The sequence below is a fragment of the Oryzias latipes genome, chromosome 14, assembly GCF_002234675.1.
Source record: "Oryzias latipes chromosome 14, ASM223467v1".
Classification (NCBI taxonomy): domain Eukaryota; kingdom Metazoa; phylum Chordata; class Actinopteri; order Beloniformes; family Adrianichthyidae; genus Oryzias; species Oryzias latipes.
The window spans coordinates 30,123,793-30,263,423 of record NC_019872.2 but is presented as its reverse complement, the minus strand read 5'-3'; the positions used below and the strand labels follow the sequence as shown (position 1 = coordinate 30,263,423).

The window sequence follows — 139,631 nt, the reverse complement described above, 5'->3', positions numbered from 1 at the left end:
TGTGCCATATGTTTAGTGATGATCCTGCCTCCTTTAGTGAAGATAGCTGTAGGTGTGTTAAGTGTAGTCTTGTGTTAGACTTGGAGGCCAGGCTGGAGCAGTTAGAAGCGCGGCTCCGCACAGTGGAAGCTAAGCCGGCTAGCCAGGTCGTTACTCGTAGCGCGGGCCGCGCTACCAGGGCTTACTTAGCTAGCACCCCAGCGCCCTCCCAACAGCCGGGAGACAGTCAGGGGTTTGTACCGGTTGGGAGGAAACATAGTGCTAAACGCAAAATCTTAGAGCACCCGAGACTCCACGTTAGTAATAGGTTCTCCCCCCTCGGCGACACACCCGCTGAACACTCAACTCTGGTTATAGGCTCTTCTGAAGTTAGAAACGTGGAGCTCCCAGCGGCTACAGTCAGGTGATATCCGGGGGCCAGAGTTGGTGACATCGAGGGGAACCTTAGGATGTTAGCTCAGAATAAGTCCAGGTTCCGTTGAGTCGTGATTCACGCAGGCGGTAATGATGCCCGACGGAGACAGTCAGAGGTGGTTAAGTTAAACGTAGCTTCTGTGTGTAAACTGGCTAAGACGATGTCCGACACTGTAATTTTCTCTGGTCCCCTGCCGAACTTAGTCAGTGATGAAATGTACAGCCGCTTTTCATCATTCAACCGCTGGCTTTCTAGATGGTGCCCAGAAAACGGCGTTGGTTTTGTGGATAACTGGAGCGCGTTTTGGGGGAAGCCCGGTCTCATGCGGAGAGACGGCGTCCATCCCACTCGGGACGGTGCCGCTCTTCTTTCTAGAAACATTTCTGCTAGCCTTAGTCTGTTAACCTGACAATCCAGAGACGAGACCCGGGCGCAGAGCAGCAGTGGAAAACGCTCCTCTGAGCCTCCCTTAGGGTTAGTGCCGGTGCAAAACCCATGCAGGGAAAGTCAAGCAGGTCCTAGCTTTAGCTTATGTGCTGAAAGACAAATGAAAGGAGCGCGTCATAGAAACCTTACAGTGACAGACAGCAGTTCTCACAAGCAGAATTATGATGTAATTAAATGCGGTTTATTAAACATCTGATCCATTTCCTCCAAGTCCCTCTTAGTCAACGAGTTAATTACTGATAAAAACCTTAGTCTTTTAGCCTTAACAGAAACTTGGCTCCATCAGGATGACTATGTTAGATTGAATGAAGCAACCCCCCCCCACTTATGCTAACTATCAGAAATCCAGGATTTCAGGGAAAGGAGGTGGTTTGGCAGTAATATCACAGTCTAGCTTACTTCTCAGCCCTAAAGTTAAAAATGCTTATAATTCATTTGAAAACATCATATTGTCTTTAAGTCACCCAAACAGGAAAAATCCAAAACCTGTTTTACTCATAATTATTTATCGCCCCCCCCGGCCCATATTCAGAATTTTTAACTGAGTTTTCCGACTTCCTATCGACTATTGTCTTAGATTCTGATCAAACTATAATAGGGGATTTTAATATTCATGTTGATGACCCCAGTGACTGCCTAGGAAAGGCTTTTGCAGCTTTATTAGATGATGTTGGTTTCACCCAAAGTGTGAATGAACCCACTCACTGTCATAAGCACACCCTGGACCTTGTTCTAACCCATGGTATAGAGATCAGCCAGCTGAGTGTCCTTCCTCTTAACCCCATCATTTCTGATCACTTTCTGATTACCTTCCAGTTTACACTGGAACATCCTTCTGTCCCAGTGAATAAGAAACAGCTTAGAAGAACCTTAACTGACCGTTCTGTGTCTGAGTTTAAACACACAGTTCAGCCAGTACTTAGTGATATTCTGAGAAAATACTCTGAGACCAGCTCCCATAGTATCAGTCCTAGTATAAATGACCACTTTGTTAATGATGCCTTACAAGCCCTCAGGAGTACACTCCATGTTGTTGCCCCCTTGAAACCTAAGTTTGTCAGAAAAAAACGAGTAGCAACGTGGTTTAACGCTGAAACTCGTTCTCTTAAACGAGAAACCCGTAAGTTGGAAAGAGAATGGCGCCGCTCCGGTTCAGAGCAGTCTCTGGATATCTGGAAACATAGCCTATTAAATTATAAAAAAGCTCTGTGTAGAGCTAGAAGCCAGTACTATTCAACCTTAATATCAGAGAATGGAAATAATCCAAGATTTCTTTTTAGCACTATAGCTAAATTAACTCGCAGTCAGAGTTCAGTAGAACCACATGTTCCTGTTTCTCTCAGCTCTGATGATTTTCTTACATTTTTCGACAGTAAAATCTCAAATATTAGACATAAGTTAAATCAAGTTATTCCTACTATCAGCCCAGAACAGGCTGAAGCGGTAGAAGTGGAGGCATCCATAGAAACCTCTGTAACATTAGACTGCTTCACTGCTGTGGATCAAGTGGAAATAACATCAATTATTACGTCCTCCAAATCCTCAACGTGTCTGTTAGACCCAATTCCCACTAGACTTTTTAAAGAAACTTTTCCCCTAATTAATGATCCCAGCTTTTATTTGGCCGAGTTTTTATGCTGGATGCCCTTCCTGACACACACAGGACACAGGGAGACCCAGATAGGCAGCAGCATGAAGGGTCCAGCCTGAGTACCCACACTGGATAACAGCTCATTGCACCCTGGGAATTGAACCCTGGATGACAGTCCTGCACCCAGCCAACTGAGCCATGTAAGCTACAAAAACAACAGGAAAATAAAACATTTATCAGAGAAGAAATCCACAAAAAATATCCACAAAAGGATGAACACAGTGCAGGATTACTTTGAAAGATCTTGAAGAGATTTATATCCCAAAGAAGAAAAGGAAAAACTAGTGCATCCAGTGACAACACAGAGCCATCTGCAGAATAAAATTAGGAAAGTCTGCAGGTTCTAAAGGTTTTAGCCGTCGTAGAACCAACTAGAGGTTGAGTTATGTCCATCAAGAATCAACACTTTCAGTGGAACGAAGGAATCATCTCAGTCTTCCCAAAAAAAGACGAGGACAAAACACGATATGGACGCCACAGAGCAGAGAGGGCTAGTCAGTTCTAGGAAGCTTCTTCTGATCAATCTGGATTCATGGAGAAGAAACAGACAACAGAAGAACTTTACATGTTACTGACCAAATGGAAATGTGATTGAAATGAGATTATTAGACTGTACAAGTGCCCTGTGGTTAGGGGGTCGAAAGAATACAACCAACGTATTCCCTGCGTGTCGTAAAAGGCGACTAAAAGGGACGGAGCGAGGGGACTGGGAATCCTCTCCCCTGTAACTACATTTCTAACTACGGACAGGGCAGAGTTGGGAAGGGGAGATTACCTTCCCAAACCCTTAAGATTGGGTCGTTGAATGTGCGGGGTGTAGTACGGACGGAAGCAAAAGAGATCTGATTGGAAGGATGTTTGGAAGGAGGGGAATGACTTAGGAATGATTAGCACTGAGTGAGACAAAGATGAAAGGGAAGGGTGAGTGTGTGTTTGGAAGTGTGAGTGGGAGAATGTCTGGTGTAGAGAGCAGGAGAGCAAGAGAAGGTGTGGCTTTGCTGGTGAGCTGTGAGGTGAGACGATGTGTGGTTGAATGGAAGGAGGTTTCACCAAGACTGATGTGGGTGAAAGTGAAGTTTCTGAAGGAGTTGTGGGCGTTCGTGAGTGCATATGGTCCTGGCAGTGAGAGGAATGAAGAGGAGAGAGTGACCTTCTGGAACGACTTGGATGAGTGTTTGCAAGGATTTGGAGCAAATGTGAATGTAGTGCTGATGGGAGATCTGAATGCTAGAGTGGGTGATGAGAAAATTGAGGGTGTTGTTGGCGGGCATGGTGTTCCTGGAAAGAATGATAATGGTGAGAGACTGATAGGAATGTGCACTGAAAGAGAGATGATGATTGGGAATACATGGTTCAGAAAGAAAGAGATCCATAAGTATACGTGGGTGAGGCAGAATGGTGGAAGAGTGATTGACAAAGCACTGATGGATTATGTGGTGGTTTCAAAGGTTGCATGTAGTAGATTGCTGGATGTAAGTGTGAGGAGGGGAGAGAGTGGAGGTATGTCTGATCACTATTTGGTGGAAGGAAGGTTGCGTGTGGTTATGCCATGGGTGAGATCGAGAAAGAGTGGGGAGGCAAGAGAAGTTCTGAGAGTGAGTGTTTTGAAGAACAGAGAGAAAATATGTGAGTATCAGAAGGAATTAGGTGGCAAGTGGAATATGGTGAAGGAGCAAATGGTTGTTGGAGTGGAGGAAGAATGGCAACAGTTCAAGAGTGCAGTGGTTGGAAGTGCAGAGGAAGTGTGTGGTGTGAGACGTGTTGGGGGTGGTCTAAGAAAGGGAAGTGAATGGTGGTGCGAGGATGTAAGGTTGGCTGTAGCTGATAAGAGATGTGCGTACGAAGTATAGCTGCAGAGAAAGGACAGGGAGTCATATGAGTGTTATAAGGAGTAGAAAAGGGATGCTAAGAGAGCTGTGCGTGAGGCAAGAGCGGCTGCAGACGAAAGGTGGGGCAGACAGTTGACTGATAATTTTCGAGAGAACAAGAAAAAGTGTCGGGGAGGGAGGACAAAGTAAAAACAGAGGATGGAAGGATGTTGAATGAGGGGAATGCAGTAAGAAAAAGATGGGCAGAGTATTTCGAGAGGCTGCTGAATGTGGAGGAAGATCGGGATGCTGTGATTGGGATGGATGGAAGGGAAAGTAGACTGAATGTATTGGGAGAGTTGAATGAAGCATTGATTACCGGAGAGGAAGTTGAGCAAGCTGTGGGAAAGTTGAAAGTAGGAAAGGCAGCAGGTGTGGATGGGTGTGCTGTGGAATGCCTGAAGTGTGGTGGAGCGATCGTGATTGAGTGGTTAGTGAGATTGTTGAATGTGTGTTGTGTAAGTGGGCAGGTGCCGCTTGATTGGATGAGTGCGTGTGTGGTTCCCCTGTACAAGGGTAAGGGTGATAAGTATGAATGTGGTAGTTTAAGGGGTATTAGTCTGTTGAGTGTTGTAGGCAAAGTGTATGGGAGAGTGCTGATTAATAGGGTAGTGGAGGGGACTGAGTGTATGATTGGTGAAGAGCAGTGTGGTTTCAGGAGAGGTAGAGGGTGTGTGGATCAGGTGTTTGATGTGAGACAGGTGTGTGAAAAGTTTTTGGCTAAGGGGAGGGAGGTGTTTTGGGCATTCATGGATTTAGAGAAGGCGTATGATAGGATTGATAGCGAGGCGTTGTGTTGAGTATGTATGGTATTGATGGTAGATTGTTGGAAGGTGTGAAGAGTTTTTATAGAAACAGTAGAGCGTGTGTGAGAGTAGGAAATACCATGAGTGAGTGGTTTCCTGTGAGGGTTGGTCTGCGTCAGGTAGGGTTGTGCCGATGGACGATATCATCGTCCATCGTGATGGGTGACTGACATCCCGATGGAGAGACCACCATCGTGATGCCACGCCCCCGCCACGTTGCGCGTCGACACCATAAGCCGCGGTTACATGTACAAAATATCTTGATGGGATCAATGGTCGGATTAGTATCCAACCGTGTACATGGGCCCAGAAAAATGTTTTCAGAATATAAAAACGTTCACTAAGGTCACAATTTCGGTCGGAATAAATCATTCGCACATGCGCAGTATTCGCACATGCGCAGTTTGAAAACCGGAAGAGGATACAACTTCCGCCGAGCGGCTTTTTTTCCAAACTTTATTGAAGGTAACAAATCAATACAAAATGATAACAGCGGCGAGCGGCTATATACATTGACATGTCAGCTCGGTAAAATACGAGACGATCTTCTAAACGTGCTTTTAATAATGTTACGGTTATTATGAAACACCTGTTCGCTCATCATTTGAATTTTAATCCGTGTGGTCAGTGCTTTTTCTGAACGGAGCCAGGATAAGCAGTATGCTAACACGGGCTAACAACATTAGCTTTGGGTGGCGCTGCTTGCTGGCTGCACGTAAACGTGTAAGAATAACATCAGCCTTTATTTAGTCGGGACACGACTGGAAACACAAATCCGCGTGATTGTTTGAATGTTTTCTAAGGACTGAGCGACATTTCTGCTTTGAAGCTCAAACCGCTGTGTGTGCTGACGATCTGAGCTGTGCTCAGACACACGTTTAGACCCGGTTCTGAGTTCGGTAGCTTGTACCCCTAGAGCTGCGGGACGGATCGCAGTCTTAAATCTCCCACACATACCGCTCATGTACCCCCCCCCCTTCCCATCAAACATAAAGCTGTAAATCCGCCCTCCGCCGGTCCACTTCGCTAGTTGAGTGCGGGAGCGGACCACTTCTTTTCTATTTTGCTTGTTACTTTTTCTGTTAAAGTCACTTCCCTCAGTTTATACTGGATCATTGCGGATTAACCATTAGTTGGGAAATAAAATGAAAAAAGCAAAATAACGAATAGCAGTTATATAAGAACGAAAAATGTAAAAATACACCCCCCCCCCCGACGATGTCATCGTCCATCCCGATGGTTGACAGCAAACATCGTCAACGGCCAAATTAGGGGACATCGCCCAACCCTAGCGTCAGGGATGCGTGATGTCTCCGTGGTTGTTTAACGTGTATATGGATGGTGTGGTAAAAGAGGTGAATGAAAGGGTGTTGGGTACGGGTGTGAGCATGATAAATACTGACGGCAGCGAATGGAGTGTGAATCAGTTGCTGTTTGCAGATGATACTGCACTAGTGGCTGACTCAGAAGAGAACTTGGCACGTCTGGTTGAGGAGTTTGGAAGGGTGTGCGACAGAAGGAAGCTGAGAGTGAATGTGGAAAAGAGTAAGGTGATGAGGTGTACGAGGTTAAAGGGTGAACGTAGATTGAATGGGGCATTAAATGGGGAGTTGTTGGAAGAGGTAGAGTGTTTTCAGTATTTGTGGTCGTGTGTCTGTGTGGATGGTGGAATAGGGGGAGAGGTAGAGTTTAGAATGAACGAAGTACGAAAGATATGGGGGGAATGAAGAGAGTGTTTGAATGTAGGTCACTGGGAAAGGATGCGAAAAGGAGATTGTATGAGGGTGTGGTGGTGCCTGCAGCGTTATATGGGGCTGAAACATGGAGTCTGAAAGTGGCGGAAAAGAGGAAGCTGAATGTAGTTGAGATGAGATGTTTGAGGAGTATGTGTGGTGTGACGCGTATGGATCGTGTGAGAAATGAAGTTATCCGAGAGAGAACTGGTGTGATGCCAGAGTTGACTTACAGAGCAGAGCAAAAGGCACTGGGATGGTTTGGACATGTTGAAAGAATGGGAAGGGAGCGATTGGTGAAAAAGGTGTATGAATCTGATGTGAGTGGAGTGAGAATGAGAGGAAGACCGCGAATGGGATGGACAGAGGGTGTAAGGAGAGCGTTGACTGCAAGAGGGATGACTGTGGTGCAGGAGAGAGAGGCTGCTCAGGACAGGGATGGGTGGAGAGAGTTTGTGTATGAATGAATGGATGGGTGTGGTAGAGGTCTGGTCTTGGGATGAAGCGGCAAGGGGAAACCAGCCTTGGCTGAGGCCCTGCTGTGGAGGTGCCCACACTGGACTGTGCAGCTGACCCTGGTGCAGTGTGGTGTGGCTTAGACCAGGCCTTAGACCAGTCACACACACACACACATACACACACACACACACACTCACACACCTTAGGTGGAGGGTTTTGGGAAAGAGAAGGAGGGAGTTAAAATTGTGTGCCCTGTCTAGGCTACCCCACCTTGGTGGGACACAGCCTTGGTAAATAGAATAGACTGTACATTCATGCTGTCAGAGCTGGTAACACCTATCTGTGAAGGGAAGCGGGAGAGAAAGCAGAAATAAAAACATCAGGGGAAACCTGCAGCTGGTCCTCCACCTCATCAAACGCCTGGAGTGAACGCCGCTGGAAACACATCATCAGATACATCAGAACTCTTTGGACCAGTCCAAAACCACGGCCTCAACCTGCTGGAGACAGTGAGCCTCTGAGGAAGCCAGTCTTGTATCTTTGGAGACTATCCTAAGGACCTACTTCTCTGGATCAATGCGTGGAAATCAGTAAGAACGATGTTGGAGTCAGAAACACTTCCTAGTTCGGGAGGTGGTTGTGAAGATTCAGCAGTAGGTTACCGATCATCTACAGCAGTCTTGACTTTTGTTGATGATCCTCAGTTCATATGTATCTGGTTTTCAGTTCTGCCTTGTTGTCAGAAGTCAGAGCTCTGTCTCCCCCTCTGGTCATCGGTGGGAACTGTCCCCAGAGTTCTAGCCACACTTCATCTCCCAGCAGCCCCAGTGCTCACTTCCTGGATGCTGTACACCTGACTCTCATTCATTCATCAACCACAGCATACTTAAGCCCTGCACTGAGTTAAGTTCAGTGCAAAGTATGTTTGTGCTACTCTGCTCGCCTTACAGAGTGGGCTTTTTGGACCTCTGTCTACTGACCTCTGTCTACTGACCTCTGTCTACTGACCTCTGTCTACTGACCTCTGTCTACTGACCTCTGTCTACTGAGTGTTTGCCATCTCCCCTCTGATGAGGAGTTATTTGACTCCTGCCTGCCTGACTCTGATTTAGCTTTGTGGACTTGTAGCTGAGCTAATAAAGCTGCTGCGTTTGGATTCAATTCAATTCAAATTTATTTGTATAGCCCAAATTCACAACAGTCGTCTCGATGGGCTTCGAAGTAAAACATGAACTCAAAAGGATCACGAATACAAAGAGTTCAATAGGAAAATACTAAAATGAACTAACAAACAGACTAAACTAAACTGGACATCCCTGCCCTTAGACCCCCCTTTCTCTGTGAGGAAAAACTCCTACAAAAATGGATTCTGGAAAAAACAAAGAAACCTCAGGGGTGTCCACATGAAGGAGGATCCTCCCCCAGGACGGACAGACGATTTACCAGAACTCATAGAGAAGAATTAACTTATCTAAATCTACAACTACATATATAAAGTCCAGCAGACGAGCTTCATCCAGCCGTGGTGGGGGGGACAGTCAGGGGCGCGAGTCGAGCCGGAGACAGGAACCACAGCCAGGTGTAGGAGCAGGAGCAGAGACGAGGTAAACGGTCAGGAACTGGAGCACGGATGAGCCAACAGGAGTCTGGAAGCACTCCCACTCCCCAGGAGGGAAAAGAGGGACAATACATGAATCACTGCACCAAACAGAGGCATGGAGAACTAAATGATGAATGATGATTAAAAATAGAGAAGAGAGGAAGGGTAGAAGTAGATGAGAAAAGAGGATAGAACCCCAGAGCACCATAGTTACCCCAGCTTCAACTTCTAGCAGCTACTAACAGCTAATTGTTATTGGATCCAGCCGTCTGCCGGTTCTTGTGACAATTATCAGATTATCTTCTTTATCAGCTTCTCCGTGGGCTTCTACATGTTTCAGTTTATTTACTAAGTGGTAAAGTCTCTGCCACCAAACCTGCTCTCCCGCCACTTCCTGACAGACAAATTATGTTTGTAAAGCAAAAGATGGATGTGAAGTCAGTCCAGATATTATTGACGGTAAGTTAATAAATAAATAAATAAAAAGCAGGAAATGGATGAAACCGGAGTCTCCTGCTGTTGAGATTGGGTCAGATGGATTTGACCCCATCTGGACCAGGAGGGTTAAATGGACAGTCTCAGCCCAACCAGACATTTGACTCAACCCACCATGTTGGGGTGGAACTCAGTGAAGTATCTCCCCAGGAAGGATCGTTTCTATGTTCAAAGGCTGAATGTTATAGTTGGGAAGTAGAGAAAAGGCGAAATCATAGGTGGTTTTATTTTAAAGACGCCTTTCAAGGAACCCAAGGACACTGTACAAAACAAAGGTCAAAAAATTCATTAAAAGCACCATAAATAGAAATTTACAGCAAATCAAAAGTGAATCAAAATGAGAAGGCAGAATTAAAAAGATGGGTTTTGATTTGAAAGTCTGTAAAGAGTTTATGTTACGGAGGTCAGGAAGGAGGGAATTTGGTAGCTGTGCAGCTAAAGGCCAAGTAATGATGGGTTTTTTTTTGGGGGGGGGGGGGGGGGGGGGGTTTCGGGTTCCGGGTTGCAGCGTGGACGCGTGTGGCTCGCTGCGGCTATACAACTTCTTCTTCTTCTTCTTCAAATGACTTAAAAAGTTGATTTTCTCCAAAAAAGAGAGCTGACCATGGCCCCCAAGAAAAACACTGACTACGAAGACCTTAAAAAGTCTCTTGATGATCTCCAAGCTCATTATGGATCAAGTGAATGCAAGCTAACTCCGATCTTGGATCTAATGGAAGACTTCCGAAGATTCCGAGCTCAAAACGAGCAACGAGAAAACCGGGTCGACATTCTGGAGAAAAGAGTGGACGATGGCGAACAACAAGTAAGGATGAATAATGTCATTCTCACTGGAGTACCGATCAAACCTCGGGCAAAGCTACATGCAGCTGGAGTTAGCATTGCTAAAGCTAATAGCGCTAGCATAGCTAGCAGTCCCTCTCAAACGGAGAGCGGTGGGGAGACTCTGGAACACCAAGTGGGATCATTTCTCACGTGTAAAGGGATTTCCCTGGATCTCAATACCATCGAGACCTGCCACCTGCTCCCCAGGGGAAAGGAGACGGATAAACCAGCGATCCTCATCAGGTTTGTGAATCAAAAACACAAACTAGCTCTGATGAATCAAAAGAAAAATCTCAAAGGTTCTGCTGTTTATCTGAACGACCATCTGACCAGAAGGAATGCTGAAATCGCTAAACATGCCAGGCTACTCAGGAAGCGTAAGCAGATTGAGAACACTTGGGTTAAAGGCTGCAGGATTTACGTCAAACCACTCGGTCCACCGGGCCGGGCCAAGGTTCTGGTTGTTAACACCATGAAGGACTTTGAGAAGTGTTTGATCACGGTCGTCTGAAACAACATGCAGTAATAAATCAAAGAGCCAAATAATTTCAAGAAATATTACACCTAGATACAACACTTTCTCCATCAGTCTGAAGTGACTTGATCTGACCTGCAGACAAGTTGACCTCAACTCTTAGGCGCCGCTGATATCAGCTGAAGAAGGATATGGACCTGAATCTAATGTCTGCAGACATAACAGCGAAGAGAACTATAAACTGTTAAAAGAAGAACGGCTGTTAATCAGCAGAAGAAGAAATGCCAACCTTGGTCATTCGACAAAATATGGACCCTTCTTATCTTCTTATTTTACTTCACCGCATTACTTTTTCATTAAAAAAAATGAAAAAATTAAATAAACAAATGATTAATCAATGATTGAAAATGGTTGAATTGATTGACTTTTAATGATATTACTTCACTTGCTCCAAAAAAATTAATAAATTGATTCATATTTTTAACTTTTGATACTTGATCAAATTTTGCTATGAAAATTCCTGAAACAGTGTTGTGTCTATTTTACTGATATAGTATTGTTTTGTAATCATATCAATTACTTTGATAAGTAACATAATCTTCATATATTTGGATACTTCATTGCCATGTTGATTTCTAAAAGTTATTTTTTACAAAATAATTTAAGTAATTCATCTTTGTCGTGTGCTTTATTGATATTCCACTCCTTTTCAAGCAATACTTATTAATATGTCTAATTATCCAAAGTTTGATTAGTTATTGTACGAATGTATAACTAATGATTGTATAGTTTTTTTGTATTATTCCTATTTGATTGCTTGAAATAAACCATTTCAATTCAAATCCAATCAAAAAATGATGTAAACCTTTGCACACAGATAAATAAATCATGTCCTATAAAATGTTTTTAACCCACCAATGTGCTGCAGTGAAGCTTCTGGGTTTAGTTCCTCTGTTCTCTGGCTGTCAGTCAGAAACAGAGTCACTAACAACCTCACGGTTCAACCGGACATCTGCAGCAAATGACGTGCAGCTGACACGGCAGATGGCGGCGTACCCGCATCCAAAACCGAACGGCCGCTTTCCGCTTCATCTGCTGTCCAGAAGCCTTTTCTCTGAAGACGCTTCAGTTCAAATGAGGTCAGCTGACACAAAGATGTTTGATGGTCAGTCTTTCTTTACTTCAAACGGTAAAATTCAAGCGTTAGGATTGATCTCATCAGAAGATCCTCTCGCCAAAACGCCTCCAGTCATGCATCAGTGTCACTTAGTTTGAATCAAAAACGATTTCTGCTTCCCTTCCAGACGTCCATCAACCCCTACCAGCGGTTGGAGTCGCCATACATTTACAATAAGTTCTGTTGTGTAAAATAATCAGCCAAATAATCAGGGGGGGGGGGGATTTAACTCACATTTATAAGTGAGGTGACCCAGCAAAGCTTTAAACATAACTGTGTCCTGCCCTGTTGCCATTTTGTGAATGTTTGGGTGGGCAGAAGAGTGGTCAAGGCGCCACATCGTCTCAGCTCGCCATCGTCTCAGCTCGCCATCGTGTCAGCTCGCCATCGTCTCAGCTCGCCATCGTCTAAGCTCGCCATCGTCTCAGCTCGCCATCGTGTCAGCTCGCCATCGTGTCAGCTCGCCATCGTCTAAGCTCGCCATCGTGTCAGCTCGCCATCGTCTAAGCTCGCCATCGTCTCAGCTCGCCATCGTGTCAGCTCGCCATCGTGTCAGCTCGCCATCGTCTAAGCTCGCCATCGTGTCAGCTCGCCATCGTCTAAGCTCGCCATCGTCTCAGCTCGCCATCGTGTCAGCTCGCCATCGTGTCAGCTCGCCATCGTCTAAGCTCGCCATCGTCTCAGCTCGCCATCGTGTCAGCTCGCCATCGTCTAAGCTCGCCATCGTTTCAGCTCGCCATCGTCTAAACTCGCCATCGTTTCAGCTCGCCATCGTGTCAGCTCGCCATCGTCTCAGCTCGCCATCGTCTCAGCTCGCAATCGTCTCAGCTCGCCATCGTATCAGCTCGCCATCGTGTCAGCTCGCCATCGTCTCAGCTCGCCATCGTCTCAGCTCGCAATCGTCTCAGCTCGCCATCGTATCAGCTCGCCATCGTGTCAGCTCGCCATCGTTTCAGCTCGCCATCGTGTCAGCTCGCCATCGTCTCAGCTCGCCATCGTCTCAGCTCGCAATCGTCTCAGCTCGCCATCATATCAGCTCGCCATCGTCTAAGCTCGCCATCGTCTCAGCTCGCAATCGTCTCAGCTCGCCATCGTATCAGCTCGCCATCGTATCAGCTCGCCATCGTATCAGCTCGCCATCGTGTCAGCTCACCATCGTGTCAGCTCGACATCGTGTCAGCTCGCCATCGTCTAAGCTCGCCATCGTCTCAGCTCGCCATCGTCTCAGCTCGCCATCGTCTCAGCTCGCCATTGTCTCCGCTCGCCATCGTCTAAGCTCGCCATCGTCTCAGCTCGCCATTGTCTCAGCTCGCCATCGTGTCAGTTCGCCATCGTCTCAGCTCGCCATCGTCTCAGCTCGCCATCGTCTCAGCTCGCCATCGCCTCAGCTCGCCAACGTCTAAACTCGCCATCGTCTAAGCTCGCCATCGTGTCAGCTCGCCATCGTCTCAGCGCGCCATTGTCTCAGCTCGCCATCGTGTCAGCTCGCCATCGTGTCAGCTCGCCATCGTATCAGCTCGCCATCGTGTCAGTTCGCTATCGTGTCAGCTCGCCATCGTGTCAGCTCGCCATCGCCTCAGCTCGCCATCGCGTCAGCTCGCCATCGTGTCAGCTCGCCATCGTGTCAGCTCGCCATCGTCTAAGCTCGCCATCGCGTCAGCTCGCCATCGCGTCAGCTCGCCATCGTCTAAGCTCGCCATCGTCTAAGCTCGCCATCGTGTCAGCTCGCCATCGTCTCAGCTCGCCATCGTGTCAGCTCGCCATCGCCTCAGCTCGCCATCGTCTCAGCTCGCCATCGTCTAAGCTCGCCATCGTCTCAGCTCGCCATCGTGTCAGCTCGCCATCGTGTCTGCTCGCCATCGTGTCAGCTCGCCATCGTCTAAGCTCGCCATCGTCTCAGCTCGCCATCGTGTCAGCTCGCCATCGTGTCAGCTCGCCATCGTGTCAGCTCCCCATCGTCTCAGCTCGCCATCGTCTCAGCTCGCCATCGTGTCAGCTCGCCATCGTGTCAGCTCGCCATCGTGTCAGCTCCCCATCGTCTCAGCTCGCCATCGTGTCAGCTCGCCATCGTGTCAGCTCGCCATCGCCTCAGCTCGCTATCGTCTCAGCTCGCCATCGTCTCAGCTCGCCATCGTCTAAGCTCGCCATCGTGTCAGCTCGCCATCGTCTCAGCTCGCCATCGTGTCAGCTCGCCATCGTGTCAGCTCCCCATCGTCTCAGCTCGCCATCGTGTCAGCTCGCCATCGTGTCAGCTCGCCATCGTCTCAGCTCGCCATCGTCTCAGCTCGCCATCGCCTCAGCTCGCTATCGTCTAAGCTCGCGATCGTCTCAGCTCGCCATCGTGTCAGCTCGCCATCGTGTCAGCTCGCCATCGTCTCAGCTCGCCATCGTCTCAGCTCGCCATCGTCTCAGCTCGCCATCGTCTCAGCTCGCCATCGTCTCAGCTCGCCATCGTCTAAGCTCGCCATCGTGTCAGCTCGCCATCGTCTCAGCTCGCCATCGTGTCAGCTCGCCATCGTCTCAGCTCGCCATCGTCTCAGCTCGCCATCGCCTCAGCTCGCTATCGTCTCAGCTCGCCCTCGTGTCAGCTCGCCATCGTCTAAGCTCGCCATCGTCTCAGCTCGCCATCGTCTCAGCTCGCCATCGTGTCAGCTCCCCATCGTCTCAGCTCGCAATCGTGTCAGCTCGCCATCGTGTCAGCTCGCCATCGTCTCAGCTCGCCATCGTGTCAGCTCGCCATCGTCTCAGCTCGCCATCGTGTCAGCTCGCCATCGTCTCAGCTCGCCATCGTCTCAGCTCGCCATCGTTTCAGCTCGCCATCGTGTCAGCTCGCCATCGTCTCAGCTCGCCATCGTGTCAGCTCGCCATCACCTCAGCTCGCCATCGTCTCAGCTCGCCATCGTGTCAGCTCGCCATCGTCTCAGCTCGCCATCGTCTCAGCTCGCCATCGCCTCAGCTCGCCATCGTCTCAGCTCGCCATCGTGTCAGCTCGCCATCGTCTCAGCTCGCCATCGTCTAAGCTCGCCATCGTCTCAGCTCGCCATCGTCTCAGCTCGCCATCGTGTCAGCTCGCCATCGCCTCAGCTCGCCATCGTCTCAGCTCGCCATCGTGTCAGCTCGCCATCGTCTCAGCTCGCCATCGTCTCAGCTCGCCATCGCCTCAGCTCGCTATCGTCTCAGCTCGCCATCGTGTCAGCTCGCCATCGTCTCAGCTCGCCATCGTCTAAGCTCGCCATCGTCTCAGCTCGCCATCGTCTCAGCTCTCCATCGTCTCAGCTCGCCATCGTGTCAGCTCGCCATCGCGTCAGCTCGCCATCGTCTCAGCTCGCCATCGCCTCAGCTCGCTATCGTCTCAGCTCGCCATCGTGTCAGCTCGCCATCGTCTCAGCTCGCCATCGTCTAAGCTCGCCATCGTCTCAGCTCGCCATCGTCTCAGCTCGCCATCGTCTCAGCTCGGCATCGTCTCAGCTCGCCATCGTGTCAGCTCTCCATCGTCTCAGCTCGCCATCGTGTCAGCTCGCCATCGTCTCAGCTCGCCATCGTGTCAGCTCGCCATCGTCTCAGCTCGCCATCGTCTCAGCTCGCAATCGTCTCAGCTCGCCATCATATCAGCTCGCCATCGTGTCAGCTCGCCATCGTCTCAGCTCGCAATCGTCTCAGCTCGCCATCGTATCAGCTCGCCATCGTATCAGCTCGCCATCGTATCAGCTCGCCATCGTGTCAGCTCACCATCGTGTCAGCTCGACATCGTGTCAGCTCGCCATCGTCTAAGCTCGCCATCGTCTCAGCTCGCCATCGTCTCAGCTCGCCATCGTCTCAGCTCGCCATTGTCTCCGCTCGCCATCGTCTAAGCTCGCCATCGTCTCAGCTCGCCATTGTCTCAGCTCGCCATCGTGTCAGTTCGCCATCGTCTCAGCTCGCCATCGTCTCAGCTCGCCATCGTCTCAGCTCGCCATCGCCTCAGCTCGCCAACGTCTAAACTCGCCATCGTCTAAGCTCGCCATCGTGTCAGCTCGCCATCGTCTCAGCGCGCCATTGTCTCAGCTCGCCATCGTGTCAGCTCGCCATCGTGTCAGCTCGCCATCGTATCAGCTCGCCATCGTGTCAGTTCGCTATCGTGTCAGCTCGCCATCGTGTCAGCTCGCCATCGCCTCAGCTCGCCATCGCGTCAGCTCGCCATCGTGTCAGCTCGCCATCGTGTCAGCTCGCCATCGTCTAAGCTCGCCATCGCGTCAGCTCGCCATCGCGTCAGCTCGCCATCGTCTAAGCTCGCCATCGTCTAAGCTCGCCATCGTGTCAGCTCGCCATCGCCTCAGCTCGCCATCGTCTCAGCTCGCCATCGCCTCAGCTCGCCATCGTCTCAGCTCGCCATCGTCTAAGCTCGCCATCGTCTCAGCTCGCCATCGTGTCAGCTCGCCATCGTGTCTGCTCGCCATCGTGTCAGCTCGCCATCGCCTCAGCTCGCCATCGCCTCAGCTCGCCATCGTCTCAGCTCGCCATCGTCTCAGCTCGCCATCGTCTCAGCTCGCCATCGTGTCAGCTCGCCATCGTGTAATTTCGCCATCGTCTCAGCTCGCCATCGTGTCAGCTCGCCATCGCCTCAGCTCGCCATCGTCTCAGCTCGCCATCGTCTCAGATCGCCATCGTGTCAGCTCGCCATCACCTCAGCTCGCCATCGTCTCAGCTCTCCATCGTGTCAGCTCGCCATCGTCTCAGCTCGCCATCGTCTCAGCTCGCCATCGTGTCAGCTCGCCATCGTCTCAGCTCGCCATCGTGTCAGCTCGCCATCGCCTCAGCTCGCCATCGTGTCAGCTCGCCATCGTCTCAGCTCGCCATCGTCTCAGCTCGCCATCGTGTCAGCTCGCCATCGCGTCAGCTCGCCATCGTCTCAGCTCGCCATCGCCTCAGCTCGCTATCGTCTCAGCTCGCCATCGTGTCAGCTCGCCATCGTCTCAGCTCGCCATCGTCTAAGCTCGCCATCGTCTCAGCTCGCCATCGTCTCAGCTCGCCATCGTCTCAGCTCGGCATCGTCTCAGCTCGCCATCGTGTCAGCTCTCCATCGTCTCAGCTCGCCATCGTGTCAGCTCGCCATCGTCTCAGCTCGCCATCGTGTCAGCTCGCCATCGTCTCAGCTCGCCATCGTCTCAGCTCGCAATCGTCTCAGCTCGCCATCATATCAGCTCGCCATCGTCTAAGCTCGCCATCGTCTCAGCTCGCAATCGTCTCAGCTCGCCATCGTATCAGCTCGCCATCGTATCAGCTCGCCATCGTATCAGCTCGCCATCGTGTCAGCTCACCATCGTGTCAGCTCGACATCGTGTCAGCTCGCCATCGTCTAAGCTCGCCATCGTCTCAGCTCGCCATCGTCTCAGCTCGCCATCGTCTCAGCTCGCCATTGTCTCCGCTCGCCATCGTCTAAGCTCGCCATCGTCTCAGCTCGCCATTGTCTCAGCTCGCCATCGTGTCAGTTCGCCATCGTCTCAGCTCGCCATCGTCTCAGCTCGCCATCGTCTCAGCTCGCCATCGCCTCAGCTCGCCAACGTCTAAACTCGCCATCGTCTAAGCTCGCCATCGTGTCAGCTCGCCATCGTCTCAGCGCGCCATTGTCTCAGCTCGCCATCGTGTCAGCTCGCCATCGTGTCAGCTCGCCATCGTATCAGCTCGCCATCGTGTCAGTTCGCTATCGTGTCAGCTCGCCATCGTGTCAGCTCGCCATCGCCTCAGCTCGCCATCGCGTCAGCTCGCCATCGTGTCAGCTCGCCATCGTGTCAGCTCGCCATCGTCTAAGCTCGCCATCGCGTCAGCTCGCCATCGCGTCAGCTCGCCATCGTCTAAGCTCGCCATCGTCTAAGCTCGCCATCGTGTCAGCTCGCCATCGCCTCAGCTCGCCATCGTCTCAGCTCGCCATCGCCTCAGCTCGCCATCGTCTCAGCTCGCCATCGTCTAAGCTCGCCATCGTCTCAGCTCGCCATCGTGTCAGCTCGCCATCGTGTCTGCTCGCCATCGTGTCAGCTCGCCATCGCCTCAGCTCGCCATCGCCTCAGCTCGCCATCGTCTCAGCTCGCCATCGTCTCAGCTCGCCATCGTCTCAGCTCGCCATCGTGTCAGCTCGCCATCGTGTAATTTCGCCATCGTCTCAGCTCGCCATCGTGTCAGCTCGCCATCGCCTCAGCTCGCCATCGTCTCAGCTCGCCATCGTCTCAGATCGCCATCGTGTCAGCTCGCCATCACCTCAGCTCGCCATCGTCTCAGCTCTCCATCGTGTCAGCTCGCCATCGTCTCAGCTCGCCATCGTCTCAGCTCGCCATCGTGTCAGCTCGCCATCGTCTCAGCTCGCCATCGTGTCAGCTCGCCATCGCCTCAGCTCGCCATCGTGTCAGCTCGCCATCGTCTCAGCTCGCCATCGTCTCAGCTCGCCATCGTGTCAGCTCGCCATCGTGTCAGCTCGCCATCGTCTCAGCTCGCCATCGTCTCAGCTCGCCATCGTCTCAGCTCGCCATCGTGTCAGCTCGCCATCGTGTCAGCTCGCCATCGTCTCAGCTCGCCATCGTGTCAGCTCGCCATCGTGTCAGCTCGCCATCGTCTCAGCTCGCCATCGTCTCAGCTCGCCATCGTGTCAGCTCGCCATCGTGTCAGCTCGCCATCGTCTCAGCTCGCCATCGTCTCAGCTCGCCATCGTCTCAGCTCGCCATTGTCTCAGCTCGCCATCGTGTCAGCTCGCCATCGTCTCAGCTCGCCATCGTCTCAGCTCGCCATCGTCTCAGCTCGCCATCGTCTCAGCTCGCCATCGTCTCAGCTCGCCATCGTCTCAGCTCGCCATCGTCTCAGCTCGCCATTGTCTCAGCTCGCCATCGTGTCAGCTCGCCATCGTGTCAGCTCGCCATCGTCTCAGCTCGCCATCGTCTCAGCTCGCCATCGTCTCAGCTAGATGTAAAGTTCACACACAGCCATTCATCTGCAATTGCTCTGAAAACCATTCATATTCAAACGAGCAGAAATCCAAACTGGATTTTTGTCAATAACTGGGGGGGGGCAGCTTTACAGGGAAAAGCTCGTATCAGAATTTAGAAAGTTTTAATCAGCCAGGAGTCTGAAAAAAACAGGTCAGCGTGTATAAGAAAACGGTGATCAGGAGGCGGGGACTGGATTTATGTCAATACAGATTTGAGACATTTACTTTAATACTGTTTCAGAAATGGATTAACTGACTTCTCAGGTTGACTGTGGAGCCAAGATTTATAAACTCATGACAACGTGTGACACAAGTTGCTTCTTCATGTTTCCTTACAGATGTTTAGCATAGAATGAACTGCAAAACGATGTGTATAGATCGTTCCAGGTTCCAGTCCGTGGTCCTGCACTTGGCTGTGGACCCCCCCTCTGGCTCGTCTGGCGCCCCCCGCCGTCCCCCCAACTCCATTTGGATGAAGCTCGTCTGCTGGACTTTATATATGTAGTTGTAGAGTTAGAAAAGTTAATTCTTCTCTAAGAGTTCTGGTAAATCGCCTGTCCGTCCTGGGGGAGGATCCCTCCTTCATGTGGGCACCCCTGAGGTTTCTTCGTTTTTTCCCCTGGAAATTGTTTTTTTCTTACCGTGAAGGACGGTCTAAGTGCAGGGATGACCAGTTTAGTTGAGTCTGTTTGGTTTAGTTGAACTCTACGTCGTCATGTTCTACAGTTACATGTATGAAACATGGAGACGACCGTGTTGAAACATTGTCATTAAGAGAAGTTGAGTTTCGGAGCCTAATTTATGGAGGAGGGCCCGACTACATCTGTACATGATTTTGCATAAAACTATAAAAGCCCAACTTGAAATTGTTAAAAACAGGGGGAATTGTGGGAAGTCGGACTTCAACTGCTTCCTGTCAAAATGTATTGCCTCACATCAGGATGTGAGCAGCAAACGAGCTGTGAGAGCAGATTTCCTTCTGAGGAGCTCTGGCTCAGCTCCTTCCTCCTGTCAGCCTGTTCAACACTTCCATCTGTTCGTCCTCCTGCCTTCGTCCTCCTCTTCCTCAACTATTACACTGTGCAGACTGAGTGTGCTCCACAGTCATGACATCACCACATTCATCTCTGAGAGAACTAATGAGGGTTAATGAGGCCCCAGCAGGTCGCTATGCTAGCTTGTTCAGGAAGAAAACGATCAGCAGAACAAGATACACACAAACACAAAGACACACAGACACACCTACATCCACACTAACACACAGACACACACAAAGACACACATACACAAAACCAAACGGCGTTCTGAGGCGCCGTGAAGCAGAACTTCTCCAAGAAAATGAGCAAATGTTCTTTTACAGGTGAACAGATCTGAGAGGCTGAATCCACAGCTGGCTCCTCATCATGAACCCCCCCTGCAGACAAGGGTTTCTCCTCTTGGGGGGCTTCTCGGGGGGGGCAACCAGGGACATCTCTGAAACAAACAGAAATTTCAAGATTCTGCTACAATTTTTTTCAAAGTTATTTTGGTTTCCGTCTCCCAGATGTCCCCCTCCTTTCTGCCTTTGGTTTCATTAGGGGAAGGGGGCAGAAAATTCCAGCCACTTCTGTCCACTTACCTTCCTCCTTATGCCCCCCCCCTCCTCCCTCATAGATCGCAGAGCTTGTTTCCCCTGCAGCAGACTTTAATAAGTGGTGATGATACAGACATTTTTGGCGAGCTCTCCGGCTTGACCTCATTATTGCAGTGCCCCCCCCGCCCCCCTCCCACAGTCTGCGGTTCCGGCTCTAATGAAGCAGCTGAAGTCGTGGAGCAGCTTTGAGCTGAACTTGGACACTTCATTACAGTCAGACTCCGACGTTTGGGGTTTGAGGAAGTTCAGAGTTTCTGCAGAGCGGGAAAAAAACAAACTGATGAAACGACGACACCCCCCCACCACCACCACCACCACCAAAACGTGGTCGTTCTTCATAGAATGTTGCTGATTTTATGATCCATGACTTTTTGGATTTTAATAAAAATCTAATATTTTACTCAGTTGTAAAGATCATTATGCAAATTAGGCTGCTGTCAGAATCTGATCTCTAAGAACCCCCCCACATTCTTCTGGTTGTACTTGTGTGTCTGGAGTTGCAGACCGCTGCCCCTGCGCCCCGCCCCCCCTCTCCAACTCCATCAGAGTGAGGAACCCTAACTGGAGGGGGGATTCACCTGGACGGTCGCCTTCAGGTGGGAGAGTGTTGGAACAGAAACCATCATAACTGGAACTTCCTGGGTCCAGTTACCAAACACTTTGGCGGCGAGCCGGGACTCTGGTGTGACGGCGACCCAATGGTTCTTGGTTCATGGTTACCAAGCCAACAGCAACCAACAACCTTGGAAAAAGGTCCTCATCTGGATCAGGCTTCAGCAGAACCAGTTCATGGGTCACATTATTGGGGAGTGGGAGTGCTTCCAGACTCCAGTTGGCTCATCCGTGCTCCTGTTCCTGACCGTTTACCTCGCCTTTGCTCCTGCTCCTACACCTGGCTGTGGATCCTGCCTCTGGCTCATCTCTGGCTCGTCTCTGCTCTGTGCCTGACCGTTTACCTCGTCTCTGCTCCTGCTCCTACACCTGGCTTTGGTTCCTGTCTCCGGCTCGACTCGCGCCTTTGACTGTCCCCACAACCACGGCTGGATGAAGCTCGTCTGCTGGACTTTTATATATGTAGTTGTAGATTTAGATAAGTTAATTCTTCTCTAAGAGTTCTGGTAAATCGCCTGTCCGTACTGGGGGAGGATCCCTCCTTCATGTGGGCACCCCTGAGGTTTCTTCGTTTTTTCCGGAATCTGGTTTTTTTGGGAGTTTTTCCTTACCGTGAAGGGGGGTCTAAGGGCAGGGATGCCAGTATAGCTTAGTCAGTTTGTTAGTTCATTTTAGTATTTTCCTATTGAACTCTTTGTATTCGTGATCCTTTTGATTTCATGTTTTACTTCGAAGCCCATCGAGACGACTGTTGTTGTGATTTTGGGCTATACAAATAAAATTGAATTGAATTGAATTAGGAAGTCCATCCATCATGTCTGCGCTGTGCTGGACGGTCAAACCCGCCCTCAGAACCAGTACCACCACAAATCCAGCTCCCTTCTGTCTCCAGTCAAACCTGTGCTCCCGCCGCTGAGGACTGTGGTTTATAAAGAACCTCCTTCCTGCTGAACTCAGATCGCCACCATACACCGACCAACCTCTCCTGATCTCCTGAGGGTCTGACATTATCCAAATTTTAGTCCTGGAACCTAAACCCGCCTGAAATGTTTCAGTGAGGCAGCATATGTGACACAGTGCTCTGTCTGCTCAGATAGTCTCCCTGGATGGCATAAGTATAGCCCCCAATTCCACAGTTAGAAACCTTGGGGTTTTATTTGACCAGGACTTATCATTTAAGGCTCACATATCTCAGGCGTGTAGAACTGCCTTTTTTCACCTGATCGGAAATCGACTTTCTAAGAGTGATGCTGAAAAACCATGGTCTTCCTCATTTACTTTCCCCTTGGGATTCCACGTCAGGGCCTGTTGAGCAGTGTTGGTTTTTTGGTGCTCTGGGGTTCTGTCCTCTTTCCTCATGTACTTCTATTCTCCTTCTCTTCTCCATTCTTGATCATTCTTCATCATTTAGTTCTCCATGCCTCTGTTTGGTGCAGTGATTCATGTACTCTCCCTCTCTCCCACTCCCCTCGGGGGGGGGGGGGGGGGGGGGGTCCCACATTCCAGTTGGCTCATCCGTGCTCCTGTTCCTGGCTCGTCTGGCGCCCCCAGCCGTCCCCCCAACTCCATCTGGATGAAGCTCATCTGTTGGACTATTCAAACATGTAGTTGTAGAGTTAGAGAAGCTCATTCTTCAAGTCCCACCTTTTCTTTTCTGAGCTCTGCGACGACAACATCAGCGGATTCATCACTGCCTTACACTCTAGTACACAAATGTCTGTGACCTGGAAGGGAGTTTGTTTGTCCATGTTTCCGTGTGTGTGTGCACACATGCATGGACATATGTATCTGTGTTGTGTGTGTAGTTGTACAAGTGTGTCCTGGTCCTCGTTTGTGTGCATGTGTGTGTGTTTTTTGGTGTGTTTGTGTGCACGTATGTGTCTGTGTGCCTTTGCTTTTACCATCTTTGTGCGCCAAACATAAATGATTCATAAATGAACACACAGTTGTGTAATTGTGTCTGTGGGCCTGTCAGATGTGGCCGGCTGATCTATTGGAAACAGTTCTGGTTGATAGATCACGTCATGAATCGTGTTGAAAAATTTACGGCGCTGCTGGAACGCCGCCTGATGATAAAATATTTAGCTGTTACACAGAAACAGGAGCGCTGACTCGGAGTCATGGTGGCGGTTTTTAATGCAGCTTCATGAATTAATGAACGTCGACTGTAAAGTTCATTGCTGAGTCCGGCTGCTTCTATTGTTCAAAGGCCATGTGGGACCGTCCATGGGAGCCAATCAGACGTTACGATTCGTTTTAAAACCTTGGCAGCACAGAGCTACGTTTCTGACATCACAGCTTCAGAAAACTGAAACATTGCTGCAGATCCAGATTCTGCCAGTCCTCTGAACCTTGATCTGCTGGCCCTGGCGTGGATCGCCGAACCGCTTTGGCGCGGTGGACAAACCACCAGACTCTAGGACCGGAGATCAGCTGGGTTTTCTCCTGCACAGCAGATTGTAGAGACAATCACATTCTTTAACAGCGTTCAGACTCTGAGGCTGTCCTGGATTGGTCCAGTCTTTCACTCTGGACTCTGGTTCCTCAGAAAGTTCCTCAGACTGCTGTGCTTTGGGCTGAAAACCCAAAGACCTAAGCAGACGTTCTAGTCTGCAGAGCAGACTGTGGTCTAGGTCTGGGTTAACAAACTCCTCTCCATCTGTGAAGGCTGTGAGGTCACCCTCTCTAAAACTTTACAGACCTTAAACACTCCTGGAAAGAGGCTCCAACTTTTAAAAGACGCCTCAAACTGCTCATCAACCTTCATTTAGTGCAGGGGTCGGGAACCTTTTTGGCCAAGAGAGCCATAAACGCCACATATTTTTAAATGTAATTTCGAAAGAGCCATACAATAATGTAGTGTCTCTTTCCCACACTGAGGCATGGAGACTTAACCTCATTTAAGGTTCTTTATTCTGGTTACTGCAGACCGCAACAAACGCCGTAAAATTAATTCAGCAACTCCTGAATCTCTCCTGTCGACACGAGACGAGAGAGAGCGCTTCTCCCAACTTTATATTCACCTGCTCCCGCTCCAGCCCTCCCATTTCCCTTATTCGGCCCATAGCTGAACCCCATTGGTCCAAACTACCTAACAACAGGCTCAGCGACAGAACTGAGAGCCAATCAGATCTCTGCTTGATGCCTTCAATGAACCCCAGAACTTTTAACGCGGCCCGACAGCCAAGTTAAACTCAGTCCGCGACAATATGTTTAAAACTAAATATACAAATGAATGTGTGCATTTGATGTAATTTCAACATTTTTAAAGTACAATAAGTCTGTGGATTATTTTTAATAACATTGTTATGCTATTGCTAATAAATGATGAGTATTTCTCGTGGTAGTTTTGCTGATTGTCTAGTCTGGTTGATACGTGGTGAGTTTCTGCTTCATGCAGGCGTTGAGACTTTAAACGTGATCTTAGGTTGGTCTGAATGCTCTGTAGATGTGACAAAGACTGCTCACATGCAGACGCGGAGCCAAACACACACTCACACGCTGCAGTGAGTGACAGGCAGCGGGTTTTACGTTTTTACAATCCCTGCGCGGTTCATCTGCTGCCTGTCCCCACAACCCCTCACCCCCCTCCCTCTGCTTTCTCCCTCACACATCCCGTCCCCGCATCTGCGCGCTCTTTCTCAGAGACGGGAGCGCGAACTTTTAGGCACGGCAATTCACAGGTTTCCAGTTGGTACGAACTCTGTGAAATTATAGATAATTGTAAACTTATAGCGCTGGCGCAGATTTCTCTCTCTAAGCACCGCTACTACTGCGCGCCTCTGGCATCGCATCGCGCCCGAGAAGGACTGGTCTAATGATAAAAAAAAAGTATAATTAAAGATTTGTCTGCGAGCCACATGTGACCATCAAAAGAGCCATATATGGCTCGCGAGCCATAGGTTCCCGACCCCTGATTTAGTGAGTGATCCTGGTCACAGAAGTGTTAGCCCATCGGTTCCCTGGAAGTCCAGCAGGTCCAAACGCTCATATTCAAGCTGAAGTAATCCCTAAAAGCCTCCATCACTGCAGCTCCTGTGAGCCTAATATTAAAGTCTAATAAAGGTCCATCCACAGGGGCTGGGTGGGTGGGTGGGGCCTCCTTTTAATGAGGACGGGGTGTTAAACTGCTTATCCAAATGCTTCCTCAGTTGATTTACGGGTTTCATTATGAGCTCGTTAGAGCAGACAGTCACAGTCATCAGAGACTAAAACTGGAAAACTGCTGAAAAGTCTTCAAATATCATCGACGTTTCAGGTTTCTGAGGAGAATGGACACAAAGCACCAGAACATCAAGCATGGAGACCCGCCTGGGTCTAACAAACCTGGCGAGGGGACGTGAGCTGGTTCTGAAGGTTCTGGAGGTCCTGATGGACTCAGAGAACTCTCTGTAGCACCTCTGCTCAGACTGCTAGAAGGTTTAAGGATCGGTTCTGAATCATCCGAGGCTCAGAGGGACAAACCTTCTGCTGCCGAAGACTCTGCAGTGGTTTTCCTTTTCCTGTCCAGCAGACGACGTTCTTTCTCATTGAGAAACGGCCTCATTGGTTCTCCTGTGGTTCCACACTGGTTCTCCTGTGGTTCCACACTGGTTCTCCTCTGGTTGTCCTCTGGTTCCACACTGGTTCTCCTGTGGTCCTCCACTGGTTCTCCTGCGGTTCCACACTGGTTCTCCTGTGGTTCCACACTGGTTCTCCTCTGGTCCTCCACTGGTCCTCCACTGGTTCTCCTGTGGTTCCACACTGGTTCTCCTCTGGTTCCACACTGGTTCTCCTGTGGTCCTCCACTGGTTCTCCTCTGGTTCCACACTGGTTCTCCTGTGGTTCCACACTGGTTCTCCTCTGGTCCTCCACTGGTTCTCCTGTGGTTCCACACTGGTTCTCCTGTGGTCCTCCACTGGTTCTCCTGTGGTTCCACACTGGTTCTCCTGTGGTCCTCCACTGGTTCTCCTGTGGTTCCACACTGGTTCTCCTGTGGTTCCACACTGGTTCTCCTCTGGTCCTCCACTGGTTCTCTTGTGGTTCCACACTGGTTCTCCTGTGGTCCTCCACTGGTTCTTCTGTGGTTCCACACTGGTTCTCCTCTGGTTCCACACTGGTTCTCCTGTGGTCCTCCACTGGTTCTCCTGTGGTTCCACACTGGTTCTCCTGTGGTTCCACACTGGTTCTCCTCTGGTCCTCCACTGGTCCTCCACTGGTTCTCCTGTGGTTCCACACTGGTTCTCCTCTGGTTCCACACTGGTTCTCCTGTGGTCCTCCACTGGTTCTCTTCTGGTTCCACACTGGTTCTCCTGTGGTTCCACAATGGTTCTCCTCTGGTCCTCCACTGGTTCTCCTGTGGTTCCACACTGGTTCTCCTCTGGTCCTCCACTGGTTCTCCTGTGGTTCCACACTGGTTCTCCTCTGGTCCTCCACTGGTTCTCCTGTGGTTCCACACTGGTTTTCCTGTGGTTCCACACTGGTTCTCCTCTGGTCCTCCTCTTGTCCTCCACTGGTTCTCCTATGGTTCCACACTGGTTCTCCTGTGGTTCCACACTGGTTCTCCTCTGGTTCCACACTGGTTCTCCTGTGGTCCTCCACTGGTTCTCCTCTGGTCCTCCACTGGTTCTCCTGTGGTTCCACACTGGTTCTCCTGTGGTTCCACACTGGTTCTCCTGTGGTCCTCCACTGGTTCTCCTGTGGTCCTCCACTGGTTCTCCTCTGGTCCTCCACTGGTTCTCCTGTGGTTCCACACTGGTTCTCCTGTGGTTCCACACTGGTTCTCCTCTGGTCCTCCACTGGTCCTCCACTTGTTCTCCTCTGGTCCTCCACTGGTTCTCCTCTGGTTCCACACTGGTTCTCCTGTGGTTCCACACTGGTTCTCCTCTGGTTCCACACTGGTTCTCCTGTGGTTCCACACTGGTTCTTCTGTGGTTCCACACTGGTTCTCCTCTGGTCCTCCACTGGTTCTCCTGTGGTTCCACACTGGTTCTCCTCTGGTCCTCCACTGGTTCTCCTGTGGTTCCACACTGGTTTTCCTGTGGTTCCACACTGGTTCTCCTCTGGTCCTCCACTGGTTCTCCTCTGGTTCCACACTGGTTCTCCTGTGGTTCCACAATGGTTCTCCTCTGGTCCTCCACTGGTTCTCCTGTGGTTCCACACTGGTTCTCCTCTGGTCCTCCACTGGTTCTCCTGTGGTTCCACACTGGTTCTCCTCTGGTCCTCCACTGGTCCTCCACTTGTTCTCCTCTGGTCCTCCACTGGTTCTCCTCTGGTTCCACACTGGTTCTCCTGTGGTTCCACACTGGTTCTCCTCTGGTTCCACACTGGTTCTCCTGTGGTTCCACACTGGTTCTTCTGTGGTTCCACACTGGTTCTCCTCTGGTCCTCCACTGGTTCTCCTGTGGTTCCACACTGGTTCTCCTCTGGTCCTCCACTGGTTCTCCTGTGGTCCTCCACTGGTTCTCCTCTTGTCCTCCACTGGTTCTCCTGTGGTTCCACACTGGTTCTCCTGTGGTTCCACACTGGTTCTCCTCTGGTCCTCCTCTGGTCCTCCACTGGTTCTCCTCTTCTTTTGGTTGAGAATGTTCCCATCCGTGCAGACGTGCAGAGTTACTCCATCTTCCTCCTGTTTGGACTCTTTGTGGTTCCCTGAATACCCCCAGCGCCCCCCAGGGGCAGCCAGCGTCACTGCAGTTCAGCTGTGCTCCATTGTAGTTTTTTTTGTTTGTTTCCTTTAACTTGTCCTGTCCATCAGCTGGGCAGACAGATGAGAGCTGAGGGCCTCTTGTGTTGAACATATTTTACTTTAACAAGAGGGGTTATTAATCTACAGATAAACCAGAGGTATGTCTGAATAAACCCCTTTTGGAATTGAGGCCAAACTTTATTAATTTTAGTAATATTTGAAAATATTTTGTGTTGGACCGGACGGAAAAGGAAAGAAGGGAAGAAGAGAGAGGGACGTTAGAGAGAGGGATGGTTTCTGGATGTTTATCATTACAGTGAGGTTCAGATGTAATACAAATCTAGAAGGGGCAGGGCCTGTCCACACACACACTCAAATGTTATCAACACACCTGCTAGCTGCAAAAATGTCAACATGTTCACAAAACAGATAGTGTTCACACACGCATACTTATGCCTTTAAACCAACTAGTGTGAGATATTTCATTCATTCTATCACGCAAACTATTGGTGCAAAGGTGAGCTAACACCTGTGCTCAGGTGAGTGTTTATGTTCTTCTAAAATGGATGATGGAATGTGAAAAGAAGGAGGAGGAGCGCCCAGCCATCCCCACACCAAGACCCCCACCGCAGCAGCAGCGGCAGCTGAACCCCCCAACGCCACACGGCAGCAGGCAGGGCACAACCGCCCCCCGGGCGACCAAGACCGCCACCCAGGCCAGGACCAGCAGGACTGTCGCGAGGCCCCCAGAGCCAGAGAGCAGGGAGGCACGGGGGGAAAACCCAACCAGGAGAGCAGCCCCCCCCCCGCTGCGCCTGGAGGGCCCAACGCAGGGCCCCACCGGAGAAGGGCGCCCACAGCCCCACACGGGCACCCCATCACCAACCAGGAGTTGGTGGTTTTGTGTGACACAGTTAGAGGTTAACGCACGATCTTAAATGTCGCTTTAACTGCGTTTAAAACGACCGTGTAAAGACTTTCATCGGCGTTCTTGACTAAACGTGTCCTTAATTATCTTGTGGAAGCGGCTGCATGACTGGAGGCAGGAGCATTAATCAGCCACAGCGTGATGTTTTCCCGCATGAACCTCCATTCATCACTTTTAATGAAGCTAGAAAAGCAGCAGCTGAGCTCCTGAAGGAGGAAAGAAGGATCTGATCTTCAGAGCTGTCAGCTTCATCCCTCCTCCTCTGACAGCTGTGCTCCTCTGGAAACCTGCAGCCAGAAGGAGGTTTCATCCGTTTCCACGCTTCCTGCCATCTTCAAACGTCACCTGTCACAGGTGTAAGTGAGGTTCTCGGCAGGTGAAGCAGAACAATCAGGCTGGTTCTGTTGGACCGCCCATAGTACTGCGGGGGCCGTACAGGCGCCAAAGCTCTCCTGAAGCAAACGTTTGTGCTGATGTCAGCATCTCTGCTGTGAACCACCGCGGTTCCCCTCCGGCCGTTCCGCTGACACACGCCTTCTGCGGTTTCTGGAGTAGACGTCACAGACGGGATCATTTCTGAGGAGTGAACTCCGTAATGAAGCCAGCATCTGACAAATAAAAGGAGGATAAAACATGAGGAAAATGTGCGGCTTTTTCCTGTTTCCCGCAGGAAAACATTTAGCAATGGTGCTGTTCTCCTCACAAAAGGACAAGGAACAAACAGACCAGGACAGCTAACAGACATTTTTAAAGCAGAACTCGTCTAAAGAAATATTTCTATGTTTTGTTTCTTGGTTTTGGTTCCTGATTTTCTGAAATAAGTTCATGTTCTGACAAATGTATTTCCAAAGTATTCCAGGCTCATTTGTAAGGATGGTGGCCTCTGGTTTGTCAGTTAGATTTAGATTTAGATTTAGATTTATTAATCCCACGAATTGGAAATGTCCTTGTCACAGTAGCATGGAGTTTCGCACAAGCATGTACAGACAGTAATGACGAGTTATCAAATATACATTTTGAAAGAATATATACAAAAATAAGAGTGTTCAGATAAATAAACAGGGAAAGAGATGTGCAGGAATATAGAGTCATCTGTATATAAAGTTTTGGTACAGTGGAAAATAAAAAAGGAAAACTATAAAACTATTTACTTAGGCTGGTGTTGAACAGCCTGATAGAGCTGGGATGAAGGACCTACGATAGCGTTCCTTCTTGCATGGTGGGTGCAGCAGTCTGCCACTGAAGGAGCTGCTGAGGTCTGAAACAGTCTGGTACAGTGGGTGAGAGGGGTTGTCCATGATCGATGTCAGCTTGGCTAACATCCTCTTCTCACCCACCTCCTCGATGGAGTTCAGGGAGCAGTCCAGGACAGAGCCGGCCCGTCTGACCAGCTTGTTCAGTCTCTTCCTGTCTCTCTCTGAGCTTCCGCTGCTCCAGCAGACCACTGCATAAAGGATGGCTGAAGCCACCACAGAGTCATAAAAAGTTCTTAGCAGTGTCCTGCACACCCCAAAGGACCTCAGTCATCTGAGCAGGTGGAGACGACTTTGGCCCTTCTTGTACAGGGCGTTCGTGTTGTGTGTCCAGTTCCAGTTCTGGGTTCTTGTGATTTTCTTGTGGTTCCTCCTGTCTCAGTTCCCCACAGCTGTCCTCAGTGCAGTAATTACCCACCGTGGGGGTAAACGTTCTCAGTTCCTCCTCATCATCTGTCTCCTCCTGTTGTTTGTAACGTTCTTCCTGGTTTTATCAGGTCTTTACAACTAAACACTGATGTCTTTGAACGTAGATGGCACACTGTTAAACTTTATTTGGGGTCGTATACTTATCTAGCGCTTTCTATCTACTTTCAGAGGCCCAAAGCGCTTTACAGTCACAATCCATAATATGTACCTTTATTCATGGTTGTATAAGTATCTGTTTAACTGAACTACTTGTCTCATATTGCCTCAATGCAATTTTTGTTTTAACTTGAATAAAATGACTGTACACCTTATTGGATGTGGACTTATGGTCAAATGTATCTCAGGGAATTGTTGTTTTTTTGTTGTGATGAGAAAGCAAAAAGAAAAAGACCGACGTGAAAGTAGTGATGGAGACACTGCAGCTTTCTGAACCACTGAATCAAAATGAATCAGTTGTGTTGAAACGGTTCAGGGTTGTGAAGCCTTTGACACGTTAAAGTTAGTGACCCCTTTTGGTCGGACAGTCTGTTCCCAACATGCCAGTTTGTCCTGTTTGATGATTCCTAAAATCAGTTTGTGACATGCCGCCTCTGTCAATTGCCTACCTCATCACTCACCTCATCTTCATCCCCGCCTCCTTAAGGAGATCGACGCCAGTCCGTTGTTCCTTCCACGGTGCTTATGTCTGGCCAGCTCATGTTTTGTGCCTTGTCTAAGTTCCAGCCTCGCTAACTGTTCCTCTCTGCTCCGCTCTCAGGAATCATCCTCACCACGAGTGAACCTCGGGTCGCAATCCTCCGCTCTCGCTCCCCTCCTTGGATTCAGCCGAAGCCACGCATTCAGGGCCGTCCTGCCACAAACCTCCAGTCAGCCGCCACGCCACATCAAGAATCCTGCACTATACTCACCCTCTGTGAATTAAACTCTCTTAACTCTCCTCACGTCTCCAAGTGTCCTTCTGGGTTCCAGCGTTTGGGTCTGTCAGAAATCCCGCCAGATCCTGACAGTTTGTCTCATAAATATTTGTAATGTACTGTATTTTAGAAAAACTTCTCATCCATTAAATAATGTAAAGTAAATGTTTTCTTCTGCAAACTTGGTTTTTGAACCAAAATGGGACAAAAAGAAACATTTGAATAAATCCATGGAGCAGTGAAAGCCTGACTGGGAAACGATGAAACAGACGGTCCGCTGATCCACAGCAAATGTACATTCTGTAGTTGGTTTGAAGCAGATGCTGCACAGAATTCTGCTTTCAGCGAGTCTCTATACAAAGTGAGTTAGCCCCCCCAGGACTATGAAATGCAGCGCCTCCTTCTCCTCCTGACAGTCACTTCGGATTTACTGATTGGCCGTCAGCTAACCTGTGGACGGGCGGACGCTCCGGCTCCCGTCTGCACAGATTATGACTGCCTGTTACTTCAGACGGTTGCTTCTGGCAAAAACCAACAGAGGAGAGCGGACAGGCGAAAGGAGGGAGGCGGGAACGGGTCCAGACGCAGCAGAACTTCCAGGATCTCTCACATCCATAGGAGGAGGAAACTTTTTGTGTTGTTTGTGTTTTTGTCTGTTCCTGTGTGTCTTCAGCAGCGGTGAAGCTGCTGCACGCCTGTCTTCCCTTAGAAATGGATGCAGATCTTTAGGTTATGTTAACGTCATACCAAGGCCTTCTGGGTCAGAGGTCACAGGGGAACCTCATTCCTCAACTTTCACGGCGTTCACTGCTAGTGGTGAAGGTCTGAAGACCTGAACCTCTGGCAGAAACTTCAGGATTCATCTTAGTTCCAATACTCACCAAAGGTCCATAAGTCTGAGCAGTCTGAACACAGGCAGCTGAGATGAGCTCTAACCACGGGGTGGCGAGGGGGGAGGAGCTTGGTCACCCACAAAGAGCTGGGAGTAGAGCCGCCGCTCCTCCACATCCAGTCAGGCGTCTGGACAGGATGCTGGACGCCTCCCTGGGGAGGTGTTCTGGGCGTGTCCCGGTGGGCAGAGGCCCCAGGGTAGACCCAGGACGCGCTGGAGAGACTACGTCTCTCGGTTGGCCTGGGAACGCCTCGGGGTCCCCCAGAGGAGCTGGAGGGGGAGACAAACAAAGGCATGATGGGAAATCAGCTCAGGCTTACTCCACATCTCTCCCGCCCACAACTCAGAGGTGAATTTCTGATGAAGTCTTGATGCTCTGCAGAAACGATGTCCTTGAAAACGACCAGTTTTCCAGATTTTGTGTAAAAACTGCAGTGAGAAGGCTCTGAAACCAGATCAGAAGAGGATGCCAGTGGAGAAGAGGCTGAACTGCAGCTCCATAAAAGCCCTCTAGTGTCTAGATTGTGAGAAATTCTGCTGCACGGCGAAGGAAGCAGCATGGAAAACAGAAAAGCAGTTCAATTCCCACATAGATTCAAGAAGAAAAGAGCCCAGACGAGGATCAGCTCATGGAAAAGGAAAGTCTGCAGGAAAACTGGTGTGATTAAAAAACCCTAAGAGTCATTTCCGTTTAGGTGATTAACGTGTTCATGAAATGATGGAGGTTTCTGTCTCTGCTCTGCTGAATGTGAGCTTCACAGTGGATTTGGCTCCATCCTGTGTTCGATCATGGACCAAGAAACAAGGAAAATAAAGAGGAAGCTCTCAGGGGTTGACGGGTAGGAGAAACAAAATACATTACTGATTTTTAACAGTTTCATTGGAAGACTAAATGTTTCTAAAATGTTCCTTTAATTTTCTAAAGTATTAAATATGTTTACCAGTAAAACCAAAACAGTGTAAAATGTTATTCTGACAGAGGCGTTTTTACCAATAGCCCTTGTTCTATCCTATGACCCCCCCCCCCCTTCCATTGAGGTGTTCCCCCTACCATGACAAAGGTGGATAAAGGTGGAAAGATTTCATGTAATCCATGGACACCAGTGAAGATCACAAATCATTGAAGAAAAAAGGTTCAGCGCACTGTCTAGTGGGTCTAGATGACCCAACTCCCAATGGGAAAGTGTCTAGGATAGAATAAGGGTTAGACTGATTTCTTAGTTGAATTTTGTCTCCAGGAAAAGGTCGGACAGCGCCACCCTGTGGCTGAGGCGAGAGGGGTTTAACACTAAAACCAAAGAAGTATATTGTAACTTCATGCAAAGTCTGAGCCGTTTCCTAATGAGAAGCCTTTAATGTCGCTTCAAAATGTGTTTCCGCCCGATTTCGAACCGGAGACCTTTCACGCCAAAGCTTAACTCTGTTAACTTTGCCGTTCATTCTCTATGGCAGTACGGGTGTAATACACTTTTTCACCACTAGCAAGATTTGGGGGCGCTGTTTCCACGTTGTGTTTGTTGTCAGGATGTTGTGACCAATGAGTTCTATCGCTAGAGGAGACATCACGTGGTTCCTCATGGGAGGGGAGCACCGCCATCTTGGTGAGGTCAAGTTGTTGCTGCAGTGCATGAATGTGAACACATTTTTTGTATAATGCTAGTTCATTGTGCGGGTTTCAACTGCCAAAATCAGAGAAATGAGTCCAGGAATCAGAATCAGAAATGCTTTATTGATCCCACACTTGGGAAATTTGTTCGTTACCATAACAACTGACAGGGGGAAAAAAGACTAAGAATAATATAAAATAAAAATAAAAAACAAGAACAAGGAAAATTTGGTATAATTTAAAAAGCTATATACAAAACAGTGCAGGTAAAGAGATGTGCAAAATAGAGAAGAAGAGAAAAAAAATGTGCAAAGGTTATCTTTTGCATTGTGAGTTGTTGTACAAGGTTATAGTGTTGGGTATGAAGGATTTCTGGTACCGGTCAGTTGGATGGATCGCGATACTTTTAAAAAGCTGTCAAGACGATATTTGTTTAATTAAATATGAGCGTCCTTTAGAATCAGAAATACTTTATTGATCCCACATGTGGGAAATTTGTCCGTTACCATAGCAATAAAAAAAATAGTAGAGAAAATATAATAAACAAAAATGTAACATGAATGTGAACAAATAAGGCGGTATAATTGATAGACTATTTACAAACAGGTAACAATTTGCAAAAGTCATCTGCTACACTGTGAGTTATTTTGCAGTGTTGTTGTGTTGGGTATGAAGGATTTCCGGTTCCGGTCAGTTCTGGAGCGTCAGTTCTCACTCACGTAGAGAGCAATCCCGCCTCCCCTCTTCTTCCCGCAGCCGGCTGCATCTCTGTCCGCTCTCACAGTCGTGGGATGTGGGAGGGCAGCCACGTCTCAGTGAAGCTCAGTAGGCTGCATTCCCGATACTCCGTCCTGGTGTTCATTAGCGTCGTTAGCTCCTCGGTCTTGTTGGCCAGTGAGCGCACATTCCCCTTAATGACTGCAGGCACAACAGGCTTAAATCTCCTTCTGTTCATCTTAACGTGAGTCCCGGCTCTGCGACCCCGAAGTCTCCTCCGTATGTATCTCCTTCGGAATTTCATGCCGAGCTCCATGAAGCAGGCTAGTCTCCCTCAGAGCCAGCAGCTGGTCATGCGTGTAAACAATGGCCATGCTTTCCAGTGTTATTCCCTCAGATGTGAGAAAATCAAAGCGAGAGAAAAAAAAGCACAAAAGGGAAAAAAATGACAGGAAACAGAAATAATGGACAAACAAAAAAAGTGCAAAAAGGAAAGAAAACGATGATTATAGACTAGATTACGATTACAGGAGCTATGGCAACAGGCGTCCGTTCACGGCGCCATCTTGGATCGATGGGAAGGAAGGAGGAAGGCATAACATTGGACAGGTAAGGACTATAATTTATTTCTTTTAACGCTGCAAGGGTTTCATTAATAGTACACATGTTGACATGCATGATGCTGCAGGGCTATTATCAACATGTAGGCATGATGTACGCATAATTTGCTGTTGACATAAATGTAAACTTTATTGTGTTAAACCTATATACAGTATACTAGGCCTAGGCTATTATAGTAAAATAGATTGATACATTTCTGACTCAGTGACTGAACTTTTCTTGCAGGTTTCCAATGGATTCAGACGTAACCCTTGTTCCATCCTAGGCACTTTACCATTGGGAGTTGGGTCATCTAGACCCACTAGACAGTGCTCTGAACCTTTTTTCTTCAATGATTTGTGATCTTCACTGGTGTCCATGGATGACATGAAATCTTTCCACCTTTATCCACCTTTGTCATGGTAGGGAGAACACCTCAATGGAAGGGGGGGGGGGGTCATCTAAGATAGCACAAGGGTTAAGGAAACAGTGGGCCTTACCAATAAAAGAGCTAACCCAGATGGGTCACTGTGGTACCAGCTAGCAATACTGTCTGGCTATGTTCAAAACATTTTGTGGAAACACATTTTGAAAAGAGGGCAGACTGTTCGCTTGAAACCCGACACCAAACCATCTGTGTTACACAAATTGATCACTCCCATTCATTCATCGTGGTTTTTTAGGGTAAATCTATTGTTGACTTTTGGACTTTTTGTTGACCTATTATTTATTATTATTTATTTGTTATTATTATTATTAATTATTATTATTCATTAACTTACTATTGATTTATTATTATTAATAATAAAATAGTAATTATTAACGTATTATTTATTATTTATTGTTATTTATTATATTGACTTATTGTTGGGCTTTTCTAAATAATTGAATACATGTGTCAAATACGTCTAAAACTTCTAAATGTTTAGTAACTATTTTTTTTAATACTTTGTAATAATACATTACTCCTTATTAGTCCTGCAGCTATACATTTTTTATTAAAATTTCAGCTTTTAAGGCTGACTGTCTCTCTTATGTAAAAACCCAAAAAAAGTGTGTACATATATATATATATATATATATATATATATATATATATATATATATATATATATATATATATATATATTTTTTTTTTTTATATATATATATATATATATATATATATATATATATACTGCAGCGACCTGGGGGTTAGCCCCGCCTTCAGCCCCCATGACTCATGGGAAGTGGGGAATCATGGGGGAAAACCATGAGTGAGTTTTATTAAACGTGCTTTGATGTTCAAAAGGAGACTTTGCTTCTCTGCTTATATCTCCCTCTCTGAGACTGTCCAGGGTGTGGTGTATGGGGCACAGACAGATATCCAATGAGGCAACATAAAAGCTCATGCCAGGCATCATCATCATGTTATATTAACAACATACTTACCAGTTTCCATCCAAAATATATTTGTATGTCTGCACCCCACAAACAGATGAGAAACTGTTTCCTCTGGAGTCCCACAGGATGTACTGACCCCCATGTCAACAGCAAATCAAAGGCTTTCGGCAGCACATATTCAATGGATTACTTTAAAGGACATATCTTTTATTTTGTTATTCAATCAGTATTTATTACCAATAGTCCAAGCAGGAGTCCAATTCATGTCCACAAATGTGAGTGTCAGAGGTCAAAGCTCTGTCCCCCTGGCTGAAGCAGTCTCCAGAGTTCTAGCCACACTTCATCTCCCAGCAACCCCAGCAAACATTTCCTGGATGCTGCACACCTGACTCTCATTCATTCATCAACCACAGCATACTTACCCCTTGTGCTATCTTAGATGACACCCCCCCCCCCTTCCATTGAGGTGTTCCCCCTACCATGACAAAGGTGGATAAAGGTGGAAAGATTTCATGTAATCCATGGACACCAGTGAAGATCACAAATCATTGAAGAAACACTGTCTAGTGGGTCTAGATGACCCAACTCCCAACGTTAAAGTGCCTAGGATAGAACAAGGGTTAATCTCTGTATTAAGTCAAGCTCACTGGCAAGTATTGTTTGTGCAACTTTGTTGGCCTTACATACCAAGTGTTGTATGCGGCCCCCGGCGGGCCCCGTTTTCGTCTCCTGCCTGCCTGACCCTGATTCAGCTTTGTGGACTTTTAGCCAATAAATCTGCTGCTTTTGGATCCAGCCGTCTTCCTGTTTGTGACACCCAGCAGGTAAGGTTGGGGTATGTAAAAGATTTCTTATTTGCTTGAATCAACACAAATGTCCACATCAGCCAAAAGAGGGTCTGGGTTCTTAACTGATTGATGTTTAAACAGTTCTTGTAGACTGGCTGGAATGAAATCACTGCTGCACATTCTGGTTGGAACAGGAATACCGAATTTTGAAAGAAAGTTTTCATACGACAGATGTCCATGAGAGTTGAAAAGTTGCCTTATCAGACACATGTCATTTTCATTCCATCTGGGGGAAAAGGTGACTTATTCTTGTATTGCACATTACTGTCATTCCAAAAAAAAAGATGTTGGAGAAAAATTGGTTTCCTGGCCAGCTTATAAAAGTTTTGTGGGTGACTTTTTGACTTTATAATAACGTTATAAGAACTTAATTCCTCCCATTGTGACAAATATGTGTTCCAGATATTGCCTTCCCTCTCAGTAAATTACTTAAGTTAGTACATCCATGCCCCCAATACCTAGATGTTCCCAAGTCAACCGAGAGACGTAGCCTCTCCCAAATGTCTGTGTGCATCGTCGACCGCGGAGACCACCACTGCAGAATATCTGGTTGGGAACATCTCTAACAATTTCTTGGACCCTTGAATCGACATCCTCTGGATTTTTTTTCAGGGACACCAGACGGACGTAGATTCACTCAGTCTGCATCATTCATTTGGGTTTCCATCAGTCCAACCTTCTTCACCAGCTCTTTCTGTTGCTTTTCAGGGTCTCATTTATTTATTTTTTAAGTCCATTACTTCCTGATGGCAAAAATCAAGTGCCTTCTTCAAATTCTTAATTTGGACAATATTATAATCCGGCTTTATCGTTAATTTTTCCAGGAACTGCTGTGATAATGGTGGACTGCAGCTCAAAGTCGGCTCAGCAGCAGCGGTTTTATCAGGATTATTTTGCTTTTCTCCTCCTCTCACCTTCTTGGGGGATTTTCAGGGCGTACTGTATTCCAGAAAGCAGGTTCTGCTAGCTCCCACGGTAAGTTTGAGGCTAAGGAAGTTGATAACCTCAGCTTTCTGTTCCAAAGATGGAGGTATGTTTCAGGGTAGGTCAAGTTGCCAAAGCAACTCATGCTCTGAACATAACCTGGTCTGGAGCAGGTTTAGTTGAAGCTTAGTTTGTTTACAGAGAGGTGAAGCAGCATGGCGTGTCCATTTGAAGATGATTTAGTGGATGAAGAAGCTCAGATAATACTTTTTCCACCATGAGAGGGTGATAAGACCACATATGGATGTTGGAAAGAGAAACTTTTTTACTTTGATCTAACTTAATTATTTGCTTCAGTTAAGATAAATCATTTTTTTGTTAAGTCCGTTTAAAAATACATTTATTTTCCTTTCATTCAAATTAATTAAATTAAGTAGGTGTGACTTTGGTGCTGCTGTTAGATCGGCACCGCAAGGAATTGTGGGATATCATTTCCTTTGCCTGTCTGGACGGATTTGGGTTTAAGTGTGGGTTTTTGACCAAATGTGTTTAGTTGTTTAGCTGTTTTACTGTGTTTTGTCTAGTTATTTGTCCAGTTATGTTTAATTCTTTCTCCACCATGAGTGAGAGGGAGGAAGAGGAAGATGAGGATATTTAGCACCACTAGTGTTAGTCTGTGTGATGTCAAAGTCAGAGTTATGGTAGATTATTTCATGTTGTGAATCTATATTGTTTTTTTTTTTTCATTTTATTACCATAAAAATGTGAATATCTAATACATTAAACTTAGACACATGAGAGTTCAAGAAGTACAATAAATTAAGATAGAAAACTTTAATTGAATTGGAGTAATATTACATTTAGTTAGATAAATATGTAAATTTGAGTTGTAAAGAAAATATTGGCTTTGACAAGCAAAGGCCATGCAGACAGCAGGGGCAGGCTGAAGAACAGATTCCCACTCAGGAATGCAGCCGCCGCAGGGGGCTACTTGGCAGTGGTCCCCCCTCCCATGGTTGCTGTATGGAGTGGAACCCCCTCTTTCGGTTTTATTTGCACCTTAGACATGTAGGGCCCTTGGTATGGGGGGTGCTTGGACATCACTGCCAGCAAGCAGCAGATGTCCTCCTGGCACCCTACCCGCCAATTTTAACCGCACCTTAGACATTTAGGGCCCCTTGGTGGGGAGGGTGAGGGGACATCTCCCGATTACTCACAGTGATGTCCCCTCAGTGATCTACCCGCCAATTTTAACTGCACCCCCCTTAGTACACACACCCCTCCCCCCTCAAAATATACATTCCAACACAAACACACACACATGCACACACACACCCTCACAAACATACAGACATCCACACACATTTTGCAAGGAAGGCGGTGCTCTCTCCGCCCCAGGGGGGGGCCGGTTTACATTACACCTGAGCCGGGGGTGTCCGTGTCCCTGGGGGGTGGGCATCCACTTCTATATTTTCCGATGAACCGCCGCAGTTTTCTTGAGTTCTTCATCCTTGTTAGTTTAGGATTAACCTTCTAGGCCGGTTGGATCCGACTGCTGGTAAAACACACACTCTTCTGGTTCTACTCCCCGACGCGTCCTCGCGTCTCTCCCCTCAAGCTCCGCTATCCTCAGTGGCCCACGCAGAACTCATCACCTTCAACCTCCAAGACGATAGTTACATACTACGAAAGATTTTCTTCCAAGCTCTTTGTATTACTCTGTACCCCCCCGCCCCCCGGGTAAAAATAAATCTTTTCAAAGAACTATGGGCTCTGAGTACTTCCGGGTTTCAGCATCTGGGTCTGCCACGTCTTTGACGTCATGACAGAACGAACTGGCCAACACCCAGACCCAGCTGACCCGGAAGGACTCTGTTTCGCCGTCACGCAGCAAGGATTAGCGCTCGGTCATCAAGCCGAAACCCTCAGCCAGATGGCGTCAGCCCAGCAGGATTTGTTCCGCCGTTTGGACGGCATTTCTCAAGTCTTAGTTGAGCTAACAGGTCAGCAATCGGCCACGACTACATTTAGCTCATCATCTCCCCCTGCTGGGGGTTCTAATCAATCCACCGCCAACTGGACTCAAGAAAACTTCCGCCTACAACCCGAACCATTTCAAGGTGACGTTGAATAGTGCGGATGTTTTCTTTTAGAATGCCAATTAATCTTTCAGCAGGCCCTGTGGTATTACCACGCTGACCACAGCAAGATTACTCTTGTCGTTAACTCCCTCCGAGGTAAAGCTCTCCAATGGGCCCAAGCTTACTTATCTGCTAACCCTATTTTCTAAGTGCCTTTTGAACGTTTCATCGGGGAGTTTCGTCTGGTCTTCGACCTACCCCGCAAAGCTGAGGAGGCTACCTGTCGCCTTTGGGACTAAGACAACGCAGCTGTGCTGTAAGTGAACATTTAATTGATTTCCGCATCCTAGCGGTGGAGGCTGGCTGGCCAGACGTCGCCCTCAAAGGCGTGTTCTATCAGTCTTTAAATGAAAATATCAAAGAACACTTATGTTCACAGCCCGAAGCTAAGACATTCGAAGAGCTCGTCACCGCCGCCTTTTGGTCTGACATACGGCTCCGGGAACGACAGATGGAGCGCTCACGTCCTCAAATCACCAGGTCAGGACCATCTCCTCCTGGCTTCCGTTAAAACATCAATCGAACCTCTGAGGAACCGATGCAGATCGGCCACTCCAAGCTCACCCCGGAGGAATGTCGTCGACGTAAGGAGGAAGGTACCTGCTTTTATTGTGGTCAATCTGGCCATCACGTTCATCAGTGTTCTTTGCGTTTAAACTCAAGAGCCCCCCGCTAGAAGACAGGCCGCGGGAGGGTCCTCCATCTGTTACTCAGGAAAATAATTTCCTCTACGTTCCTGTCAAGCTATGCCACCAGTCCCAGACTCATGAATGTCAGGCTCTCATTGATTCTGGAGCAGAACAAAGTTTTATTGACTCTCATTTGGTTTCCAAGCTCAGCCTCCCCGTCGAACCTCTGGACCATCCGGTCAAAGCGGCTGGGTTAGGCAGACAACTGCTCACTCGCATCACTCATTGCACCAAGCCGGTCCAACTCATCACCTCTGGTAACCATCATGAATACTTGCAATTTTACATCACCCAAACTCTCCAGTCTCCTGTTATCTTAGGGTTCCCCTGGTTACGTAATCACAATCCACAATTCGACTGGGCTAACTATCAGATCACCAATTGGAGCACCCACTGTATGGTTAACTGTCTCCGCTCCGCCATTCCCTCCGTGCCCCCCAGCCCTGATCCGGTTTCGGAAGAGATCGACCTCACCAAGGTACCCTCCTATCATCATGACCTCAAGTCGGTGTTCAGTAAAATAAAGGCGGGTGCTTTACCCCCTCACAGGCCCTATGACTGCTCCATCGAGCTATTAAGCGGAGCCACGCTCCCTAAGGGCCGTCTTTTCAATCTGTCCGGCCCTGAAAAACTCGCGATGGAGAAATATATTCACGAATCCCTTTCTTCAGGTCACATCCGCCCATCCTCATCTCCTGTCAGTGCTGGTTTTTTCTTCGTCCAGAAGAAAGATAAAACCTTATGACCCTGTATTGACTACCGGGATCTCAACCAGATCACTGTTAAAAATAAATGTTCTCTGCCCCTTATCAGTTCCGCCTTAGATTCTGTTCAGGTAGCGCGTGTATTTTCCAAGTTAGATCTCCGGATCGCGTACCATCTTGTTCGCATGCACGAGGGAGATGAATGAAAAACTGCCTTCAACACCCCTCTAGGGCACTCCGAATACCCAGTGATGCCTTTTGGGCTCACTAACGCCCCAGCAGTGTTTCAGCACCTCGTTAATGATGTTCTCCGGGATTTTCTTAATAGATTCGTATTTGTGACGACATACTCGTCTATTCTCCTAACTTAGAACAACACACCAACCATGTACGCCGGTTTGCATTCACCATCACCTATAGTCCTGGTAGTTGGAACGTTAAACCTGATGCCCTTTCACGTGTCTTCCCCCAAGAGGCCGTCCATCTACGTCATAGGAAACATTACTTGGGATATAGAGACGCGCGTCCTACAGGCCCAGCACGAAGAACCTGATCATCCTCTTCCCCCAGCTAATCTATTATATGTTCCTACTTCACTTCGTTCGGACGTTCTCACTTGGGGTCACTCCTCCCGTATTGCCTGCCACGGAGGGACCCAAAGAACGCTCAATCTAATGGGTAATAGCATAGGTTTTTCTGGCCGACCATGGAGCGGGATGTTAGGGAGTTTGTTGCTGCATGTACCATCTGCGCCAGATCTAAATCTTCCAATGCGCCCCCGGCCCTCTACCTATCGCCAAACGCCCTTGGTCCCACCTGGCCATAGACTTCTTTACTGGATTACCCCCGTCTTTAGGTAATACGGTTATTCTTACCATTATCGATCGCTTTTCAAGGACATTGTATCCGACCGGGGACCACAATTCGTGTCCCAGGTCTGGAGGGCCTTCTGCTCTGCCCTGGGCACCACAGTCATTCTTACCTCAGGTTATCACCCACAATCTAATAGACAAGCAGAGCGCGCTAATCAAGAGCTAGAAGCCGCTCACCGCTGTCTTGCCGCTCAAAATCCGGCCAATTGGTCTAAGTTTCTTGTATAGACAGAGTACGCGCACAATAATCATCCCTCCTCCGCCACAGGTATGTCCCCATTCGAAGCTTCACTCGGCTACTCACCTCCTCTGTTCCCCTCTCACGAGCTTGATCTAGCGGTTCCCTCTGTCCAACACCATCTGCAGTGCAACCAACGCTTCCGGCACCAAGCCAAGGCTGCTCTCTTACGCACCCGGGAGAAAAACTGCCGCTTGGCCAACTGTCGCAGAAGGGCTGGTCCTGATAACCAATCGGGTCAAAAAGTCTGGCTGTCGTCACGGAACATTCCCCTTCAAGCTACCTCCCGCAAACTGGCTCCCAGTTATATTGGCCCTTACGTCATCGAGAGGATTATCAACCCCTCCTGCGTCAGACTGCGGCACTCAAGGTACACCCCTCTTTCCATATTTCACAAATTAAACCCTTCCAGGAGAGTCCCCTTTGCCCACCGTCCACTTCCCCACCACCCACCCGGCGCCCCTGCCTTCACAGTCAGTCGGACTTTGGACATTCGCCGCCGGGGCCGCGGTTTTCAGTATTTGGTGGACTGGGAGGGTTACGGTCCGGAGGAGCGCTCGTGGATCTCCCGCTCTATGATTCTGGACCGTTCCCTCCTGGATGACTTCTTCCGGGCCCACCCGGATTGCCGTCCCGGACCGCCTGGAGGCGGTCGTTGAGGGGGGGTACAGTCACGGTGCCTCTGTCAGATCACATCCCCCCTCACAGCTCCTGCTCTGCTGATTGGAACCAGCTGACCATCATCACCTCATCATCTGCCAGACCTTCATAAGGGAGCGGCTCACCAGAATCCAACGCCAGTTCGTTAAACTCACTCCGGTGCCTAAGTCTGGCCTTTCAGTCAAGTTTATGATTCCTGTTTGCATCCTTCCCATCTCGCCTTGTACTTACCTTCAGGTTCATTTCCACGGGTCAAGCTGGTTCCCCCTCATCCAGAGCTCCACTTCTCATTCCAAGCTGGTTCCGCCGTCCTCGGCGTCCACACCTCGCCTCAAGTTGGTTACCCTTTCCTCAGCCCCACGCCTTGTCTCTTCTGGTTCTACGCCCCGACGTGTCCTCGCGTCTCTCCCCTCAAGCTCCGCTGTCCTCAGTGAGACGATCGCTACACACTACTACACTACTACACACTACGCAGGATCTTCTTCCAAGCTCTTCGTATTACTCTGTACCCCCCCCCCAGGTAAAAATCCAAGAACTAGGGGCTCTGAATACTTCTGGGTTTCAGCATCTGGGTCTGCCACGTCTTTGACTACATGACACTCTCAGCTAAACCTGAGCAAAGGTTTGCCTGCAGACTTTTTCATGATCAGACTGATTATGATCCTGCTGTTCACCTTCAATGAGAAAATATTTCATTTAGTTTGAAATCTATTTTGTGAAAATGGTTTTCTTACACATTTAATAGTTAAGTTTTGATAAAATTTCCCAAAATTTTTAATAGTTTCTCAATTTATTTGACACTTTTAAAGAACTTCTATACCTGTTTCAATCCTTCTGCCTTTTAATAAAGTAAATACCTAAGTATGGTTGAACATTTGGATCCATTTTGTGTTCAATATTTTATTTAATTTAAATATGACTTTTGATAAACATGGTTGAAACTGAAATGAGCAACACATCATGACTGTTATTTGGCTTAAGCGAAGACAGCATAGAAGTAAAACTATTATTATATCACCGTGGTTCGAACTCAACCAAGCGACTGTCACCTTGGACAGCGCTACACAAGCTGCAATTTGGTTGTCTCCGTGTTACAACTACATACGACTGGCCTGTGATGAAAATGATCATAAATTAACCCCCAAAGATCTAAAACGAAAACCCTGGCATGAAGAATCCAACATGCAGTCGTCCATCTACTGCTGTGCAGAAACTCCTGCACAACACAACTCATCCGGGCAGCCGTGGTGCAGCGGTAGGGCGGTCGACCCATGATCGTAAGACTGCAGGTTCAATTCCTGCCTTGCACGCCCATGAGTCGAAGTGTCCTTGGGCAAGACACTGAACCCCACCTTGCCTCTGGGGGTAGGCGGGCGCCTGTGTTTGGCAGCGGCGCGGCCACCAGTGTGTGAATGTGTGTGTGACTGTAAAAGCACTTTGTAGGTAGAAAGGCGCTATATAAGTATACGCCATTTACCATCCACACATGAAGACTGAAACCTGTCAGTTGTTTCCGGTAGAACATATTCACTCTGATCAACACAAACATGCAAATGTACAGCACACATGGGAGGAAGTTTCATCATGTGGGTCTTCGCTGGTTCCTGTTTTGGAATAAACGATTGCAGCTGCAGGAGTGAAAGAAGCAGCCCTTCTCCTTTTTCTGCTCAGATGAGGACTTGAGGGGAAACTCCCAGATGTGCTTCATGTTTTACTGCTTTGGAGGTCAAACTGTTGATCATCTCCTTTACAAAAGTTTCAGTCTTAGTAGAAGGAACTGCTGTTCAGTCGCTGCCACACATTAGTCAGTGAGGTGTGAACATATTTAGAAAATCTGGTTTACATTTGACAAATTTCCTCTCTGTTTTGGTGCAGTTACGTTTACTGATTTAGAAGTTTTTGGTCAAACACTTCAACATTTCAGGCCAAATGCTTCACAATAACTCTGAGGTCTGTTGGTCCTGATCGAGTCCTGAAGCATCCGTCTGGTCTGTTTTGTAAAAAGATCAAGAAGCGTGTTTTACCCGGATAAATGCACGACCATTACACGTATAAAGATTTTACAGTTTTTAAAAAGAACAATTTCCCTTTAATGTCAAGACAGCTATGCCTCTGAGCAATGTGGGCGTGGCTTATGAGCATATCTGAAAATGATCCTTTGGTGAACAGATATAAAAACCAAGAACATTAATCCAACTGAGGCTGGAAAACTGTGATGGTTGTCATGGAAACCTCAGCTGCATAAACACAATTGAAATCCAGCCTTTCGGATTCTGTAACTCTCAAAGTTTTCAGTTTTCACACATTTGGGGCCTTTTCCATTTCCACTGTTTTATTCTCTCTTTTGGCCTCTGAGGAGGAAAGGGACGAGTCTGAAGGGGCTTGGACAGATCCAAATGTGTCCTTTCATAAACATAGAATGTCTAACCGTCAGTGAAAGCATCACGCTTCCTTCCTGTTTTCTCTTCCTCTGACAGCCTGCCGGCCTCACAGCTCACAAGCCTCCATCCTCCTGCATCCACCTGCTGCTCGCCATGGAGGACGTCTACGTCCGGCACGTTGAGCTGCTGGGCATCGAGAAACGCTTCTTCCCGACTCAGCACTTTGTAAGTCTGCGGGTTGTGCTCAGCAGGACTGGGATCCTCTGGCGCTGACGGTGCTTGTCATGTTGGCTTCAGGTGTACATGCTGATGGTGAAGTGGAGCGACCAGTCGGAGAAGCTCATCTACAGGAGCTATCCTGAAATCCACACTTTCCATGTGAGCTCCTGCACTCGTCTTCACAGACCATGACATCATAAGTGCCTGATCTTCACGGTCTGTCGCGGTTTGGTCCCAGAAATCCCTGAAGGACATGTTTCCCATCGAGGCTGGTCAGATCGAGGCGAAGGACAGAATCATCCCTAAACTCCCAGGTAAAACCACATTCTTTTCCTCAATGTTCAGCTGTGCTGTGTAGTTAAAGGGGGGGGGGGGGGGGTCGTGCACGAGGACGCCTCCTTTCTTGTGTCACTCACAAACTAAAGCTTTAGCTTTTGAAGCGGGGCTTCAGCCAGAACAGATGAAGCGTGTGGAGACGGTTTATGGGTTTAGCACAAGGACAGAGTCCGGTTCTGAGGGACACAATGGTCCACATGTGACATTCTGAAGAAGGTGTGGTCACACAGACTCACTCCTTCCATCCCTTTAACCGGATCAGTGGCAGTGTGGGAAATGTGGATTTTTTCAGACAATAACACGCCGGTTATTTTCAGAAAGATGAAGGGGGTTTTAGGAACAGATGCCTCATCGTCACACTGAGGACATCAGGAGTTTCAACAGTTTAACTGGAACTTCCACATCTGCTGTCCTTTGATCAGAAAGCACTACAAACTCGTGGTTCTTTAGGTGAAACAAGGATCCGTAGAGGAGCCGCACAGTTGATGAACAGGATGGAGTATCTAAACGTGATTAGGGGCTTTCAGAAAGTCGATTTATCGAGCGTTTCCAGGTGTGACGGCCAACAGCCAGGTATGAGGAAAGAAGCAGATCGCTCATTGGTCTCTCTCCTGATGAAAACAGAACTGTTTTTTGAGAAATGTTCGTTACAAAACCTGTGGTGCTGTCGGGAAAAGGAGAAGCAAAGACCTCAGGTTTGCTGCAACAGCAGCCCTGACTGAAGGTTTCCTCACAGTTTCTCTCATCATCTGGAAACGGCACTTCTAACGCTTTCCCGCCTTCATGAAGACCCAAAGAGCTTTGCAGCCACATTCACTCACTGCTGTCCTGCACTGGCATCTGCCTGTAACCACCACGAGTTATGTGGGGTTCAGTGAATTGCCAAAGGAAGGGCAAGGTGGGAATCAAGCCTGCAACCTTTCAGTTACAGGTTGACCGCTCTACCTCTGGACCACAGCTGTCCTCAATGTAACATGGAATTGAGTTTGAGAGCTGTTTCAGATTTGTGCAGCCCTTTAGAGCCTCTGTGTCCGAACTAATGCAGGCAGCTGAAGGCGTGGTCGGCGTTTGCCCCTTCATGGCTGAACCAAAGTCTTCAGAGCACACAAGACTTGGTCAAATGTACATATTTAGAGGGACTTGGCCGAATGAAGCCCTTTTCCCAGGAAAGGAGATGCTCTTGTCTTTGTGTCCTCAGCTCCACGATGGCTGGAGAGCCAGAAATCCAGAGAAAACAGAAAGACGACCTTGGTGGATTACTGCCACCTGCTGGTCAGCCTGCCGCCCCACATCTCCCGCTGCAAAGAACTCTCCAACTTTTTCAAGGTTCGCCCTGAGGATGAAAACCCACCGGCGCCAAACATGTGCGTTTCACAAGCACACAAAAATATCCTTATTTTTGTAAGTCCAGAATTTCTGTTGGACCTGACCCTTCTCTCTGCAGAACCAAGAGAAACCAGACCTTTGTGGTGTCTAAAGAACCGGCCCAGGGCACTGCTGCTGGTGGGAACTCCTCCATGCACCAAGTCAGTTCCCGCTCATTGTCCCCTGCACTCTGACCAATGAGTTGTTTCTTACAGAGATCTCTGGGCCCATCATCCTGGACACCTACAGAGTGATTGCAGACTTTGAAAAAACATCTAAACACGAGCTCAACCTGCACGACGGCGACCTCGTGGAGATCTTGGAGAAAAATTCGAATGGTGAGTCCTCTACCATCCAACCAAGACCACCAACAACGGAAACAGGCTGCAGAGATCAAGGAAGGAGTTGTTTTTCCAATCGTCCCTTCATCATAGTCAGAACCTCCACCCAGAACTGATCCATCACAACCAGGATCTTCATTCCAGGAGACGTGTCTCCTTAAGAAATGACCCTGAGAATCAGAAATGTTCTAACCTTCAGCCTCCTCTGGTCTGTTTGGAGTTGATCACACTTGAAACAACAAGCAATGAGGTTCTGTCTGATGGCTTTTAAATGAGTCAAGATGCATGTTCAGGTATATCCAGGTGTCACCAGTCCTTCCTGTCTGTGCTGTTGTTGCATTGAGGTTGGTGGTTCTGTCAGTGCGAGGCCAAACGGGGATGGGTGCCTGCATCTTACTTGGAGCCGCTGGATGGACCGGAGGAGGCAGAGGAGGCAGAACCTGACTATGAAGGCAAGAACAAACCTCAAAAGGCCGCTTTCACACTGAGCTGTTAGGTCTGCACCAGTCTCTTCCCATAGTGCGCTTTGGCACAGCCCACCTGAACTGTGGTGCTGACAAAGGGGCAATACTTTCATCCATGTGTGTGTGCTGGGGGGGGGGGGGGGGGGGGGTTGTCATCATAGTGAACAGCCTTGTTGAGATTGAAGCTAACAGGGTTTTGTACCTTAGGCCAGCTGAAACACTGAGCTGAGCTCTCATCATTGTGTCACTAAAGGAGAGCTTCACGTCACCACCAACGCCTACAAGGCGGAACAGGACGACGAGATCTCTCTGGACCTGGGGGAGACCGTGGAGGTTATTCACAAGCTGCTGGATGGATGGTGGGTGGTCAGGTAAGACATTTGTCTGGACCACATGTCAGCCTTGGTCCGCCGGCCCTCACTGACACTAAACCAGTTCTGCCTTAGTCTGCCTGGGCTGGCGCTCTGTAGAACTACTCCAGTTCTGCCTTGGTCTGCCTGAGCCAGCCCTCTCTAGAACTGGTCCAGTTCTGCCTTAGTCCGCCTGAGCTGGCCTTCTAGAACTGGCCCAGTTCTGCCTTGGTCCGCCTGAGCCGGCCTTCTCTAGAACTAGCCCAGTTCTACATTGGTCCGCCTGAGCTGGCCCTCTCTAGAACTGGTCCAGTTCTGCCTTAGTCCGCCTGAGCCGGCCCTCTATAACTGTTTCAGTTCTGCATTGGTCCGCCTGAGCTGGCCCTCTCTAGAACTGGTCCAGTTCTGCCTTGGTCCGCCTGAGCTGGCCCTCTCTGACACTGATCCAGTTCTGCCTTAGTCCGCCTGAGCTGGCGCTCTGTAGAACTAGTCCAGTTCTGCCTTGGTCTGCCTGAGCCAGCCCTCTCTAGAACTGGTCCAGTTCTGCCTTAGTCCGCCTGAGCTGGCGCTCCTTAGAACTAGTCCAGTTCTGCCTTGGTCTGCCTGAGCCGGCCCTCTCTGACACTGATCCAGTTCTGCCTTAGTCTGCCTGGGCTGGCGCTCTGTAGAACTACTCCAGTTCTGCCTTGGTCTGCCTGAGCCAGCCCTCTCTAGAACTGGTCCAGTCCTGCCTTGGTCCGCCTGAGCCGGCCCTCTCTGACACTGATCCAGTTCTGCCTTAGTCCGCCTGAGCTGGCGCTCTCTAGAACTAGTCCAGTTCTGCCATAGTCTGCCTTAGCCGGCCCTCTCTAGAACTGGTCCAGTTCTGCCTTAGTCCGCCTGAGCCGGCCCTCTATAACTGTTTCAGTTCTGCATTGGTCCGCCTGAGCTGGCCCTCTCTAGAACTGGTCCAGTTCTGCCTTGGTCCACCTGAGCTGGCCCTCTCTGACACTGATCCAGTTCTGCCTTAGTCTGCCTGAGCCGGCCCTCTATAACTGGTCCAGGTCTGCCTTGGTCCGCCTGAGCCGGCCCTCTAGAACTGGTCCAGTTCTACCTTGGTCTGCCTGAGCCGGCCTTCTCTGACACTGATCCAGTTCTGCCTTGGTCCGCCTGAACCGACCCTCTCTAGAACTGGTCCAGTTCTGCCTTAGTCCGCCTGAGCTGGCCTTCTAGAACTGGCCCAGTTCTGCCTTGGTCCGCCTGAGCTGGCCTTCTCTAGAACTAGCCCAGTTCTACATTGGTCCACCTGAGCTGGCCCTCTCTAGAACTGGTCCAGTTCTGCCTTGGTCCGCCTGAGCTGGCCCTCTCTGACACTGATCCAGTTCTGCCTTGGTCCGCCTGAGCCGGCCTTCTCTAGAACTAGCCCAGTTCTACATTGGTCCGCCTGAGCTGGCCCTCTCTAGAACTGGTCCAGTTCTGCCTTGGTCCGCCTGAGCTGGCCCTCTCTGACACTGATCCAGTTCTGCCTTAGTCCGCCTGAGCTGGCGCTCTGTAGAACTAGTCCAGTTCTGCCTTGGTCTGCCTGAGCCAGCCCTCTCTAGAACTGGTCCAGTTCTGCCTTAGTCCGCCTGAGCTGGCGCTCCTTAGAACTAGTCCAGTTCTGCCTTGGTCTGCCTGAGCCGGCCCTCTCTGACACTGATCCAGTTCTGCCTTAGTCTGCCTGGGCTGGCGCTCTGTAGAACTACTCCAGTTCTGCCTTGGTCTGCCTGAGCCAGCCCTCTCTAGAACTGGTCCAGTCCTGCCTTGGTCCGCCTGAGCCGGCCCTCTCTGACACTGATCCAGTTCTGCCTTAGTCCGCCTGAGCCGGCCCTCTCTAGAACTGGTCCAGTTCTGCCTTAGTCCGCCTGAGCCGGCCCTCTATAACTGTTTCAGTTCTGCATTGGTCCGCCTGAGCTGGCCCTCTCTAGAACTGGTCCAGTTCTGCCTTGGTCCACCTGAGCTGGCCCTCTCTGACACTGATCCAGTTCTGCCTTAGTCTGCCTGAGCCGGCCCTCTATAACTGGTCCAGGTCTGCCTTGGTCCGCCTGAGCCGGCCCTCTCTAGAACTGGTCCAGTTCTACCTTGGTCTGCCTGAGCCGGCCTTCTCTGACACTGATCCAGTTCTGCCTTGGTCCGCCTGAACCGACCCTCTCTAGAACTGGTCCAGTTCTGCCTTAGTCCGCCTGAGCTGGCCTTCTAGAACTGGCCCAGTTCTGCCTTGGTCCGCCTGAGCCAGCCTTCTCTAGAACTAGCCCAGTTCTGCCTTGGTCCGCCTGAGCTGGCCTTCTCTAGAACTAGCCCAGTTCTACATTGGTCCACCTGAGCTGGCCCTCTCTAGAACTGGTCCAGTTCTACCTTGGTCCGCCTGAGCCGGCCTTCTCTGACACTGATCCAGTTCTGCCTTGGTCCGCCTGAACCGACCCTCTCTAGAACTGGTCCAGTTCTGCCTTAGTCCGCCTGAGCTGGCCTTCTAGAACTGGCCCAGTTCTGCCTTGGTCCGCCTGAGCTGGCCTTCTCTAGAACTAGCCCAGTTCTACATTGGTCCACCTGAACTGGCCCTCTCTAGAACTAGCCCAGTTCTACATTGGTCCACCTGAGCCGGCCCTCTCTGACACTGATCCAGTTCTGCCTTAGTCTGCCTGAGCCGGCCCTCTATAACTGGTCCAGGTCTGCCTTAGTCCTTCTGAGCCGGCCCTCTCTGACACTGGTCCAGTTCTTTTTGAACAGGAAAGGGGATGAGACTGGTCATTTTCCATCAATGTTCCTGACCAAAGCCAGCAAGAGAATTCAGACGCTGAGGACCAACCTGCATGGACAGAGGCCTCCTCCACGCAGGTCTGAACCAACAACGCCCCACATACATGTGACACGCTTCAACATGACACACATTCCTTTCTTGTTTCTGAAACCAATCAAGACCAGTTTTTTTTTACTTTCTATTCGAAGTTTTCTACCAAACACCTGAAACATAAATAAACAGGGGAAATGGATTCCTTTAAAGTGGTAGCGCCAAAGTGGGCGGGGCACAATTGTTTGGGAGCTGCTAACCTTAGCGTAGGACCAAAGGAAATGTTGGAATGGTGAAAGACGCAACAGCAGGTGAACTCATGACACCAGAGTTTCCTGACTTTGATCAAAGACAAGGAAGAGGCTTCAGCAATCATAAAGCATGTCCAAAGTCCGGCCCACAGGCTCCTTTTATAAAATCAGTCATGTGCAGGTCCCAGTTTTTTAAAAACTGAGTATGGTTTCTTGATTGTGCCCGGCTAAACTGGGTTTGAAACCACTGTAAACCTGTGGCAGAACTGTCTTACGACTTTTCTGAGACACTCTGAGCTCATTTTCAGAGATTAGCTGTAAAGAAAAAGGGACAGTTGACCGTGAGTCCACCGCTTCCAGGACACGAGGAAACTGGCAGTTTTCCAGTGAAACACCAAACGACTGTGTGTCTAACATGCAGAGAGGCTGTTTTCAAGGTGGTAATAGGCAAAATGCAAGCTTGAGGCAAACGAACAGTCCAAAAAAGGGAGAAATTCACAATGGTTTTGGTAAAAAACACATTCAGATGTTTTTCATTCTAATGAAATGTTCATGTATGTAAAGTTTTTCCTGTTGTTCAAAGAATGTTGGCCTTCACACATTTTCACCAAATCTGGCCATCTTTGGTAAAGGTTTGGACTGGTTTAGAGCCAAACTGTGCCAGAGCAGGTTCCGAGGAAGGATGGGAACCTTCTGAGGAAAACAGGGTGTGAGGTGCGGTGCACCACGATGGTCTCAGACTGAAGGAAGCCTGGAGGAACCAGGCTAGCCAGGAGCTAGAAGGAAGCAGGATTAAGAGGACAAAGCAGGAAAATTTCAGGGTTCCTGATGAGGATGATGTCCTTCAGGATGACCACAGGAAACTAAACGGGTCCATTCTCCATGAACCACATTATTGACCGCGTTCTCCTTGAAGCGATTTCAGACTCTTGACTCTTTGAATTTAGAAAACTGGGTTTACGAAACAAACTCTTCCTGTTCTGGTTTCAGGTCCACCATCAAAAATGCCAAAAGCATCCATAACAGGTCTCGCCAGCGGCTCTCTCAGGAAGCCTACCGCAGGAACAGTCGCAGATACCTGCAGCAGAAAGGCGGCCGCCTGGCCTCGCCTCACAGGAGCTCCAGAGGCTCGGGGAAGTCTCCTCTGACGGAGAGGAAGAACCACGGTAACCCTGTGCTCCTGTGTGACGACGGATTCCGGTGGACGCCACCGTTTTTAATGTTTGGTTCTGGCTGACAGATAACATTCCTGAGCTGCATGGATCGGAGACCGAGACGAAGAGGGAAACCCCGGTCATCCCCCCCCGGCCCAGTCCTGAGCTCATCCTGGAGCGCTGCACTGCAAACACCTGCAAGAAAGTCAGCATACACAGGTCCCAGTCCGGTTCTTCCAGCCAGAACCAGGACCAAAAAAAGTAAAGCGAGCTGTTCCTCTCAGATCGATCACTGCTGCAGTTTCTGCAGCTTTCAGCGCCAAACATGAATGTTTTTGGTCATACTGTCAGATGACAGTACAGAAACCACCAGCAAACCAGAACCTGCATAGCTTTGCTGTGGGAGGAGCTTCTGCTTGCGTTCCTTTCTAAATAAAGTCATTTAGCTGAAGATAAAGTGGGACTCCTGTGTTTCAGTCATTTATGGGCGAATGATCCAGAGACTTTGGAGCTTCTGTCACTCTTCCAGAATCAAAACACTGGTGTCACGTGACTGATGAGGTTGGAAGCTTTGAGCGGCGCTGTTTCACTTCCTGCTTCCTTGTCATTGGCTCACGGAGTTTCAATGCATTTCCAGATGACAGGCTGAGTGGTTTGGAGCCATAACAGCAAGAAAAGGAGCATCTGAATGCACTGGGTCTGAGAGGAGATGGAGATCTGGATTCTGAGAGTATTTTCAAAATAAAATACATATACATGACAGGAAAGAGTGTGAGAAACATTTATTTCGCTTATGTTAAACAAACAAACTTAAAAACATCAACATAAACATTGACACTGATCAGAGACTGAAAAACTTGTCAGCTTTCGTGAATATTCATTCCAAAGCAACCATAGAATTCCTCAAACCCAAACTGTTGTCTTTGGAGGTTTTCCTTCAAACACAAAGAGAACACAACACAAAACCACTTGAATCGCACACGGACTGAAACCGCGTTTGATCCTGCTCTTTAGAGGCTGCCATGGCTTCAGATATCCACCAGGTGTCACCGTCACTAAAGTTGATACCAAACCTTAGTGCTTCATGACTCTTCACGAGGCTTCACTCTGCCTCTAGTTTTAAGGCTAACTTCATTGGAGTGTTTTGGTCAGGACGCGATGGTGAAGAATCCAACCTGAAAGGGGTGGGGCTTGTGTGGAACTGTAAGGAGAAAAAACATGAAAAAGGGGAGGCAACAGTAGACGACCTGCAAACCAGACACCCAAATGCAACGGGGATAATTCACTTGAAATAAAAGTTTTGATAATCAACAGCTTAAACACTATCAAACAAAGACCAAGAGTTTATTTGTGTTGATTGCTCTACCATTTTCCCCCAAAAGGCTTGATGCAAAATGTGCTCATTATGCAATAGAGCCAGTTAGCAGGAACTGTCAACCTCCTCTTTGGTCCTCCTCTTTCCTGTAGCTCCCCCCTCAGCATCCTTTCACCATCACTGTTCCTCCTCTCAAACGTCTCCTTCTGCTTCCCTGCATGGATCTCCAGATCTGATCTGATCCTCTGATGGACTCATTCCTGATCCATCCTGGTTTTAGAGACAACCTCAGCATCTCCATCTCTGCCTCCTGTCCGTCTCTGGCTGCTCTCTCCACAGTCTGCTACACCTTTCCTTTGCCATGATATTTTGTATTTTTAGCCTTATTCGGCACAAACAAACAAAAATGTAAAAAAGAGGAAGTACAAAAATGATTACACTTCTGACCCCGACGTGATTTGAACACGCAACCTTCTGATCTGGAGTCAGACGCGCTACCGTTGCGCCACGAGGTCCCGCCGTAAATCGTCGGGGATGTCAGATTTAACCTATTCCTCCTGGAAAAGGGGAAGCTGGGCTGACTGCTTTGGTAATGGCGAGATTTCACTTTCAGCTTTCGCTCCAAGCGGACAGATGACCACTGATACCTGTGTACGCACACTGACCCCCATGATGACGTCATCGAGTTAACCGTGGGCTTCCGTCTCACCGGTTCCAGCCGAGGACCAGTTTTGCTTCAAATCTGCTCTTTGGGTCAGATCTTCCTTGATGTTTTGGTCTAATATCAAGGTTAAAGGTCATGAAGGTCTGAAAGGTTAAACACGAGTGTCTGACACCAAAAGCAGACGACATTATCCACGGGAAACCTGTCATGTGTCTTTGTCTCGAATGGGCCAGAAGGTTTGAGGGCTTTTTCAATCTTCTTTGATTTCTTTTTATATGTTGGTTCAGGAAAATCATAAACAAATATGGGCTTTTTGTATATATTTCTCTTTGATTATATAACTTTCTGGGTTGCAACATACGTGCAATGTTGTTGAAAAACTCCTGAAATGCTACATGTGGGAAATCCTCTTCCTGCTGAGGTTCAGGTCAGATCATGTCTGCAAAATGCTGCGAGCGCCAAACCATCGGCCCCATTTTGTGCAGGAAAGTTCTTGGCTTCTGCGTTTAGTGAAGCTGGAAAGATTCAGGCCGCAGATGTGGAGAGACGCCACGGTTCCTGCTCTTCACAGTAAAGCTTCATCCGGGAACAGGGTCGATCCCTGAGGACACTGACCACTGCACCACAGCAGCCTGTGCGCAGATTTCACACTCATGAGGTGATAAAAGGTCAGAATTTCATTCCTGCACTGCATCTCCACCCGAACCCGCAGAGCTTTGGGTTCAGCGGGGCTGAACCATCTATTGAAGTTAATGCTTTTTGCTTCACTCTGCTGTTCTTCAGTAGCGTGTCAGATGGTGCGCGTGCGTGTTTTCAGGTGTTAAAAGCATGTTGGTTAGAAATAAATTCATAAAAACCCTGATGACTGAACGTCCTGACGGTCACGTGTCTGCATCAGGGCACAAGCACAAAGCTGCAGAGCTCTTATTGTGAAAATCTCGCCGGAAACGCAGCACGAGCTTGACGCTTGCAGCAATCTACATCGTGTGATGTAGATCGTTGCGGGGGGGTAGAGAACCTGCAGCCCCCATCCAGACTCGGCCTGCGCGGGATTAGCGGGGACCGAGACACCGCTGGGCGCGCGCGTCGACGGAGAAAACCTCCGGGAGGGGGGGGCAGAATCTGGCGCAACACCAAACCGCAAATCCACCGCGCGCGCGCACTGAAGCTGCTCATGCACGGGTCATCAGCGAGGATGTTCTCCGAGTCCGTCCCGGTTCCGTGGAACAAGCGAGTCCTGTGGATCTGCACAGGGCCAGGTGAGTCCCGCACAGGTGACCGGAGGGGAGGGGGGAGTGTCTTCCGTTTCTGTACATCAGAGCTTCAGGTGATTCTAAACATCCAAACCAAAGAGTCCTGGATCAGAAGGTTCAGAGCTCTGGTTCTGCTGGTTCTGTTTACATCAAACAAAAATGCTCAGACGTGTTTTCTGGAACCTTTTCCTCTGAGCAAAGATTCAGGTGAAGACTGACCTTGTGGAGAATTGGGATGTGTTAATCTGCTGCTGCCCCCCCCCCCCCATGAGCAGGTGTAACGTGATGACATCATCAGTGGTTAAGCTAACGTCTGTTTCCTCCACAGAATCTAGGAAGAAGCTTCTCTGAGCTGCTGCTCCCCCCACCACCATGGCCTACAAGGTAATGCCCCCCCACACACACCCCGTCACCCATTCGTCACTATGTTGCCATGGTGACGCTATAAGTCCCACTCCGATCATCTTCTGATGTATTTTCAAAGTGTTCCAAGTCGTCTTTTTGTTTCGATGATGTTGTTTTTAAAGCGAAATCCAAAAACCCGTGTCGTTTTTTAGGACGTAGTTTCTGCAGAGCGGCAGGAGTTCATTAGAGATTCACCTCAAGAGTTGTGGGTGGAACTGTTGGTGCAGAGCAACCCCACCCTAACTGAGAGCTCTTTGTTTACACTCTGTCCTGCTAGCTTACAGCCCTCACACCCTCAACCTAACATTAGCAGTTATTATTGGAAGTGAACCGAATCCTTGTTCAAATGAATCGTTACACAGCTACTTGTAAGTAGTTGTGTAGATGGTGTGTGACTGTGTGTGTAGTATCACCTGCGCCCCCCCCACATTCATGGGGTTAACAATATGGGGGTGTCCAGCACCTCACCTTCAGCTGCAGGGAGTTTCTGTGGTCCCCCCCATTCTGCTGCTTTTGCTCGCATGAGAACCAGATGACCCCCCCCCCCCCCCCCCCATCGTCTCTTTAAACTGCTGTGAAAGAAGTTGCCGTGGCAACGCCTTCCTTTGCTCTCAAAATAGCTTCTCTTTTCTGAAGAACAATGTTCTAAACTAAACAAGGACTCCATCAACCCCCCCCCCCCTCACTGTGGGGAGGGGGGGCAGCTATTTCAAACGGAATAACCCGGAAGAAACACATTAGTGTGGGAATGTTTTCCGACATTCCTGAATCCATCCAGCAGGAAGTTCCCGTCTTGCTGATTCCGTTCACGGCTGAAACCCAACAAAACTATATTGACTTTGATGTCATGATCCGGATCGGTCCAGATCAGTCCACCTACGGCCTGTAAGTGACCATCGGATCCCATGGGAGGAGTTTGGCTGTAATCCGGTGAAACGCCGCTGTGGCGAGGACAGAGGAACGTTGAACCCTTGCATCCATGGATGAGAAAAGATGGAGTCGGGGGGGTGGAAAAATGCCCACTGGATCCTAGAAGACCAGGTTCTCCTGTTCCTCGGTTTCTCTCCAACATGGAGGACTTTGCAAAGTCGATTCTGTTTGTTTAAAGAAGTTCAGATGGTTTCAACCTGCAGATGGATGCAGTTCTCGGAGCTCTGATGCTGCAGAACTGCGGTTTTCTAATGGAGACGACCGCATTGTTCAGACGTAGACAACTGCGATCTAAATCTTCTGACAAAAGTGAGAACAAAAGAATAAATCAAATGACCGTTTAATTCAATTCAATTCAATTTTATTTGTATAGCCCAAAATCACAACAACAGTCGTCTCGATGGGCTTCGAAGTAAAACATGAAATCAAAAGGATCACGAATACAAAGAGTTCAATAGAAAAATACTAAAATGAACTAACAAACTGACTAAGCTATACTGGCATCCCTGCCCTTAGACCCCCCTTCACGGTAAGGAAAAACTCCCAAAAAAACCGGATTCCGGAAAAAACGAAGAAACCTCAGGGGTGCCCACATGAAGGAGGGATCCTCCCCCAGGACGGACAGGCGATTTACCAGAACTCTTAGAGAAGAATTAACTTATCTAAATCTACAACTACATATATAAAAGTCCAGCAGACGAGCTTCATCCAGCCGTGCTTGGGGGGACAGTCAAAGGCGCGAGTCGAGCCGGAGACAGGAACCACAGCCAGGTGTAGGAGCAGGAGCAGAGACGAGGTAAACGGTCAGGAACTGGAGCACGGATGAGCCAACTGGAGTCTGGAAGCACTCCCACTCCCCAGGAGGGGAAAGGGAAAGAGGGACAATACATGAATCACTGCACCAAACAGAGACATGGAGAACTAAATGATGAATTATGATCAAGAATAGAGGAGAGGAAGGGTAGAAGTAGGTGAGAAAAGAGGACAGAACCCCAGTGCACCATAGTTACCCCAGATTCAACTTCTAGCAGCCTTTTAAAACAAATAGTTATTATTAAGTTTAATTTAAACAAATTAACATTAAGTTAAATAATCTCTGAATACTAACTAGTCTGACAATAATCCTGTCCAAAGAGGAATGTTTTCAGTCTAGCTTTGAATGTAGAAACTGAGTCGGCCTCTCTTACATGAGCTGGGAGTTTATTCCATAAGACAGGGGCTTGGTGGCTAAACGCTCTACCTCCAACCGTACTTTTACTAATTCTAGGAACCACAAGCAGTCCTGCATTTAGTGAGTGAAGTGTTCTCATTGGATGGTAAGGGACTATGAGGTCCTTAATATAGGACGGGGCCATTCCATGTAAGGCCTTATAGGTTAACAGGAGGATCTTGAACTTGATTCTAGAATCAACTGGGATCCAGTGAAGTGAAACTAACACAGGAGTGATGTGATCTCTTCTGCTAGTTCCTGCTAACAATCTAGCTGCTGCGTTCTGAACAAGCTGGAGACTTCTTAAGGAACTCTTAGGACACGCTGCTAACAAGGAGTTACAGTAATCCAGCCTCGACGTAACAAATGCATGGATGCAGAGCTTTTTTCCAGAACATTTTTGCTTCCTCTCCAGATTCCGGGAGCGGCCGTGGACAGAGTCAGCCTGCTGTGGCGTCTGAGGCGCAGAGCTCGCCGTGGAGCCATGTGCATGGCCTTCTTCTGCCTCTGCATGGCTCTCCTCTATGCCATCTGTGCTGAAAACAGCGTGCCCGTCACCGACGCCATCTTTGGCGTGCGAGCTCGAACCCGCGCTCAGCCTCGTGCACACTCGGTCACTAAGGTCAGAGAAGGATCTATCCTACTGTCAGATGACATGCTGGGGAGAATTCACTTGGACTTTTTTCTTTTCAGGTGTTAAGGGGCGGAGCCAAACACATGCCCATCGACCCTCAGAAGCTCCCAGGTGTCGTACCTGGGGATCCTCGCCGTCCGATCCCCGTCCTATCCTCGTTGAACCGCTCCCATGAAGGCAGAACGTCTGCTCCAAAACAAACGTCCAGAACATCAGGGTCTTCTGGATTTCTGGCCAGTTTTCTGCCCCGCCCCCTCTCCCGAGCAATACAAACCCTGTTCACAGGTCGGCGGAGGGGGGAGTTGAGTGGAAAAGCGAGGGAGGCGGAGTTCTTTGGACCCCACGGGCTTTTGGGTGAAGTCTGGGACGATGAGATGTCGAGCAGCAGACTCAGCAGCAGAATGAAGAAGGTGGTGCAGAACTACCAGGTGAGAACGTCCTGGAGGGGCACAACGTTAGCAGACACTGAACCCTGTGACTCACCTGTTTGACTCACCTGTTCTAGGAAAAGCAGCTCTGTTTTTTATAATGGAGGGTCCATTAGAACTCACGATGTCCGAGCAGAATCATCTATAACAGGCAGCGCCGGTGCTGTTATCCTACAGAAAACTGGACTGCCTCCTCTCCTTCTTCCACTATTGGTGGAAGGAGGAGAGGAGGACCATGTGATCAGGAGTGAAGGACTTGGAGCAGAACCTCAGTGGAGTCAGTGGAGACGAGGGACAGAAGGACAGTGGATCTCCTGTAGGTTCAGGAGACCAGATGGAAAGAGAGCAAAGCTGATCGAAGCAACTTCAAGATGTGTGATCGTGGTAAGGATGGAAGGAGGAACGGAGGAGGAGATCCTGAAGAAGGAGTTTGATAAGAATGTTCTGGAGGTGAAGAGAGTGTCAGAGAGGTGGAGGAGTCTGACAATGGAAGATAGAGATCTGATGGTGAAGGTCGTCAGTGGTTATGACCCCCAAGGTAGGATGAGAGGTGGAGGAGGAGGAGAAGTTCTGGATGGAGATCCAGATGAAACGCAGAAGCAAAGGCTCATATTTACTGATGTTCTGAGCTGCGTCCTGTGTCGGTCAGAACATACTGGGACGTACCATCTTTTCTCGCAAAGAATGCGCTTTTCATTTTCTTTTTATCGTTCTTCTTCCAGGCCATGAATAAATATGGAGTGAAGCTTTCAGGTCCTGCCGGCGGCACCAGGCGACTCAAGCTGAGCGGTCCGGAGCTCCTCTGTCAGCTCAAGCGTAAAGTGGAGGTGTTGTCCTTGACCTCAGACCTGCACCCGTTCTCCATGCTGCCCTGGGCCCCCCAGCTTCCAGCACAGCAGCTGACCTCCGAGCTCGGACCGCTGAAGAGCTGCGCCGTCGTGTCATCGGCCGGCTCGCTGCGCCACTCGGGACTGGGCAAAGAGATAGGTGACGAGTCCCACACATCCACCTCAGTTCTGCGGTTCTGGAACCAGCTTCCACCCTTATGGAAGGGGTTCACGTCTTCCTGCAGCGCATCATGTTTTTGGTGGGGGGGGTCATGATTTGGTCTAGACTCTCTGACAGGATTGGTCCCACCATCCTTAGGTTCTGAGCAGAACCAGCTTGACCGTCTTTTCTTTTTGGCCGCAGACTCTCACGACGCCGTCATGCGCTTCAACGCCGCCCCCACCAGCGGCTTTGAGAAGGACGTTGGCTCCAAAACCACCATGCGCCTCATCAACTCGCAGGTAAGCAGGAAAGCGGCTCGTGGATTCAGGCCAAAACGTCAGAACCAACCTTCTCGGTTCTGTTTGATCAGAACCCTAAATAAATCAAACTTTAGAGCAGGGGTGTCAAACATATGGCCCGCGGTGTCCGGCCCGCCAGGTGGTTTAGTCCGGCCCACACATGAAAAATAAAAATCACAAGAATGGTTAAAAAAGAAAGCAAGTTTCTAGTCCATTCCTGTGGCGAGTTAAGATTTTTTAAAGAAATAACCGAAATGCACAATTCCACCACTAGGGGGAGCAAAGGAAAAGCTTAACAGGTGAAACAACATTACTCTGCATGTGCCAAAAGCGAAACCTAACAGCTCTGTGTCTGGGTAGGCAGTAGTTTGGTTCCCTGTGAGCCTCACCACTGAAGGATGATCAGTAGTGACACCCTAATGACCAAAATGTTGTCAAAAAGGAAAAAAAGGTTGAAGTGAAGTCCTGAGCTTTCCAGGAAAATGGAAAACGTTTTATTTGTTCACGGAGCTGAATGCAAACCTGCATGCTTGGTATGTCATCAACAGGTTGCAGTGCTGAAAGAATATAACATTCAGCTCCACTATGAGACTCTCCACAAAGAAAAGTTTCACCATTTGCAGTTAAAAAAAAAAAAGATTTATCAACTATTAGCTGGACCGATAAATAACCATCTGGATTTACTGCAGCCGTGACGTCAGTGATGGAGCAGTGAAAGCTAGCTACCTTATTGCAGACAAGTTGGAGCAAACATCCAAACCATTTTCTGATGGTGAACTTATTGAAAAATGCTGAAGGCTGCAGAAGTCTTGTTCCCAAAAAGCAGTCGACCTTAAACACGAGTCTGTCAAGAATTACGATCAGATCCAACATCTCTGAGGAAACATGGGCAGCCATATGAAGGAATCCAGTCATTTATTGTATTTTCAGTCACTATTGATGAAAGCACCAACATGACAGATGTGTACAGCTGTGCATATTTATTAGAGGTGATGAAGTGACGTCACAGCGGAGTTTCTGGAGTTGATGGACACAACAACAGCTGATGACATAGTCAGCTCTGTAGTTACTGTGCTGGACAATGTTGAAGTGAACTGGTCACATGAAGTAATTTTGGTCACTGATGGCGCCCCATTAAAGGTCAGAAAGAAGGCAGGTGTTGCCACAAAACTCAGGCAGAAACCAGGAAAAGATTCTTATAATAATGAATGATAATAATAATGGACATATCATTGTGTATTGCACACTTGAATGACAGTAAATGTGTTTCTGCACAGGATCTGAATCCTGATATTGACGGTCTGGTGAAGTTTCAGGAGAGAAAGGAGGTTAACTCCAAACTCTGATTCTCACAAATGTTTGCAAGTTTAATTTAGTGTCATTTTGTCATCGTTTGGACGTTTACATTTTAGGAAGATGTTTCATTTTTGTCTGTAGCCCCTCTTGAATTTATTGTCAGGATTGCTTCAGTGTCAGATTTAATATATTCAGGCTGTATAAAATTGAATGAACCAATATTTGGTTCATCTAGTTGGTTTATGTTCATATAAGTGAAATTAATTTGATTTAAGATCCATTGGCCTCTGTGAATGAATGTGTAATGAGAAATGATTAGGCTACCATTTTGGTTGAGGCATGTTTTCCAATTGAGTAAAAAAACAAGAATAAAGCTTTGTTTTGCCTTTACGCTACTGATCCGGCCCACTTGAGATCATACGGGTTGAATGTGGCCCCTGAACCAAAATGAGTTTGACACCCCTGCTTTAGAGACTTGAGTTCTAACGTTTTGCTTCGTGATTTGACGGGTTTTCTGGTCCTGGGGGAGTTTTTATGTTCGACACGTTAACCGGAGTCTAATCTAGACTCACGCAAGTCTTTTGGTTTCACTTTCACGGTTTCTGCTGCCATTTTCATCAAACTCGTTTTTCTCACGAATAATCGACGTTTCTGAAGCTGCGTTCACACAGATGTGATTGGCGCCGCAGAGCCGTCCAGCAGAACTTGCGTCGGGTGCGGCACGTCCAGAGTTTATAAATCTGAACTTTGGCAGGGACGCCAGCCAATCAGGGACTCAGCTTTTGGGTGACCTGTGATCAGCAGGTTGAGTCCAACATGGGGAGAATCTGATGGTTCTTCTGCTGGACTTCAGGATTTTTTTTAATTTTTAATTTTTTTAATTAAAAGATCCTCTAATTGTATTTTTATTTTTAAATAAACCAGAACCTTTTTCTAAACTAAATGCATCCCTGCATTTATTTTGAGTGACGTCACTTTGCATGAAACCGTGTGTTTTGGGTCAGTAGAACATTTCCCACTGGGTCAACAATGGTCCTCTGCTCTGAAGCCGGTTCTGTGGCTCCCCCTGGAGGAAGAGACATGGTAGTGCAGGGAGCTGCTTCAAAACATCCCATAAAGCTGAACTGTTTTCCAGGTGATGGCGTCTGAAGAATACCGCTTCCTGTCCAGTTCCTTGTACAGCTCAGGTGTTCTGGTGGCCTGGGACCCCGCCCCCTTCTCTTCGGACCTCACACAGGTAGCGTATAGACTCCTCTTTACTGATCACCTGCATGAGGGCGTCGTCTTCCAGCAGAATGCCACAAAGGCGTGGAGAAGGTTCTGGACAGCAGCGTCCTGTATTGAAGACTTCAGTCTTTACTAAGGGTTTCGGATGTGGATGATCGCAGAGAGCACACTGGTCAAGTGTGTGTATTCTCCCAAGCAATGACAGACCAGAGGATGACTTTCTTTCTGTTCCTTCTTTAATCTGGGTTTGGCTTTACAGTCCAGCACATGTATATTTCTGGTTTGGGTTTAGGTGTGTGTGTGTGGTTCTAAACACAGAATGAAGAAAACAAATAATACAATTATAATAAACCAAATTCAATAATAATAAGTCTTAATAACATTCCACAAACCTCGATAGCATCAATACTGAAAATATTATACCAAGAAAACTTATAATTGTAGGAGCTGAATACATCCAATAAACTTCTAACCAAAACTAGCTTAACTTGTTAAGTTAGCAGAAAATGTCCACACCAATGTTGTTGTTTCTCTTTCGGCTTTTCCCATCAGGGGTCGCCACAGCGAACGTGTCGCATGGTAAACTTGGCAATGTTTTACGCCGGATGCCCTTCCTGACGCAACCCTCTCAAAGCAACCGGGCTTGGGACCGGCACAGAGGTAGAGAGGGGAACAGGGAGCAGCCCGGAATTGAACCCTGGTTTCACGGACGGAAGGTGCCGCAAACCAGCACGAGCTAAACCGGCTCCCAAAATGTCCACACCAATAAACAACATATTTTGTCCTAATATAAACATGAAAAATGGGCTCACCGCTCTCATGGACGCACACACGAGCCAATTAAACTGAACTGCTCTGGAAACTTCGCCATTTGCTCCTCTGTTCACCTCTGCTTTCAAATTATGATTTTATTAACTCAAAAAACTGCCGCGCCCTCTTGTGGCGAACTTCAGAACAACGCCTTTAAGCCACTCTTCATAACAGTCCAGACTTTGGACGTCCTGACTGAAGGTTTTGTCAAAAACCCCAAAAGTGGTTTCCTTTAGAGGTGAAGCCGGCCGAGGTTCACCTGATCATAAAGTGCTGCCTGAGAGGAATCAAAGCAGCCAAGGCAGACCCCGGGACGCGCATGGGGGGCCACATATCCAGCAACAATCCACCAGAAGTATGGCGGGGCATCCAGGACATCACCAACTTCAGAGGCTGTGATGTGTCCAGATGCTACACGGGCAGAGGAGTTACACTGCTTCTTTGCTCGCTATGAATCCACCCCAACCCCCACCGACCCCAGCACACCTCCACTCACTGTACAGGAGCACGACGTCAGACGGGGGCTCCTGGCAGTGAACCCCAAGAAGGCTGCTGGCCCCCATGGAGTACCTGGCAAAGTGCTCAGGGCGTGCGCCCACCAGCTGGCCCCCACCTTCACAAAGATCTTTAAGCTCTCCCTGGCCCAGGCAGCAATCCCATCCAGCCTGAAATCAGCAACCATGACCCCTGTGCCAAAAGCCTCTCCTACCACCAGCCTCAGTGACTGTGGCCCAGTGGCCCTGGAAGGAAAATCGTTTCCTTTGGATGACATCACAACCGCTCAGTCCAGTTCTATTATGCAGTCTATGAAATGAACCCATCAAAGGGGCGGGGCCTCTGGGACATGCTAAATGTGTTTGCTTTGAATTTTTGTTTGTATTTGTTTGAGGAACTTTACTGTGGTGTAGTGGTCAGCAATCTTGCATCACAGGGAGAGGTCCTGGTTCAAACCCGGCTCTTTTTTTCCGTGTGGAGTTTGCATGGTTTCCTTGCACAGCCCTGAACTCTCAGCCTCAGGGCCGGTTAAAGCTCCACCTCCGTCTTTCCAGACTTTCTGTCTGTTTCTGTTATCAATGAAAACTTTGAAAGACTGAAACTGTTTTGCTTCTTGACATAAAAGGTTTGTTTTCTTCCCACCGACCTTTCCTACATTTTCCTCAAACTATTTTCCTTCTTTCTCATTTTCTCATCTTTAAAGCTCTTCAGTAGATTAGAGGTTCTGCTTTATTCAGCCATTTGATTATTTCCAGCTTCCAGCTTTTGGTTGAGTTTTGGCATTTTTAGCTTCTTTTCTGATGGATAATAATTTCTTTAGCGGATCATTTCCATTTCTATCAGCACTTTTGCCACAGACTAGACTTTCTAAATGCTTCTATGTAGCATAGTTCTACGTTGTTCATCAAAGCTCATGTTTAGCATTTGTAATTCTATTTTTTATTGAGTTCATTTGTTTTTTGGAACTTTCAGGATTCTACTCAGCAGCTTTTTGGTTCTTCAGATCTTCTTGTTTTCTGGTAGAAATATCAATTATTTGCAGCCGTTTGACTTTCTTTCCCGGTTCTGTCGTTCCTGCTCGGCTCCTGCAGTGGCTCAACCGGACCGATTACCCCATCTTCGCCCAGTACCAGCGGTACCGAAGACTCCACCCTCAGCAGCCGTTCTTCATCCTTCATCCTCGCTTTGAGTGGCAGGTCTGGCAGCAGGTTCAGGAGAACATGGCCGAGTCCATCCAGAAGAACCCGCCCTCATCTGGGTTCCTCGGTACGGTCACTTCGGGTTCTCCTGTTCCGTACTAAAGTCAGTCTGAGTCAGGGTGTTAGAAACCGAAACACTGAGTGGACACCAGGGGCCGGCAGCCTGGGGCACGGGGGGGTGGCTCTTGCCTTAAGAAGGCCCCTGGTCCAGGTAAGTACCGTAAATTCCGGACTACAAAGCGCACCCAATTACAAGCCGCACCCACCCATTTTCACGTATTTAACTACTTTTAAATATATACAAGCCGCGTCGGAGTACAAGCTGCATGTAGTAGGCAACATGGTGAACCTGAGAAGTGACATCCTGACTCCCAGAGTAAGTGTGATACATTAGCACACAGTGGGAGGAGTCAGCTTTGCCTCAGGTTCATGCATGTGATTATACCCACATCTGCCAAACAGCATGGACCTCTATTCTGTTCACAAGTTCCTCAGTTATGGTTTTTTTATTAATTCATTTTTTTAAGTTTTTTTTACTTATTGACAATCTAGGTATCATACATAAAATTACAAACACTAACCATATAATCAACATTACATCCCTCAGTTATGATGAGGAAATTTACATCTGCGGTTCCCCTTTTCCCATGAGTCTTCGGGGCTAAAGGCGGGGCCAACGCCCGGCTCGCCATTCTGTTGTACGTGTTTAAGAATAAGGAAGTATCAGCAGTGCATAGAGGGGTGAACGGGAAAAGCTCTCCTTCCGCTTGTGTCACGGCAGCGTTATGGGAGTAACAGCGCTGGTTAAAAAAACACACCAGTAAAATAAAGCAGCGGCGACTGAAAAGCGTGCGCCTCAGCGCGATACCAGCGCCTCAGCGCGGCGCGTGCGTCAGAAGTTTCCCTTTACAACCAACACTGTTGCTCCGCGGATGCCTCTGCGCTCCGCGCTCGCCCCGCGCGCTCCCCTTCCTATCTTCTCACCTCTGGCCAGGGCGGCTCCAGGGAGGAGCAAATCGTGTCTGTGCAAAGCAATCGGGCTTAATACTGAACGTTTTGTGGATGAGGGGCGGATGCGTTGTTACGTGTGGGAGCCTTCAGACTGCCATCGGCCCCACAGCTCTATGTGATGAGCAGCAGCAGAACATGTCTCCAGCTCACACGGACGCTGTGAGCTTTTCAATGCAAAATTCCGCTCAGTCCTTAGAAACCGTTAAAACGATCACGTCAATTTGTGTTTCCAGTCGTGTCCCGACAAAATAAAGGCTGATGTTATTCCCACATATTTACGTGCAGCCAGCCGAGTCACTATGACTCAGAGGTAAATTCACTCCATGCGCTGTTCTCTCCGTCACGCAGCTGACCGGCTTTTCCAAACCCGTTGGTGATGGTGGATTTTTTTACGCTGCTTTTAACGATTGCTTTTAACTTGAAAGCTTCATCATATTGTAGCGGCGATCACGTGCACGTTGGGTCTAATGGCACCAAAGGATTCTGGGATGCGGCCGGGCATGCGTGTTTCGTTTTGTTGAACCATGACTGAAGTGTCTAAGACCTGAACTAAGGTCCATGCTGTGTTGAAAAACAAATGACTTGTGCGTAGTGTTAAATAAGGAATTCAAACCATTCACTGAGTCTGAAAGTACGTACATGGCGGCCGCCAATTAAAACCATAAATTAGCCGCGTCACTGAATAAGCCGCAGGGCTGTAAGCGCAGGAAAAAAGTAGCAGCTTATAGTCCGGAAATTACGGCAAGTAAATCTTTATTTCTAAAGCACTTTTCTCAGAGAGCAACTCACAAAGTTAAAACTATTTCAAATCAGTAGCGATACCCAAATAAACACACAGGCATAGAAACAAACAAACAGGCAGAAGTGAACACAAGTAAAAGTCAGCTACAAGCTCTCCTAAATAAAAATGTCTTAAGTTAAAGCTTTAAAACACTCGACTGAGTCAATCTGGTGCAGAGACGGGGGGGGGGGGTCGTTTCAAAGTCGGAGAGCGACTGCCTGAAAGGCGACGTCTCCCCCAGTTTTAAAACGAGTCTTTGGAACATAAAAGATTTTTATCAGTGGACCTCAAGGAACGTGCAGGAGTGTAGGGAGTTCAAAGGTCAGAAATATAGTTGGGGTTTGTCCGTGCAAGGCTCTAAAAACCAAGTCCTGGCTGGGGGACCTGAACCAGAACACCAATGGGGGCCCTTTCTGCGTGGAGTTAGCGTGTTCTCCAGTGCATGTGTGGCTTTTCTTCCTCCCACCGTCCAATAACATGCTTCATGGGTTCATTGGTGTCTCTAAATTGTCCAGAGGTGTGATTGTGAGTGTGCATGGGTGTGTGGTTGTGGCCCTGCAACAGACTGGAGACCTGTCCAGGACGTCCCCCGCCTTCACCCAGGAGTGGCTGGGAGAGGCTCCAGGAGGGAACAAACACGGTTCAGAAGATGGAGGAGTTTTGACTAAACTTTTAAGACATTCCTGTGTGGAGCAGAAGCTTCCTCCACCCCATGTCTTCTTCTGGTTCAGAGACTAGGAAGCTCCACTTCTTATGGCGCTCTAACCGCTCGCCGTCCTGCAGACTGGCTTCATTTGGACGTTTAAAAACAGCTGTTGTTGTGTTTCCTCACAGGCACAGTCCTGATGATGTCACTGTGCGAGGTGGTGCACGTGTACGAGTTCCTGCCCTCCAAGAGAAAGACGGAGCTCTGCCATTACTACCAGCACTTCTACGACGCCGCCTGCACGTTGGGAGCCTACCACCCGCTGCTGTACGAGAAGAACCTGGTCAAACGGATGAACCAGGGCGCCGACCGCGACATCTACACCCACGGCCGGGTCACGCTGCCCGGGTTCAACGCCATCAACTGCACCCGGGCTGCCCAGGAGCCCGAGGGCATGTGACCCATTCCTGAGACATGCATGAAGACCTTCCATCACTGCCAAAGCGGTCTGTCAGCACAGCGGGACCGTCCCAGCAGAGACGGGCAATACAGAAACATTTAAGCTCCTCCCCTTTTCTTCAGAAGACCCCTGACATGATCCAGAGGAGCTGGAGGTCCACGTAGCTCCGACACTTCTGCACAAACCTGAAGCACTGCATCTGGCAGGAAACGGGCCGAAGGGTTTCCATAGAGACGGGAACAATCATGAGGAATGTCCGGATCAGGAGGTTCAGCTGCTTCAGGTTAGTGCAGCTGAACCTCCTCTGGTCCGCGACTTCCTGTACCTCTGAGGAGCTCAGAAGACACGTCACACGCTTTAGAGAACGCAGGAACGTCTAGAATTAGTCACGCTGTGGTTCTTTGGACTGTTCAGAGGTTTCAGGTCAGACCTTTGTAAAACTGCAGGAAGAATGACCATCCGTGTACGTTATTTCCCCTTAAAGACATCTGCTTCCTGTTTGACTCGATCGTGTCTGGGCCCGGACGCAATGTTTGGATGGCGTTTTGACAAAACCTACTGATCAAATCGGATCAAACATCTAATCTGACTTCAATGATTCATCCACGGCCCACAGTGACGGGGAACGTGGAACCGTAGACTTCCAGTTAGAACAGACAAAACCCTGATCCTGACTTGACCTCTGACCCTTGTGGAAGACGCCATAAGCAGCGTCTTTACTGCCTGAAACCAGACATCGATGTGAAGAAACATTTGAAAGTGTTCCAGTTAATTCGGTTTCAAACTGGATTAAGTGAAACAGCTTGGCGCTCCTGCGGAGGCGGGGCCTGGCGGTGGAAAATGAGCAGGTTGTAAATAAAAACCTTTACCTTTGCTTTGAACACATTCTAATCTGCCACACCCCCCTGTATACCTGCCTTCCACCTGCCCTCTGGGGGGTATTTTAGGCTGTGTAAACGGCATTGCAGCTTCTCTGCACATCAAGAGCTTAGAAACCCATCTCCAAATTAAGCTCCGCCTTCTTTAGTCCCTCTGCTGTTGTCTCAAACCGATTCCTGCTGAGTTCACAGAGGTTCTGGCGGCCTTGACCTCGTGATCATCGCTGTTTCACAGACTTTGGTCTCTGTGCTGATTGGTAGGACAACCCTAAGCTGCATTTCGCTAACGTTTGCATGGAAGCGTCTTCCTCTCTCCTTATGCATGTATGAAAGCATTCAGCATTTTCAGCCCTGAAGACGGTCATGGCGGCGGTCACGGCGGCGGTCATGGCGGCGGTCCGGCATTCCTGCAGCTGATCCTAGTACTTTGTCTCCTCGTGGTTCTAAGCATGCAAACATAAAGTACAAATGAATTAGCTAGTTAGGTGGGGCAGTAAATCCTTATTTGCACTAACCAGCCTGTCACTTCACAAACTGACGTCTCTTTTAGCCACATTTAGCCCAAACGTCTGCATGAACAAGCGTTAGCGAGGCCGGTTCACTGCCAAGCCGAACTAACCAAATACTGGAGACGTGACGGCCAGGAACTGTAGAACTGGCTCCTTTTTTGGTTTTGCTGCTCCTGCTGCTCCCACTCCCTGATTAGATTGATTGTAACGTTTCTGTGCATTGAATCCACATAAACAAATGTTTTCCACAGAATGTGCCACTTCTGTGTATGATTTGAAAAACGTGTTTTGAATGCAGCTGCTGCAACTAAAGCGGTGAAAAACTTTGTGTCCTGTTTGCACATCAAACTATTGGATTTGATGGAAATGTCCTGCAAATGCAACAGATGCTGGAGCCAAAGCCCAAAGCTGGATGTAGTCGTGTCACCTTGTTTTATTTTTCCAAGGTGACGTTTTTGGTTTGACAAAACTTTACTCTCACCATCAAGTTGAATGATGTCAATGATTGTTGCCCCTAAGCTGAACTTTCTGTTTCACATCTAACCGGCACAGTTTCATTAGAAACTATGACTGCAGATCTGACCTGGTCTCTGGTCTCTGGTCTCTGGCCTCAGCTCTGACTGGGTCTCTGACCTGGTCCCTGACCTGTTTCCTGACCTGGTTCCTTGCCTGGTCACTGGCCCCTGGCCTGGTCTCTGACCTGGTCTCTGGTCTCTGGCCTCAGCTCTGACCGGGTCTCTGACCTGGTCCCTGACCTGTTTCCTGACCTGGTTCCTTGCCTGGTCACTGGCCCCTGGCCTGGTCCTCAGATCTTGTAGGAGAGCGTTGATGGCGGTGGCAGACTGGCAGTTGCACAGGGGAGGACAAGACTGCACTTTGCTGTTTTATTGTGGATGCCTCAGTTTTTGAAAATATGATTTGTCAGTGCTGAAATGATGTGAGTTGCTTTTTAACCAAAACACGGTTATCACATAAAACTTGGATCAGTGGCTCCTGTTTGCAAAGTAACAATGGGACGTGAGAGGAAGATTTCTGACTATATAAATAACTTTCCGGCATTAATTGTCTTATCTGGTTTGGCTTCATTCACTTCATGTGAAAAATGTTTTTTTTTTGGTTGCAGACAGTGAAGAGTGATTGTGCGGCTGAAATTAAAGCAGGTCATTCTCAAAGACTAAACATTCATCTGAGAGGAAAGTTAACTGTTAACCAAGCTGCTTTGATCTGGACACCTGCTTTAACTTGAAGTGAGTCATTAGTTGCAGATTAAGTTACAAATATTGTAAAAGCATCAATATTTAATGCATTTTTTTTAATAAAAAAGATTTTATTTTGTTAAATCGCGTTTTGACTCAGGCCACAGAAATCTGAATCCGATCAAATGGAAATAGCTTACTTTATTGAAATAAAAGCCCTTCAGCGTTATCATAAATAAATGAAAGTGTCTGTTTGCAGAAAATGAAGCAATACACATAAAAAGCTTCATAATGTAAAGCTTGGGTTTCCAGACGGGCGGGAATCAAGACCTGCTCCCTTCTGACACCAAGCGGTCTCCACCGGAACTGCAACGTCCAAGACTTCCGGTGGGGAGGGAAAGCAGGAGCTTTGTTTCAACAGAGCGGCACGCGGGACCCGTCATACGTCATGAGCACGTGACCGCACACATAGATATAAACATGGCGGCCCGACGGTGAGGAGAAGTACCGCGATTCTTTAAAACTTCTCTAAATTTTGTGCAAAGTTCTTGGCAGCAGCGCAGACCGCGAGGCGAACACTTCCGGGTCGCTTTGGTTGGATGTTGTATCGTCAGAATTCGGATACTTCCGACTATGTTCGCAGCTTTTCGCTTTAGTTAGTTTCCATGCCAGCCCGTGCTCATGCGCGGTGCGGACTAGCATTATCCTAACGACCCGTTTTTCATTTTTTAATTCTGAATTCGCCACTTTTCTGCTCTTCTGCCGCCAGTTGTCACGGCAGCCGGAGCACAGGTGAGCATCAGGTAAGCTGTGATCTTCACGGAAAGCTGAGAATTCCTGATCATTACGTTTGATTGTCAGACAGCTGACGGTCCTTTAACGCAACACGAGTGTCATTACATCATGTGTTTAAAAACTGTGGGACCCAGAGTTTGCGGTTGTGGCTCAGCAGGATCCAGATATTCCGACAGTTAGTTAGTGAGGAACATGTGGTTTTAGAACAGGCCAGAGTGTCGGGACCACTGGTCCAAGTTCTGCAGACAGCAGTTCTCCTTCAGGTCTGGATGTTTGGGATGAAGCTGCAGAAAGCCTCCATAGGAGGACTGGAGAACCTGATGTGAACCTCTTCCTCCTGCAGCGAGGAGAACAGCTGCATGTCTGTGAGGAGGAAGCTCATCAGAGGAACCTCTGTGCAGATGGATGAAGAAGAGGAGGATGACCTCCAGGACGGCCAGGTAGGAACATCTGCACAGGAAAAACTTCAGAAAGCAGCTCAGAAGCTACATTCACCTGCACCAACAATTAAGACAAGAACCTGCAGAAACAGAACGACATCCCTTCCCTTAGACCAGTGCAAAGCCCCCCCAGGAAAAAGAAAATGCCCCCCACACAGTGACTATAAATAAGATCAGATTATTTAAACTAGAAACTAGAAACATTTTGACCAACGGTACCATTTGATCCTGAGAAAAATAATTCAATCAATAAATAACATTAAATGAACACAGTGGCACAGATATATTTAAATATTGTTCTGATTTTTTTCTGAACCGCATCAATGAAGTAATGATTGACGGCTACAACGAGCACACAGCCATGTTTGAAGCACGACAGCTCCACTGTCAGCTCAATGTCCAGCTGGGAAAGCAGGATGATTGTCGGCGTGTTGAGGATGTCATGTCTGTAGGTGACGTCTTCATTTATTTGGCTTCTGTCTGCTGTCAACATTTACACACACACACACACACACACACACACACACACACACACACACACACACACACACACACACACACACACACACACACACACACACACACACACACACACACACACACACACACACACACACACACACACACACACTGGTCTTTCCTCGTCTCCCACCGGCGTCACAGAGAATCCAAGCTCTAGATGAGCTTCGTCATATTTCCTCGTCTTAGCTTTTGGGAGACTTTCGTTTGTCTCTTCACTTCTGTCTGTCACTGCTTCTCTGTTCATCACTGTCACTTAGTCCAGAATGTCTCCCCAGGAGTTTGACTCCTGCACAGACTTTGGCAATGAACGCGCCACAGCACCACCTGCTGCCGTGGATGTACAATGACACTTTACGCGGCAAAACGTAAAGCCTGTTCCCCAGGGTCAAACCCCCCCCCCATGGCATTGCATCACTATTTGAGAAGGACTGCCTTAGACCCCCCCGCCCCTTCTCCGTAAAGAAAAACTCCTACAAAAAGGGATTCCGGAAAAAAAGAAGAAACCTCAGGGGTGTCCAAATGAAGGAGGGATCCTCCCCCAGGACGGACAGGCGATGTACCCGAACTCTTAGAGAAATTTAACTTATCTAAATCTACAACTACATATTAAAAGTCCAGCAGACGAGCTTCATCCAGATGGAGTTGGGGGAAGGGCTGGGGGCGCGAGATGAGCCAGAAGGGGGGGGGGGGTCCACAGTCAGTTACAGGATCATGGACAAGCCCACTGGAATCTGGAAGCACTCGCACTCCCACTCCCCAGGAGAGAACAGGCCAGAGTCTGCCTTTGAGTCTTCCTGTTTAGGTGATTTATAGACAATCTGATGCTTTCAAAGGACTTATAAACATGTTTAACTGTAGGGCTGAGAAGCTAGACTGTGACATTACTGCCAAACCACCTCCTTTCCCTGGATTTCTGATAGTTAGCAGTTAGTGTGTGTGTGTATGGGGGGGTGCTTCATTCAGTCTAACACAGTCATCGTGTTGGAGCCGAGTTCCCCTCACAGGGCTGTCTCCCCCCCAACAGGCAGGCCACCCCCCCCCCCCCCCAACAGACTGGTCCCCCTGCCATGTTTCCCTCAGGAATCTATATATTTTTTGAAGTTTTTTCAGAGCAGAGAACTTGTTAAGCTGGTTTTTCAGATTGAGTGTTTCGTGTTCCTTCAGGCCGAGTCTGCAGCTCTGCCAAAGATGAGAGCGAAGAGGCGCAGAGAGACCAAGTCCAAAGGTGAACAGAATCAGCAGCAGCTGCAACCTGTGAAGATTGCCCAGTTGCTTCTGTCAAGTGTTAAAGGCAACATTTAACTAAATTCAGAAAGAACGGTTGGGTCTTGATCCTGGCCGGTTCCCGTCTGAAGCCGGCTTTCATCTCTTCTGCTCTCAGAGATGTCAGAGGAGGAGATGATGGACCTGGCCCTCCGTCTGAGTGAACAGGAGGCCAGCGCCACAGAGCTGCGGCAGCAGGAGGAGGAGGAGGCAATGATGAAGGCCATCCAGCAGAGCGTGAGTGCAGAACCAGCTCCAGAGGTCCAGAAACCGAGTCCTGTCAGGGATGAACCAGTGAATCTTTATTGGAACTGTGGTACATAACATGAGGTTTCACATGAAATAACATCCACAGAAATGGATCAGAACTCCGTGGTACCGGTTCTCCGGTGAAATGCTTGTGGAGTTCTGGTTGTTAGTGCAGGTATGGATCTAAGAGTTTTTCCTGCAGCTTTACAGCAGCCAAAGGGTCAAAGTTCAAAGTGTCATTGTCAGGATGAGCCGGGTTCTTATGGAAGTCCTGGGGCCTCATTTATAAAACTTTGCGTAGGATTTGCGTCAGAAGTGGCGTACGGATGAAACATAGGACGTGCGTACGCACAGAAATATTCGGATTTATAAAACCGTGCGCACGCACATCCTACGCATCTTTCCCTTAATAAATCACAACCAATTCTAAATGCAGCGCAGCTTTTGCGGCTTCGTGACACGCCCATAGTTGCCCATAAATAGTCCGTGAAACGCCCACAAATTAATATTCATTGATTGGGAAATCATGGCAAACACAGAGGAAATCAAAAAAAGTAACTTCACTCAATGTGAAGTAGAAATTATCGTTGGCGAGGTGGAAAAGAGGAGAAAAGGGTTGTTTGGGGCACAGTGTGGGCATTACTAATGCCAAAAAGGCACGTGATGGCAAACGGTGGCAGACGCCGTAAATGCTGCAGCCTCACAACCTCGGACCGTGGTTAAACAAAAAAGAAATGAAAGAAATGATCGGACATCAAAGTCGAGGCAAAAAAACGTCTAGCGCTGCATCGGCAGAGTGTGTCCGCCACGTGGGGGGGTGGGGGGGGGGGGCCGGAGCTGACCCCTCTTGATGAGAAACTGGCCGCTATTATTGGGGAATCCCTATTAAGTCCCCCTTATCAGCGTCCTCCTCCGCCTCAGTCACCTGACTGAGACGGAGGGGACGCCTACGCGCCAGGGTCAGGGTGACACAGGTAAGAGAAATAATTCAAATGAATGCAGTCAAGTCACATGTATGCAGGCTACACAATTACAGATTATTAATATAGAACAATTTTATTTTAGTTGCTGGGTGTTCCAGCGGGGCCAGTGGTTACGATGCTGCAGCTGAGTAGCCGTCTGGCCCCAGCGTCTCCACGGCACGCGGCTCTCAACCCTCCAGCAGTGGGCGCGTCCTCACCGATGCAGTCCTTGAAATGCAGAGGGAAGTCAGTAGTTCAATCAGAGAGGTGGCCAAGGAGTTGGGCGAAATCAAGATCGCCCTGACTGAAATAAACTGCACGATGAGGGAATTCTTAAATAAATAATATTTTCCACACCTCTTTTTCTTTACAAGCGACGCATCACTTCCAAACGCTGGCGCACAGCAGCAGCAAATGGCTCAAATGCGTGGGGATGGGGTTCAGGGTCGGGGCCAACACAGCAATCAGCGCCAGGGGGTAGAGGCACGTTTTTAAGCTGTGCCACATTGTGTAGCACAGCACATGCCGGCACGATTTGGCACACACTGTCACTTTCACGTGTTTCTTCCATCTGCCGACGGTGTCGCCGTTTCTCATTTCACCCGTTTTTGTGCGTACGCCTGGGTCAGAGCGTGAAGGACCGCACATTTTCCCGTCAAGTTTGCTTTTTATAAATCTCAACTATTGCGTAGAGAGTGGCGTACGCCTTCTTTTGTGCGTACGCAACGTTTATAAATGAGGCCCCTGTTCTCTTCCGAGAAGGGAGGCGGCTGCTGATGGTCTTTTGGGTCACAGACAGTGTGGAGGACAGATGGGATTTGAACAGTTTTTGGTCTGGAGGCCGTCCTGCTGGATGGAGGTCCTACCTCCGATGTGGACCATGTTCTTTGATCTTCATTGGCGTGTTTGACAGACACAAAGAGGTTTAGGATGATGCGGACTCTTTTCCTGCAGATGTTTGACCAAACCCAGCCGTTCCAAACCGCCTTCTCCAGCGGGTCACCACACCTTCTGTCTCGACGGAAGCTCTCGTTTCCAAACGGGGAGAAGCTGTTTCGAGGCAGTCCGGCAGGTCTGGACAGCGGGTGCTCACCTGAACCCTTCTCAGGTGGGTTCTCAGCTGCCCTACATACAGAAACTGTCCGGATCAAGCCACTGAGTTTGTGTTTCACCTCAAAGAAAAGACAGAGGAGATCCGGAAAAAAAGGTTGAAGAAATCAGGAAGTCATCTGCCGGAGATGCTGGATCTGTCCCAAGCGGAGAGAACAGACTCTGAAGCTTCAGCTGACTCCTGCAACCCTCCCCCTGCTCCTCTAGACTCCCCACAGGTCAGTCTGAGACGCCAGCGGCTCACCTTCAGGTTTTCTTGAAGCTCTTGTCTTTAACTGTTTTCTTGGGATCCAGAGCTCTGACTCCACCCGGATCGACGAGTCTGAGCCTCAGGAGTCGCCGGTGTTCCCGCTGACCGGCTGCAGGGCTGTAGTCCACGTGGACCGACTGAGCGAGGAAGTGGTGGATAGCTGCAGACACTCTGGGTTTGTGTCTTCTTCTCAGGACACTTGGAGCTGGACGCAGAAGTCCACCTGGACCAGAAGCCCCACCTTTCCCCAGAGTAACCCTAAAACCCCCGGTAGCCCAACCGCAGGCCCAGAGCTTGTCTCCTCCTCTCAGGAAAGTCCCACGCCCCCTTTAAGTTGCAGAAGCCCAGTGTTCCTCCGAAGCCCCTCGGAGATCCTCAGCACTGCTGCCTCACAACAGAGGAGCCCCCCACACATGCAGACCCCAGGGCGGGACGACCAGAACTGCAGACAGGTGAGTCCAGTGGTGGGAAGAGCTGCCTGTGGGGTTCTGCTTCATCCTGTTTCCTCCTCCAGCTTCCTGCAGTCGCAGAGGAGCAGAGGAATGCATCGTGCAGCTACACGCCGCCTGGCAGCAACATGATGCTGGTCTGGTCAGACGAGGACGACGTCACGGTAACAAAACAATCCTGCTCCTCTGGCGTTTCTGTGAAACTTCTCGACTGAGCGTCTTCTGCTTGTTACAACTTCTCCTTTCCGTCTCGCCGCCGCAGCTGCTCAGGTCTCCAAGTCCGGTTTTCCCCAAAGAAAGACGCCTTTACGGGACTGAAGCTCCAGCAGCTTCAATGGACAACGCTGCACCCAACCACAGGTACATCACAGTGAAGGCAGAGTCTGTGTTTAACCAGGGGAGATGGGCAGTGGAACCAAGATCCAGCAGGGGGCAGCACAGGCTGTGGGGCAGTGTGACGAAAATGTGTTGAAAAAACAAACTGTTCAAACAGGAAATGAAGTCTGTGGCCATTTCTTGTTCATCTCACAGCAATGTATGCAACTGTGATGATCTGCAGAAAATCTCTGGCTTCTCTGAGCTTCAGGAAACTTTTAAATGTGCTGTTAAACCGCAGCACTTCCTGTAACTCAGACCCACAGAGCGTCAGACTTCCTGTAACTCAGACCCACAGAGAGTCAGATTTCCTGTAACTCAGTCAGACTTCCTGTAACTCAGACCCACAGAGCGTCAGACTTCCTGTAACTCAGACCCACAGAGAGTCAGATTTCCTGTAACTCAGACAGCCAGAGCGTCAGACTTCCTGTAACCCAGACAGCCAGAGCGTCAGACTTGCTGTAACTGTGACACCCACAGAGCGTCAGGCTTCCCGTAACTGTGACGCCCACAGAGCATCAGGCTTCCTGTAACTGTGACACCCACGGAGCGTGAGGCTTCCTGTAACTGTGACACCCACAGAGCGTGAGGCTTCCCGTAACTGTGATGCCCACAGAGCATCAGGCTTCCTGTAACTGTGACACCCACGGAGCGTGAGGCTTCCTGTAACTGTGACACCCACAGAGCGTGAGGCTTCCCGTAACTGTGACGCCCACAGAGCGTGAGGCTTCCTGTAACTGTGACGCCCGGAGCGTCAGGCTTCCCGTAACTGTGACACCCACAGAGCATCAGGCTTCCCGTAACTGTGACGCCCACAGAGCATCAGGCTTCCCGTAACTGTGACGCCCACAGAGCGTCAGGCTTCCCGTAACTGTGACGCCCACAGAGCATCAGGCTTCCTGTAACTGTGACACCCACGGAGCGTGAGGCTTCCTGTAACTGTGACACCCACAGAGCGTCAGGCTTCCCGTAACTGTGACGCCCACAGAGCATCAGGCTTCCCGTAACTGTGACGCCCACAGAGCGTCAGGCTTCCCGTAACTGTGACGCCCACAGAGCATCAGGCTTCCTGTAACTGTGACGCCCGGAGCGTGAGGCTTCCCGTAACTGTGACGCCCACAGAGCGTCAGGCTTCCCGTAACTGTGACGCCCACAGAGCATCAGGCTTCCCGTAACTGTGACGCCCACAGAGCGTCAGGCTTCCCGTAACTGTGACGCCCACAGAGCGTCAGGCTTCCCGTAACTGTGACGCCCACAGAGCGTCAGGCTTCCTGTAACTGTGACGCCCGCAGGGCTCCAGACTAACTTTTTTCACTAGGAGCACAGTGGCCCCTAACTGAAAATTTTAGGGGCACAACTAGAAAATTTAGGGGCGCATACCGTAAATCAAAATTCTAACCAAATCTACTAATTTCCACTGTATTACTAATAAATACTTTAATAATAGATGCAGAAATTACAATGTGCTGTTTCAAATTCAGTGTCACATTTTAATCTGCACTCTTGAAGATGCAACAAGAAGGTAAACTGACAAAAGCATCGCTGTCATGACAGTACAAATGGTTAAGAAAACTGATGGAAATTTATCTTGGTGACACCAAATAGGTGCAGCCAAGATGCACAATAACCGTGTTTGAGATCACCCAGGTGAACACAACGCTGCGCAGATCACATGGTGTGTGACATATATTTTTGTTTTTGCTCCAACATTAACTGTCAATCATCACAAAAATTTCAGGAGAAAGGGGTGAGAGCAAGGGGCAAACCTACCCGGACACAGCTGGAAACTGAACTGACTGAAAGCTGCCCTACAGGCTACAAAACAATGCATTATGGGACATGTGTCCTGATGGTTTTTGTAGTGGAGGGATTAATTAAAATAATTTAAAATACCAATTCATTAAAAAAGGCTACATACATTACAAAACCTTAAATAATCATAAAATATATAAGAAGAATATTAAAACTAAACTGAATGTTAAGGACAACTCCATTTCCTGTTCTCCTTCAGTCTTGCTGCAGATTCGCTTTCATCTCACAGCCCCCCCCCCCAAACGATCCAGGCGAGGTGCTGGTTCATCTCAAACACGTCTATCGTTGCATTTTCCACACGTATTTTCAGTGAGTCTAAAACTAATGTTGTTTTTGCTCGAGCGTGTTTAAAGTTCAAGCCCCGTTAGCTGTCACGCATGTAGGTGTGGGACATTTATTCTCCTCAGCTGACCCGACTCCCGCGGGAGCGGTGAGCTGCCGTAACCCGTTTGATGCGCCGCCGTAACCGTAACCAAAACCTAAACCTTCCTCCGGGTCTGTGCGGCCCAGAGAAAAGTTCAGCACGGACTGCATGTATTTAGAAAATTACGAGCGAAAAGATACGTTCTAAAGGAAAGTAAGGAACTCCTTCATGTGGTCCGGGGAGGGCGCTGTCAGGTGTCCTGCTTTCAAACCCTGTCATTGTCACGCCCCCAAGAGTCATATACCCCACTGTGATTGGTTGGTCAGCTCTAGGCCCCTCCCCCTACACGCATTTTAGCCACTCACAGTGGCTTTCCCTATTCTTCTCACACGCAGTGGCCGCCTCAAACACAGGCATCACGCGAGTGTGTGCTCGCGTTTCATGAGTATGTGCGCGAGTGTGTGTGTCTGCCTGCGTGCGTGTGCGCTCGCGTCTCATTGATTATTTCATTGATCATTGACGTGCCCCTTCCACGTTTAATGTATAAAAAAATACGAAGGGTGGGGGAGGCAAATTTACTGGTCGCACATGTGCGACTGGATGTAAAATTCAGTCGCACACTCTCAAATTTTGGTTGCAAAATGCGACCAATTGCTCGCAGTCTGGAGCCCTGGCCCGGAGCGTCAGGCTTCCTGTAACTGTGACACCCACAGAGCGTGAGGCTTCCCGTAACTGTGACGCCCACAGAGCGTCAGGCTTCCTGTAACTGTGACGCCCAGAGCGTCAGGCTTCCTGTAACTGTGACGCCCGGAGCGTCAGGCTTCCTGTAACTGTGACACCCACAGAGCGTGAGGCTTCCCGTAACTGTGACGCCCACAGAGCGTCAGGCTTCCTGTAACTGTGACACCCACAGAGCGTGAGGCTTCCCGTAACTGTGACGCCCACAGAGCGTCAGGCTTCCTGTAACTGTGACGCCCACAGAGCGTCAGGCTTCCTGTAACTGTGACGCCCGGAGCGTCAGGCTTCCTGTAACTGTGACACCCACAGAGCGTGAGGCTTCCCGTAACTGTGACGCCCAGAGCGTCAGGCTTCCTGTAACTGTGACGCCCGGAGCGTCAGGCTTCCTGTAACTGTGACACCCACGGAGCGTGAGGCTTCCCGTAACTGTGACGCCCACAGAGCGTCAGGCTTCCTGTAACTGTGACGCCCGGAGCGTGAGGCTTCCTGTAACTGTGACACCCACAGAGCGTGAGGCTTCCCGTAACTGTGACGCCCACAGAGCATCAGGCTTCCTGTAACTGTGACGCCAGGAGCGTCAGGCTTCCTGTAACTGACACCCACAGAGCGTGAGGCTTCCCGTAACTGTGACGCCCACAGAGCGTCAGGCTTCCTGTAACTGTGACACCCACAGAGCGTCAGGCTTCCTGTAACTGTGACGCCCGGAGCGTCAGGCTTCCTGTAACTGTGACACCCACAGAGCGTGAGGCTTCCCGTAACTGTGACGCCCACAGAGCGTCAGGCTTCCTGTAACTGTGACGCCCGGAGCGTCAGGCTTCCTGTAACTGTGACACCCACGGAGAGTGAGGCTTCCCGTAACTGTGACGCCCACAGAGCGTCAGGCTTCCTGTGACACCCACAGAGCGTCAGGCTTCCTGTGACACCCACAGAGCGTGAGGCTTCCTGTGACACCCACAGAGCGTCAGGCTTCCTGTGACACCCACAGAGCGTCAGGCTTCCTGTGACACCCACAGAGCGTCAGGCTTCCTGTGACACCCACAGAGCGTCAGGCTTCCTGTGACACCCACAGAGCGTCAGGCTTCCTGTGACACCCACAGAGCGTCAGGCTTCCTGTAACTGTGACGCCCACAGAGCGTCAGGCTTCCTGTAACTGTGACGCCCACGGAGCGTCAGGCTTCCCGTAACTGTGACGCCCACGGAGCGTCAGGCTTCCCGTAACTGTGACGCCCACGGAGCGTCAGGCTTCCCGTAACTGTGACGCCCACGGAGCGTCAGGTTTCCCGTAACAGTGACGCCCACGGAGCGTCAGGCTTCCCGTAACTGTGACGCCCACGGAGCGTCAGGTTTCCCGTAACTGTGACGCCCACGGAGCGTCAGGTTTCCCGTAACTGTGACGCCCACAGAGCCTCAGGCTTCCCGTAACTGTGACGCCCACAGAGCGTCAGGCTTCCCGTAACTGTGACGCCCACAGAGCGTCAGGCTTCCCGTAACTGTGACGCCCACAGAGCGTCAGGCTTCCCGTAACTGTGACGCCCACAGAGCGTCAGGCTTCCTGTAACTGTGACGCCCACAGAGCGTCAGGCTTCCCGTAACTGTGACGCCCACAGAGCGTCAGGCTTCCCGTAACTGTGACGCCCACAGAGCGTCAGGCTTCCTGTAACTGTGACACCCACAGAGCGTGAGGCTTCCCGTAACTGTGACGCCCACAGAGCGTGAGGCTTCCCGTAACTGTGACGCCCGGAGCGTCAGGCTTCCTGTAACTGTGACACCCACAGAGCGTGAGGCTTCCCGTAACTGTGACGCCCACAGAGCGTCAGGCTTCCTGTAACTGTGACACCCACAGAGCGTCAGGCTTCCTGTAACTGTGACGCCCGGAGCGTCAGGCTTCCTGTAACTGTGACACCCACAGAGCGTGAGGCTTCCCGTAACTGTGACGCCCACAGAGCGTCAGGCTTCCTGTAACTGTGACGCCCGGAGCGTCAGGCTTCCTGTAACTGTGACACCCACGGAGAGTGAGGCTTCCCGTAACTGTGACGCCCACAGAGCGTCAGGCTTCCTGTGACACCCACAGAGCATCAGGCTTCCTGTGACACCCACAGAGCGTGAGGCTTCCTGTGACACCCACAGAGCGTCAGGCTTCCTGTGACACCCACAGAGCGTCAGGCTTCCTGTGACACCCACAGAGCGTCAGGCTTCCTGTGACACCCACAGAGCGTCAGGCTTCCTGTGACACCCACAGAGCGTCAGGCTTCCTGTGACACCCACAGAGCGTCAGGCTTCCTGTGACACCCACAGAGCGTCAGGCTTCCTGTGACACCCACAGAGCGTCAGGCTTCCTGTGACACTCACAGAGCGTCAGGCTTCCTGTGACACCCACAGAGCGTCAGGCTTCCTGTAACTGTGACGCCCACGGAGCGTCAGGCTTCCTGTAACTGTGACGCCCACGGAGCGTCAGGCTTCCCGTAACAGTGACGCCCACGGAGCGTCAGGCTTCCCGTAACTGTGACGCCCACGGAGCGTCAGGTTTCCCGTAACTGTGACGCCCACGGAGCGTCAGGTTTCCCGTAACTGTGACGCCCACAGAGCGTCAGGCTTCCCGTAACTGTGACGCCCACAGAGCGTCAGGCTTCCCGTAACTGTGACGCCCACAGAGCGTCAGGCTTCCCGTAACTGTGACGCCCACAGAGCGTCAGGCTTCCCGTAACTGTGACGCCCACAGAGCGTCAGGCTTCCCGTAACTGTGACGCCCACAGAGCGTCAGGCTTCCCGTAACTGTGACGCCCACAGAGCGTCAGGCTTCCCGTAACTGTGACGCCCACAGAGCGTCAGGCTTCCCGTAACTGTGACGCCCACAGAGCGTCAGGCTTCCTGTCACTGTGACACCCACAGAGCGTCAGGCTTCCTGTAACTGTGACACCCACAGAGCGTCAGGCTTCCCCAAACTGCTTTTCCTGATGTGCAGACCTCGAGGATTTATCCGTTTCTCTTCTTCTTCTGTAACTCTTGCAGCAGCTCAGACCAACACTCCTCTTCTACATCTGCTCCCGCCTGCAGAAAAGAACCAGCCACCTCCACAGAGGAAGTTCTCAGGCCTGCGTGCAGAGAGACCCCTGGTGGACAGACGGTGCACTACTTTTGGGGTATCCCCTTTTGCCCCCTTGGTCTGGACCCTGACGCATACACCCAGGTGACCGGGGGGGGGGGTCTGCTTCTAGAGTTCCTTCTTCTTCTGTCTGGTAAACGTTTAGAGAACAAACGCTTTGATTGAGAAAACACGACCATCGTGAAGCAGCTTTTCTTCATCTCTTGATCTGAACTGATGGACATGACATCAGACCTGTGGAGATGTGACCTTGACTGTGACCTCTAAAAACCCAAAGACACCAGAACATTGGGTTGGAACAATGTGAGGTTTTAGAAGAAAGGCTGAGGTCACAGCTGAGAGAAAGATGAAGGGAGAGGTGTGAGAACATGAAGCTACGATGACTGAATTCCATCATGACCTCAGATGTTCTAAAATAACTGAGAAGGTCCAACGTTTGCCGAATGATGGAGGTTTGTGCTTCAGGAACGCTGTCAGAAAGAGGTTTGTCTTCAGGTGAGGCTCAAAGTTTCAGTAGACTTTTCCTCAAGACTCTACAGATGCTTAGAAATCGATGTCGTCTGCATAAGTGGAAACATTTAGTCTAAGACGAACAGAGCAAGCCTGCAGCAGAACCCTGTGTAACACCACAGGAGAGGAGACAATGCCAAGGTCATAGGAAGGAGATTCAGTTCTGAAGTAACGTGAACAAACAAAGTGAAAGTTATGACCTTTGACCTTTGTTTGCAGGTAATCGAGGCGCAGATGGAGGTTTACGAGAAGAGCCTGAAGCAGGCGCAGAGGCGTTTGCCCAGGAAGGCCGAGTGGGCGGAGCCAATCCTGCCGGAGCCAGAGGTGTGATTTCCCCCCACACACACACACACACACACACACACACACACACACACACACACACACACACACACACACACACACACTTATACACACACTCCTCCAGCTGTCCTGTGACTGAGGAGCAGCCGATGTTCAGACATCATCCCCCTTCTGTCCTCCACAGAAAGCTTCATCACCTGAAACAGCGGCGGGATCTCCTCGTCTTCGTGCTTCTCAGAGGTATGCTCCTCCCCTTTCAGCGTGGGAGGTTCCAACGGGGAGTCTTCACCCAGGATGACGGGGAAGATGCTATTCTCCACCAGTCCTGCTTCCTGTTTTCAGACCAGGCCTCATGCTGAGAAGAGGAAGGACCACCGAGGAGCATCCAGACCAGGAGGAAGAGGAGCAGCACCAGGAGGAAGAGCAGAAGGATGCTGATATTTGTCCAGGTCCATCTCTGTTTCTTTGTCCTGATGTTTTTTAAAGCCTGAGAAGCCTCCAACCGGTGATCCTCTGCTCCTTCGTTTCACCTCCTCCTGTTTTCTGCTGCAGAAACGCAGCTGAGCGGAGAAGACGGCGCGGGGGGGCGGAGCCTGCCGACAGAACCGGTGAGCCCAAAATGTCAGACGTCGATGCTTGTTTCAGTTGCTGTCCAAACATCAAAAACCTCCAAGCAGACCTGAGAAAGCAGTACCTAAATTTCTCTGGTTCCTCTGATCATCTGCAGCAGAACTTAAAATTCTCTGGTTCCTCTGGTAATCTGCAGCAGAACCTAAATAACCGGTTCCTCTGATCATCTGCAGCAGAACCTGCAAAACCTAAATTTCTCTGGTTCCTCTGGTCATCAGCGGCAGAACCTGTTGAACCTAACGTTCCCTGGTTCCTCTGATCATCTGCAGCAGAACCTAAAATTCTCTGGTTCCTCTGGTAATCTGCAGCAGAACTTGCAGAACCTAAAGTTCTCTGGTCATCGGCAGCAGAACCTGCAGAACCTAAAGTTCTCTGGTTCCTCTGGTAATCTGCAGCAGAACCTAAAATTCTCTGGTTCCTCTGGTAATCTGCAGCAGAACCTGCAGAACCTAAAGTTCTGTGGTTCCTCTGATCATCTGCAGCAGAACTTGCAGAACCTAAAGTTCTCTGGTCATCGGCAGCAGAACCTGCAGAACCTAAAGTTCTCTGGTTCCTCTGGTAATCTGCAGCAGAACTTGCATAACCTAAATATCCGGTTCCTCTGGTCATCAGTGGCAGAACGTAAATTTCTCGGGTTCCTCTGATCATCTGCAGCAGAACTTAAAATTCTCTGGTTCCTCTGGTAATCTGCAGCAGAACCTGCAGAACATAAAGTTCTGTGGTTCCTCTGGTAATCTGCAGCAGAACCTAAATAACCGGTTCCTCTGATCATCTGCAGCAGAACCTGCAAAACCTAAATTTCTCTGGTTCCTCTGGTCATCAGCGGCAGAACCTGTTGAACCTAACGTTCCCTGGTTCCTCTGATCATCTGCAGCAGAACCTAAAATTCTCTGGTTCCTCTGGTAATCTGCAGCAGAACCTGCAGAACCTAAAGTTCTGTGGTTCCTCTGATCATCTGCAGCAGAACTTGCAGAACCTAAAGTTCTCTGGTTCCTCTGGTAATCTGCAGCAGAACTTGCATAACCTAAATATCCGGTTCCTCTGGTCATCAGTGGCAGAACGTAAATTTCTCGGGTTCCTCTGATCATCTGCAGCAGAACCTGCAGAACCTAAAGTTCTCTGGTTCTTCTGGTCATCTGCAGCAGAACCTGCAGAACCTAAAGTTCTCTGGTTCCTCTGGTCATCTGCAGCAGAACCTAAATTTCTCTGGTTCCTCTGATCATCTGCAGCAGAACCTGCAGAACCTAAATTTCTCTGGTTCCTCTGGTCATCAGCGGCAGAACCTGCAGAACCTAAAGTTCTCTGGTTCCTCTGATCATCTGCAGCAGAACCTAAAATTCTCTGGTTCCTCTGGTCATCAGCGGCAGAACCTGCAGAACCTAAAGTTCTCTGGTTCCTCTGATCATCTGCAGCAGAACTTAAAATTCTCTGGTTCCTCTGGTCTTCAGCGGCAGAACCTGCAGAACCTAAAGTTCTGTGGTTCCTCTGGTAATCTGCAGCAGAACTTGCAGAACCTAAAGTTCTCTGGTCATCGGCAGCAGAACCTGCAGAACCAAAAGTTCTCTGGTTCCTCTGGTAATCTGCAGCAGAACTTGCATAACCTAAATATCCGGTTCCTCTGCTCATCAGTGGCAGAACGTAAATTTCTCGGGTTCCTCTGATCATCTGCAGCAGAACTTAAAATTCTCTGGTTCCTCTGGTAATCTGCAGCAGAACCTGCAGAACATAAAGTTCTGTGGTTCCTCTGGTAATCTGCAGCAGAACCTAAATAACCGGTTCCTCTGATCATCTGCAGCAGAACCTGCAAAACCTAAATTTCTCTGGTTCCTCTGGTCATCAGCGGCAGAACCTGTTGAACCTAACGTTCCCTGGTTCCTCTGATCATCTGCAGCAGAACCTAAAATTCTCTGGTTCCTCTGGTAATCTGCAGCAGAACTTGCAGAACCTAAAGTTCTCTGGTCATCGGCAGCAGAACCTGCAGAACCTAAAGTTCTCTGGTTCCTCTGGTAATCTGCAGCAGAACCTAAAATTCTCTGGTTCCTCTGGTAATCTGCAGCAGAACCTGCAGAACCTAAAGTTCTGTGGTTCCTCTGATCATCTGCAGCAGAACTTGCAGAACCTAAAGTTCTCTGGTCATCTGCAGCAGAACCTGCAGAACCTAAAGTTCTCTGGTTCTTCTGGTCATCTGCAGCAGAACCTGCAGAACCTAAAGTTCTCTGGTTCCTCTGGTCATCTGCAGCAGAACCTAAATTTCTCTGGTTCCTCTGATCATCTGCAGCAGAACCTGCAGAACCTAAATTTCTCTGGTTCCTCTGGTCATCAGCGGCAGAACCTGCAGAACCTAAAGTTCTCTGGTTCCTCTGATCATCTGCAGCAGAACCTAAAATTCTCTGGTTCCTCTGGTCATCAGCGGCAGAACCTGCAGAACCTAAAGTTCTCTGGTTCCTCTGATCATCTGCAGCAGAACTTAAAATTCTCTGGTTCCTCTGGTCTTCAGCGGCAGAACCTGCAGAACCTAAAGTTCTGTGGTTCCTCTGGTAATCTGCAGCAGAACTTGCAGAACCTAAAGTTCTCTGGTCATCGGCAGCAGAACCTGCAGAACCAAAAGTTCTCTGGTTCCTCTGGTAATCTGCAGCAGAACTTGCATAACCTAAATATCCGGTTCCTCTGCTCATCAGTGGCAGAACGTAAATTTCTCGGGTTCCTCTGATCATCTGCAGCAGAACTTAAAATTCTCTGGTTCCTCTGGTAATCTGCAGCAGAACCTGCAGAACATAAAGTTCTGTGGTTCCTCTGGTAATCTGCAGCAGAACCTAAATAACCGGTTCCTCTGATCATCTGCAGCAGAACCTGCAAAACCTAAATTTCTCTGGTTCCTCTGGTCATCAGCGGCAGAACCTGTTGAACCTAACGTTCCCTGGTTCCTCTGATCATCTGCAGCAGAACCTAAAATTCTCTGGTTCCTCTGGTAATCTGCAGCAGAACTTGCAGAACCTAAAGTTCTCTGGTCATCGGCAGCAGAACCTGCAGAACCTAAAGTTCTCTGGTTCCTCTGGTAATCTGCAGCAGAACCTAAAATTCTCTGGTTCCTCTGGTAATCTGCAGCAGAACCTGCAGAACCTAAAGTTCTGTGGTTCCTCTGATCATCTGCAGCAGAACTTGCAGAACCTAAAGTTCTCTGGTCATCGGCAGCAGAACCTGCAGAACCTAAAGTTCTCTGGTTCCTCTGGTAATCTGCAGCAGAACTTGCATAACCTAAATATCCGGTTCCTCTGGTCATCAGTGGCAGAACGTAAATTTCTCGGGTTCCTCTGATCATCTGCAGCAGAACTTAAAATTCTCTGGTTCCTCTGGTAATCTGCAGCAGAACCTGCAGAACATAAAGTTCTGTGGTTCCTCTGGTAATCTGCAGCAGAACCTAAATAACCGGTTCCTCTGATCATCTGCAGCAGAACCTGCAAAACCTAAATTTCTCTGGTTCCTCTGGTCATCAGCGGCAGAACCTGTTGAACCTAACGTTCCCTGGTTCCTCTGATCATCTGCAGCAGAACCTAAAATTCTCTGGTTCCTCTGGTAATCTGCAGCAGAACTTGCAGAACCTAAAGTTCTCTGGTCATCGGCAGCAGAACCTGCAGAACCTAAAGTTCTCTGGTTCCTCTGGTAATCTGCAGCAGAACCTAAAATTCTCTGGTTCCTCTGGTAATCTGCAGCAGAACCTGCAGAACCTAAAGTTCTCTGGTCATCGGCAGCAGAACCTGCAGAACCTAAAGTTCTCTGGTTCCTCTGGTAATCTGCAGCAGAACCTAAAATTCTCTGGTTCCTCTGGTAATCTGCAGCAGAACTTGCAGAACCTAAAGTTCTCTGGTCATCAGCGGCAGAACCTGTTGAACCTAACGTTCCCTGGTTCCTCTGATCATCTGCAGCAGAACCTAAAATTCTCTGGTTCCTCTGGTAATCTGCAGCAGAACCTGCAGAACCTAAAGTTCTGTGGTTCCTCTGATCATCTGCAGCAGAACTTGCAGAACCTAAAGTTCTCTGGTTCCTCTGGTAATCTGCAGCAGAACTTGCATAACCTAAATATCCGGTTCCTCTGGTCATCAGTGGCAGAACGTAAATTTCTCGGGTTCCTCTGATCATCTGCAGCAGAACCTGCAGAACCTAAAGTTCTCTGGTTCTTCTGGTCATCTGCAGCAGAACCTGCAGAACCTAAAGTTCTCTGGTTCCTCTGGTCATCTGCAGCAGAACCTAAATTTCTCTGGTTCCTCTGATCATCTGCAGCAGAACCTGCAGAACCTAAATTTCTCTGGTTCCTCTGGTCATCAGCGGCAGAACCTGCAGAACCTAAAGGTCTCTGGTTCCTCTGATCATCTGCAGCAGAACCTAAAATTCTCTGGTTCCTCTGGTCATCAGCGGCAGAACCTGCAGAACCTAAAGTTCTCTGGTCATCGGCAGCAGAACCTGCAGAACCTAAAGTTCTCTGGTTCCTCTGGTAATCTGCAGCAGAACCTAAAATTCTCTGGTTCCTCTGGTAATCTGCAGCAGAACTTGCAGAACCTAAAGTTCTCTGGTCATCGGCAGCAGAACCTGCAGAACCTAAAGTTCTCTGGTTCCTCTGGTAATCTGCAGCAGAACCTAAAATTCTCTGGTTCCTCTGGTAATCTGCAGCAGAACTTGCAGAACCTAAAGTTCTCTGGTCATCAGCGGCAGAACCTGTTGAACCTAACGTTCCCTGGTTCCTCTGATCATCTGCAGCAGAACCTAAAATTCTCTGGTTCCTCTGGTAATCTGCAGCAGAACCTGCAGAACCTAAAGTTCTGTGGTTCCTCTGATCATCTGCAGCAGAACTTGCAGAACCTAAAGTTCTCTGGTTCCTCTGGTAATCTGCAGCAGAACTTGCATAACCAAAATATCCGGTTCCTCTGGTCATCAGTGGCAGAACGTAAATTTCTCGGGTTCCTCTGATCATCTGCAGCAGAACCTGCAGAACCTAAAGTTCTCTGGTTCTTCTGGTCATCTGCAGCAGAACCTGCAGAACCTAAAGTTCTCTGGTTCCTCTGGTCATCTGCAGCAGAACCTAAATTTCTCTGGTTCCTCTGATCATCTGCAGCAGAACCTGCAGAACCTAAATTTCTCTGGTTCCTCTGGTCATCAGCGGCAGAACCTGCAGAACCTAAAGGTCTCTGGTTCCTCTGATCATCTGCAGCAGAACCTAAAATTCTCTGGTTCCTCTGGTCATCAGCGGCAGAACCTGCAGAACCTAAAGTTCTCTGGTTCCTCTGATCATCTGCAGCAGAACTTAAAATTCTCTGGTTCCTCTGGTCTTCAGCGGCAGAACCTGCAGAACCTAAAGTTCTGTGGTTCCTCTGGTAATCTGCAGCAGAACTTGCAGAACCTAAAGTTCTCTGGTCATCGGCAGCAGAACCTGCAGAACCAAAAGTTCTCTGGTTCCTCTGGTAATCTGCAGCAGAACTTGCATAACCTAAATATCCGGTTCCTCTGCTCATCAGTGGCAGAACGTAAATTTCTCGGGTTCCTCTGATCATCTGCAGCAGAACCTGCAGAACCTAAAGTTCTCTGGTTCTTCTGGTCATCTGCAGCAGAACCTGCAGAACCTAAAGTTCTCTGGTTCCTCTGATCATCAGCGGCAGAACCTGCAGAATCTAAAGTTATCTGGTTCTTCTGATCAGCAGAACTTGCAGAACCTAAAATTCTCTGGTCATCGGCAGCAGACCCTGCAGAACCTAAAGTTCTCTGGTTCCTCTGATCTGCAGCAGAACCTGCAGAACCTAAAGTTCTCTGGTTCCTCTGGTCATCAGCGACAGAACCTGCAGAACCTAAAGTTATCTGGTTCTTCTGATCAGCAGAACTTGCAGAACCTAAAATTCTCTGGTCATCGGCAGCAGAACCTGCAGAACCTAAAATTCTCTGGTTCCTCTAATCATCTGCAGCAGAACCTGCAGAACCTAAAGTTCTTTGGTTCCTCTGGTCATCAGCGGCAGAACCTGCAGAACCTAAAGTTCTCTGGTTCCTCTGATCATCAGCGGCAGAAACCTACAGAACCTAAAGTTCTCTGGTTCCTCTGATCATCAGCGGCAGAACCTACAGAACCTAAAGTTATCTGGTTCCTCTGATCATCAGCGGCAGAACCTACAGAACCTAAAGTTCTCTGGTTCCTCTGATCATCAGCGGCAGAACTTGCATAACCTAAATATCCGGTTCCTCTGGTCATCAGTGGCAGAACGTAAATTTCTCGGGTTCCTCTGATCATCTGCAGCAGAACCTGCAGAACCTAAAGTTCTCTGGTTCCTCTGGTCATCGGCAGCAGAACTTGCAGAACCTTAAGTTCTCGGGTTCCTCTGATCATCAGCGGCAGAACCTGAGAACCTAAAGCTCTCTGGTTCTTCTGATCATCAGCAGCAGAACCTGTAGAACCTAAAGTTCTCTGGTTCTTCTGATCATCAGCAGCAGAACCTGTAGAACCTAAAGTTCTCTGGTTCTTCTGATCATCAGCAGCAGAACCTGTAGAACCTAAAGTTCTCTGGTTCTTCTGGTCATCTGCAGCAGAATCTGCAGAACCTAAATTTCTCTGGTTCCTCTGGTCATCTGCACCAGAACCTGCAGAACCTAAAGTTCTCTGGTTCCTCTGATCATCTGCAGCAGAACCTAAAGTTATCTGGTTCCTCTGATCATCAGTGGTAGAACCTGCAAAACCTAAAGTTCTCTGGTTCCTCTGATCATCAGCGGCAGAACCTGCAGAACCTAAAGTTCTCTGGTTCCTCTGATCATCTGCAGCAGAACTTGCAGAACCTAAAGTTCTCTGGTCATCTGCAGCAGAACCTGCAGAACCTAAAGTTCTCTGGTTCCTCTGGTCATCTGCAGCAGAACTTAAAGTTCTCTGGTTCCTCTGATCATCTGCAGCAGAACTTGCAGAACCTAAAGTTCTCTGGTCATCTGCAGCAGAACCTGCAGAACCTAAAGTTCTCTGGTTCCTCTGGTCATCTGCAGCAGAACCTAAAGTTATCTGGTTCCTCTGATCATCTGCAGGAGAACCTGCAGAACCTAAAGTTCTCTGGTTCCTCTGATCATCAGCGGCAGAACCTGCAGAATCTAAAGTTATCTGGTTCTTCTGATCAGCAGAACTTGCAGAACCTAAAATTCTCTGGTCATCGGCAGCAGAACCTGCAGAACCTAAGGTTATCTGGTTCCTCTGATCAGCAGAACTTTCAGAACCTAAAGGTCTCTGGTTCCTCTGGTAATCTGCAGCAGAACTTAAAGTTATCTGGTTCCTCTGGTCATCTGCAGCAGAACCTAAAGTTATCTGGTTCCTCTGATCATCTGCAGCTGAACCTAAAGTTCTCTGGTTCCTCTGGTCATCAGCGGCAGAACCTGCAGAACCTAAAGTTCTCTGGTTCCTCTGGTCATCTGCAGCAGAACCTGCAGAACGTAAATTTCTCGGGTTCCTCTGATCATCTGCAGCAGAACCTAAAGTTCTCTGGTTCCTCTGGTCATCTGCAGCAGAACCTGCAGAACCTAAAGTTCTCTGGTTCCTCTGGTCATCAGCAGCAGAACCTGCAGTACGTAAATTTCTCGGGTTCCACTGATCATCTGCAGCAGAACCTAAAGTCCTCTGGTTCCTCTGGTCATCTGCAGCAGAACTTAAAGTTCTCTGGTTCCTCTGGTCATCTGCAGCAGAACCTGCAGAACCTAAAGTTCTCTCGTTCCTCTGGTCATCAGCAGCAGAACCTGCAGAACGTATATTTCTCGGGTTCCACTGATCATCTGCAGCAGAACATGCAGAACCTAAAGTTCTCTGGTTCTTCTGATCATCTGCAGCAGAACCTAAAGTTCTCTGGTCATCGGCAGCAGAACCTAAAGTTGTCTGGTTCCTCTGGTTATCAGCGGCAGAACCTGCAGAACGTAAAGTTCTCTGGTTCCTCTGATCATCTGCAGCAGAACTTAAAGTTATCTGGTTCCTCTGATCATCAGCGGCAGAACCTAAAGTTCTCTGGTTCCTCTGATCATCAGCGGCAGAACCTAAAGTTATCTTGTTCCTCTGGTCATCTGCAGCAGAACTTAAAGTTCTCTGGTTCCTCTGATCATCAGCGGCAGAACCTGCTGAACCTAAAGTTCTCTGGTTCCTCTGATCATCTGCAGCAGAACTTAAAGTTCTCTGGTTCCTCTGATCATCTGCAGCAGAATCTAAAGTTCTCTGGTTCCTCTGGTCATCTGCAGCAAAACCTGCTGAACCTAAAGTTCTCTGGTTCCTCTGGTCATCTGCACCAGAACCTGCAGAACTTAAAGTTCTCTGGTTCCTCTGGTCATCTGCAGCAGAATCAAAAGTTCTCTGGTTCCTCTGGTCATCTGCAGCAGAACCTGCTGAACCTAAAGTTCTCCGGTTCCTCTGGTCATCTGCAGCAGAACCTAAAGTTCTGTTTCCTCTGGTCATCAGCGGCAGAACCTGCAGAACCTAAAGTTCTCTGGTTCCTCTGATCATCAGCGGCAGAACCTGCAGAACCTAAAGTTATCTGGTTCCTCTGGTCATCTGCAGCAGAACCTGCTGAACCTAAAGTTATCTGGTTCCTCTGATCATCTGCAGCAGAACCTAAAGTTATCTGGTTCCTCTGATCATCTGCAGCAGAACCTGCAGAACCTAAAGTTCTCTGGTTCCTCTGGTCATCAGCGGCAGAACCTGCAGAACCAAAAGTTCTCTGGTTCCTCTGGTTATCAGCAGCAGAACCTGCAGAACCTAAATTTCTCTGGTTCCTCTGGTCATTTGCAGCATAACCTAAAGTTCTCTGGTTCCTCTTGTCATCTGCACCAGAACCTGCAGGACCTAAAGTTCTCTGGTTCCTCTGATCATCTGCAGCAGAACCTAAAGTTATCTGGTTCCTCTGATCATCTGCAGCAGAACCTGCAGAACTTAAAGTTCTCTCGTTCTTCTGGTCATCAGCGGCAGACCTTAAGTTCTCTGGTTCCTCTGGTCATCTGCAGCAGAACCTAAAGTTATCTGGTTCCTCTGATTAGCAGAACTTGCAGAGCCTAAAGATCTCTGGTTCTTCTGGTCATTTGCAGCAGAACCTGCATAACCTAAATATCCGGTACCTCTGATCATCTGCTCAGAACCTAAAGTTGTCTGGTTCCTCTGGTCATCTGCAGCAGAACCTAAAGTTATCTGGTTCCTCTGATCATCTGCAGCAGAACCTAAAGTTCTCTGGTTCCTCTGATCATCTGCAGCAGAACCTAAAGTTCTCTGGTTCCTCTAGTCATCAACGGCAGAACCTGCAGAACCAAAAGTTCTCTGGTTCCTCTGGTTATCAGCAGCAGAACCTGCATAACCTAAATATCCGGTTCCTCTGATCATCTGCAGCAGAACCTAAAATTCTCTGGTCATCTGCAGCAGAACCTGCAGAACCTAATGTTCTCTGGTTCTTCTGGTCATCTGCAGCAGAATCTAAAGTTCTCTGGTTCCTCTGGTCATCTGCAGCAGAACCAAAAGTTCTCTGGTTCCTCTGGTCATCAGCAGCAGAACCTGCAGAACGTAAATTTTTCGGGTTCATCAGAGCATCTGCAGCAGAACCTAAAGGTCTCTGGTTCTTCTGGTCATCTGCAGCAGAACCTGCATAACCTAAATATCCGGTTCCTCTGATCATCTGCTCAGAACCTAAAGTTCTCTGGTTCCTCTGGTCATCTGCAGCAGAACCTGCAGAACCTAAAGTTCTCTGGTTCCTCTGGTCATCTGCAGCAGAACCTAAAGTTCTCTGGTTCCTCTGGTCATCAGCAGCAGAACCTGCAGAACGTAAATTTTTCGGGTTCATCAGAGCATCTGCAGCAGAACCTAAAGGTCTCTGGTTCTTCTGGTCATCTGTAGCAGAACCTAAAGTTCTCTGGTTCTTCTGGTCATCTGCAGCGGAACCTAAAGTTCTCTGGTTCTTCTGGTCATCTGCAGTAGTACCTGCAGAACCTAAAGTTGTCTGGTTCTTCTGATCATCTGCAGCAGAACCTGCAGAACCTAAATTTCTCTGGTTCCTCTGGTCATCTGCAGCAGAACCTGCAGAACCTAAAGTTCTCTGGTTCCTCTGATCATCTGCAGCAGAATCTGCAGAACCTAAAGTTCTCTGGTTCCTCTGGTCATCTGCAGCAGAAACTAAAGTTCTCTGGTTCCTCTGATCATCTGCAGCAGAACTTAAAGTTTTCTGTTTCCTCTGATCATCTGCAGCAGAACCTGCATAACCTAAAGGGCTCTGGTTCTTCTGGTCATCTGCAGCAGAACCTACAGAACCTAAAGTTATCTGGTTCCTCTGATCATCTGCAGCAGAACCTAAAGTTATCTGGTTCCTCTGATCATCTGCAGCAGAACCTAAAGTTCTCTGGTTCCTCTGGTCATCAGCGGCAGACCTAAAGTTCTCTGGTTCCTCTGGTCATCTGCAGCAGAACTTAAAGTTCTCTGGTTCCTCTGATCATCAGCGGCAGAACCTAAAGTTATCTGGTTCCTCTGATCATCTGCAGCTGAACCTAAAGTTCTCTGGTTCCTCTGGTCATCAGCGGCAGAACCTGCAGAACCTAAAGTTCTCTGGTTCCTCTGGTCATCTGCAGCAGAACCTGCAGAACGTAAATTTCTCGGGTTCCTCTGATCATCTGCAGCAGAACCTAAAGTTCTCTGGTTCCTCTGGTCATCTGCAGCAGAACCTGCAGAACCTAAAGTTCTCTGGTTCCTCTGGTCATCAGCAGCAGAACCTGCAGTACGTAAATTTCTCGGGTTCCACTGATCATCTGCAGCAGAACCTAAAGTCCTCTGGTTCCTCTGGTCATCTGCAGCAGAACTTAAAGTTCTCTGGTTCCTCTGGTCATCTGCAGCAGAACCTGCAGAACCTAAAGTTCTCTCGTTCCTCTGGTCATCAGCAGCAGAACCTGCAGAACGTATATTTCTCGGGTTCCACTGATCATCTGCAGCAGAACATGCAGAACCTAAAGTTCTCTGGTTCTTCTGATCATCTGCAGCAGAACATAAAGTTCTCTGGTCATCGGCAGCAGAACCTAAAGTTGTCTGGTTCCTCTGGTTATCAGCGGCAGAACCTGCAGAACGTAAAGTTCTCTGGTTCCTCTGATCATCTGCAGCAGAACTTAAAGTTATCTGGTTCCTCTGATCATCAGCGGCAGAACCTAAAGTTCTCTGGTTCCTCTGGTTATCAGCGGCAGAACCTGCAGAACGTAAAGTTCTCTGGTTCCTCTGATCATCAGCGGCAGAACTTAAAGTTATCTGGTTCCTCTGATCATCAGCGGCAGAACCTAAAGTTCTCTGGTTCCTCTGATCATCAGCGGCAGAACCTAAAGTTATCTTGTTCCTCTGGTCATCTGCAGCAGAACTTAAAGTTCTCTGGTTCCTCTGATCATCTGCAGCAGAATCTAAAGTTCTCTGGTTCCTCTGGTCATCTGCAGCAAAACCTGCTGAACCTAAAGTTCTCTGGTTCCTCTGGTCATCTGCACCAGAACCTGCAGAACTTAAAGTTCTCTGGTTCCTCTGGTCATCTGCAGCAGAATCAAAAGTTCTCTGGTTCCTCTGGTCATCTGCAGCAGAACCTGCTGAACCTAAAGTTCTCCGGTTCCTCTGGTCATCTGCAGCAGAACCTAAAGTTCTGTTTCCTCTGGTCATCAGCGGCAGAACCTGCAGAACCTAAAGTTCTCTGGTTCCTCTGATCATCAGCGGCAGAACCTGCAGAACCTAAAGTTATCTGGTTCCTCTGGTCATCTGCAGCAGAACCTGCTGAACCTAAAGTTATCTGGTTCCTCTGATCATCTGCAGCAGAACATAAAGTTATCTGGTTCCTCTGATCATCTGCAGCAGAACCTGCAGAACCTAAAGTTCTCTGGTTCCTCTGGTCATCAGCGGCAGATCCTGCAGAACCAAAAGTTCTCTGGTTCCTCTGGTTATCAGCAGCAGAACCTGCAGAACCTAAATTTCTCTGGTTCCTCTGGTCATTTGCAGCATAACCTAAAGTTCTCTGGTTCCTCTTGTCATCTGCACCAGAACCTGCAGGACCTAAAGTTCTCTGGTTCCTCTGATCATCTGCAGCAGAACCTAAAGTTATCTGGTTCCTCTGATCATCTGCAGCAGAACCTGCAGAACTTAAAGTTCTCTGGTTCTTCTGGTCATCAGCGGCAGACCTTAAGTTCTCTGGTTCCTCTGGTCATCTGCAGCAGAACCTAAAGTTATCTGGTTCCTCTGATTAGCAGAACTTGCAGAGCCTCAAGATCTCTGGTTCTTCTGGTCATTTGCAGCAGAACCTGCATAACCTAAATATCCGGTACCTCTGATCATCTGCTCAGAACCTAAAGTTGTCTGGTTCCTCTGGTCATCTGCAGCAGAACCTAAAGTTATCTGGTTCCTCTGATCATCTGCAGCAGAACCTAAAGTTCTCTGGTTCCTCTGATCATCTGCAGCAGAACCTAAAGTTCTCTGGTTCCTCTAGTCATCAGCGGCAGAACCTGCAGAACCAAAAGTTCTCTGGTTCCTCTGGTTATCAGCAGCAGAACCTGCATAACCTAAATATCCGGTTCCTCTGATCATCTGCAGCAGAACCTAAAATTCTCTGGTCATCTGCAGCAGAACCTGCAGAACCTAATGTTCTCTGGTTCTTCTGGTCATCTGCAGCAGAATCTAAAGTTCTCTGGTTCCTCTGGTCATCTGCAGCAGAACCAAAAGTTCTCTGGTTCCTCTGGTTATCAGCAGCAGAACCTGCATAACCTAAATATCCGGTTCCTCTGATCATCTGCTCAGAACCTAAAGTTCTCTGGTTCCTCTGGTCATCTGCAGCAGAACCTGCAGAACCTAAAGTTCTCTGGTTCCTCTGGTCATCTGCAGCAGAACCTAAAGTTCTCTGGTTCCTCTGGTCATCAGCAGCAGAACCTGCATAACCTAAATATCCGGTTCCTCTGATCATCTGCAGCAGAACCTAAAATTCTCTGGTCATCTGCAGCAGAACCTGCAGAACCTAATGTTCTCTGGTTCTTCTGGTCATCTGCAGCAGAATCTAAAGTTCTCTGGTTCCTCTGGTCATCTGCAGCAGAACCTAAAGTTCTCTGGTTCCTCTGATCATCTGCAGCAGAACCTGCAGAACCTAAAGTTATCTGGTTCCTCTGATCATCAGCGGCAGAACCTGCAGAACCTAAAGTTATCTGTTTCCTCTGATCATCTGCAGCAGAACCTAAAGTTCTCTGGTTCCTCTGGTCATCAGCGGCAGAACCTGCAGAACCAAAAGTTCTCTGGTTTCTCTGGTTATCAGCAGCAGAACCTGCATAACCTAAATATCCGGTTCCTCTGATCATCTGCTCAGAACCTAAAGTTCTCTGGTTCCTCTGGTCATCTGCAGCAGAACCTGCAGAACCTAAAGTTCTCTGGTTCCTCTGGTCATCTGCAGCAGAACCTAAAGTTCTCTGGTTCCTCTGGTCATCAGCAGCAGAACCTGCAGAACGTAAATTTTTCGGGTTCATCAGAGCATCTGCAGCAGAACCTAAAGGTCTCTGGTTCTTCTGGTCATCTGTAGCAGAACCTAAAGTTCTCTGGTTCTTCTGGTCATCTGCAGCGGAACCTAAAGTTCTCTGGTTCTTCTGGTCATCTGCAGTAGTACCTGCAGAACCTAAAGTTGTCTGGTTCTTCTGATCATCTGCAGCAGAACCTGCAGAACCTAAATTTCTCTGGTTCCTCTGGTCATCTGCAGCAGAACCTGCAGAACCTAAAGTTCTCTGGTTCCTCTGGTCATCAGCGGCAGACCTAAAGTTCTCTGGTTCCTCTGATCATCTGCAGCAGAACCTAAAGTTCTCTGGTTCCTCTGGTCATCTGCAGCAGAAACTAAAGTTCTCTGGTTCCTCTGGTCATCTGCAGCAGAACCTAAAGTTCTCTGTTTCATCTGGTCAACTGCAGCAGAATCTGCAGAACCTAAAGTTCTCTGGTTCCTCTGGTCATCTGCAGCAGAACCTAAATTTCTCTGGTTCCTCTGGTCATCTGCAGCAGAACCTGCAGAACCTAAAGTTTTCTGGTTCCTCTGGTCATCAGCGGCAGACCTAAAGTTCTCTGGTTCCTCTGATCATCTGCAGCAGAATCTGCAGAACCTAAAGTTCTCTGGTTCCTCTGGTCATCTGCAGCAGAAACTAAAGTTCTCTGGTTCCTCTGATCATCTGCAGCAGAACCTGTGGAACCTAAAGTTCTCTGGTTCTACTGGTCATCGGCAGCAGAAACTAAAGTTCTCTGGTTCCTCTGGTCATCTGCAGCAGAACCTAAAGTTCTCTGTTTCATCTGGTCATCGGCAGCAGAACCTGCATAACCTAAATATCCGGTTCCTCTGATCATCTGCTCAGAACCTAAAGTTCTCTGGTTCCTCTGGTCATCTGCAGCATAACCTGCTGAACCTAAAGTTCTCTGGTTCCTCTGATCATGTGCAGCAGAACCTAAAGTTCTCTGGTTCCTCTGGTCATCTGCAGCAGAAACTAAAGTTCTCTGGTTCCTCTGGTCATCTGCAGCAGAACCTGCATAACCTAAATATCCGGTTCCTCTGATCATCTCCTCAGAACCTAAAGTTATCTGGTTCCTCTGGTCATCTGCAGCATAACCTGCAGAACCTAAAGTTCTCTGGTTCCTCTGATCATCTGCAGCAGAACCTGCAGAACCTAAAGTTCTCTGGTTCCTCTGGTCATCTGCAGCAGAAACTAAAGTTCTCTGGTTCCTCTGGTCATCAGCGGCAGAACCTACAGAACTTAAATTTCTCGGGTTCCACTGATCATCTGCAGCAGAACCTGCAGAACCTAAAGGTCTCTGGTTCCTCTGGTCATCTGCAGCAGAACCTAAAGTTCTCTGGTTCCTCTGGTCATCTGCAGCAGAACCTAAAGTTCTCTGTTTCATCTGGTCATCAGCAGCAGAACCTGCAGAACCTAAAGTTCTCTGGTTCTTCTGGTCATCTGCAGCAGAACCTGCAGAACGTAAATTCTCGGGTTCCTCAGATCATCTGCAGCAGAACCTAAAGGTCTCTGGTTCTTCTGGTGATCTGCAGCAGAACCTAAAGTTCTCTGGTTCCTCTGGTCATCAGCAGCAGAACCTGCAGAACGTAAATTTCTCGTGTTCCACTGATCATCTGCAGCAGAACATGCAGAACCTAAAGGTCTCTGGTTCTTCTGGTGATCTGCAGCAGAACCTAAAGGTCTCTGGTTCTTCTGGTCATCTGCAGCGGAACCTAAAGTTCTCTGGTTCCTCTGGTCATCTTCAGCAGTACCTGCAGAACCTAAAGTTCTCTGGTTCCTCTGGTCATCAGCAGAGGAACCTGCAGAACCTAAAGGTCTCTGGTTCTTCTGGTCATCTGCAGCGGAACCTAAAGTTCTCTGGTTCTTCTGGTCATCTGCAGCGGAACCTAAAGTTCTCTGGTTCCTCTGGTCATCTTCAGCAGTACCTGCAGAACCTAAAGTTCTCTGGTTCTTCTGATCATCTGCAGCAGAACCTAAAGTTTTCTGGTTCCTCTGGTCATCAGCAGCAGAACCTGCAGAACCTAAATTTCTCTGGTTCCTTTGGTCATCTGCAGCAGAACCTGCAGAACCTAAAGTTCTCTGGTTCCTCTGGTTATCAGCGGCAGAACCTAAAGTTCTCTGGTTCCTCTGGTCATCTGTAGCAGAACCTTAAGTTTTCTGGTTCCTCTGGTCATCAGCAGAGGAACCTGCAGAACCTAAAGGTCTCTGGTTCTTCTGGTCATCTGCAGCGGAACCTAAAGTTCTCTGGTTCTTCTGGTCATCTGCAGCGGAACCTAAAGTTCTCTGGTTCCTCTGGTCATCTTCAGCAGTACCTGCAGAACCTAAAGTTCTCTGGTTCTTCTGATCATCTGCAGCAGAACCTAAAGTTTTCTGGTTCCTCTGGTCATCAGCAGCAGAACCTGCAGAACCTAAATTTCTCTGGTTCCTTCAGTCATCTGCAGCAGAACCTGCAGAACCTAAAGTTCTCTGGTTCCTCTGGTTATCAGCGGCAGAACCTGCAGAACCTAAAGTTCTCTGGTTCCTCTGGTCATCTGCAGCAGAACTTGCAGAAACTAAAGTTCTCTGGTTCCTCTGATCATATGCAGCAGAACCTGCAGAACCTAAAGTTATCTGGTTCTTCTGATCATCTGCAGCAGAACCTAAAGTTTTCTGGTTCCTCTGGTCATCAGCAGCAGAACCTGCAGAACCTAAAGTTCCCTGGTTCTTCTGGTCATCTGCAGCAGAACCTGCAGAACCTAAATTTCTCTGGTTCCTCTGGTCATCTGCAGCAGAACCTGCAGAACCTAAAGTTCTCTGGTTCCTCTGTTTATCAGCGGCAGAACCTGCAGAACCTAAAGTTCTTTGGTTCCTCTGATCATCTGCAGCAGAACCTGCAGAAACTAAAGTTCTCTGGTTCCTCTGGTCATCTGCAGCAGAACCTAAAGTTCTTTTGTTCCTCTGATCATCAGCGGCAGAACCTGCAGAACCTAAAGTTATCTGGTTCCTCTGGTCATCTGCAGCAGAACCTGCAGAACCTAAAGTTCTCTGGTTCCTCTGATCATCTGCAGCAGAACCTGCAGAACGTAAATTTCTCTGGTTCTTCTGGTCATCTGCAGCAGAACCTAAAGTTCTCTGGTTCCTCTGGTCATCTGCAGCAGAACCTACAGAACCTAAAGTGTTCTGGTTCCTCTGGTCATCTGCAGCAGAACCTGCAGAACCTAAAGTTCTCTGGTTCCTCTGATCATCTGCAGCAGAACCTGCAGAACGTAAATTTCTCTGGTTCTTCTGGTCATCTGCAGCAGAACCTAAAGTTTTCTGGTTCCTCTGGTCATCAGCAGCAGAACCTGCAGAACCTAAAGTTCCCTGGTTCTTCTGGTCATCTGCAGCAGAACCTGCAGAACCTAAATTTCTCTGGTTCCTCTGGTCATCTGCAGCAGAACCTACAGAACCTAAAGTTCTCTGGTTCCTCTGGTTATCAGCGGCAGAACCTGCAGAACCTAAAGTTCTCTGGTTCCTCTGGTCATCTGCAGCAGAACCTAAAGTTCTTTTGTTCCTCTGATCATCAGCGGCAGAACCTGCAGAACCTAAAGTTATCTGGTTCCTCTGGTCATCTGCAGCAGAACCTGCAGAACCTAAAGTTCTCTGGTTCCTCTGATCATCTGCAGCAGAACCTGCAGAACGTAAATTTCTCTGGTTCTTCTGGTCATCTGCAGCAGAACCTAAAGTTCTCTGGTTCCTCTGGTCATCTGCAGCAGAACCTACAGAACCTAAAGTGTTCTGGTTCCTCTGGTCATCTGCAGCAGAACCTGCAGAACCTAAAGTTCTCTGGTTCTTCTGGTCATCTGCAGCAGAACCTAAAGTTCTCTGGTTCCTCTGGTCATCTGCACCAGAACCTACAGAACCTAAAGTGTTCTGGTTCCTCTGGTCATCTGCAGCAAAACCTGCAGAACCAAAAGTTCTCTGGTTTCTCTGGTTATCAGCAGCAGAACCTGCATAACCTAAATATCCGGTTCCTCTGATCATCTGCTCAGAACCTAAAGTTCTCTGGTTCCTCTGGTCATCTGCAGCAGAACCTGCAGAACCTAAAGTTCTCTGGTTCCTCTGGTCATCTGCAGCAGAACCTAAAGTTCTCTGGTTCCTCTGGTCATCAGCAGCAGAACCTGCAGAACGTAAATTTTTCGGGTTCATCAGAGCATCTGCAGCAGAACCTAAAGGTCTCTGGTTCTTCTGGTCATCTGTAGCAGAACCTAAAGTTCTCTGGTTCTTCTGGTCATCTGCAGTAGTACCTGCAGAACCTAAAGTTGTCTGGTTCTTCTGATCATCTGCAGCAGAACCTGCAGAACCTAAATTTCTCTGGTTCCTCTGGTCATCTGCAGCAGAACCTGCAGAACCTAAAGTTCTCTGGTTCCTCTGGTCATCAGCGGCAGACCTAAAGTTCTCTGGTTCCTCTGATCATCTGCAGCAGAATCTGCAGAACCTAAAGTTCTCTGGTTCCTCTGGTCATCTGCAGCAGAAACTAAAGTTCTCTGGTTCCTCTGGTCATCTGCAGCAGAACCTAAAGTTCTCTGTTTCATCTGGTCAACTGCAGCAGAACCTAAATTTCTCTGGTTCCTCTGGTCATCTGCAGCAGAACCTGCAGAACCTAAAGTTTTCTGGTTCCTCTGGTCATCAGCGGCAGACCTAAAGTTCTCTGGTTCCTCTGATCATCTGCAGCAGAATCTGCAGAACCTAAAGTTCTCTGGTTCCTCTGGTCATCTGCAGCAGAAACTAAAGTTCTCTGGTTCCTCTGATCATCTGCAGCAGAACCTGTGGAACCTAAAGTTCTCTGGTTCTTCTGGTCATCTGCAGCAGAACCTGCAGAACGTAAATTCTCGGGTTCCTCAGATCATCTGCAGCAGAACCTAAAGGTCTCTGGTTCTTCTGGTGATCTGCAGCAGAACCTAAAGTTCTCTGGTTCCTCTGGTCATCAGCAGCAGAACCTGCAGAACGTAAATTTCTCGTGTTCCACTGATCATCTGCAGCAGAACATGCAGAACCTAAAGGTCTCTGGTTCTTCTGGTGATCTGCAGCAGAACCTAAAGGTCTCTGGTTCTTCTGGTCATCTGCAGCGGAACCTAAAGTTCTCTGGTTCCTCTGGTCATCTTCAGCAGTACCTGCAGAACCTAAAGTTCTCTGGTTCCTCTGGTCATCAGCAGAGGAACCTGCAGAACCTAAAGGTCTCTGGTTCTTCTGGTCATCTGCAGCGGAACCTAAAGTTCTCTGGTTCTTCTGGTCATCTGCAGCGGAACCTAAAGTTCTCTGGTTCCTCTGGTCATCTTCAGCAGTACCTGCAGAACCTAAAGTTCTCTGGTTCTTCTGATCATCTGCAGCAGAACCTAAAGTTTTCTGGTTCCTCTGGTCATCAGCAGCAGAACCTGCAGAACCTAAATTTCTCTGGTTCCTTTGGTCATCTGCAGCAGAACCTGCAGAACCTAAAGTTCTCTGGTTCCTCTGGTTATCAGCGGCAGAACCTAAAGTTCTCTGGTTCCTCTGGTCATCTGTAGCAGAACCTTAAGTTTTCTGGTTCCTCTGGTCATCAGCAGAGGAACCTGCAGAACCTAAAGGTCTCTGGTTCTTCTGGTCATCTGCAGCGGAACCTAAAGTTCTCTGGTTCTTCTGGTCATCTGCAGCGGAACCTAAAGTTCTCTGGTTCCTCTGGTCATCTTCAGCAGTACCTGCAGAACCTAAAGTTCTCTGGTTCTTCTGATCATCTGCAGCAGAACCTAAAGTTTTCTGGTTCCTCTGGTCATCAGCAGCAGAACCTGCAGAACCTAAATTTCTCTGGTTCCTTCAGTCATCTGCAGCAGAACCTGCAGAACCTAAAGTTCTCTGGTTCCTCTGGTTATCAGCGGCAGAACCTGCAGAACCTAAAGTTCTCTGGTTCCTCTGGTCATCTGCAGCAGAACTTGCAGAAACTAAAGTTCTCTGGTTCCTCTGATCATATGCAGCAGAACCTGCAGAACCTAAAGTTATCTGGTTTTTCTGATCATCTGCAGCAGAACCTAAAGTTTTCTGGTTCCTCTGGTCATCAGCAGCAGAACCTGCAGAACCTAAAGTTCCCTGGTTCTTCTGGTCATCTGCAGCAGAACCTGCAGAACCTAAATTTCTCTGGTTCCTCTGGTCATCTGCAGCAGAACCTGCAGAACCTAAAGTTCTCTGGTTCCTCTGTTTATCAGCGGCAGAACCTGCAGAACCTAAAGTTCTTTGGTTCCTCTGATCATCTGCAGCAGAACCTGCAGAAACTAAAGTTCTCTGGTTCCTCTGGTCATCTGCAGCAGAACCTAAAGTTCTTTTGTTCCTCTGATCATCAGCGGCAGAACCTGCAGAACCTAAAGTTATCTGGTTCCTCTGGTCATCTGCAGCAGAACCTGCAGAACCTAAAGTTCTCTGGTTCCTCTGATCATCTGCAGCAGAACCTGCAGAACGTAAATTTCTCTGGTTCTTCTGGTCATCTGCAGCAGAACCTAAAGTTCTCTGGTTCCTCTGGTCATCTGCAGCAGAACCTACAGAACCTAAAGTGTTCTGGTTCCTCTGGTCATCTGCAGCAGAACCTGCAGAACCTAAAGTTCTCTGGTTCCTCTGATCATCTGCAGCAGAACCTGCAGAACGTAAATTTCTCTGGTTCTTCTGGTCATCTGCAGCAGAACCTAAAGTTTTCTGGTTCCTCTGGTCATCAGCAGCAGAACCTGCAGAACCTAAAGTTCCCTGGTTCTTCTGGTCATCTGCAGCAGAACCTGCAGAACCTAAATTTCTCTGGTTCCTCTGGTCATCTGCAGCAGAACCTACAGAACCTAAAGTTCTCTGGTTCCTCTGGTTATCAGCGGCAGAACCTGCAGAACCTAAAGTTCTCTGGTTCCTCTGGTCATCTGCAGCAGAACCTAAAGTTCTTTTGTTCCTCTGATCATCAGCGGCAGAACCTGCAGAACCTAAAGTTATCTGGTTCCTCTGGTCATCTGCAGCAGAACCTGCAGAACCTAAAGTTCTCTGGTTCCTCTGATCATCTGCAGCAGAACCTGCAGAACGTAAATTTCTCTGGTTCTTCTGGTCATCTGCAGCAGAACCTAAAGTTCTCTGGTTCCTCTGGTCATCTGCAGCAGAACCTACAGAACCTAAAGTGTTCTGGTTCCTCTGGTCATCTGCAGCAGAACCTGCAGAACCTAAAGTTCTCTGGTTCTTCTGGTCATCTGCAGCAGAACCTAAAGTTCTCTGGTTCCTCTGGTCATCTGCACCAGAACCTACAGAACCTAAAGTGTTCTGGTTCCTCTGGTCATCTGCAGCAAAACCTGCAGAACCAAAAGTTCTCTGGTTTCTCTGGTTATCAGCAGCAGAACCTGCATAACCTAAATATCCGGTTCCTCTGATCATCTGCTCAGAACCTAAAGTTCTCTGGTTCCTCTGGTCATCTGCAGCAGAACCTGCAGAACCTAAAGTTCTCTGGTTCCTCTGGTCATCTGCAGCAGAACCTAAAGTTCTCTGGTTCCTCTGGTCATCAGCAGCAGAACCTGCAGAACGTAAATTTTTCGGGTTCATCAGAGCATCTGCAGCAGAACCTAAAGGTCTCTGGTTCTTCTGGTCATCTGTAGCAGAACCTAAAGTTCTCTGGTTCTTCTGGTCATCTGCAGTAGTACCTGCAGAACCTAAAGTTGTCTGGTTCTTCTGATCATCTGCAGCAGAACCTGCAGAACCTAAATTTCTCTGGTTCCTCTGGTCATCTGCAGCAGAACCTGCAGAACCTAAAGTTCTCTGGTTCCTCTGGTCATCAGCGGCAGACCTAAAGTTCTCTGGTTCCTCTGATCATCTGCAGCAGAATCTGCAGAACCTAAAGTTCTCTGGTTCCTCTGGTCATCTGCAGCAGAAACTAAAGTTCTCTGGTTCCTCTGGTCATCTGCAGCAGAACCTAAAGTTCTCTGTTTCATCTGGTCAACTGCAGCAGAACCTAAATTTCTCTGGTTCCTCTGGTCATCTGCAGCAGAACCTGCAGAACCTAAAGTTTTCTGGTTCCTCTGGTCATCAGCGGCAGACCTAAAGTTCTCTGGTTCCTCTGATCATCTGCAGCAGAATCTGCAGAACCTAAAGTTCTCTGGTTCCTCTGGTCATCTGCAGCAGAAACTAAAGTTCTCTGGTTCCTCTGATCATCTGCAGCAGAACCTGTGGAACCTAAAGTTCTCTGGTTCTACTGGTCATCGGCAGCAGAAACTAAAGTTCTCTGGTTCCTCTGGTCATCTGCAGCAGAACCTAAAGTTCTCTGTTTCATCTGGTCATCGGCAGCAGAACCTGCATAACCTAAATATCCGGTTCCTCTGATCATCTGCTCAGAACCTAAAGTTCTCTGGTTCCTCTGGTCATCTGCAGCATAACCTGCTGAACCTAAAGTTCTCTGGTTCCTCTGATCATGTGCAGCAGAACCTAAAGTTCTCTGGTTCCTCTGGTCATCTGCAGCAGAAACTAAAGTTCTCTGGTTCCTCTGGTCATCTGCAGCAGAACCTGCATAACCTAAATATCCGGTTCCTCTGATCATCTCCTCAGAACCTAAAGTTATCTGGTTCCTCTGGTCATCTGCAGCATAACCTGCAGAACCTAAAGTTCTCTGGTTCCTCTGATCATCTGCAGCAGAACCTGCAGAACCTAAAGTTCTCTGGTTCCTCTGGTCATCTGCAGCAGAAACTAAAGTTCTCTGGTTCCTCTGGTCATCAGCGGCAGAACCTACAGAACTTAAATTTCTCGGGTTCCACTGATCATCTGCAGCAGAACCTGCAGAACCTAAAGGTCTCTGGTTCCTCTGGTCATCTGCAGCAGAACCTAAAGTTCTCTGGTTCCTCTGGTCATCTGCAGCAGAACCTAAAGTTCTCTGTTTCATCTGGTCATCAGCAGCAGAACCTGCAGAACCTAAAGTTCTCTGGTTCTTCTGGTCATCTGCAGCAGAACCTGCAGAACGTAAATTCTCGGGTTCCTCAGATCATCTGCAGCAGAACCTAAAGGTCTCTGGTTCTTCTGGTGATCTGCAGCAGAACCTAAAGTTCTCTGGTTCCTCTGGTCATCTGCAGCAGAACCTAAAGTTCTCTGGTTCCTCTGGTCATCAGCAGCAGAACCTGCAGAACGTAAATTTCTCGTGTTCCACTGATCATCTGCAGCAGAACATGCAGAACCTAAAGGTCTCTGGTTCTTCTGGTGATCTGCAGCAGAACCTAAAGGTCTCTGGTTCTTCTGGTCATCTGCAGCGGAACCTAAAGTTCTCTGGTTCCTCTGGTCATCTTCAGCAGTACCTGCAGAACCTAAAGTTCTCTGGTTCCTCTGGTCATCAGCAGAGGAACCTGCAGAACCTAAAGGTCTCTGGTTCTTCTGGTCATCTGCAGCGGAACCTAAAGTTCTCTGGTTCTTCTGGTCATCTGCAGCGGAACCTAAAGTTCTCTGGTTCCTCTGGTCATCTTCAGCAGTACCTGCAGAACCTAAAGTTCTCTGGTTCTTCTGATCATCTGCAGCAGAACCTAAAGTTTTCTGGTTCCTCTGGTCATCAGCAGCAGAACCTGCAGAACCTAAATTTCTCTGGTTCCTTTGGTCATCTGCAGCAGAACCTGCAGAACCTAAAGTTCTCTGGTTCCTCTGGTTATCAGCGGCAGAACCTAAAGTTCTCTGGTTCCTCTGGTCATCTGTAGCAGAACCTTAAGTTTTCTGGTTCCTCTGGTCATCAGCAGAGGAACCTGCAGAACCTAAAGGTCTCTGGTTCTTCTGGTCATCTGCAGCGGAACCTAAAGTTCTCTGGTTCTTCTGGTCATCTGCAGCGGAACCTAAAGTTCTCTGGTTCCTCTGGTCATCTTCAGCAGTACCTGCAGAACCTAAAGTTCTCTGGTTCTTCTGATCATCTGCAGCAGAACCTAAAGTTTTCTGGTTCCTCTGGTCATCAGCAGCAGAACCTGCAGAACCTAAATTTCTCTGGTTCCTTCAGTCATCTGCAGCAGAACCTGCAGAACCTAAAGTTCTCTGGTTCCTCTGGTTATCAGCGGCAGAACCTGCAGAACCTAAAGTTCTCTGGTTCCTCTGGTCATCTGCAGCAGATCTTAAAGTTATTTGGTTCCTCTGATCATCTGCAGCAGAACCTGCAGAACCTAAAGTTCTCTGGTTCCTCTGATCATCTGCAGCAGAACTTGCAGAAACTAAAGTTCTCTGGTTCCTCTGATCATCTGCAGCAGAACCTGCAGAACCTAAAGTTCTCTGGTTCTTCTGATCATCTGCAGCAGAACCTGCAGAACCTAAAGTTCCCTGGTTCTTCTGGTCATCTGCAGCAGAACCTGCAGAACCTAAATTTCTCTGGTTCCTCTGGTCATCTGCAGCAGAACCTGCAGAACCTAAAGTTCTCTGGTTCCTCTGTTTATCAGCGGCAGAACCTGCAGAACCTAAAGTTCTTTGGTTCCTCTGATCATCTGCAGCAGAACCTGCAGAAACTAAAGTTCTCTGGTTCCTCTGGTCATCTGCAGCAGAACCTAAAGTTCTTTTGTTCCTCTGATCATCAGCGGCAGAACCTGCAGAACCTAAAGTTATCTGGTTCCTCTGGTCATCTGCAGCAGAACCTGCAGAACCTAAAGTTCTCTGGTTCCTCTGATCATCTGCAGCAGAACCTGCATAACGTAAATTTCTCTGGTTCTTCTGGTCATCTGCAGCAGAACCTAAAGTTTTCTGGTTCCTCTGGTCATCTGCAGCAGAACCTACAGAACCTAAAGTGTTCTGGTTCCTCTGGTCATCTGCAGCAGAACCTGCAGAACCTAAAGTTCTCTGGTTCCTCTGATCATCTGCAGCAGAACCTGCAGAACGTAAATTTCTCTGGTTCTTCTGGTCATCTGCAGCAGAACCTAAAGTTTTCTGGTTCCTCTGGTCATCAGCAGCAGAACCTGCAGAACCTAAAGTTCCCTGGTTCTTCTGGTCATCTGCAGCAGAACCTGCAGAACCTAAATTTCTCTGGTTCCTCTGGTCATCTGCAGCAGAACCTACAGAACCTAAAGTTCTCTGGTTCCTCTGGTTATCAGCGGCAGAACCTGCAGAACCTAAAGTTCTCTGGTTCCTCTGGTCATCTGCAGCAGAACCTAAAGTTCTTTTGTTCCTCTGATCATCAGCGGCAGAACCTGCAGAACCTAAAGTTATCTGGTTCCTCTGGTCATCTGCAGCAGAACCTGCAGAACCTAAAGTTCTCTGGTTCCTCTGATCATCTGCAGCAGAACCTGCAGAACGTAAATTTCTCTGGTTCTTCTGGTCATCTGCAGCAGAACCTAAAGTTCTCTGGTTCCTCTGGTCATCTGCAGCAGAACCTACAGAACCTAAAGTGTTCTGGTTCCTCTGGTCATCTGCAGCAGAACCTACAGAACCTAAAGTGTTCTGGTTCCTCTGGTCATCTGCAGCAGAACCTAAAGTTCTCTGGTTCCTCTGGTCATCTGCACCAGAACCTACAGAACCTAAAGTGTTCTGGTTCCTCTGGTCATCTGCAGCAAAACCTGCAGAACCTAAAGTTCTCTGGTTCCTCTGGTCATCTGCAGCAGAACCTAAAGTTCTCTGGTTCCTCAGGTCATCTGCAGCAGAACCTAAAGTTCTCTGGTTCCTCTGGTCATCTGCAGCAGAACCTAAAGTTATCTGGTTCCTCAGGTCATCTGCAGCAGAACCTAAAGTTATCTGGTTCCTCTGATCATCTGCAGCAGAACCTGCAGAACCTAAAGTTCTCTGGTTCCTCTGGTCATCAGCAGCAGAACCTAAAGTTCTCTGGTTCCTCTGGTCATCTGCAGCAGAACCTAAAGTTCTCTGGTTCCTCAGGTCATCTGCAGCAGAACCTAAAGTTCTCTGGTTCCTCTGGTCATTTACAGTAGAACCACAGAACTGTTGAAGCTTTTCAAACAAAAACCTTTGTCCTGCAGCCTTTTCCTGGATGCCCTGAGCCGCCGGAGGTCCAGGTGATCCTGCAGGATGATCATAGTGACGGTAACCAGACACAACCCCCCCATGTTGACTGCAGATGAGACCCCCACCCTGGAAGGAGATGTTTGTCGTTTTCAGGCTCAGCACAAACTGTGGACCGAGGTCCTGCATCTCCTGGGGGGGTGGAGGTGACAGAAGCAGGAGATCCCACTTCAGAGGCAGCTGTGGTCCCCGGCAGCCCCCCCACCTCGGTGGACTGCCCCATCTGTCAGCTGTCCTTCCCTGCCGGCGACATTGAGATGCACGCTGCATTCTGCAACGGGGGGGTGGCGGATGATGGGACGAGCCTCTCAGGTTTCCAAGGTAACGGCGGAGGATGGCTGGGACAGAAGTCCCCCCAGGACTAACCGGGACAGATTAGTGCATGATGAGGGTTTGGAGGTCCAGGACGCCGACAGAGCCTCAGGATCCTTGGGTGGAGGTGGGATGCTGGTCTCTCGGTGGGTGGGGTCTGGACCCTGGGCATGGTGGAGGTGGGTAGGGGGCTGTTTTCTGGCTGGGGGATGAAGTTCTCCTTCATCACCTTCGCCTTGGGGTGTTTGACAGAGTCCAGAGTCTGTCAGGCGGTCTGGACTCCAGATTCTGAGGTTCTGGATGGACTCAGACCGCTGCTGGTCCGTGTGATGAAGGTCAAACGCAGGAGATGAGGATTCCTCAGGGTTCTGAGTCTCTGCTCCTTGCTGGGTTTTTGGGCCAGCGCTGCAGCTCCTCCTCCTGAGCAGAACCCCTGAAGAACCCGGATGCTGCTGTTTTCTCCAGCTGTGATTCTCCTCCACAGAGTCCCCGAAGCCTCGACGGCAAAGAGCGAGGAGAGCAGAGGCAGCAGAGAGCAGCCAGCCGTCAGACGCCTGCAGGTCAGCAGAAGTCATGTGAGCTTTACCAAGGTTTTGACCTTTGGAGGGGTCAGAGGTGTTCCAGAGGAGGACCTCAGAGTCAGCTGCTCTGACTCTGAAAAACCTCCAGCAGCTCCCCAGCCCTGCTTTACAGGACCTCCCTGTAGAACTGTAAAGTCAGGAGAACCAGTAAGTTCTAGAGAAGAACACCTCTGACCCACTTTGATCCTCAGGATTTTAGAGAAGTGCTTCATCTGCCAGAGCGCCATTCCTCTCAGAGAGTACAGCCACCACACGGAGCTCTGCATCCGGCGCCGGAGGTCCAAGCTTGCAGCTGTGAGCCGCCTCGCCCCGTCTTCTGCTCTTTTCTGCTCCTGCGGTTGCAGCTTCCATCTTTAACTCTTCCTCTCCAAACCCTCAGAAGGGGAACCTGCTGTCGGCGCTGCAGGACACCGAGAGCAGGAGCGCAGGTGAGGCTTTTATTTTGAAGGTTCCTTCGTCCTCACTGTGCCAGCAGGGATGTGACAGAGAGTCTGTGAAGCTCATGAAGCTGTGATGCTTCCATGTGGTCAGAGGAGCAAACTTTGAGCTGGAGGAAGTCCAGCCTCAAACTTTTACTGACGACATCCGGAAAATAAAGCGAGTTCTAACAGTTCTGTCAAATGACCCACGGGGTGGAGGTTTAACTGCTGCCTCTGTAGTGACCTCTTGTGGTCGCTCTCAGTCAGTACAGCGTGGTGGAGTGGTCTGCCGTCCAGCATAGAACCTGTTCCTGCACGTTAGCTGCAGGTCGTTTTATTCATAGACAAACAAAAAATTTTTTGTCAGAAGAACAGAAAATGAAAAAGATGAAAAACTGATTTTACACCAATTAGAGGAAAGAGAGCTCTGGCTGCTGATCCGGTTCAGCAAACACATGGAGAACGTCAGAACCTGGTTCCCCAAAGTCCAATGGTGAATTTCCCACGGCTCATCTACAGAACCTCCAAAGGTTTTCAGAAGAAGTCTCTGTATGACGGGGAGCGGCTGAACGTCAGCTCTCTAACTGGTAGATGGTCCAAAGGTTCTGGGTTCTGCCCTTTGTTTGCATTTGATCTTGAATCCAGAGACGCTCGTCTGATCTGACAGACGTGTCATGATGACATACATGAAGTGGCGCTGCGGGGGCCAAAGCGCCGCCGCCCTCCTGATGGGAGTCTGTTTTGATGAGGAGGTCATTATGCCGTGTCTGACGTTCTTATCGTTGTCCCGACAACAGAGCCTCTCTGACCTTGTTCTCCTTCGTCTGGAGTCAGAGGAAGGGGGGCTCCTCGCCGTTTGTTTCCTCGCCACGCCTCTGCCGCGGAAATGAGGATCCGTGTAGCTGGACCTCATGTTCTCAGCCGGTCTCTTTGTGTTTCCACAGATCTCCAAGCATCCGGGTCCAAAGTCCAGCCCGAGTAAGAGCTTTTTCTGTTTGGAAGGAAGCGGTTTCCTGTAGCTCTGTGCAGAACTTTCAGGTTCAAAGTTTGATCTTCACCGAGTCCAAAGGTTCCAGTCCAGTAGAACTTCTTCAGAACCGTCTGCATCTGGAGATGGGGACACTGTCAGAAAGACCCGGAGCTCTTTGATCCTGCTTTGAAGCTTCATGTCTTTGCTTTCATCTTTCAGTGATGTCATCGACCTGCGCAACGACGACCCCGACGCCTCCCGGGTCACTGACTCCCCCATCAGAACCTTGACTCCCATCTCTGAGGTCACGGACTGCCTAGTCGACTTCAAGAAGCAGAATCGGGCCAAGAAGCCCAGCCAGAGGAGGAGATGACAGTTGTAGCTTTCCCTCTGGATCCTCAGGTCTGAATGGAGAACAGGTTCAAACCCCGCTGTCATCGTCAAACAGAAACTGAATGTTCTGCCTCGTCTTCTTCAGATCCCTCCCCTCAGCTCCAGTTGCTTAGAGGTCTTTATCTCCAGCTGGACCTGGTCTTCAGTTTCTGATCCTGGAGGAAACTTTTCGCACAAAACTGATTAAAACACAAACTTAAGCAAATTTAATTTGAAGGTTTCTTTATTTTCTTATAAAATAAAAGACTTTGATCTTCACAGACTGAATGCATTTGATTCGGTATCTGAAGATGGTTTTACCACAGGACCTTAGAAGTTTAAAAATACCCATCAGCCCCTCTGTCCATCCCTTCAGCGGGTTCTCCTCATATGGAGGTCTCTCAGGGAGGTTCTGCAACCCTTGGGGAGGTCCGTGTCCTGCACTGCAGCTGATTGGTCCAAAGGATCCAGAACACAGACCCGAGGTCCGACGCAGCAGAACAAACGAATGAGCGCCCCCTGCTGGTCGAGGCTGACGTTCAGGCTGAGAGCTTGGAATCCGGGTTCTGACTGAACCTGAAGCTCCATTATCCCACTGCAAGTGAACGCAGCACAGATTTGTGGATTGGGAGCTTCTGTGACGTTTTTCCCGGTGCGGAACCGTCCGTCTTTGGCGAAGCTGGCCCCGCCCCCTGTTTCCAGAGACGTCCGTCACCCTGGATCCTCCTGTTGTCTTAGCAACAGAATCACTGAATAAACTCAGAGGAGCGGCTTCAGTAAAAGCACAATAAACCCACAGCAATAGAAAAAGTAGAACCAGATCAGCTTTCTATTTTATCCATTTACTGGACGGTTCTTTGCCATCCAGCTAAACTGTCACTTCAGTCGCTAGTTTTTCATGCAACAGACGCCGCCATGTTGGAGCCGGACGTCGTTACTAAGCAGTGATTGGTGCTACCTTTCTATAGCAACCACTCTCCAATCAGGAGTGAGGTTGTTGGAAGGCCACGCCCCCACCACTTTAAAGTGGGCTACATGAAAGCTGTCAAACGTTGAACGTGGTGGGCCAGCAGGCTCCACCTACTTTTACTGAGGCGTCTGATTGGTCCGTTTAGAACTTGAACTACAGAAAAAGAGGATCACCAAGCACAGATCCAGAACGGTTCCTCTGGTCGTCTTGGATGGACCCAGACATCTGGGGTGTCAGAAGATCCGAGTAAAATGCCCAGAACCAGGCTAAAAACTTTATGATGGTGTTACCATGGCAACCTAGAACACTGACATGAGGGAACGTTCAGCAAAGCTAGAACTTTTTGCCTTCCACTAACAGAATTTGCCAGTTCTGACCCGCAGAGCTCTGAAACCGAGTCGCCCACGTCTGCATGACTCATCGTGTTCTGTAGGAAGGCGGGTTCAAAGGCCCGCTCCACACACCTGGGTCTACATGCGGTTTCCATGGCAACGTGGTGGTGTGGATCCAATCAGCTTTCTTCTGCTCAGATGCGGTCTGAGACCAGATAGGTGAAGAAAACAGCCCCTCCCACTTCAGGCTCCCACCCTCAGGTTATCCCTGCCACTAAAGGCCACGCCCCCTTTGGCGTGTGTGGCTGCTGCTGTCAATCATTTCCTTGAGTCTAACAGGTGAGGACACGTAGGTTTTCATCCACAGTCTGGTTTCTTTGTCATGGCGCCCCTAGTGGTTACCTGGTGAACTGACTCGGTCACTTTAAGTTGAACTGAAAGTCCGAATAAAGACAGTGGTCAGGTTGTGACCTGTGTCCCCCCCCCACACCACTGGAACAGTTCATGCTGGGGGTGGAGCTCCTGGAGGATTTGGGTTTATCTGCAGAAACTCAAGGAAGTAACATTACTTTCCAAGACCAAAACAGAATATTTTTCCAGTTTTTCATTCAGCTGCTTTGCCCCCCAGCTCTGGAACTTCCTTCCTTCAGGTCTATGGAACATGATCTCACTCCCACAGTTAGCTAAAAATCTGAAAACCCACCTTTTCATACAAGCATATTGTAATGACCCAACTGGAACATTAGTATGGCCCCATTGCTATTTAAGATGCTTCACTGAAGAACTGTCTGTGCTCCGCCCACCACACGACCCGGACAGTCTCAGAGAGGAGGACACAGGAAGAGAAACAAAGTCACCTTTTCTGCATCAATGCCCATGTAATTGATCACACACAGACAGCCAAACAGCATGGATTTTTACTTCTGCTTCCAGCCCTCTCACTCATGGTTTTCACCCATGATTCCCCACTTCCCATGAGTCTTAGGGGCTGAAGGCGGGGCTAAACCCCAGATCGCTACAATATCCACCCTAATTAATTTATCATTCTATCGTTTTTATTTTTTTTGAACTAATGTTTCTTTCTTTTAATTGTTTTTAATTGTTTTGTATCTGTAAGGTGACCTTAGGTGTCTAGAAAGGCGCCATATAAATAAAATGCATTATTATTATCATTGTTATTATTATCCCTTGTTCTATCCTAGGCACTTTAACATTGGGAGGTGGGTCATCTAGACCCACTAGACAGTGCTCTGAACCTTTTTTCTTCAATGATTTGTGCTCTTCACTGGTGTCCATGGATTACATGAAATCTTTCCACCTTTATCCACCTTTGTCATGGTAGGGAGAACACGTCAATGGAAGGGGGGGGGTCATCTAAAATAACACAAGGGTAACACTGTCTCCGTAATCTGTGATAATCCAAGTTTCATCTGTGATCCTCACGCCTTCCTCACTTATCTGACACTGTTTATGGAGATTAAGGAGGCTGCGGTGACGCGCATTTACGCACGAGCCGCGCCGTCTTCATCCTCTTCTTCCTCCTCCTCGAGCCTTCTTATGTGCAACCAGCGGTTCCGCCGTCAGAGCTGCGCGTCCCCGCCTCCCTGCGCGCCTACCGTTGCGACATCAGCGGGGAGTCGACACTTCCCGATCCTCCACGCCGCGCGCATTCATCAGGGAAGGTGCGCGCCCGAGCAAAGGTGAGTTCCTCCGCAAGTCTGTGAAGCAGAAACTAGTTTCAGGTCATCTGCTGAGGATGAAGAGGAGCAGCGGCTCCTCTTCATCCTCAGCAGTTCTTAATGGATCTCTGTCTCCTGGAAGAAGTTTGAAGGAAAAAAGTTTGGAGTTGCGCCTTGAGGTGTGACGTGAAAGGACTTTTACTCTGCCACCATCATCATCATCATCCAGTTCGGGAACCAGAGAGGAACCTATTGCAGCCTTTACACTCAGACGCAGAAGCTCCAGAGAAAATGAGCCGAGCTGAACCAGAACCCGGTCTGACTGGTTCAGCTGAACTGCGGCTCTGCTTCAGACGCTTCACAGCTTCTTCTGGCAAAGAGGCTCAGAGGAACAACTGGAACCAAATGTCCTCCAAAACCTTCTCCATGGGTCCACACTGGAACTTTTTGAAAACCTCGGGGAACGTTCTCTGAAAACCGCAGAGGAAGTGAGAGTTCCTGTCTGAAAAACCTTAACCCCTTGTTCCATCCTAGGCACTTTAACGTTGGGAGTTGGGTCATCTAGACCCACTAGACAGTGCTCTGAACCTTTTTTCTTCAATGATTTGTGATCTTCACTGGTGTCCATGGATTACATGAAATCTTTCCACCTTTATCCACCTTTGTCATGGTAGAGAGAACACGTCAATGGAAGGGGGGGGGGGTCATAGGATAGAACAAGGGTTACAGGGTTCTGGCTCCATGAGTGACATCATCATCATCATCATCATCATCAGTGCTTCTCTGAAACCATTTCAACCAAAGCAGAGGAAGGTTGGAGTCCGATCTCGGTGGAGGTTCTGCTTTTCTCCCTGCAGCCCGTGACCTTCTGCAGCCACAGAGACAAAGCAGAAGTGATGTTTAGACTTTCAGCATCAGAATTGGGTAAAAGATTATGAAACCGTGGAGAGTTTAGTCTCTGATGCAACCCTGAGACCATCCAATCCCAGGACTCCAGTCCTGGTGAGCCAAGCCCAGATTCTGCCCTGTCGGGTCCAGACTAGTGTCTGGGATCTGTTTGGAGCCCCCAACCCCCGCTTTAATATTTTCAGAAACTTTTTCCTGGATCTCTAGAATCCAGACTTCAGCTGCACAGCTCCAGACTTCTTTGCTGAAGATGCCATTCTCTCCGGAACAGACTAGACTTGGTTCTGGAGCCCTCCTGGATCAGCTGTGACAGTGTAAGAAAGAGATGGATCCTGAAGAACCACAGAGGCGGTTCAGGCCAGAGGCCTGCTGAGCTGAGGTTGGGTTCTGCTGGGTTCCAGTTTCTGGTTGTGGTTCTGAATGAAAGTAGCTGTTCTTCATTCCAACCTGTTCGACCTGCGTTCTCTGCAGCTCCTTGATTCCCTCCTCCTGGTGGGGGAGGGGCAGGCTGCTGAACAGGAACCTGAAGTCTCCTTTTCACTCCTCAGGTCAAAGCACCAGAACAGACGTCCACCAAAAGGTCAAGATGAGCGGCGACACGGCGACCCTGCACCTGGACGGCATCCCTCCGGACATGCTCAGCAAGGTACTGGAACATCCAATCACAAACCTGGAGAGGTGAGAGCTGCTGCACCTGTTCCTGAGCTCAGGTGTGCGGGGTTCACCTGATGAGCCGCTCAGGAATGTGCTGTCAGGTTTCTCTGAATCTGGTTTTCCTGGTTGGTCATGTCAGGAAAAGCGGAATCCCAAAATGCAGCACAGCCCAGACAGACGACCATGCAGGCACAGGACCAGATCCTCCACACGGGGGCAGTTCCCATGATCACCTGTTCACCTGAGCGCCCCTGAACAGGCCAGGGGGGGCAAACAGGGCCAGAGGAGGGACTCTCTTGTGAGGAAGTCTGAGGAACAGATCCCAGACCCAGTCCAGATCCAGGGTTTCTGTGAAGACTGGCAAGAGAAAGGACAGGCAGGGGCAATTCCAGGGCGGGGCCGGGTCCAAACAGGTTTAGACCAGCAGAGCAGGATTTCAAAAATATTTCCTGCAGAAGCAGGGGGGACAGGTGATCAATTGATTAGGCCACATGTGTCAAGCTCAAGGCCCGGGGGCCAAATGTGGCCCCCCATGTCATTGTATGTGGCCCGCCAGAGGATAAAAGTCTTAAATTTCTTAAAATAAAATCTGGTGTGTATTTATTCATCTCTAGGGGGAATTGGACTTAAATGTTGGATTAGTCAGCTATACATCAGGACTTAAACTCTGTCCACATAACCTAACCTGACAGAATCTAATGTAGAAGGATTTATGCTAGAATAACAAGCAAACAGATGTTTTCTATGCAACTGGAATTGTCTCTTTAAAAAGTTAGAATAAATAAATAATGAGGTATTTAACATTAAGGAGTAGTTACATTTATTTTTCATTACATTTAGTTACATGTATAAGTTACATCTGGCCCTTTGAGGACAACCATGCTGATGTGGCCCTCAGTGAAAATGAGTCTGACCCCCCCGGATCAGGTGATCAGGTGATGAGGAGGACTGCAGAGCAGACGTGACGATGAAGGCAGATTCTGGACCGGTCTGGAATGGAGATGTGAAGGAATCGGATCTTCTCAGCTCCTGAACGTGGTCACAGTCAGACGCACAGATCTGACTGTTCTAATGAAAACCTTCAGCTCTGAGGAAGCCGGACTCTCTGCTCTGGTTCTGCTGGTTCTGGATATTTCAGATCTTTTGCTTCCTGTGTCGCTCTGCGTCTTTCCGTTAGCCTGGAACTTCTTCAAGTTTCTGGGTGTCTGCCGGAATTCTCCAGAACTTTTGAGGTCAAATCAAAGTCCAGCACTGCTTGTGTGACTCAGAGCTTTGGACGCGTTTGCAGCACCTCCTTTGAGGATGTTTGTGCGTCAGATTTCAAATCCATGAGACCGTGCACACGCTTCCTCCCTCCAGATCCCGGATCTCTGAGGATTTCAAGACTTCTTTGGTGAGGAACAAAAAGCCGCAGCAGAAGATTCAGGTTTTTAAGCTGAAAAGACTTCATGAAACATTTTAGCTCCAAGATGTAAACAGAAGGAGGGAGGGAGGGGGGGGGGGGGGGGGGGGGATCAAAGCCAAAAAACAGCAGCAGAAACAGTTTTTTGTCCTTCGAACAAAAATAAAATTCAGTCAAGTTTTCTACTAAAGTACTGATAGATAACTTGTCTGTGGCTGACATTTTCATGTCAACACAATCGTCCACACAAGCGTGTTGACTTTTTCCTAAACTGGAGGCTCTTCATGTCAGCATGTGCTGCAGCAGAATCATCATGAATCCAGGCGGTAACATTTGAAACATGGACGTCCTACAACTTTCATTCCCAGAATGCAACATTATGAATCATACTTCTCGTTCTCTTACTGTTGCTGTGAGGATTCTGTCGTTCAGTTTGAAGGCAGGAAGTGCCGTTTTCTGGATTTTATTTCCGTTTTTTCAAAGTCTTCGAGTGTATTGAGACTGGAAATGTCCGTAGGTCCAGATCAAGTCCTGAACCACCCGTTTGGTCTGTATTCAGACCGCCGTCACGCGGACTTTTCCATTTCAAACCAAAGCTTGTAAACCAAACCATGTGACTGAAGGCCTCTTCACTCATTGGTCAGGAGAAATAATAATAATAACAGCCAGAAATAATGGAAGTCCTGCGTTTGCAGTCCTTGTTGGCATAATTCACAGATTCAAACTTTATATTTCACTGAGCGCTTCTGGATCAACGTCAGGTCCAACACTTTTCACTTTGGTGGAGTCGTGCTGCACGCCGGTTACCGAGGAGACGGCGGCTCAGAAGGAACGCTGATCCGTGTTCATGATGTGTAGATGGTCAGGAAAACAGTGAGAAGTGATGTGGATCACGTTGTGACTCGTCGTCTTGGTTGCTTCCTTTCTACTCTGTTCACATCCCATAATGCCCAGCTACGGTGGCTGGTTCGGTCCAGTCGTTCCACTCCTGGGATGGATTGTTTTCAGACTGATCAATCTCAGAGGGAACCGAAGCTCGGTCCAATTGGAAACAAACCGGGACCACCTCCAAAGACGGGTCAGAGAGCGGTTCCTGGTCCCGGTCTCTGACCCGTCTTTGGAGGTGGTCTGGGACCAGGAACCGCTTAGGGTGTGTTCAGACTGAAACTGTTCCAGATTATCGGGGGAAATAAACTCTGATTCACTTTGAGTGGACCAAATGTGTCCGGTCTGAATCCAGTCCTAGGATCTAGATGAACACAGGGACAGATCTGTGGAGCTCTGGCTGTTTGAAGGAGGTCCTCTGGATGGACATGGAGTCTGCGTCTCTTTCAGCGTCAGTCTTCACTTGTTCAGGAGTTTGATTGAAACCAAACATACATGTTGAGAAAGGAAGCAGAAAGTTCAGCTCTGGTGGCTCCGCCCCCATGAGCCATCACGCCGTGGCGGCAGACGTGCCCAGACATGCTGGCTGGAAAACTACTGCTGACTCAGAGACCTGATCCAAATCCCAAACCCTTCATCCAAACTGTCTCCTCATCCTGAAGGCTCCTGGCAGACCCGGACCTGCCCCCAGAACTGTCCCAACCTGCCTCAGGTATGTCAGACAGGTGTGGTGAAACAGACATGTGTGACGCTGGGGAAAGAAACCACAGCTGCCAAGAAAAATACCCACAATCCTCTGCTGGTGCCCTCAGCTGGAACTTTGAGCTCCTTCAGGCTGAAGTTCTGGGATCTGGGACTCATGGTTCTGAACCGTCTCCACTTGAAAGCATCACGACGGGACGACGGTGTCAGACTGGTACCAGACCCCCCCCCAGACAACTACAGACCTTAAGGTCCAGTCAGACCCGCATCAGGACGTATCATGGATCCTACCCTCTGATTGTGACTCCTCCCCCCTGGCGTTCCAAACAGGAAGTTGCTCCAAGAAGCCAAAGTCCCACAGACGTCTACAGAGAAATAAACAGCTGTTCCTCAGTGGTTCTGTTGGTCAGAAGAACCGTTCTGGATCTGATACTTTTTTTGACATCTTCCTGACAATCCTCTGATATTTTTTCTTTATTGCAAGTTATTCAAGTTCAAAACTGACCAATCAGACGCCTCAATAGAAGCATCTGGTGCCCGCTGGCTCCACTTCAAACATTTGATTGACAGATTATTTCAATGAAGGGGTGTGGACTATTAAAACGCTCACTCCTGCTTGGCGACAGCAGTTACCGTAGAAACGTCGACTCAGACCAACTCGGACCAATCACTGTCGTCTGGCTCCAACATGGCGACGTCCATATTGCAGAACAACGGTGATTTGGTTTGGCCGGAGCCGGAGGAAAGGCGTTTTCTGTGGGCGACGTCACAACAGCTCAGTCCAGTTCTATCATACAGTCAATGATCCCACTGGAGAAGAAAGAAGATTTTTCACTAGTTCATGTAAATAATCCCATTTATAATCTGCTGGGGTTTTCCTGCATGATGGGATTACATCTTTCATGTCTGGAATGTTTTCATGAATCAGAAGCGGAGACAGAAAGTAAATCCCTTTTTGCTTCATAATGAGGACGTCTTTTGTGTTTTAGGTGCAGCTTGAGGTCAAATTCTGTTTTTTCGGATCTTCTGACACGACAAAAACAACAAAACCACCGTCTTCCATTCTGATCATCATGCGTGGCGTTTTCTGATCCTCAACTGCAGCTTTTAACCATAACCCCCCCCCCCCCCCAGCCTGGCGTGGTATCTCACGTGGCTAATTGTTCTGCTGGGGGGGGTTCCCTTCATCACTGGACCTGCAGCAGAACTTTCACGACCATCTTTCTGCTCCAGAACCGTTTGCATGTTTGTGAAGAGAGAAAATATTATTACTCTTTATTTTTATTATTTACTGTTTGTACTTTGTCATTTTGTGTTTTTTTGCAGCTTTTAGAGTAAATTTCAAAGTTATTTCTAAATAAAACAAATTGACCTTCTTCCTTGTCTTCCAGCTGTTTCCTTCAGGGGGCGCCACAGCAAGCTCCACCCCCATCTAACCTTCTCTTCTGCAGCCTCCTTCTCTATATCCATGAACATCTTTGCTCCTCCTCTTTCCTGTAGCTCCCCCCTCAGCATCCTTTCACCATCACTGTTCCTCCTCTCAAACGTCTCCTTCTGCTTCCCTGCATGGATCTCCAGATCTGATCTGATCCTCTGATGGACTCATTCCTGATCCATCCTGGTTTTAGAGACAACCTCAGCATCTCCATCTCTGCCTCCTGTCCGTCTCTGGCTGCTCTCTCCACAGTCTGCTACACCTTTCCTTTGGTCTCACCTGAACCCTTCCTCCACCCGGACGACACCGGAGGGGACCCCTCTTGATGAGAGACTGGCGGCAATTATTGGGGAATCCCTTTTAAGTGGAGTGGTTCCTCCGAGTGCTCCTCTGTAACGCCGGGCCCAAAAGCCCGTAGAGGTCCAACAGGACGGCTGGAGGAAGTGGGAACCGGCTCCTAAGCCATTCGTCCTCGTTTGCCAGCAAGTCTTCTTGCTGTCTAAAGATGTGTTCACTCCAAATTCTTCCATTTGCCACATCTTCTAAGATCAGCCATTGTGCGTCATTACGCATTGTGATGGGGCATTTTATTTCCATCCATTTAATTACATCTGACAAGCTACAGATGTCGGTAATAATCCACGTGGAAATGGGAAATTGATCAGCGCAAATGTAATTTCTTGTTGCTTTCTGAATGGTTGAGACATACGCCATACATTGTTTTATCAAAAATAAAACAAACTAAAGGCATATGCATGAATACCATAATTCTGTAGCTTATGAAGAAATGTTTTACTATGTAAACAACTTTCCCCAGTGGACAATTAATGCATCTCTCTCTATCTATCCATCTGTCTGTCTGCACCTATATCTGCTCCTCCAGACGGACACATTAACGAGAATATCAGTTTTGTACATTATTTCGTTCTGTTAACTATATTATTTATGAGGATGAATTGCACAACATGCCAATATTGCAGAACATATTGCTTGCGTGAAGGACCGCACATTTTCCCCTCAAGTTTGCTTTTTATAAATCTCAATTATTGCGTAGAGAGTGGCGTACGCCTTCTTTTGTGCGTACGCAACCTTTAGAAATGAGGCCCCTAAACACCAGATTGGGTCATTTGTGGTTCTCCACAGAAGGAAATGAACGGGTTTAGAATAAGGACACTTGAAAACGCTGACATGAATCAAACCGTTTCTGTTTTGATGTTTTTACATCTCGTTCAGTATTTTTTTCTTCCTTCTTGAAAAATTCTCACAATGCAGTGCTGCCACCTACTGGTTCAGTAGGAAAATGCTGGCAGCCTGGTGGTTCCGTCTGTGCCTCCAGGTCAACCAGGGTCCATTTGGTTCTGAATTGTCTCTCACCCTGCAGGTGCAGAAACATCTGGAGCCTTTCCGCCTCTCGTTGGAGAAGCTTCAGGACGTTTCTGCTCGGCTGAGGAAGGACATGATCCGAGGTCTGGGGAAGCACTCGCACCACCGGGCCTCCGTCAAAATGCTGCCCACGTTTGTCCGGGCCACGCCGGATGGCACAGGTGAGGATCCAGATCCACTCCTCAACTAAAGGGTCACCTGCCCCCAGGTGAGGCTCCAGGAGAATCCTGCAGTTCCAGCAGCTGTTCGTTTGGGGGCGCTATTGTCCGAAACCAGCTCTGATCAGGACAGTAAAAGAGAAGGAGCTCCTGCAGCTCCTCGCTGCTCCTCCATTACCCCACATGCATTGCCAAACTACTTCAGGGTTCCTGCTCCTTCAGATTCACAATGTGGATGTTTGGTTCTCCTTCAAACACACAGAGCTTACAGCTCCTCCTCTCTTTGTTCTCCTTCCTTTGAACCAGGGTTCACCTGCAAGAGAACAGAGACCCTCAGAGTTCTCCTGTTAGGTCCAAATATAAGTTCAGGTGAACGTTCACACCTGCAGAACCAGGAGGACCATCAGAGGAAACCAGACCTGGATCAGACCAGGACCGGACCTGTAACCCTTGTTCTATCCTAGGCACTTTAACATTGGGAGTTGGGTCATCTAGACCCACTAGACAGTGCTCTGAACCTTTTTTCTTCAATGATTTGTGATCTTCACTGGTGTCCATGGATTACATGAAATCTTTCCACCTTTATCCACCTTTGTCATGGTAGGGAGAACACCTCAATGGAAGGGTGGGGTCATCTAACATAGAACAAGGGTTAAGCATGTTCCTGAGAACACGAATGTCTGCTACTCTGCGACACAAAGGCTTTCGAGGAACTTTGATGTAGAACGGGTGTCTGTAAGGTCAAACAGAACAGGTTCTGATTCAGTTGAGCTTCTTTCTCCCACAGAGAAAGGAGACTTCCTGGCTTTGGATCTGGGTGGAACAAACTTCCGAGTTCTTCACGTCCGTGTGCTGGAGGAGGAGCAGAGAGTCCTAAAGATGGACAGTCAGATTTGTGCGATTCCGCAGGACATCATGCTGGGAACCGGAGAAAAGGTGCCAGACACGTGACGGCTAAAAACACTGCCGTTCCTCTGAACAGAACCTCAGAACCAGTGAACCTCAGCAGTTTGCTGCTTTCAGCGTCTGTCTCCACATGCACTGTTGACCTTTAGATGTCAGTAACTGTCAGAAGTTCAGGTCCCTGCAGGTTCAAGCCCTGATTCTTTGTCCTGTGGATCTGTGGACTCAGCTGTTCGACCACATCGCTGCCTGTCTGGCTGAGTTCCTGGACTCCCAGAAGCTGCGGGGTCAGACCCTCCCTCTCGGGTTCACCTTCTCCTTCCCCTGCGAGCAGAAGGAAATCGATAAGGTCCGTCCTCGTCCTGCAGCGGCAGAAACGTCTTCCCACAGCCTCCACGTCTCTGTTGATGTCGAGTCTTTGTGCGCAGAGCATCCTGATCCGCTGGACCAAAGGCTTCAACTGCTCCGGGGTAGAGGGGGAGGATGTGGTCAACTTACTGAAAGAGGCCATCCACAGGAGGGGGGTGAGTTCTGAGCCGGTCCGTGGTGCCAGAACCTCGTCTCTCCGTGTGACAGTTGTGCTGTGGTCTCTGCAGGACTACGACATCAGCTCGGTTGCCATGGTGAACGATACAGTCGGTACCATGATGAGCTGCGGTTACCGGGACCAGAGCTGTGAGATCGGCATGATCATCGGTAACGGAACCAAACCCCACAAAACATAGAGCAGCTGACGGATCAGAACTGAAAGTTTTGTAGCGTTAAAGTTTGAGAAACGTCGAAACTTCTCCAAAGCTGGACTTTCCTTCCAGACGGAGGCGGAGTTTAGGGCTGGAAAACCTCCAAAGCTAGTTTTCTGAGGATGCAGATGAAGGTCACAGCTCTGGGTCCAGAACCCTGTGGAGCTCCAGGATGTTCTCCAATCCCAGACAGGAACAGGTCACATACAGCAGACATCAGAACAGGAACTCACGGAGAATTTAGAAAAAATGAGACGATTTCCCCCAAAAGAAATGAAAAATAAAGACTGACGCTGGAATGTTTGTCTGCAGGGACCGGAACCAACGCCTGCTACATGGAGGAGATGAAGAACGTGAAGCGGGTGGAAGGCGAGGACGGGCGGATGTGCATCAACACGGAGTGGGGGGGCTTCGGGGACGACGGCTGCCTCAAAGACGTCCTGACGGAGTTTGATGAGGAGGTGGATAAGACGTCCATCAACCCCGGCGTCCACACGTACGGCACAAACCCACAAACTGTCCGTGTTCCTCCACTCGGGACGGGTTACCCTGAGATGTTTGACGGACAAAACCCAATGGTTTTTCTAGTCCAGGTCGTTCAGTGAAGCTTCAGTCCCACCTGTGTGCAGTAGGACATGGTCAGACCTGTACAGGGCACATAGTTCGCCCGCAGGAAGCATGGAGGGCCAAAGTGAACTCACGGGTTCTGGATGATCATGTCAGGGGTTTGAGTAGAAACAAAAACTGCTCAGTGCTTCTGCTGGAACGTAGAACACGATCCAGGTCCACTGGACGAGATGCTCTGACTCTGAATTCAATGCTGATCCTCATGAACATCCACGACACGGATTTGGTCCAAGAAACCAGTTCAGACAGTTCACACGCACCGGACAGATCATCTGAAAGACGCGGAGGCGATGCTGGAAGGAGATTCACTCTGTTCCACGTCTGTGTTCCTCCAGGTTTGAGAAGATGATCAGCGGCATGTATTTGGGGGAAATCGTTCGTCTGGTTCTGCTGAAGCTGACTGAGGAGAAGCTGTTGTTCAGAGGTTGCCCTTCGGAGGCGCTGTTGACCCCTGGAAGCTTTGAGACCAGGTTCATCTCTGAGATCGAGGAGTGAGTGTTTTGGTCTCCGTGCAGCTCTGCTGAGCTCTGACGTGGTCCCTCATTGGCTCCCGTTGTTTCTGCCCCTGTGTGCTGTCCAGACCCGATTCTGGACTGGAAAACGCAAAGAAGATTCTGACCAAGCTGGACCTGGACTGGGATCTGGTGGACGCCTGTGTTGCTCGTCTGGTTTGTGACACCGTTTCGTCGCGCTCCGCTCGGCTCTGTGCCGCAGCTCTGGCAACCATCGTCAACCGCATCCGCATCAACCGGGGGCTGGACCACCTGAAGACCACCGTGGGGGTGGACGGGACAGTCTACAGGAAGCATCCAAAGTAAGAGCGGGAAGTCGACACATTCAGAAACGTAAAGGAGGCTGTTAGACCCAAAGGCCATCAGGAAACGAGTTACCGCCATAGACGTAGCATGAAAAGACGTGAAAGCCGCAGACACGCGGAGCCTTTAGGGCAGGGGTCTCAAACTCGCGGCCCCCGCCTTCATGTGAAAGTTTAATGTGAATGCGGCCCGCCAGTCTGTGAATGACACTTTTTCATTTTTTTTTTCGTGCGTGGAGCTGACCAACCAGTGGGGTAAATGACTCTTGGTGGCGTGACATTGACCGGGCTTGAAAGCAGGGGAACATTTAAGGCAGGAAACCTGACCCCCCCCCCCCGGACCACATTAAGGAGTTCCCTACTTTCCTTCTTAGAATGTATTTATCCGCTCGTAATTTTCGAAATCCATGCAGTCAGTGCTGAACTTTTCTCTGGGCCGCACGGACCCGCAGGAGGGTTATGGTTATGGTTATGGTTATGGTTACGGTTAGGCGCAGCGGCGTATAAATGCACCGAATAAATGTCCCACACCTACATGCGTGACAGCTGACTTTAGTCTAAGACACACTGAAAATACATGTGAAAATGCAAAGATAGACGTGTTTGAGATGAACCAGCGCCGCGCCTGGATGGTTAGGGAGACCAACAGGGGGGGAGGGGGGGGGGGTAGATGACGGCGACGCTGCAGCCACATTGAAGGAGGAAGGGAAGTTGGAGTTGTCCTTAACATTCACACTCCGCTCTGCAGTGTTTTCTTCTGAAGCCCGCGGTGCAGCTGTGTTTGTTCAGGAGAAGAACATAGTGATAGGCAGTTGTTGTCGCTCTTTTTCTATGGGTTTTAGAGAATTTACACGTATGTAATTTGCACCATATAAATTTGGTAAGCTGATTTACGTGTACATATTAAACTGCAACGTTATTGAAGCACAGGTAGAGAAGAAGCGGAAATGTAGAGACAGTTTGGGGTCTTCAAGGAAAAGACTTGAAGTCCCTTAGGGTCTGTCCAGGTCCAGGTCTGTTCAGGTTCAGGTTTGTTCAGGTCCAGGTTTTTTTCAGGTCCAGGTCTGTTCTGGTCCAGGTTTGTTCAGGTCCAGGTTTGTTCATGTCCAGGTTTGTTCAGGTTCAGGTCTGTCCCGGTCCAGGTCTGTTAAGGTCCAGGTCTGTTCAAACAGTTCAAACCGGTTCAGTTGACTGGATGTGGTCTCTAGAATTCTCTGTTACAGCCAGTGTTCTGGCAGCCACATCTCCAGGTAAGGAGAGTCCACTGAATCTTGATGCTGTGAGGACGTGTCCCACTGGTTAGGTGGAGTTAAACATCGTTCTCTGCTGGACGGTTCCCATCAAGGACGTCTCCGTCCCGTCAACACCTGAACGCACTGATGGAGGGTTCCAGTCTATGAAGAGGCTTTCTTTGAACCGTCTCATTGAGAAGGAACCGATTTGAGGATTTGTGTTCCAAATGGTCTGCTTTGGGGTTTAAACTCTAACCAAAAGCTCAGAGTTTAAACCCCAGGCAGGATTTAATCCTCAGATTGCGTCTCTCTAAGAGGAATTGAAAAATCTGAGATGGTTTCTTCCAGAGGAAAGATGAGTCGCTCCGGTCAGCTGGGCCATCCATGACCACCATGTAACCTGAAGTGGACTGACTCTATCAACTAGAGTTAGCTCCGCCCACTCCAGCGGTGCTCAAAATAATGGACAGCGCAATTTAAAGGGTGGAGCTTGATTATTTCTGAGTCTAGTCAGGGTTAGGGTTAACAAGCAATTAACTTCACACAGTGAGGGCCCTTGGGCAAGTCCCTTAACGCTACTTCCTCCCGAGTGCGGTTCAGCTGCAGCTCACCGCCCCCCCAGGGGAGGGGTCAAATGTGGAGAACAAATTTCCCCTTGTGGGATAAATACAGTATAATAAAATGACAGTAGGAACAGAAAAGTCAGTCTTCCTCCCAAAAAGAAGATTGTGCAGATGAGGAGGTGACCCCACCCCCCACCCCCAATAAAGGTGCTGAGGGTTCACTTCCTTAAACCTCCAAATTCTCCCCCCACAGCTTCAGCGATGAGCTCCAGGCCGCCGTGCGCCTCCTGGCTCCCAAATGTGATGTAACTTTCCTGATCTCTGAGGACGGCAGTGGAAAGGGCGCCGCCATGGTGACAGCTGTGGCACAGCGGCTGGCTCTTCAGTCCCGCCTGCTGGAGGACAGCGACGGTGAAGATGAAGAAGAAGAGGAGGAGGAGAAATGTGACGCAAATATTTGATCTGCTAACTCTGAGACTGCTGTCCTTTTCTTTACGAGAGTGCTAGTAGATGTAAAAAGCGTTTATTTCACTTCATCTCACTGCTTCAAATAAAACTGCAGAAAGTTTATTTCACCTTTTGTGGTGTTATCACTTCAAACCCTCCTGGTTCTTTCTAAAACTCCAACATCAACAAGTCTTGTTGGTGGATCAGATCAGTCTTCTTCAAGGGTCAGTGAAGACGGTTGTACGGGGACAGACCTGTACGGGTTCTGCTGGTTTGTGGGGCGTCCAGGTCTGTGAAACACCATACAGAGGGTGGGCACAGGTGCAGTTCCCTTGAGGCTCATTGAAAATGGAACGTGCTATTGCTGTTCATGTGGTAATTGCATCCTAAAGAATTTGTGAGGATAATGGAAGTTCCACAGGTGATGATGTCACATGGCGTCCTCACGCAACAGTATAGTCCAGGCGTGGTCTCTAACAACTTCTAGTAACCTGGGTTACACTCTCCTGCCAAAACGGTTTACACGTCTCTGTCTATAAGAAAATTTGGCTGAACAACCTGAGGTTCGGGTGTTTAATAAGCACTAGAATTAGAAATAACTCATCCCAGAGTCTGAAAGGATGAGAAGGATCTCAGAATGAGGATCTTCTCACTGAAAACTGTTCTTCCGTTTCATTTGTGTTGCTGTCATCCACAGTTTAACCAAGAGTCTCCTCATTCTGGATAGAATCAGACTTACAGACAATCTCATCACTTGTCTTTTCCAAGTCTGTAGGTTTATTATCTACCTCCAGCAGCAATACACTTTCCTCAGTGTCTTGTGCTTGTTGTTCCTGTGTCACATCTGAAAAGATTCTATCACAAGATTCCGCAGAACATCTGTGCTTTCAGGCAAATCAGTCTCTTCTGGAGATGCACTTTCTTCATCAGGTTCTGCTGGTTTCTCAGGAGAAGTGACTCTGTCTTATTGCCTGTACAAGGCTGTTTGTTTGATGAAAGTGTCGGATCATTTGGTCCAACACAACATTCTACTTATCAACAGATTTGATGACATGAGGAACTGGTTTGGGATAAAAATACTCTAGATCATCATCATCTGCATTGCTTTCCGGCTCACTTAAGACAGCATCCGGATTTTGACGTGTTTGTGTGGATGTCTGACCTTTACAGAAACATTGGGATGTTTGTCTTGAATGGATGGTAGAGAACCACACGTCAACAAGAGATCTCTATGGAGTGTTCTGAGTTGACCCTCACTGTTTTCCGGTTTGACTGCGTAGACAGGAAAATCTCCCTCTTGGTGTGCAACTGTATTCACGACAGGTTCCCATTTGTCGGCTATTTTGAACTTTCGTCTGATTTTGACATTTTTTACCAGCACACGGTCACCAGCAGTCAAAACAGACTCTGTGATGTTGTATGCCGTTTTTGAATCATTGCCAATAGAAGACCAGTAGAAGAAGACCAAGTCGAGAATGCCGACCACCAACGGTAGCTTGTTGCATTTAACGTTGCAGTAGTTAGGATGTCACTGTCAGTAACCACAGTGAAAAAGCTTCCATAAAGGTTGTCGCAAAACCTTTCAGTCACAGCCCACTTGAGGGCAAGAAACTCAAGGATAACGAGCTTTACGTCTTGACAACCTACGGCTAGCAAATACAGCAACACGCAACTCCCCTTCCTGTTCTGGATAGAGGGCTGCCCCCAGCCCTGTTGAACTGGTGTCAGTATGCAATACATAGGGCAACTTTGGATTAGCAAATGCTAGTACAGGAGCTGTTACAAAAGCTGCCTGACGAGACTGAGTCCATCTTTCTCCAAAAGGTTCTTTTACATGGAAGTACTGTTCTTTGGTTACTCTGCAACGTTTCCTCAGTGGTGGGTAACCAATAGTAAGATCATTTAACGGTTCACCGTTTTCGAGTACCGTATTTTCAGGACCATAGGGCGGACTGGGTTATAGGGCGCAGTCTCAGTTACGGGTGATTTTACATTTTTGGACACATACAAACAGCGCGCTGGGTTTTAGGGTGTGGGCACATTAACCGGTAAAACATGCATGCTAGTGTGTGTTTAGGCAGCGGCAGCAAAACTGAGTTGTTTGTGATTTTGACACGTTGAACCTTTCCTGCTGTGTATGTGCTTCCCCCAACTCCCCCCCCCCCCCCCCCCCCCCCCACACACACACACACACCACCACCAACCACTTGCATCGCGTAAGGTCAGGGACACCGGTTTTAGCACACATTCAAACACACACAAACACCACAACAACACACGTTCGCTCACCCTCCGCTGCCTCCCACAACAATAAAGCCGACTTTTCCTGTCCCGTTGTGCATATCGGTACCGTGTTAGTCTTGTTCTTCTCGACAGTATGACTCACCAGGATGTCAAAGGTTTAACCCTTTCGCTATCGTAGGCACTTGAACATTGGGAGTGGGGTCATCTAGACTAGAGGTAAGATCGGGCCTAAAAAATCCAGCCCGACCCGACGCAGGCCCGCAGGCATTAAAGCCGAACCCGGTCCAAACCCGACCAATTAACTTGATTTGCAGGCCCGAGCCCGAAACAAACCCGAAATTTCCATTTATCCCATAGTATTTTTGGCAGAAAAAAAACGCCAGATTTCTTAAAGGTAAAATAATCAACATATTTTTATGATCATTAAAGTTATTTTCTTTGGAACAGAGAGTGGTCGCTGCAGCCGCGTGCGTAGTCAAGCTCGCTGTTGTGCCATAGAGTTCCGCCGGAAGCGCTGTGCATAGGTTCCTCCCTACATGATAAATGCATTTGCACAACGGAATAACACTGGAACACAGAATAAGAGGCCAGACAAAGAGAGATCTTGATGCGCACTCGCTTCATTACGCGGAGAAATTCTGCAGCCGCGGTGCATGATTTGCCTTTTCAGTTCCCCTGTCTTAAGTTTATCCTTGACTTCTTGCTGCTCCACATCGGGGATACCTGAACAAAATAGATGGGTCTCAGTGCCGTGGAGCGACGATGGGTTTCTGAGCTGGCCCGGTTTGATTTTCAGATCTCCTACCGGCCTGGCAGGCAGAACACAGGTGCCGATGCTCTTTCTCGGCAGTATGTGGGGCAACAGGAGGTACATACAGGTTCAGTCGGTGTGCCTAACACTAGTTCCACTACCAGTTTTCCCACTTTGGACATTAAGTCCCTGGTGAAATTGCAGTCTGGTGATGGTCTGATCTCTACCTTTAGGAGGTTTTGGGATCGGGGTGTGGGGCCAAGCCGGACAGAGAGGCGTCAATTATGTCCCAGGGCAGTAGAGCTGTTAAGACAATGGAAGCGGATTGTTGAGGTGGATGGGGTGCTGTATCGGCAGTCTTGGGGACAGCGTGAAGGGCAGATCAGGCAGATAATACTGCCAGCCATTTTGAAGGATGAGATACTCAATCAGATGCACACCGCAGCTGGGCATCAGCGAGTAGAGCGAACCTTCAAGCTGGTCCGTTGTCGGGCTTACTGGCCTGGGATATACAGAGACGTGAAGGCTTTTTGCAAGACTTGTGAGCGGTGCATTGTTTCTAAGAACCCTCACCCGCAGGTAGTTGCACCTCAAGGACATTTGCTGGCTTACAGGCCATTGGAGGTTGTGGCTATGGACTTCACAGTGTTGGAGCCCTCATCAGACCGGCGTGAGAATGTCCTAATCATGACTGATGTCTTCTCCAAGTTTACTGTTGCAGTACCAACCCATGATCAGCGTGCAGTAACTGTTGTTAAGGCCCTGGTAAAGCACTGGATCCAGCCCTATGGTGTCCCCTCTAGGATACACTCTGACCAGGGTAGGTGTTTCGAAGCAGATGTGGTGCAGGGTTTATGTAAAGTATACGGGATCAGGAAAAGTCGAACGACCCCCTATCATGCTCAGGGAAACGGGCCAGTGTGAGCGCTTTAACAGGACCCTACATGACCTGTTGAGAACACTGCATCCACATCAGAAGAGACGATGGGTTGAATACCTTCCTGAGCTGGTGTATGTGTATAACACCACCGAACACCATAGCACAGGTTACTCACCATATTTCCTGATGTTTGGGAGGGCCCCCATTAGGCCTTTCAATATTTGGCTGGGTCAGGATAGGGAAAACTTTGAGGGTGACGAGCATGCTTGGGTGGTGGAAAATCAGGAGCGACTGCGTTGGGCTTATCAGCAGGCGGGCCAGAATCTGGACCAAGCGGCCGAAGCTTGTCGCGCTTATGCAGGCCATGTAGGGGGTGATGCATCCCTGCTGCCGGGCTAACTGGTGTACGTAAGAAACAGGCGGTTTCCCGGAAGGCATAAAATTCAGGATGTGTGGCTTCCTGTTCCCCATAAAGTGTTGGAGCGTCTGGGTGGGGATTCGCCTGTGTACTCGGTTGCGCCTGTTGACTCCTCTGGGCAAATCCGCAACGTACACCGTAATGAGCTACGGCTGTGTGGTCCCACTGTACAGAGTGGGGCTGTGAGAGTGCCCCCGGTGGCAGAGATGGATGGTGAGTTAGATGCCAATGGGGAGGCTGATGACTCAGTGATTGGTGTCCTTGTGCCTATCACTGGGTCCAGTCTTGAGGTTCAGGGGCCTGGTTCTTGTAGGGGTGGGGGTGAGGCTTCAGCTACTTCTCTTGACACTTCCGCAACTTGTGTGCCAGTTCCCACAGTGCTTCCCTCAGCATGTGGGGTTGAAGGGGGAGCAGATGACACACAGTTGGCACTCATAGTGTCTGGGCCTGTTGGGCCTCGCCGGACGACTTGTTCCACTGCAGGGTTACACTCTAAGATAAGATAAGATAAGATAAGATATTCCTTTATTCGTCCCACGATGGAGAAATTTCCTTTTTGCGGCAGCAGTACAGGGCAGAGAGAGAGCAATATATAAAAGAAACAAACTATGGAGTCAATATACTCACATATATACACAATATACACATACATTTCCAAAAAAAAAATTGCACAGGATGACCATATATCGGTTATTGCACAGGATAAAAGAAATATGACAGAGCCGATGATTTTGGTTAACGTGGTTCACTGGGAGCAGTTAAGGTTGTACAGTCTAACGGCAGCAGGTAGAAACAACCTGCGGTGTCGCTCCTTCAGACACTTAGGATGTATCAGTCTGACGCTGAAGGAGCTGCACAGAGAGGACACGGACTCATACATGGGGTGGGCGTCGTTCTCCATCATGGATGATAGCTTAGCTACCATCCTCCTCTCTCCCACCTCCTGCATTGAGTCCAAAGGCAGCCCCAGAACGGAGCTGGCCTTCTTCACAAGCTTCTCCAGCCGCTTCCTTTCTGCAGCCAAGATGCTGCTACACCAGCAGACCAATCCATAAAAGATGGCTGATGCCACTACAGAGTCATAAAAAGTCTTGATCCCTGCACTCCAAAAGACCTCAGTCTCCTCTGCAGATAAAGTCTGCTCTGTCCTTTTTTGTACAGTGCTTCTGTATTGTGTGACCAGTCCAGTTTATTGTTGAGGTGAACACCCAAGTACTTGTATGAATCCACTCTCTCTATGTCCCTTCCTTGGATGTTCACCGGTGCTATTGTAGAGTGAGTGTGCCTGCGAAAGTCTACCACCAGCTCCTTGGTTTTCCCTGCATTAATCTGGAGGTAGTTCCACTGGCAACAGTCCACAAAGTTCTGAATCAGTTCTCTATACTCTCTGTCATCGTCATCCATGATTAGTCCGACAACGGCAGAGTCATCCGAGAACTTCTGCAGATGACCAGATGCTGAGCTGGACATGAAGTCTGCGGAGCCAGAACTGTTCCCTGCGGTGCTCCTGTGTTACAGACGATCATATCTGACTCACAGTGGCGAGACCTTACATACTGCAGTCAGTTTGAGAGGTAGTCCAGCATCCATGCAGACAGATGCTGGTCCACGCCCATGTGCACCAACTTGTCCCTCAGCAGCAGCTGTTGAATGGTGTTGAAAGCGCTGGAGAAGTCGAAAAACATGACTCTCACAGAGCTCCCAGTCTGGTCCAGGTGTGACAGAGCTCTGTCCAGGAGGAAGATGACAGCATCCTCAACTCCGGTACCGGGCTGGTAGGCGAACTGCAGCGGGTCCATCGACTGGCTGACCATGGGACGAAGATGTGTGAGCACCAGCCTCTCCATCGTCTTCATCAGATGAGAGGTCAGCGCCACCGGTCTGTAGTCCTTGAAGTCAGTCGGCCGGGATGTCTTTGGAACCGGGACCACGCAGGATGTCTTCCACAGCTGTGGCACCTTCCCCAGCTTCAGGCTCAGACTGAACATGTACAGCATAACGCTGCATAGTTCATCTGTACACGTCCTGAGGAGCCTGGGGCTGATGCCATCTGGGCCCGACGCTTTCCTAGCCTGTGTTCTGCTGAGCTGCTTTCTCACCTGGGCTTTTGTGAGTGGCAGTGTGGGGGTTGGTGAGGGGAGGGGGCTGCGGGCTGAGTCGTCAGAGGTGTCAGGATGAGGCACAAAAGGGGTAGGGGTCGTTGAATGCAGAAGGGATGGAGACAGGGTGGGCAACTGGTCGAATCTATTGAAAAACAGATTCAGGTCGTTGACCCACGTCTGGTCCCCCTCAGCCTGAGTGCCGGGCTCATTGTATCCAGTGATAGTCCTCAGGCCTCGCCACACCCCGCTGACGTTGTTTTGCTGCAGCTTCTCCTCCAACTTCCTCTTGTAGCTCGTTTTTCCCTGTCTGATGTTGCGTCTCAGCTCCTTCTGAACAGCCCTCAGCTCCTCTTTGTTGCCTGATTTAAAGGCCCTCTTCTTCTCCTTCAGGAGAGCCTTTATCTCAGGAGTAATCCATGGTTTATTGTTGGAGAAGCAGCGTACTTTCCTGGTGGGTACGGTGTTCTCCACGCAGAAGTTGATGTAGTCCGTTATACAATCTGTTAGACAGTCAATGTCCTCCCCATGTGGACCACACAGTTCCTCCCACACTGTAGTTTCAAAACAGTCCTTCAGAGCCTCATCAGTCTCATCAGTCCATGTCCTCACAGTGCGGTAGACAGCTGGTTGCCTGCATACACAGGGTTTGTACACAGGCAGGAGATGAACCAGGTTGTGGTCAGATCTTCCCAGGGGGTGCAGAGCAGTTGAAGTGTATGCCTCCTTGGAGTTGGCATACAGTAAGTCCAATGTTCTGTTGTCTCTGGTGGGACATGAGACGTATTGGGTGAGTGTTGGTAGTGTGGATGATGGAGGGGCATGGTTGAAATCTCCAGAGATGAGGAGAAGGGCATTAGGACTCTGGGTTAGAAGTCTATTCACCACAGAGTGCAGGACATCACACGCTTCATCGCCATTAGCAGAGGGGGGGATGTACGTAGCAATCACAATGACATGTGAAAACTCCCTCAGCAGGTAGAATGGCCTCATGCTAATGGCTAGCAGTTCAATGTCCTTGCTGCAGATCTGCTCCTTAACAGTGATGTGAGTGGATTTACACCATCTGTTGTTCACAAATACTGCCAGTCCTCCTCCCTTTCTCTTACCGCTCTCCTTTGTCCTGTCTGCTCGCATCAGCTGAAATCCGTCCACAGTCACCACCGAGTCCGGTGTTAGCGTTGTTAGCCAAGTCTCCGTAAACACCATGATGCTAGCTCGCCGGAATTCCCTCTGATGCCGGGTAAGAGCGGTTAGCTCATCCATCTTGTTAGGGAGCAATCCCCCATGACGATGGACGGCACGGTGGGTCGGTACCGTCTCCTTTTAGCCCGACACAGAGCTCCAGCTCGTGTTCCCCGTCTTCTCCGTCTTAACTCTCGAGGAACATCAGGCCTTTCTCGATGTAGCATCGGCGTGTCGCAGAATGCTAACAGCTGATCTCTGGTGTAAACAATTTTGGGAGTTTTTCCTTACCGCGAAGGGGGGTCTAAGGGCAGGGATGCCAGTATAGCTTAGTCAGTTTGTTAGTTCATTTTAGTATTTTTCTATTGAACTCTTTGTATTCGTGATCCTTTTGAGTTCATGTTTCACTTCGAAGCCCATCGAGACGACTGTTGTTGTGATTTTGGGCTATACAAATAAAATTGAATTGAATTGAATTGACCGTCACCGTGGTTACGAGCGGAGTTCCCAGACGTGAGATCGAAAAGTGTGGAAAAAATAAAAAGGAACAGAGCAAACTCTATGAGTTTGGTCTTCATGGTGCAAAACACAATCGTACACTCGGAAAAATAGATAAAGAATAGATAAGAATAGATGAATAGCTAAAAGGTTACAGCGTAACCGGGAGCTGCCGCAACAGGCTGCCACTCGAGCGGCGCCCAATAAAAAACTTTAACCCTTTTCGTTTGCCCAGGTCGGTGTTACCATCTGATGGCAAATCAGTGGGGCACTGATCTTTTCTTGGGGGGGCATAATTGTGACCAATGGGGATTTGGTTCGGGGGCGTGATACAGTATATAAGGAGAACAGGTGTGTGTGTGGGATGTAACACTTGGCCGTTTCCGGTTTTGCGGTGTGTCGTGGGGTTGCTGTTTATGGTATGTGTTTGTTTTCACATTCATATATTTATTGTGTTTAATGTTTCACCTGTTTCTTTAAATATATTTGTGTATATCACATTATTGTATGTCATCATCTTTTGGTTGCAGTGCCGCTGCTTTTGTATGGCAATATAAAAATAAAAGGGCTTGAAACTTTCTATTGTCTTCGCTCTTGTGGAGGAACCGGCTACATTACATTCACGACAAGTGCGCAGAGCTGCGGGTGGCCGGCGCCCCCCTCTTTCTGCCAGTTGGTGGACCACAGTGTCTGTCAATCAACGGTGGGCTGGTGACTGGGGGGATAGAGGGGGCTGTTTGACAACTGCCCGCATAAGGAGCTTCTTTGCAGCCATTAAAATATATTTATTAAAAAAGTCAGCGAGAGAGAAGACCGGCCCGACCCGACCCGAACGTAATGATTGTCATTTAGTGCCAGGTCGGGTCGGGTTCTGACTCGGGCTCGGTCTTAAGATCTTACCTCTAATCTAGACCCACTAGACAGTGCTCTGAACCTTTTTTCTTCAATGATTTGTGATCTTCACTGGTGTCCATGGATTACATGAAATCTTTCCACCTTTATCCACCTTTGTCATGGTAGGGAGAACACTTGGCAGCTATTTTTGAAAGTCTTTGGAGTTCACTCATGAACCCATCAGTGGCACTATAAGCTGCAGCTGGTAAGTATTCAGAAGAAAGTATCTCCTTGGTGACATGACTCAGAGATTGAAAGGTGTGTGGAAGCACTGGGCTAAGGTTCAAATAGCAGAACCACTTTCAGATTCAACAATAACATCTCCACATCTTCCCACATCTTGTGGCTCTTCATCAGCAGAACTTCTTCCTCACAGAAACCACCTCGGAGCAGGAAGACTAGGGATCACCCTTCCTGCAGGTCTGCATGTACTGGAGGGGGATGTTGTCCATCAGAGGTCACCTGTCCTACCTGAAGGTCACATCAGCTGCTCAGCTGTTGCCAGGCAACTTGAACATCCCAGTAGCCTTCAGTGATTCACTTCTGCTCCTGCTGCAACTGAACAAAAGCTGAGGTTTGATGTCAGATCGGTGAACAACTGTGCGGACATTAAACCGTTACCCACAGCAGACACGCCTGCAGCGGCTGCGCAGCCACACGAATGACTGGATGCAAAGGTATGGTTGGAATTTCTCCTGCAGTCCTTAGATCTGAAAGCTGTGTTTACATTCTGGTTATGAAGTATTCACAGCTCTGGAGTCCTGCTGGAGCCTGGAAGTCTGGCCAAACTGGACTGAGTTCTTCCTTCATGTATCCTCCTCTTCATCACCTCTTCTTATTGATTAGCTGCTGTTAGCTGATCTCTCCGGCGGTGAATAAACTGCTGAAGCAGCAAACTGAAAGTTTCTCAGCCTCTCGGGG

The 139,631-nt window shown here is 48.9% G+C and overlaps 4 protein-coding genes, 2 long non-coding RNA genes and 1 other non-coding gene across 13 annotated transcripts; 6 read left to right on the top strand and 1 right to left on the bottom strand.

Moving 5' to 3' along the window:
- The first annotated feature begins 3,614 nt into the window (after positions 1-3,614).
- Positions 3,615-6,539, top strand: LOC105353733. The gene is made up of 2 exons (XR_002874650.1): positions 3,615-5,306; positions 6,486-6,539. It is a non-coding gene; the product is annotated as an uncharacterized LOC105353733 (long non-coding RNA).
- Positions 6,540-39,716: 33,177 nt separating this feature from the next.
- LOC111948640 lies at positions 39,717-43,960 on the top strand. The gene is made up of 3 exons (XR_002874598.1): positions 39,717-40,706; positions 40,830-43,772; positions 43,851-43,960. It is a non-coding gene; the product is annotated as an uncharacterized LOC111948640 (long non-coding RNA).
- Positions 43,961-45,998: 2,038 nt separating this feature from the next.
- On the top strand, positions 45,999-53,737 carry ncf1 (neutrophil cytosolic factor 1). The gene is made up of 11 exons (XM_004086612.4): positions 45,999-46,219; positions 46,292-46,372; positions 46,452-46,527; positions 47,748-47,913; positions 47,994-48,052; positions 48,130-48,252; positions 48,600-48,707; positions 48,973-49,090; positions 51,815-51,922; positions 53,117-53,292; positions 53,367-53,737. Exons 1-11 carry the CDS (start codon positions 46,148-46,150, stop codon positions 53,543-53,545), a joined length of 1,266 nt encoding a protein of 421 aa, XP_004086660.1. The 5' UTR covers positions 45,999-46,147; the 3' UTR covers positions 53,546-53,737.
- Positions 53,738-55,038: 1,301 nt separating this feature from the next.
- Positions 55,039-55,110, bottom strand: trnaw-cca. The gene has a single exon. It is a non-coding gene; the product is annotated as a tRNA-Trp (tRNA).
- Positions 55,111-56,203: 1,093 nt separating this feature from the next.
- Positions 56,204-71,782, top strand: st6gal1 (ST6 beta-galactoside alpha-2,6-sialyltransferase 1). Of its 2 annotated transcripts, XM_011473262.3 has the most exons (9): positions 56,204-56,518; positions 56,841-56,896; positions 59,473-59,679; positions 59,751-60,119; positions 60,842-61,106; positions 61,311-61,408; positions 63,840-63,941; positions 66,328-66,502; positions 69,062-71,782. In XM_011473262.3, the coding sequence occupies exons 2-9, from the start codon at positions 56,885-56,887 to the stop codon at positions 69,331-69,333; spliced, it is 1,500 nt and encodes a 499-aa protein (XP_011471564.1). In that variant the 5' UTR covers positions 56,204-56,518; positions 56,841-56,884; the 3' UTR covers positions 69,334-71,782. The 2 variants fall into 2 exon arrangements, with proteins under 2 accessions (XP_011471564.1, NP_001098241.1); NM_001104771.1 differs by lacking the exons at positions 56,204-56,518; positions 56,841-56,896 and having other exon boundaries at positions 59,428-59,679; positions 69,062-69,333.
- Positions 71,783-72,366: 584 nt separating this feature from the next.
- uimc1 (ubiquitin interaction motif containing 1) lies at positions 72,367-114,188 on the top strand. 4 transcript variants are annotated; one of them, XM_023962919.1, is made up of 22 exons: positions 72,367-72,719; positions 73,055-73,151; positions 74,838-74,898; positions 75,055-75,173; positions 77,102-77,255; positions 77,327-77,475; positions 77,552-77,959; positions 78,022-78,120; positions 78,219-78,316; positions 84,300-84,432; positions 85,078-85,182; positions 85,346-85,401; positions 85,504-85,610; positions 85,714-85,769; positions 111,213-111,276; positions 111,352-111,576; positions 112,052-112,127; positions 112,340-112,442; positions 112,528-112,576; positions 113,512-113,545; positions 113,757-113,939; positions 114,016-114,188. In XM_023962919.1, exons 2-21 carry the CDS (start codon positions 73,071-73,073, stop codon positions 113,908-113,910), a joined length of 2,331 nt encoding a protein of 776 aa, XP_023818687.1. In that variant the 5' UTR covers positions 72,367-72,719; positions 73,055-73,070; the 3' UTR covers positions 113,911-113,939; positions 114,016-114,188. The 4 variants fall into 4 exon arrangements, with proteins under 4 accessions (XP_023818687.1, XP_023818686.1, XP_023818685.1 ...); XM_023962918.1 differs by having other exon boundaries at positions 84,258-84,432; XM_023962917.1 differs by having other exon boundaries at positions 72,368-72,708; positions 84,255-84,432.
- A 2,531-nt stretch (positions 114,189-116,719) lies between these two features.
- LOC101165960 (hexokinase-2) lies at positions 116,720-129,866 on the top strand. Of its 3 annotated transcripts, none has more exons than XM_004086614.4 (11): positions 116,720-116,911; positions 118,345-118,442; positions 124,256-124,418; positions 125,203-125,351; positions 125,548-125,667; positions 125,747-125,842; positions 125,915-126,014; positions 126,371-126,554; positions 127,021-127,176; positions 127,266-127,499; positions 129,548-129,866. In XM_004086614.4, exons 2-11 carry the CDS (start codon positions 118,383-118,385, stop codon positions 129,753-129,755), a joined length of 1,470 nt encoding a protein of 489 aa, XP_004086662.2. In that variant the 5' UTR covers positions 116,720-116,911; positions 118,345-118,382; the 3' UTR covers positions 129,756-129,866. The 3 variants fall into 3 exon arrangements, with proteins under 3 accessions (XP_004086662.2, XP_020557491.1, XP_020557492.1); XM_020701832.2 differs by lacking the exon at positions 116,720-116,911 and adding an exon at positions 117,723-118,110; XM_020701833.2 differs by lacking the exon at positions 116,720-116,911 and adding an exon at positions 118,156-118,175.
- Positions 129,867-139,631: the final 9,765 nt, after the last annotated feature.

Coding starts and splice junctions, on each gene's coding strand:
- ncf1 (XM_004086612.4), top strand. CDS start 46,148: ATGGAGGACGTCTACGTCCGGCACGTTGAGCTGCTGGGCATCGAGAAA. Junction 46,528..47,747: donor AATCATCCCTAAACTCCCAG/GTAAAACCACAT, acceptor TTGTGTCCTCAG/CTCCACGATGGCTGGAGAGC. Junction 48,708..48,972: donor GGCAGAACCTGACTATGAAG/GCAAGAACAAAC, acceptor GTGTCACTAAAG/GAGAGCTTCACGTCACCACC.
- st6gal1 (NM_001104771.1), top strand. CDS start 59,428: ATGGATGCAGAGCTTTTTTCCAGAACATTTTTGCTTCCTCTCCAGATT. Junction 60,120..60,841: donor AGGTGGTGCAGAACTACCAG/GTGAGAACGTCC, acceptor TTCTTCTTCCAG/GCCATGAATAAATATGGAGT. Junction 61,107..61,310: donor GGGACTGGGCAAAGAGATAG/GTGACGAGTCCC, acceptor TTTTGGCCGCAG/ACTCTCACGACGCCGTCATG.
- uimc1 (XM_023962917.1), top strand. CDS start 73,071: ATGTCTGTGAGGAGGAAGCTCATCAGAGGAACCTCTGTGCAGATGGAT. Junction 73,152..74,837: donor ATGACCTCCAGGACGGCCAG/GTAGGAACATCT, acceptor GTGTTCCTTCAG/GCCGAGTCTGCAGCTCTGCC. Junction 85,183..85,345: donor CAATCCTGCCGGAGCCAGAG/GTGTGATTTCCC, acceptor TGTCCTCCACAG/AAAGCTTCATCACCTGAAAC.
- LOC101165960 (XM_004086614.4), top strand. CDS start 118,383: ATGAGCGGCGACACGGCGACCCTGCACCTGGACGGCATCCCTCCGGAC. Junction 126,015..126,370: donor TGAGATCGGCATGATCATCG/GTAACGGAACCA, acceptor GTTTGTCTGCAG/GGACCGGAACCAACGCCTGC. Junction 127,177..127,265: donor TTCATCTCTGAGATCGAGGA/GTGAGTGTTTTG, acceptor TGTGCTGTCCAG/ACCCGATTCTGGACTGGAAA.